General features: G+C 46.8%; 7 protein-coding genes, 2 long non-coding RNA genes and 1 pseudogene across 17 annotated transcripts; 5 read left to right on the forward strand and 5 right to left on the reverse strand.

Moving 5' to 3' along the window:
• Nucleotides 1-4,592: 4,592 nt before the first annotated feature.
• CNR2 (cannabinoid receptor 2) lies at nt 4,593-25,987 on the forward strand. 2 transcript variants are annotated; one of them, XM_072750780.1, is made up of 3 exons: nt 4,644-4,805; nt 18,349-18,561; nt 23,659-25,987. In XM_072750780.1, exon 3 carries the CDS (start codon nt 23,704-23,706, stop codon nt 24,784-24,786), a length of 1,083 nt encoding a protein of 360 aa, XP_072606881.1. In that variant the 5' UTR covers nt 4,644-4,805; nt 18,349-18,561; nt 23,659-23,703; the 3' UTR covers nt 24,787-25,987. The 2 variants fall into 2 exon arrangements, with proteins under 2 accessions (XP_025868322.1, XP_072606881.1); XM_026012537.2 differs by lacking the exon at nt 18,349-18,561 and having other exon boundaries at nt 4,593-4,805.
• Nucleotides 25,988-30,331: 4,344 nt separating this feature from the next.
• FUCA1 (alpha-L-fucosidase 1) lies at nt 30,332-42,456 on the forward strand. The gene is made up of 8 exons (XM_026012449.2): nt 30,332-30,808; nt 33,022-33,156; nt 34,789-34,926; nt 36,944-37,049; nt 38,326-38,526; nt 40,066-40,256; nt 41,361-41,460; nt 41,684-42,456. The coding sequence occupies exons 1-8, from the start codon at nt 30,414-30,416 to the stop codon at nt 41,822-41,824; spliced, it is 1,407 nt and encodes a 468-aa protein (XP_025868234.2). The 5' UTR covers nt 30,332-30,413; the 3' UTR covers nt 41,825-42,456.
• Nucleotides 42,457-53,766: 11,310 nt separating this feature from the next.
• On the forward strand, nt 53,767-68,936 carry HMGCL (3-hydroxy-3-methylglutaryl-CoA lyase). 6 transcript variants are annotated; one of them, XM_072750786.1, is made up of 10 exons: nt 53,831-53,921; nt 56,080-56,185; nt 57,843-57,926; nt 59,755-59,862; nt 60,742-60,837; nt 61,945-62,093; nt 64,256-64,319; nt 65,794-65,982; nt 67,312-67,437; nt 68,290-68,936. In XM_072750786.1, the coding sequence occupies exons 4-10, from the start codon at nt 59,794-59,796 to the stop codon at nt 68,389-68,391; spliced, it is 795 nt and encodes a 264-aa protein (XP_072606887.1). In that variant the 5' UTR covers nt 53,831-53,921; nt 56,080-56,185; nt 57,843-57,926; nt 59,755-59,793; the 3' UTR covers nt 68,392-68,936. The 6 variants fall into 6 exon arrangements, with proteins under 6 accessions (XP_025868226.2, XP_072606887.1, XP_072606885.1 ...); XM_072750784.1 differs by having other exon boundaries at nt 53,834-54,631; nt 56,016-56,185; XM_072750787.1 differs by having other exon boundaries at nt 53,837-54,165; nt 56,016-56,185.
• On the reverse strand, nt 54,527-67,064 carry LOC140597986 (uncharacterized). Its single transcript, XR_012000104.1, has 4 exons — nt 66,936-67,064; nt 66,758-66,841; nt 60,687-60,862; nt 54,527-54,653 (listed from the first exon to the last, which is right to left on the reverse strand). It is a non-coding gene; the product is annotated as an uncharacterized lncRNA (long non-coding RNA).
• Nucleotides 68,937-69,659: 723 nt separating the features above from the next.
• On the forward strand, nt 69,660-74,115 carry GALE (UDP-galactose-4-epimerase). 3 transcript variants are annotated; one of them, XM_026012438.2, is made up of 11 exons: nt 69,660-69,732; nt 71,239-71,364; nt 71,511-71,626; nt 71,708-71,821; nt 72,076-72,252; nt 72,707-72,820; nt 72,922-72,988; nt 73,094-73,179; nt 73,255-73,332; nt 73,490-73,604; nt 73,753-74,115. In XM_026012438.2, exons 2-11 carry the CDS (start codon nt 71,244-71,246, stop codon nt 73,809-73,811), a joined length of 1,047 nt encoding a protein of 348 aa, XP_025868223.1. In that variant the 5' UTR covers nt 69,660-69,732; nt 71,239-71,243; the 3' UTR covers nt 73,812-74,115. The 3 variants fall into 3 exon arrangements, with proteins under 3 accessions (XP_025868223.1, XP_072606883.1, XP_072606884.1); XM_072750783.1 differs by lacking the exon at nt 69,660-69,732 and adding an exon at nt 70,776-70,926; XM_072750782.1 differs by having other exon boundaries at nt 72,922-73,179.
• Nucleotides 74,116-74,162: 47 nt separating this feature from the next.
• Nucleotides 74,163-80,474, reverse strand: LYPLA2 (lysophospholipase 2). Its single transcript, XM_026012439.2, has 10 exons — nt 78,415-80,474; nt 76,980-77,082; nt 76,643-76,674; nt 76,451-76,516; nt 75,928-75,975; nt 75,771-75,841; nt 75,555-75,628; nt 75,379-75,480; nt 75,102-75,275; nt 74,163-75,014 (listed from the first exon to the last, which is right to left on the reverse strand). Exons 1-10 carry the CDS (start codon nt 78,615-78,617, stop codon nt 74,964-74,966), a joined length of 924 nt encoding a protein of 307 aa, XP_025868224.1. The 5' UTR covers nt 78,618-80,474; the 3' UTR covers nt 74,163-74,963.
• On the forward strand, nt 76,166-107,428 carry LOC140597987 (uncharacterized). Its single transcript, XR_012000105.1, has 3 exons — nt 76,166-76,203; nt 104,653-104,743; nt 107,296-107,428. It is a non-coding gene; the product is annotated as an uncharacterized lncRNA (long non-coding RNA).
• On the reverse strand, nt 80,474-87,145 carry PITHD1 (PITH domain containing 1). The gene is made up of 6 exons (XM_026012476.2): nt 86,837-87,145; nt 86,078-86,121; nt 85,645-85,722; nt 82,803-82,907; nt 81,974-82,082; nt 80,474-81,409 (listed from the first exon to the last, which is right to left on the reverse strand). Exons 1-6 carry the CDS (start codon nt 87,032-87,034, stop codon nt 81,308-81,310), a joined length of 636 nt encoding a protein of 211 aa, XP_025868261.2. The 5' UTR covers nt 87,035-87,145; the 3' UTR covers nt 80,474-81,307.
• ELOA (elongin A) lies at nt 97,135-113,819 on the reverse strand. The gene is made up of 11 exons (XM_072750781.1): nt 113,616-113,819; nt 108,532-108,588; nt 107,591-107,697; nt 105,479-106,646; nt 105,016-105,130; nt 104,098-104,253; nt 103,894-103,991; nt 102,351-102,531; nt 101,712-101,823; nt 100,833-101,011; nt 97,135-99,801 (listed from the first exon to the last, which is right to left on the reverse strand). The coding sequence occupies exons 1-11, from the start codon at nt 113,766-113,768 to the stop codon at nt 99,740-99,742; spliced, it is 2,388 nt and encodes a 795-aa protein (XP_072606882.1). The 5' UTR covers nt 113,769-113,819; the 3' UTR covers nt 97,135-99,739.
• Nucleotides 108,155-108,227, reverse strand: LOC112930215 (U4 spliceosomal RNA; annotated as a pseudogene).
• Nucleotides 113,820-140,043: the final 26,224 nt, after the last annotated feature.

A 140,043-nucleotide genomic window follows, 5' to 3' on the forward strand; every position in this document is an offset into this window, starting at 1 on the left:
ATAAAAATAAATAAAAACTTGTAATAGCTGCATTACATTTCAACACATGACATATCATAATGTATGAAATAATTCCTCTATTATTGGATGTTTAGAATGCCTCCGGGTTCTCACTATCATAAATTATACCAATGTAACCATCTCTGATAATCTTTGATCTTATGATGAATTTCTTAAAATAGATTTCTACAAGTTAATTACTGTTTCAAATGCTATGAGCATGTTTAAGATTCATGAGAGCAACAACAGCGTTGTATAGCACCGTCTCATATAATACCTGCGATCACCCTTTGAAGATTCCCAGGTAAGGAAGCTAAGGCTTGGAGGGGCATGTGACCAAGGTGTCTCATAGGTGACAAGGGAGCTGGCTAAGAAATGTGGACTGTCAGGCCCACCTGGACCTGTCAAGTCAGCATCTCTGTATTTTGAGCTCTTCCCTCCTCCCTGGTGATTATCTGATGAAGTTAAAGTTTGAGAAACACTCAGGCACCTGGGTGGCTCAGTCGGTTAAGTGTCTGACCTGGGCTCAGGTCATGATCTCAGGGTCCTGGGATCTAGCTTCTTCGGGCTCCTACTTGTGTTCTCAAAAAAAGCAGGAGGGAGGGGCACCTGGGTGGCTCAGTGGTTGAGCGGCTGCCTTCAGCTCAGGTCATGATCAGGTCCTGGGATCGAGTCCCACATCGGGCTCCCCGCGGGGAGCCTGCTTCTCCCTCTGCCTATGTCTCTGCCTCTCTCTCTCTGTGTCTCTCATGAATAAATAAATAAAATCTTAAAAAAAAAAAAAAAGCAGGGGGAGCAGCAGAAGGAGGGGGAGAAGCAGGCTCCCCCCTGAGCAGGAAGCCCTACATGGGGCTCAATCCCATGACCCTGGATCATGACCTGAGCAGAAGGCAGACGCTTAATTGACTGAGACACCCAGGCACTCTAATAAAAATCTATTTTTTTAAAGATTTATTTATTTATTTATTTATTTATTTATTTATTTTATTTATTTATGATAGACATAGAGAGAGAGAGAGGCAGAGACACAGGCAGAGAGAGAAGCAGGCTCCATCCTGGGAGCCCGACATGGGACTCGATCCCGGGACCCCAGGATCACACCCTGGGCCAAAGGCAGACACTAAACCGCTGAGCCACCCAGGGATCCCCTAAAAATATATTTTTTAAATTAAAATTAAATTAAAAAAATAAAGTTTGAGAAACATCGACCATATTCCAGTTCCTCATTTCTGGTTGAAGAAATTCATACCAGAAAAAGAAAGTGCCTTGATCAACGTAACACAGATTCTCCCCAGGCCAGAAGTGAAACCTAGGTCTAGCCCAGTTCCAGAGGCTGCACTCGAACCACCACCCCACAGTGTAAAAACTGGTGTCAACTTGCTTTTGGGTCACACTCCCACTAAATGTACAAGCATATCTGTGTTAGCACATGCTTGCCAACAGTGCTATTGGTTTGGGGTTTTTTTTCTTTTTTTTTTAAATCTTTTTTTTTTTTAAATTTTTATTTATTTATGATAGTCACAGAGAGAGAGAGGCAGAGATACAGGCAGAGGGAGAAGCAGGCTCCATGCACCGGGAGCCTGACGTGGGATTCGATCCCAGGTCTCCAGAATCGCGCCCTGGGCCAAAGGCAGGCGCCAAACCGCTGCGCCACCCAGGGATCCCGGGGTTTTTTTTCTTAGTTTGGTAAGTGAATCATCGCATTTTAAACACGCTTTATGCAACCACCTATAGAGTACCTGTAGTAAAACTTCATAAAGACACACAATCATTTTCCATTTAAATGTTACCACCAACATTTGCATTTAGTACATTAAAATAACTGGATACTGAGTTTTTAAAAGCTAAAAAGAGTAGCAGTTTGGTGAAAACTTATTCCACATGCTTGCAAGTGCATGTTGTTTTCATTTTCCTAGGTTAATTCAGGCACCAACATCCGTACTGGAAACTGAGTCATCTGAAGGGGCAGATGGCCCAGAAGTTACAAAGGCTGCTCCCCCACCCCCTCAGCGTGATGGGAAGGACTTCACCTCTGAAAGTTCCTCCTTCAATCAGGCCCTAAATATAGCACCGCCCCAGTTCCAGCATGGGATAGATGCATCCAGTAGATGGCGGAGTCTCACAGAACATGGGCTGGTGTGGCTGGCTGTCCACAGGCCAGGTGACAGCTGGAGAAAATCAGTTCCCAGGGCCCCCCACGCCCCCCTGCAGATGCACCTGGCCTTCTCTGGGGAGAAAGAAAACAGATTTCCTGTGTGGGTCCCATCAGCCCTGCCCAGGGTACCCAGGGAATTTGGAGATCCTGGCTGAACCCACCAGGCAAAAAGGGCCCTTACCTCCCATCTCATCCAGACTACCCAAGGTGTGTCCGAGGACCAACAACATCCCCTTGGGAACTTATTGGGAATGCAGATTCTCAGGCCTCCTGCGTGTACTCCCATCAGGAACCTTGGGTGGGATGGGGAGCAATCTGTTTTAACAAGCCCTTTGGGTGATTCGGATGCATGCGGAAGTTATAGAAACACCAATTAACTCCAACTTCCTCATTTTAGGAATGGGGAAATTCAGGCTAGACGAAGGAAGTAACAGCACACAGCTGGGCAGGGGCCGAGACGGCACATTCGGGGTGTTTGTCCCACCGTAGGTCCTTTGGTAGCTTCCTTGTTTTCTTCATTTATTTGCTCATGCACGCATCATTCATGCATTGGACCTGCCATCAGGCACTGCAGGCTGCAGTGGGGCCTCAACACCTCAGCCCCATGGACGCTGAGCAGGATCAATCCCCAGGCCTTCGTGCTGTGGGATGTTTCCTAGCATTCTCCACCTTTACTCCCTGGATGTCAGTAGAACCAACCATCCCAGCTGTGGTTATCTTCAGACACGGCCAGATGGCCCCCTTATGTAAGGCTGGCAGATAAATATAGACTGCCCCGTTAAATTTCAACATCAGAGAAATGATAAATAATTGTTTAGATGTGTATGTCAGATATTGTCAGCCTATATTTTTACTTGCAGAACGTGGCAGCTCTGTCTTGGGGGCAGATCTCCCTTCCTGAGAACCACTGGCCTAGATCTGTCCGTTGGGGTTTGAGATGTACAAAGGGCAGTGACTAAAAAGATCTGACGAGATAATCAAATGCTATTTGCCAGGGTGGACAGGAACTTCATCATACTCATCTCTGTACCCCTAGGAAGAAGGAGATTCTCGTTTCATCTGTCTGATAAACCACAAAACAGACTCTTAACTATAGAGAATGCACTGAGGGTCCCTGGAGGGAAGGTGGGGGCAAGTGAGTTAAATGGGTGATAGATATTCAGGAGGCACTTGTAGTGATGAGCACCGGGTGCTATGTAAGCGATGGATCACTAAATCCTACTCCTGAAACTAGTATTACACTGTATGTTAGCAAATTGGAATTTATTTATTTATTTATTTATTTATTTACTTATTTATTTATTTATTTTTAAGATTTTATTTATTTACTCATGAGAGAGAGAGAGAGAGAGAGAGGCAGAGACACAGGCAGAGGGAGAGGCAGAAGCAGGCTCCATGCAGGGAGCCCGACATGGGACCCGATCCTGGGTCTCCAGGATCACGCCCTGAGCCGCAGGCGGCACTAAACCGCTGGGCCATCTGGGCTGCCCAGCGAACTGGAATTTAAATAAAAACTTGGAACAATGAATAAATTAATATTCTATTAGATAATAGGTATGGAAACACTTTTGTCTGTACCAGGTACCTGAGTCTTTACTGGGCATTAGGGACACAATCCCTGCCTTCAGGGAGCCCATGGTCTAGCAAATGTAAATGAAAAAAATGGGGTTGGTTTGACCCACATAGCATTTTTAAAAGATTTGACTTTGTGGTCAACATTCTAAAATGGGAAGCCAGGGATCCCTGGGTGGCGCAGCGGTTTGGCGCCTGCCTTTGGCCCAGGGCGCGATCCTGGAGACTCGGGATCGAATCCCACGTCGGGCTCCCGGTGCATGGAGCCTGCTTCACCCTCTGCCTGTGTCTCTGCCTCTCTCTCTCTCACTGTGTGCCTATCATAAATAAATAAAAATTAAAAAAAAAATGGGAAGCCATTACATAAAAGTCAGGATTTCTATTATCTGTTGGAAAATGTGGCACGTTCCAAATGTTTGGGACAGCTGGCACTCAGGTCTGCATTCCCATGTAGCAAGACTTGGCTGTAGCTGAGAGATGTCAGTCCCCTGTGATTGGGTCCTATGTCCCTGTCCCCGCACTGTCCCCACCACTCTCTGTTGCCCCATACCAGCACCCTTCACCCATTGATGTTTTCCAGCGGACACCGATAGGCATTGAATTTCAAAGTTCTGATCTGATAGGCAAGAGGGATTGGAACAGAATGTCCTTTTAGGTGGTCTGTGTAAGGCTGGTGCATTACCTCCATTTTGCAGATGAAGAAACTAAGGTTTAAGAAGATTAAGTGAATTGCTCAAGGTCATAAGAGCTACATGGGATTAGAACCCAAGTCCCTTGACTCCAGGGGCTATACTGATGCCCCTCCCCTCCCTGGTCAGAGTTCCTTGTGAGAAATAACACCATTACAGGGACAGAATGCTGTGGTACTGGGGACCCAGAGGGGAAGTGGTGAGAGGGACGGAAGGCCAGACCTCCTCATGCTCACTCATCTGTGAAAAAGAGTAAAAGCAAGAGAAAGCTGACTTGGGTGGGTGTTGAACAGTAGCTCTGACTGGGACCCAGGGCCAGCTCCTTAACGCACAACTACCAGGACTTCTCAGCACCCAGCAGGGTCAGGAAGCTCAGCCCACAGACCACGGTGAGTAGCTTTCCATTGTTGCTTTATTTGGGACCTCTTCCTCATTTCAGAAAACCTGTGTTCTTTGAAACCTGGGTTCCCACTTCCCCCCTCCCCCTCCCAGGGATTTAAGAAGCTGGGGGGCCTGACTGGGGCCAGGAGATTGATGCCGAATGAAGAGGACTCCCAAGGTGTGTGAGGACCAGTCACAGGAAGGCTTGGGGCTGGTGCCGTCCTCACCCTTGGACAGGATCACGAATCAGCATTCAGCTTTGCAGGCCCACCAGGGTCCAGACAGAAGGAGACAGTCACTGACATGCAGACAGCTCAGTAGGGTGAGAGCCACACTAGGTCCAGGAGGCCAGGGGTCCACTCCACAGACGTTCCACTCAGCAGGACACTAGTGTTTATGAGTGTGTCCTGCGCCAGCACCCAGGTGAATCTCAGCACTGGTAACTCCGTGGCCTCAGGATATCAGTCCCCCTCTTTCCCATTCAGCTCCCTCTTCTGAGGACTTTGGGCCCGAGACCAGCACTCATGGGCCTGCCACAATGAGGGTTGGCTGGATGATGCTGGCACCAGATGGGCACCTGGGCTCAGCAAATGGCTTCATTGGAGATTCTGAGCTTCATACCATCTGCTGCTGCTGCTCTGGAATAGAGATAAGGATGATGAGGCTTCAGGCTGCTTCTCCCTCAAGTGGGTGGCAGGGAGACCCCCTGAGGACACAAAGATCAGGAATAAGGCAGAGAAGGGGCTCAGGAGAATTTGGGCAGGCCCTGGCCCCATATTGATTTCTACCAATGAAGCACATCCTCTACCTTTTGGTGGGTTAAGACCTGGTGGTTACTGTGGGCAACGTGGTAGCATGGCTTAGCCGAGCAGAGCCTTCCAGGGTCTCCTCTCTTCCCTCCTTATCTTGTTGCACCTGTCACTCTTACCCTGTGCTCTCAGATGTGCACAGAATGTTCTTTTGTTCATTCCTATTAAAGCATATTCAATAGGATTCAGGGCTCTCACCCTACTGGGCTGGTCGGAAACTGAGTCTCAGTGTATAGGGAGCTTCTTTCACGTTCCAGCATTGCACATTGAATCCTAGGATCTCATACAGAGCATATAGCAGGGGAGGGACCTGACCTTCATGCCAGCCTGGCTCCTCCTATGATAGATGCCCATTGTCCAAAGGAGTCTGATCCCCTGAAGTCCAGCCCCGTCCACTTCCCTGGCATGCCTCGAGTCCAGATTCTTCACCAAGATTTGAAACCACCGTGCCTTGGGTTCAACCTCAGGGTTGGGTTATCACCCAGTACCTTCACCCAGAGGCCCACCATCTCCCCAAGGCAGCAGGGCCCAGGACATCAACACTCAAGGGACCCATGATTGTCTCTCCTTTCTCCTCTGGGTCACAGATGTAGGCTCCTCTCCCCACCCACCTAGGACCCCGGCTCCACCTTCTCACTAAACTCAGGTTTTTACAAAGGACAGAAAAAAGGGCTGTCTTCAGACAGCTTCTGCTTTCTACCTCAACTCCTGCAAAAAGTCTCGAGGCCAGGAAACACCAAGGCTACTCTCTTTTTTTTTTTTTTTTTTTTTTAAGATTTTATTTATTTATCCATGAGAGACACAGAGACAGAGAGAGGCAGAGACACAGGCAGAGGGAGAAGCAGGCCCCATGCAGGGAGCCTGACGCAGGACTCGATCCCAGGTTTCCAGGATCATGCCCTGGGCTGAAGGCAAGTGCTAAACGACTGAGCCACTCAGGCGTCCCCAAGGCTACTCTTTGAAGGGAGACAGGCAGCTGTATCTTACAGAGAAGGAAAATCAAGTCTCAGAGGTAATGGTGACACCTTCAGGGTCGCCTGGCCAAGGAAGAGTGCGGCCCACTCTCAGCGCTCCCAAACCTGTGCTGTCAGTCACAGGAGCCCGTGGGAGTCTCAGGTCCCCCTCACCAATATGTCAGGTGGCCTTGGGTGAGTCACATCACCTTTTTTTTTTTTTTAAGATTTTATTTATCTATTCATCACACACACACACACACACACACACACACACACAGAGGCAGAGATACAGGCAGAGACAGAAGCATGCTCCGTGCAGGGAGCTTGATGTGGGACTTGACCCCGGGACTCCAGGATCACGCCCTGAGCTGAAGGCAGACACTTAACCGCTGAGCCACCCAGATGTCCCACATCACCTTTTTAACCTGCAGTTTCTCCAACTCTAAAAATGAAGCAAAACAGCATTACCAACCTGCTTCAAAGGGAATTTCATTTATTTTAACACTTCCAGAGCGCTCACTACATGCTAGAACTCTGCTAGCACTGTTGCTTTCTCTTGTCCAGGGCTCACAACAGCCCATGAGAGAGACACACTGTCACCACCCACATCTGAGAGGTGAGAAACTGAAGCTCACACAGGATTAAGACCTTGCGCAAGGTTGCATAGCTGGTGGTATATGGCAAAGTCAAGACTCAAACCCCGATCTGTCTGAATGCGAAACCAGCTATACTGCAGCAAGAACCCCCAAAAAGAACAGGTGTGGCGAGTGCCTCGAAAGCGCTATGGTGCAATGCAGCCTCCAGGAACCATCCCCTCTTCCAGCTGAGCTCAGAAAAGAATTTAAGACCATTATTCCCTCTTCCCTCCACTTCCTGGGGAGAGATAGGGTCCACAGAGCATGGGGTGTATCCTGCCCTGCCCCCATGCAAGGAAAGTGATGCCAAATGCCAAGAAAAGAAAATGGTAGAAAAGGCAGATCAATGGGGTAGCCCAGAAGGAGAGGAGCCTCTGGTGTCATTCCTCCCCAAGCATGGGAAGGAAGGCAGGCGGCCAGGATCCCATCCAAATCAGGAGGATGGGGATCCCTGGGTGGCTCAGTGGTTTAGCACATGCCTTCGGGCCAGGGCGCGATCCTGGAGACCTGGGATCGAGTCCCACATCGGGCTCCCTGCATGGAGCCTGCTTCTCCCTCTGCCTGTGCCTCTGCTTCTCTCTCTCAGCCTGTGTCTCTCATGAATAAATAAATAAAATCTTTAAAAAAAAAAATCAGTAGGATGATGGTGAGACTTCCAGGTAGAAATGGCTTGGGTTGGGCCTCCTCTGGGCTTTGTTGCCTCTCTTCTCCTCCCCCACCTGCTCCTACCCCCCACAAAGGAGGCCCTGAATCTCCTTCTCACACAATGAGTCAGAGACAGCTCTTCCCACCACGGCTCCCTCCCTCCCCTCTGCCCTTTTCTCCCTGGGGGGTTGAGGCCACCCCAAAGTTCCTCTGAGAACCACAGCTGCATTCACACTATTGCCTCTGCTAGACAGTGAATCCATCCTCTGTGTGTCTCCGTGGATCTGCCTGGGTCCCAGGGGAATCTGACAGATCTGAAAGCAGGGGACGGGAGCCTGCTGAGAACGGGGAGGGGGTACAAAGTGTCATGGACTTTCTCCAAGACTTCACAGGAGTCCCATCTTAGCAGTACTCACTTAGCAGATGAGGTTACCAAGGCTCAGTCACATCAGGTAAATGGCAGAGACAGGACTCAAGCCCAGGTCTGTGTTTTCACTACCTTCCACCAGCTTTGCCCAACAGGGAGGGAGGTTTTCCAGAAGGTTCACACCATTAGGAGGTCATGGAGCTTAGTTCCATTTTTTTAATTAATTAATGAATAATGATTTTGCTATTTAAAAGATACTTTTTTCAGTGTGAGAGCTTCTTAGGATAAACAGAAGAATCAAAAGCAGAAGTTAGTAGTCATCAAACAAATGATGATCTAATTTCTCCCAACCAGGATGTTTATCATTTGGCCAGTGGAGTGGCTTTGGCTGGTACATGGTTTTATATCGGATCTTATTCTTAGTCATTTATTATTTAATGTATATCCCTAATGAACCAGTGATTAAAGAAAGGCAGGATGCAAAAGGCATTCTGATGTCAGAAACACAAGGAACTAAGGAGAAGGAAGATGGTACGTTCCCTGCAAATTTACCTCAGGATTCATAAATTGTGTTTATCTGTTTACATTTCTTATATAGCATATCAGGGAAATTCTTGCACTTCCCAAAATTTCAAAGAGTGTTAAAAAGAGAAAATAATATGTGCTCTTTCTTCACCCATATCGGGCAAAAAGTTAATCTACACCGGCAGGGCACATGCAGAAGGATGCTTGCCAATCAGGACCCGAGATCTATTTTCTCTTGCATATGACAAACGTTGGGATTCTTCTAAAAGGATACAGATCAGCTTTTTAGGCGTCAAATGCCAGAACTTAAACCCTCAGGTCTTGAAAGTGACTTCCATTCTCTTGTTACATCTCAGCTTATTTTAATGTCCACTTGGTCCCCCAATAAAACATCGCTTCAATATGTGTTCACCAACCATACATTCCCTTCTGTCGTGAATATGAAGTGGATCAAGCGCAGATGCCACTTGGAAAGTGAGAAGTCAAAATTTATCTTCACATATCATGCATGCAATTTACATGGTTTAAAATAAATGTTAGGGAAATTTTTGAACTGATTGAAAATAGTACATTTGGCTTAAAATCGCTTCCTTTTTCATGGGCCATACAAAATCATGGCTCAACTGATTGCTGATGGAGTTTCTAACATTATACATCACTGTGAAACAGTTGCTGAGTCAGAAGACATTGGAGACATTCCAGTCTGACCCCCTCATTCTATTTTCTTTTACTCTTTCAGCTTGGGGCATGATCCTCAGATAACCTGGCACATAGACAACAAACATAATAGTTAACACTCATTGAAGGTAGATTAAGTGCCAGTCAGGCATCTGCTATGCATCTGCTACATGCCACCCACCCCATTTACTCCTCACAACAGCCTTGAGTGGAGGTACTTTGGTTTATCCCCATTCTATAGATGAGGACACTGAGGCTCAGGGAGCTGAGGCAATTTGCCCAAGAGACCACGGATCTAATAAGAGGCAGAATCAGAACTCACAATTGTGATTCACGGATGCCTCTTAAATCTCTGTAAATTTCCTTCTTTTTTTTTTTTAAGATTTTATTTATTTATTTGAGAGAGAGCGAGATCACTAGCACATGAGCAAGGGAGGGGTCGGGGCAGTGGGACAAGCAGACTCCATGCTGAGCACAAAACCTGATACTGGGTTTGATCCCAAGACCCTGAGATCATGACCTGAGCTGAAGTCACATGCTTGACGGACTGAGCCACCCAGGTGCCCCCTGTAAATTTCCTTCTGACTCTCAGTTGATCCTTACCTGTTTACCACGTCTCTTTACAGAAGCAGGAACTGGAAATCCAGGTCTCCTTGCAAGTTAGTGTACCGAGGGAATCAGTACGCTGGGTCTGATCCCAAATCCCAGGCCAGAAATGGCCCTTGAGCCCAAAGCAAACAGATCCACGAGTCTGAAATAATTCGCTCTATCAGGAAGGGGTAGGTGGAGTGTGCATGACGATCACCTCCCCAGATGTCTGGCCCATCTCTGGCTTCTCCTCTTCTCTCCATGGCCTCACTGCCCACACCAGGTGTAATTCATTCCTCAGCCTGCATCCAGCTGTCCCTGTGACCCTCTAGCCACTTTGTCACCACACAGATGTTAGTGGTCCCAAGCCTTATGAATCAGCTGCTTTGCTGGTGCCAGTTTCCTCCATTATAAAATGGGAGTGCTACCAATCCCCTGGTTGGCTTGTCATGCAGAATAGATGAGTTAATACAGATAAAACAATAAGCGTTCATTACCGTGTTACTCTCTATTAGTGTCATAACCACTACTGTGTTTCAAGAACTGGCCTCCACAGCTCTGCCACCCCACTACTCCCACCTCTGTTCCGAGAACCAGTCTGAACTGCAACCCCCACTGCTGCCACTAGAAAGAACCAGAATGAAGGTTAAGGGCAGGGACTCCACCTTTGCTTCCCAGCAAGCCAGGAAAAAGTAGAGGAGCCGGGGGAAGCCAAAGGGGACTCAGAGTATCCACCACCCCTTCAAGCCTTGCCTACTCTCTTGCAGTAGGGAAGCCACCATTGGAAAGTCCTTGTTGTCTTTCAAACACCTCTGCCCCCTGGTTATAAGGCCTTGTTTGCCTCACAGAGAGCACTTCATGGTCAGAAGGGATGACCAGCCACTTCCAGGTGTGACTTTAACAATGCTCACACATACACACACACACACACACTTTTCCCAATGACCAATGACCAATTCACCAGTAGCAACCTACTCTTGGGATTGAGATCCACACCCTGTTATTAGTCATTTAGACTTTAGTGTGACCGAGTCTTCAGAATTTTTCTATAGCAGGTTTTCTTTGAAAAACAGGTATAGGCTTTGTAATTCCTATTGTAAAGATTAAAGTGAAGGGCAGAGAATCAGTGACATGCCCTGAATCACAGGGGAATTCCCTGTTGGGACAGAACTAAAATACACATCATCAGACAGCCCATCCCAAGACACTGACCCCTGGGACCTGGTGAAATGGGAAACTGGGGTCCTTATGTTATTCACAGAATTTCAAGAAGCCCACCCCCCCAAAACAGGATAGAGATCCCCCAGAAGAAAGCTGTAGAATCCATCTGAGCAGCTGGGAGCACTTTTTAATTATGGGCCTGAACCTGAGTTCAAATTGGACTTGGTCTTTTGTATGACCGCAGGCAAGTCACTTCTCTGTGCTTCTGTCTCCTTGTCTACAAAACAGAGGCGGTGATAATAGTACCGCCCTCCCTTGCTTATTGTGAGGATTGCCTGGGTTCACATGCAAAGCCATGCTTGGTACTCAGAAGCTGTCAGTGTTACGGTAGGGTCACCCATGATCCCACCCTTGCCCTCACATCTACAGCCGGGCAGGTGACACTCTGAAAGGCTTGTCCTAAGTCCTCTTGCCAAGGATCCTTTGAATCATTCTGAAATGCTAGGCCAGGCATGCCCTTCTCGCTGATATATACTCCATCAGCCTTCTTCCCCCCTACAAATAAATAGATCGGTGATGTCCCCTCTGAAAATCTTGAAGATAGTTACCTTCCTTGAGGATTTTCACAAGTATCAGAGAGAAGTCCTTCAACCAATTCATTTGGCAAATATTTATTTATGTGCCAGGCAGTGTTCCAGGCACTTGAAACACAGCAGTGAACAAAACGGATGATGAGCACCTGCTCTCTTGGAGCTGAGATTCTACTGCCCTGTTATTAACGGTGCTGAAGGCCCTGGTTGGAGAGAATAGTCCAAGGAGGAAAGGATGGAGAGTAGAGGGAAGAGATTGTTACTCAAAGTATGAGAAAGATGCCCCTCTCCAGACTGGCCTGCCTTCTGAGGACGGGGTCTCACACCAGCATGGAGGCCTAGGTCGGAGTTCTGGCTCTGCCACCTGCAAGCCATGTGACCTTGGGCAAATCCATCTAGCTGAGCCTCAGCTTCCTCACCTTAAAACAGGGAAAGAGGAGCCTGGGTGGCTCAGTTGGTTAAGCATCTGACTCTTGATTTCGGCTCAGGTCATGATCTCAGGGTCGTGAGATCAAGCTCTGCATCAGACTCTGTGCTGGGCGTGGAGCCTGCCTAAGATTCTCTCTCTTTCTCTCCCTTTGCGCCTCCCCTCGATCCTCTCCCTCTCAAAAAAGAGGGGTGATGGATAAGACAATCTATCCAAAAGTGCACTTCGCAGGATAAAGGAGGTAATACAGGTAAAAAGCCTGGAGTGCCTGCCACAAAGGAAGTACTAAAGCACAGTGGCAAATTCATTTTCTTCATCTACTTTAACCAGAGTGACATATGGCAACAGGCTGAACGCAGAAGCAAAGATTCCAGACAATTAAGAGGTTCCCCCCAAAATTTTTCATTAAAAATACATCATTTCTATTAGCATGTAATAGGTTCATTCGACATATTTTTTTTAAGTTTTCAGTTTTATTTTCTAACACTGTAAATAATAAAGGACGCCTCTCGCCTACCTCAGCGAGAGCCCTGTACGGTCTGGGTAACTTTTAGGATGGTAAAGGGGGTACTGAGAGTGCAGAGTCTGAGTACTCCTCCTCTAGGCTTTCCTGAGCAGGCTTCTCAGGCCAGCTCTTCTGCAACCTGACAACACTGCCCTGCCCCATGTGGTTAATTGCACGACTTTCAAGTTGGAAAGACACTTTGAGGTGCCATCGAAAACCCATTCATGGAGCAGATGGGCATACAGAGAAGAGGACAGTTTTGCCTGAGGTTACTCAGCCATCAGTGCCACCCCAGACGGAACCAGAATCCTGTCTCCTTGGTCCAGGGCCAACATCTTTCCCCCAGCCTGGTTAATAATCCATCAGGCTCCCCAGCACACTCTCAGCTTCCCGTTCACTCAACCCCAGACATCCTGAATGGAAACAGAATCTTCTCTCTCTGCTCTCCTAACTCTGTCCCCTGCTCCCTCCTGCCTTTCAGCCTTCCTCCTTGACCCCGCCTCCACCAGCCCAAGAGCATGACAGAGATGATGTCACTCTCATTTGGTGCCAATTAGCAAAGAACTTGGAAGAGTGAGGGGAAAGCTGTAATATGCATGCATATTATATATATATATAATATCTCTATAATATAGATTACAGATTATATTATGTATAATCAGCCAACAATGGAGGGCTTACTGTGGCCCAGGCACTGTATTAAGCATGATGCTGTCTCAATTCTTGTGCCTCACTACTGCCAATAAAGTACGTACAATTTGTTATCCCCATTTTACAGATGAGGAAACTAAGGAAAACAAGTGAGTGACTTCATCTGAGGTCATAGAGCGAACACTTTGTGCCAGGACTAGAAGTCAGGTCTGTCTGACTCTAAAGCCGAAGAGCCTGACTGGCAAATCCTTGGGTCTCAGGAGATCAGGATTTCACCAGGTTGGTGGAGATAAGACGAAAGTCTAGACCTGTTAATGTAGCAATGGAGGCAATACTGAGTGAAATTGGTCAGAAGAAGAAAAAGCCAGGAAGCGACAATTTTGCTCCTGGGGCTAAAGACCAAAGATTGCCTGTGCCAGTTGTTTGGGCAATCACCCTGGGCAGGGTCATGCATTAGATCCTGTCCCTTTACCAACCTGACTCTGTCATAGCACAAGGGCTCAGGTCCTAGCTTTGCCTGTCACTTGCTGTGAATTTTTGGGTGATGTGCCCTCTCCAAACCCATTTGTTCAAGAAACGCTACCTGTCTCAGATAACAATCACAAGCTCTGCCCCACTGTGCAAGCTGTCAAATATGGTATGGATGTGGGCATTATTAGTTCATCCTCTAAAAAGGAAGTTGCTGGGGCGAAAGGTAGTAGAAAAAAGGAAGATATCTGAAAAGACTCAACAAAATTGTCCCATGTGGAGACTTCAGATTAGTCAGTTAATTACCAAGAATTAAAGAAGGTAAAACAACAGGATGGGACCCTGGTCTTTGAAGAAATGAACAAAAGCGTGGGTTCCCAGCACCCCTAGCAAGCTTCTTAATCTCTGGACCCCAATTTCCTCATCTGTACAATACAGAAAATAATTATACCAGCTTTGCAGGGCTGTTTTGAGGTCTAAATGAGATAATGTGCTGAGAGCGCTAGTACGATGCCAGGCCTCATCATCGTTATCCTCCAATCGTCTTTTCAGATGGCAGTGCTGGAGAGAGGGAGAGAAAGTGACTTCTCCATAGAATCGACTGAAGCCAGAGCCAGGCTCAAACCCCGAGCATCCATCCTAACTTGGGACCCTCTTCACATTACACACTACAGTTCACTCAGGCACCCACACTCCTGCTTAATTGTTTTAAATCATTATTTAATCTGCACATCGAGAATGCAGGTAGTAATAGTTTCCCCAGTCACAGATGAAGAAACTGAGGCTCAGAGTTCTTGAGTAACTTGCCCCCAGGTCACACAGCCCACCCACAGCAGGGCTGGGATCTGAAGCCAGCAACGTTTTATTCCAAAGCCGTGGCCCTTCACCTTTGCTGTCGTGGAAAGAGGCCTCAGACACCATCAAGCTTAATTCCTTCCAGGAGGGAGGCTGGAGATGATACAGATCGATAAAGGAGGAAGGCCCAGGGAGAACAAATGTCCAGACAACAGGTGGTGACGACCCCGCAGACCCTGGGTGGGAGCGATGAACGGTGAGTGGACAGCAGACAGACTCTTCCAGCCCCACAGGGAAGACTCAGGGAGGGTGAGTTTCTTCGCCAACCACTAGACGGACATTTGAGAATGGCCTTATGGTTTTTTTTTTTTAATTTTTGCTATTTTATTTATTTATGATAGTCAGAGAGAGAGAGAGGCAGAGACACAGGCAGAGGGAGAAGCAGGCTCCATGCACCGGGAGCCCGATTTGGGATTCGATCCCAGGTCTCCAGGATCGCGCCCTGGGCCAAAGGCAGGCGCCAACCCACTGCGCCACCCAGGGATCCCGAGAATGGCCTTAATGATGATCCTTTATGCCAGTTCTATAAATTACAAATTCTTTCCTTAAAGGACTGGAGGTGGCCTATATTATAAGTTAGGGCAGTGGAAATAATAGCAGAGCATTAGAAACCACTAAAAAAAAAAAAAGAAGAAGAAGAAGAAGAAGAAGAAGAAGAAGAAGAAATGAATCAGGAACCAACCTTGAATGACCCACAGGCTTGCATCGGATTTAGTTCTGAGCTTCCTGGCAGCTGGGGAAAAGAAACACAAAGTCTCTCTGAAAAAGCCTGCTTTTTCCCCAGTGGACATTTGTTCATTCATTTATTCAATGAGTTTTTTGTTCATTCATTTTTCATTCATTTGTTCATTTCATTTGTTCATTCATCATTCAGTTTTTTTTTCATTCATTTTGTTCATTCATTTATTCAATAAGTTGATTTTAAAATACTTAAGTGCCTCCTTTATGCCAGGCCAGGTGCTCACGTGCTAGAAATCCCAGGAGAAATATATTAAAGAAATCTGCCAGGGCGGCCCTTTGCATCTGTCCCCTAGGACAATTTCCATACTTTGCCTTCTCCTGGGACATATGCCACTGGAGAGATTTTAAGTTCCTTCACACACATGCTGTTCCACCCCCGCTTGGATGACTACCGTAGTGGTCTATTTACAAGGTCAAGAGCCTGGAGAGTTGCCAACCTTTTAGTTCACTTTCTGCTTTAGACCTGCTGTTTGTGGTTCCCACCTCTTTCCAGAAGTCTGGTTCCCTGGGTAAGCAGTGCTATGGTGAGATGCTCAGGGTGAGGCTCAGGATGAGTCCCAATGGGCAATATCAGTCATGGCTTGGGAACAGGGAATGGTGGTTTAGAGACCATCTAATTGTCTCACTTAACTGGGCTGACTTCCACCTCCCTAAAGACTGCTTAGCTCAGCTTGGACGGAACCCCTCATTAAAAAAACTTTGTTTCAGTGTGAGAAGGGACTAGAATACAAAGATGTCATCACTCCCTGATCCAGATTCTACTCTTAAACTAGGAGCTCACAGTCCAGGAAGCAAGAGGAGACAAATATTATTGATACAAATAGTAGAAGGTAGACAGTGATCCATGCAGCAATGAGTTTCATCCACCTGAAGGGGTTAGGGGAAACCAGAGAATGCTTCCTGGAGAAGGTGGCCTTGATATAGGACTTGAAAAAAATAGATAAGATTTGGGCAAAGGCCAATAGCCCAAAACTCCAGAGAACTTCCTGGCAACTTGTAGTCAAGTGCTATTAAGCATAGAGGGGAACTAGGAGAAGAAATGTGGAAGGAAGGCCTCATGATTTCCTTTCCTACAGCTGGACACAATACCAAGAGCCCAGCCTGCATGGGCTTTGACCCATGCAGGTCAAACAGGTTTTTATTTTTATATATTTTTATATTTTGACCTTCATGGGGATAAAGTGTCAGCTGAAAGTGAATGGAGATCTTTCTATCTGCCTCAGCTCTCAGATGAAGCTCAGACAAGACTCAAACACAGAATCCTGTAGGAACCCTATAAACTAACTCAATTGAGTCACTTCCTGCCTTTCACTGAACATGTGCTGAGCCAGGTGGAGTGCCATGAATTTAGTAAACTTCTATTACTTCATCTGCGCAGCAATGTGATATGGGCGGTATTTCTCCCAGTTTATAGATGAGTGAAACAGATGTGCAGAGAGATGAAGTAACTCGCCCAATGTCACATGGCCCTTTCAAGTAGAGAGCTGGATTGGAATCCAGGGAGGTCTGGGCACAAAACCTGCAACACTGGGATTCAACGTGGTTGAATTCAACCTAAGGAGTCACCCAGTCTACCCACCTGCTTTATTTTTTTACTATTTTTTTATGTATTTATTTTACAGAGAGAGAGCCAGAGAGCACAAGCAGGGGCATGGCAGAGGGAGAGGGAGAAGCAGACTCCCCGCTGAGCAGGGAGCCCCATGTGGGGCTCTATCCCAGGACCCCAAGATCATGACCTGAGCCGAAGGCAGATGCTTAACCCTGAGCCTACCCACCTGCTTTAGAGATGAGAAAAGAAAGATCCGGAAAGGAGAAGGGAGCTGCCCAAAGACACTCTATAGCAGAACAGGAACTGGAACCCAGACCCTCCAACTCTAGGTCAAAGGGAAAAATGATGGCTCTTGCCCTCAGTCTTGGCTTTTCACTGCTGGTATAGTGGCCACAATCAGAGTCACGTTCAGTTCACCTCACCTCACACCTTGTCCCTGGTGTGCCTTGGGCTTTAAATACCAGGAATGCGGGGGCAGCTGTTACTATGGCACTCCTTTTTTCACTTCACACTTTCAGTTCAAGTAGGAAAACCCCCCAGGGGCAACCCCCTCCTCCTACCTCCTCACCTGAAGTTTCCTTTCCCAGACACTCAGCATCAGTATAGGTCAGGCTGCAGGCTCCAGGTCCACCTTACCCACTGAGCACCGACATGCTGTCGAAGAAAAGAGTGTCAGGTAGTTTGGGGGCTTTGGCACTGTTCTTGGGTGGGGATGGCACTTGGCTGGTTGGTTGGTTGGTTGGTTGGTTCTCTTTTAATCATGCATTTGTAGGGCAGCTCTGGTGGTGCAGCGGTTTAGTGCCGCCTGCAGCCCGGGGTGTGATCCTGGAGACCCGGGATCGAGTCCCACATTGGGCTCCCTGTATGGAGCCTGCTTCTCCCTCTGCCTGTGTCTCTGCCTCTCTCTCTATATAAATAAAAATCTTTTTAAAAAAAATCATGCATTTGTACAGTCAGGTCACGAAATGGTTTGGTGTGCCTCAGTGCTTGTTACTATTTGAAACTCCACAGACACAGTGATTAAAAAATATGAACCCTTTCTCTTAACGAATGCACAGACATAAAGTATTCTGCACGCCTTGAAAGGATTGATACCCATCACAGCATACCCCTTTGAAAAAGCCAGGGTAGAGGTCATCAGCCAATTGTTTTTTTCTAAGGAGAATGAGATAGGTATTGTCATTGTCATTTCATATGTGAGAAAAGGGGCTCAGAAAGTCAAAGGGACTTGCCCAGAGTCACGTGACCAGCCATGGCAGAGGTGGAACTAGTACCCTGCAACACCGCTCACACTGGGTCTCCCTCTGTGCTGGGCACTCAGACCTAAGTCCTTGCCCTGGAAGAAGGCCCATCTAGGAGCCAGATGCTCTGATTCCAGAAGGTATTTCTATTTTTCCATAGGGAAGCCAGGCTTCCTGCATTTCCTGGTGCTGTGTGCATCCTGTTGCTGTCGGATGTTGTCTTGTTAGGCTCTCCATCAAAAGGCCTGCATTTCCTGCCCTTATCTAATTTGGACAATACCACAGGTTGGTGGCCACACCAGACTTGGGTGAAGCACTAAATACCGGCAGCCACCACCCTGGCATCCCTCTTCTAGGCTGGACTCTGCATAAGGTAAGCCACTCTCTGATGGGAGGAGGCTGTTTCCTAAGAGAAATCTGGAGAGAGGGGGAGTTTGGCTGGGACAGCGGGGTGCAGGGAGGAAGGTTCCAGAAGTGGCAGAGTGGGGACATGGGAACTGAGGAAGGCTTGCACTGTCTGTCACTCATTCATGACCAGAGCTAAGAACGAAGCTGGCACCATTTCCTGTCTCACTCAGGTGTGACTTTAGCAACATTCAGCAATAGCTTTCTGTCTCAGACAAAGGCACCATCGCAAGCTTCTATAGGCAGGGTCACCTCTGTGTCTACAGAACAAGGGTCTTATCTTGTGACTTGGAGGATGTGAAATCTCATTCCAGCTCTGCTGCTGTTTTGTTGGGTGACCTCAGGAGATTACTCCCCCATCCCTGGACTGTTTTCTCGATGCTAAAATGATGGAGCTGGATTAGATGAGAGGGTTTCGATCTGTTCCTCGGACTGCCTTGAAGACAGGGCATAGGTGATATGAACTCAGACTTTACCTAACTTAGGAATAGAAGTTCCATCAATTGTAAAATTGTTCTGCTCTCCCAAAAACTTTAAAATCACTGGATTATATATATATTTTAAAGATTTATTTATTCATTCATTCAGAGAGAGCGAAGAGAGAGGCAGAGACACAGGCAGAGGGAGAAGCAGGCTCCATGCAGGAAGCCCGATGTGGGACTCAATCCTGGGTCTCCAGGATCACACCCTGGGCTGCAGGCAGCGCTAAACTGCTGTGCCACCGGGGCTGCCCAAAATCACTGGATTATAATAAGAACTGCCATTTATTGAGCTCTTGTAATGTGATGGGCATATTATTTTTAAAACTTCATGGAGTAGGTGAATTATCCCCTTTGAAGATGCTCAGGATATTAATCATCATCATCATCATCATTTCTGGGTATTGTATTAATTGACTGAAATCCTCACAAAACCCATCTTACAAATGAGAAATGAAAAACCCAAGGCATTCAGTATCTTGAACAAGGCCACTGGGCTGGAATTTCAAGCTGCAGGAGGATGTGCTACACTCCCTCCAACACTCTCCCTTGGGGTCCAGCTCCTTGCCATTCAACTGGGGTTCATTCGTTAGGGAGTTTTTGAGCACCTACTGTATGTAGGCATTATGCAAGGCACTGAAAAGACCAGAAATAATGAAGGCTCAGTCTCTGACCTTGACAAGCTGTGGGGCCTCTGCCAAGTGATTTAATATCTCTGAGCCCATTTTACCTGTGAAATAACAATACTCATAATTTTATTTTATTTTATTCATTCACTCATTCATTTATTTTTAGATTTTATTTATTTATTTATTTATTTATTTATTTATTTATTTAGAGAGTATGCACGAGCAGGGGAAGGAGCAGAGAGAGAGGGAGAGAGAATCCCAAGCAGACTCCGTGCTGAGCATGAAACCTGACCTGGGGCTAGATCCCAGGACCCTGAGATCATGACCTGAGCTGAACTGAACCGCTTAACTGAACCACCTAGGTGCCCCCTTATTTTATTTTTTTTAAAGTGAACTCTACACCCATTGTGGGGCTCAAACTTCTGACCCTGAGATCAAGAGTCACATGCTCTACTGACTGAGCCAACTAGGCACCCCCAGTACCCATAATTTGTATACTATAAAGTTGTATGGATTACATTAGATTGTGGCTGTGGAAATTATTTCGTAGAATTTCGATACCATCCAAATGGTGGTTAGTTCCAGTTGGAGAAAAGCCTAGTGCAGAACTGGTTACAACATAAGCAGAGTAATGCAGGGAGCTTCCTTTGTGATGGAGCATCAAGGAAGGCTTCACTGGCTGAAAGATGAGTCTAGAAGGAAGGTAAAGAAGGAAGGTCAGCCAGAGAAAAGGAACCCTGAGGTGAAGGTGTGAGCAAAGGTGCAAGGAAGTAGAGCTACCTGGGAAATGATGGAGCATCCGGAGGAAGAGTGGAGCCAGCAGGGCTTCCTGCAGTGGCCTCTGAGCGGTGAGGCCTGCCCCGGCTGTCCACGCGCCCTACACCACATTGGTGTGGGCTAGCACTGTCCCATGAAGACACAACATGAGCCACAAGTCACTTAAAATTTTCTAGTTGCCACATTAAAAATGAATGAATGAATCAATGAGTAAGAAGGAACAAGAGAATGAAATGAACATTCTTGTAGCGGCCTCTTCAGTTATACACACGTCACAGTCCCCTGGGAGCATATTCCCAGGAGTGGAGCTGATGCACCCAAGGGCGGTGGCATGTCAGCCCCATCAGTTGGGCAAACCCAACTGCTCTCCACAATCGTTGTGCCAACAACGGCAGGTTTAATTTTTCACCCATCTGATGGGAGGGAAACTTGCATTTCTGTTCTGGTTGCCACTGAGGTGAGACATCTTTTCTAAGGATCACTGACCATTTCTCTTTCATGCCGTTATTATTCTTGTGTATGGGTTCTCTTTTTTCTTGAGAAATCTGATGTGAGGCTTGTCTGTTTTATTATCTTTTCAAAAAAACGAGCTTCAGAGGCACCTGGGTGGCTCAGTCAGTTAAGCATCTGCCTTCCACTCAGGTCATGATCTCAGGGTCCCGGGATCCAGGCCCCCGTCCCTCCCCAGCTCCCTGTTCAGTGGTGTCTGCTTCTCCCTCCCCCTCCACATCCTCCCCCAACTCATCCTTTCTCTCTCTCTCTCTCAAATAAATGAATGAAATCTTAAAAAAAAAAACAAAAACAAAAACAAAACCTGGTTTCAGTCTTTTCACTTCTTTCTAGTCTCCATGGGTTTTCCTATGTCATTAATTTCTGGTCTTATTATTTCTGTCTTCTGCTTGCTTTTTGTTTATGCTGTTGTTCTTATTCTAATTTTGTGCTGTTTATCGCATTTGTCCTTTTTCTATTCTGAGCATGAAGGGCTATATATTTCCTTTTCCGGGCTGCTCAGATACATCCCACAGATTTTATTTATTTATTTATTTATTATCTATCTATTTATTTATTTATTTATTTATTTATTTATTTATTTATTTTTCATCCCACAGATTTTAGTGTTACAGTTCTAAACATTTCTGGTCTCCTGGGTAACTCAGTCAGTTAAGTTTCTGCCTTTGGCTCAGGTCATGATCCCAGGAGCAGCCTCCAGGGGAGTCTGCTTCTCCCTGCCCCTCCTCCTCTCCCCTCCCCTCTGTTCATGCTTTCTCTCTCAAATAAATAAAATATATATTTTAGAACCCACAATTCAAAGTATTTCCTAATTCCCTTTATGATTTTTGACCCAAGAATTATGCAGGAGTGTGTCTTTTAAATCTTTGTGTTTATGAAGTCTGTTATATTGTTTAAGTTCTTGATTTCTTAACAAATTGCACTGTGGTCAGAGGACATGGTTTGTATGTCAGAGATTATTTTAAATTTGTTGAATTTACTTTTCACCTAAGACTTAGTTTTGGTAAATGTCCACACTTGCTCGAAAACCATGTGCATTCTCCAATGACTGGGTGCTGAGTTCCATATATGACTATTTAATCCACGTTGTTAATTGCATGTTCAAACCTTATACATTCTATTAATTTAACAGCTTCTGAGAAAAGAATCAGTCACTATTCAATTTCATTTCACGGCAAGTCCACAAATATTTACTGAGTACCTATTATGTGTCAGATACTATTCTAAGACTATTCTAATGAAATGTTCTCACTGCAAGCATAACGTACCTACACCTTTGGAAGTAGAATGCAGTGACATTTCAGTGAATAGGCTGTTTTGAACACTTGTGCCTTGGGGTGTTTACTGAAGCTTTATGAAAACTTTGATGTTTTCCCAGTATCCTTAAAAGTCCCGTCCATGCTTTAAAAAGTATCTCTGTAGGAAATGCAATTTATAATGTTTTTAAATTCTCAAAGGTGAGATATCTTAGCTGCTTTCTGGGCTTTCAGACAAGTTTTAAATTCAGCTTTCCTGTATGTTATTAATACTTTTGAAGTTTGTGATGTGGTCATCTAAAAGCCCTTTTGGAGAAACTTCACAGTCCCACAGTCCTTGCCATACAGCTTCATTTGACTTCTTGAACACAGCTGAAAAGAACCTGTTTTTTGGTCGTTGCTCCTCCCCCAATACCACTTAGAACTTTAATAATAAAGGTGGCAGGTAAAAATTTAAGGAGCCTTTTCCATTATCTTATGTTGCAGGAAACTTTGTAGTTTTGAGGTTTAACGATGTGTTCCTAATTTTACATTCATCATCATGCTAATAAGTATGTAAAACATTCTTTTGTGTGGAAGCATTTTGTACCTCCCTTCATTAAAAGCACAAACAGACAAAAAAAAAAAAAAAAAAAAAAAAAAAGGCTGCGGGAACCTGCGGCGCTGCAGCCATCATTTGTATCAGTGGACAAAATAGTTCCTGACCTCATGGAACTTAAATTCTAGTGGAACAAAAATTCTAGTGACTTGGCTAGAAAGTATATTCCTCCAGAGAAAATTCAAGTTTGCTTTCTAACAATATCTAATGATGTCCCATACAAGACTTGGGTACCCTGGTTTGGTGTTTTTCAATATTTAGGACATACTCATATATAAAAAAAAGATTAATTATCTGTCACTTAGATTTATCTGGATTCTTATATCTTATCTGGCAACTCTGCTGGTGTGAAGCCAAAAAGTTTTGTCTTTGTTGTCAAAACTGCAGCATCTTACTTACCAAAATGGGCAAACAAAACAGAGCAGAACATCAACAGAAAAATCCCCTCCATCTTATCGTTCTGGATTCCATTTTTTTCTTGGTTTTGATTTCCTTGTGGTTTTTGAGCCTCAGAGATTTCTCTTACTTTCAATGGGAAGTCTCAGGATTGGTCTTTTTGGAAACAAAAGACCAAAAATCTTGCAGGCCACTTCTGCTTCTTGAATTCCCACATACCACTCCCAAGGCAACCAGTACAGACCTACTGACCCAGTAGAACGGATTGAGGGCATAATATAGAGGACCCAGATATACATTGCTATTTTCAACATATGATCCACCCACACAGATAAAGGGTTTGCCTAGAGCTGTTGGTTGTGTGAAGTCATTATTGCGCTAATTGAAAAGGACTCCTTTCTTCTTCTCGTTGTGCTGCAGCAAAGGCTTCGAGGCAAGCCCAGCAGCAGCCAAGGGACCCACCCCATGGAGAGCCGCGGGGTGATGGAGGCAGCCAACGGCTGCAAGGATGCCCTGGATTTCAACCCCATGAAGGAATACATGGTCCTGAACAGTTCCCAAAGGATAGCTGTTGCGGTGCTATGCACCTCCCTCGCCCTGCTAAGTGCCCTGGAGAACCTGGCCGTCCTCTACCTGGTCCTGTCCTCCCACCGGCTCCGCAGGAAGCCCTCATACCTGTTCATTAGCAGCTTGGCTGTGGCTGACTTCCTGGCCAGTGTGATCTTTGCTTGCAACTTTGTAAATTTCCACGTCTTCCATGGCATGGATTCCAAGGCTGTTTTCCTACTGAAGATTGGCAGCGTGACCATGACCTTCACAGCCTCTGTAGGCAGCCTACTGCTGACCGCCATTGACCGCTACCTCTGCCTGTGCCATCCATCTACATACAAAGCCCTACTCACCTGTGGGAGGGCCCTGGCAACCCTGGGCATCATGTGGGCCCTCTCTGCATTGGTCTCCTACTTGCCCCTTATGGGATGGACTTGCTGTCCCAATCCCTGCTCTGAGCTTTTCCCCCTGATCCCCAATGACTATTTGCTGGGTTGGCTCCTGTTCGTTGCCTTCCTCTTCTTTGGCATCATCTACACTTATGGGCATGTCCTGTGGAAGGCCCATCAGCATGTAGCCAGCTTGGCTGAACACCAGGACAGGCAGGTGCCAGGGATGGCACGAATGAGGCTGGATGTGAGGTTGGCCAAGACCCTGGGGGTGGTGCTGGCTGTCCTTTTCATATGCTGGCTCCCGGTACTGGCCCTCATGGTCTACAGCCTGACCACTACCCTAAGTGACCAGGTCAAGAAGGTCTTCGCCTTCTGCTCCTTGCTCTGTCTTGTCAACTCCATGATCAACCCCATTATTTATGCCCTGCGGAGTGGGGAGATCCGCTCCTCTGCCTACCACTGCCTGGCCCACTGGAGAAGGCATCTGAGGAGACTTGGGCTTGAAGGAAACAAAGAAGTCCCAAGGTCCTCAGTCACTGAGACAGAGGCTGATGTGAAAATCACCCCATGGCCAGATTTCAGAGGCCTAAACTGCCCTGATTGCTGATGACACCTCTTCCACAGTTTTAAACCAGCTGAGTCAGAATCACTTCACTCCTCAGGGGAAAGAGAGCAGCCTTGACCCTATTGTCTTACTTGAGTCAGGCTCCAGGGGCTTAGACACTTACCCCTTTTTGTTGGTAACTGATGTCTCTAACACCTGGCAGGTGGCCTGGCTGTGCCTATTTGCATGAGACTGTTGGATAGCTAGACCCTGTGAGGAGTGGCAAGGTGGGCGAGATGATTGTGCAGGCTCAGTGCACGTTCAGATTACAGAACCTCCCCAACAAAAATAGCTTAGTGTTTGCATCCTCCAGAGACCCCAGGACCCAGAGGGAGCCTGTAGGCTCACCAAAGAGGAACTCAGAGGAAATCTAGAAGGTGAATGGATTATGTTCTTGATATCTCAAGATGTCAGGTAGGATAGCTGGCCAACAATGTTCTTGCTTCATTGTTGGGACATCCTTGGTTCTAAGGCTATGAAAGACCGCACTTTCTGTCACCTTTGCTTGCTGAGGACCAAAAACTTTGATATAATAAGGATTAAGCGTGTTGATTCATCTCTTTCACAGGTAATTGACAAGCCTCTAGTTCAGGGAATCTTGTTATTAGGGCAATGGCCCCACTTGACACCCTGATAATCTCCACTCACAGTCACTGTGACCTTCTAGGTCCCTGGGGAATACAGAGGAAGCTGGGACTGGTTGAGACACAGAATTTTCGGAGAATTTTATGGACCCTCTATAGTCCTTCCACTGGAAGCAGGCAATGGCCCAGTCTAATACAACTCCAAGAAAAAGGAAGACATTCACTAAGATTTCATAAACCCCCATATTGTTCCTGGTTGCCCCTCAGTTCAGCTCCTTTGTCTCCTCCACACCTGTATAACAAAAAAATAAGCAGAGCAAGTAGGAGAAGGGGGAAATTCCCTTACAATGTGCCAGGTATGGGACTGGCATCCCACAGTCCATTATCTCAAGCAAGAATGCAGTCCCATGCCTTTGAAGATTTCAGGTCACCCATATCTTACATGTCAGGGAAGGTAGATTCCTACCAAAGAAGCTTACTTAAAACAATAGGCAAGAGAAACTGTTGTTGGTGGGGAGGATAACAGAGGAGTTCTAATGCAATGATGTGGGACCATAGAATAAAAGGAAAGACATTGATTAAACATGAAAATTAAAAATATTCATTTAATATTTCCAAGACAAGGTGTCTACTATTCATTCACTCATGCACCCATCTCACAAATATGTGCCAGGCTTTGTGTTAGCCATAAATGGTTGTACATCCATAAATGAGACTCTGTCTAACGGGGCTTACATTCTACATTCTGGTGGGAAGACAACCACTAAAGAAGATAATTACCGGTGGTAAAATGAAGGAAATCATCAAGGTCATGTGATAGGGATTAATTGGGGCAACTTTAGGTAGGGTAGACATACTACATGCTCTGTCATAAATGCCAGCTGGCTTTTATAGAGTCTTTACTAAGTGCCATACACTGGGATAAGTGCTTTCGAAGGAAGTATTTGACTTAGTCTTCACAATAACCTGATCAATAAGGCCCTCATTTTATGGATAAGGAAGTAACTAAGTGGCAAAATCAGTTGCCTGAGATCACACTGCTGATATATACCCAAAGCTGGGGTTTCCAAAGCCTGCCCCCTTTACCACTAACCTCTTGGCCTCATTCAGTCAAATTCTTCTTGTTTAGGAATAATACTCAATTTCTGTAACATTAGATTGCTGCAATCTGAACTCACCATTACTTCTCAATGTACTTCACTTTATGTCCTGTATTAATTTCCTGTAACAATTTCCCACAAACTGGGGCCCCTGGCTGGCTCAATTGGTGGAGCACGCCACTCTTGATCTTGGGGTTGTGAGTGTGAGCCCCACGTTGAGTGTAGAGATTTCTTAAAAATAAAAATCTTTTTTAAAAAACACAAAACAATTTTCCACCAAGTGTCTTAAAACAACAGAAATTTATTCTTTCATGGAAGCTTCTGGAAGCTAGACGTCCAAAGTCAAGGGATGAGCAGGGCCATGCTCCTGCCGGAGGTTCAAGGAGTCTTCTTCATTGCTTCTTTTGACTTTTGGCAGCTCCTGAAGTTCTTTGGCTTGGGGCAATGTAACTCCAATCTCTGACTCCATCTTTCCTCTCCCCACCTTATCTCTTGGCATCTTCTTTTAAGGATGTCATTCGTTGGATTAAGACACATCCTAAACCAGCCTCCTCATTTTAACAAATTGCATCCACAAAGACTGTTTCCAAATAAGGAAATATTCACTGGTTCTGAGTGTCGGTGAAATGCGGGGGGACATTAGTCAACTCAGTACAGCCCCCCAAGGATGAAGTCGACCCCTCAGTTATAGCCCATATCATGGACTGTGTTAAGTGGCACTCACTGGCTAGTCTTCCCCATGAGATGAGCTCCACACTCACTTCTCCTGGTCCCCAATGTTCCCTGACAATTTAGCATAGAGTTTTTTTTTTCTTCCAAATTTTTATTTAAATTCTAGTTAGTTAACATATAGTATAATATTGTTTTCAGGAGTGGAATTTAGTGATTCATACCTTATATATAACACTGAGCATTCAACATGACTAGTGCCCTCCTTAATACCCATCACCCATTTAGCCCTTCCCCCACCCACATCCCTCCAACAACCTGTTTTGTTAAGAGTCTCTTAGGGCTTTTTTCTCTCTCACTTCCTCCCCTTTCCTGTATATTCATCTGTTTTGTTTCCTAAATTCTACATATAAGTGAAATCATACGGCATTTGTCTTTCTCTGACTGAATTATTTCACTTAGCATAATACACTCTAGTTTCATCCACATCATCACAAATGGCGATATTTCATTCTTTTTGATGGTTGAGTAATATTCCATTGTGTATATACACCATATCTTTATCCATTCATCAGTCAATGGACACTAGAGTTCTTTCCATAATCTGGTATTGTTGATAACAGCATAGTCTTAAGAGGGCTGGTGAATACCTGTGGAGCCAAAAGCATTTTGAGGGGCACCTGGGTGGCTCTCAGTGGTTGTGTCTGCCTTCAGATCTGGTTGTGGTTCCGGGGTCCTGGGATTGGGTCCCATATTAGGCTCTTTGCAGGGAGCCTGCTTCTCCCTCTGCCTCTCTCTGTGTGCCTCTCATAAACAAACAAGCAAACAAACATTTTTAAAAGATCAGATTACATTTTAATCCAGATACCTATATTTTTATAAGGCAAAGACATGGCATGAATTTCTAAGGTAAATTGTGATTCCTTGAAGTTTGGGCATGCCTTTCTTTATTCACTGGTGGGGTCTTTTCTCATTTTAGCAAAGAAAATGCCCAAGTACCTGGCAATAAATTGATACTTAGTAAATATCTGATGTTCAATGAATAAAACTAGAGTTTTAAAATCACTGAATTAGGGATCCCTGGGTAGCACAGCGGTTTAGCGCCTGCCTTTGGCCCAGGGCGTGATCCTGGAGACCCGGGATCGAATCCCATGTCGGGCTCCCGGTGCATGGAGCCTGCTTCTCCCTCTGCCTATGTCTCTGCCTCTCGCTCTCTCTGTGTGACTATCATAAATAAATAATAAAAAAATTAAAAAAATTTAAAAAAAAATAAAATAAAATAAAATCACTGAATTAGGGAAGCCTGGGTGGCTCAGCTGTTGAGCATCTACCTTCGGCTCAGGGCATGATCCCAGAGTCCCAAGATCAAGTCCCACATCGGGCTCCTTGCGTGGAGCCTGCTTCTCCCTCTACCTGTGTCTCTGCCTCTCTCTCTGTCTCTCTCTGTCACTCTCTCTCTCTCTCTCATGAATAAATAAAATCTTTTTTAAAAAATCATTGAATTAAATGATTCACTTCCACACTCTCTTCCTCTCTCTTTTCACATTGATGCTCAATTTCTGCTCTAAGTAAAGAACAAGTTTATGGAGGAGAGCAAGTGGGGAAAGGGGACCCCGGATATCACTGAGAACTGCCCTCATTGTTTAGACAAGACTTGCCCAAGAAGCCCCAACAAAGTGGTATCCAGTGCCAGGAATGCAGGTTTCCCAACTTTTAGCTTTGTCCACTCTGTTTTAATGTTTCTTGCCTGTCCCTGCAGATTTACATTTTGGTTATAAGGATAAGAAGTGGAGGTCACAGTGTCCCATTTTATCTTCCCCAAGATGAGTTCTCTAACATCAAAGACCATTACTCACTCTGATCACTAGAAGATGTGTGTGAATAGGTTTTATTGTTTTGTGTCTTGAGGTGTCTGTGCTTACGTTTGGGCCCTGTTTCAACATAATTTTGGAAAGAAACACAGAAGATAAAACAGCTGTTCAATCAGCAACAGCCATTGCGTTACCTTATGACTCTTAGAATGAGGAAGTGCTTGGTTCTGTCAACAAAGGCCCCAACCTCTCCCAGGGTGCAAGAGGGAAGCAGCTTGTTAAAAGGCACAGATTCCACATCAGAAGACTTGGGTTCTGATCCCACCCCTGCTCAAACTAGCAGTGCGATTGACTTTGGGTGACTCCAATCCTCCCTCTGGGTCTCAGTTTCCTCCTTCCTAAAATGGGAAGAGTAGGGAAAGGGATAATGTAGAGGATCTCCAAAGTCGCTTCAAACTGTGACATGCCATTTGTGGGGACTGGCTGTGCCACGTGGGGTCATTAGATTTCTCCACTTGCTGGCCCCACCTCCTGTTTGAGCACAACAGCACGTACAAACTGTAGAGGGATTGGTGACCTCCATGCCAGGGGAGGTTGACACAGGCACTCCTTGGGCCCTGGGGCTCTCAATTTTCTCACCCTGCTACTCTAAAAAAAAAAAAAAAATGTTGCTTTGTGGCAACCTGTGCATGTGTCTTATTTTTCCAATTAGATATTCTTAGATATTCCCCAAACACGGTAAATAAATATTAGACAGAGAAAAAGATCACAGAGGCCTCCTCTCTTCCTCCCTTCCCCTGATAATGCTTCCTCCCACCCTCCCTCCACCCCACATTGCTGCCAGGGCTGTCACAGTGCCTTTCCTTCCATCTAGTATTCCTGCCTCTAGGCTTGGTCTTCTTCTTCTTCTTTTTTTTTTAATTTATTTATTAGAGAGAGAGAGAGAGAGAAAGAAAGAGAGGCAGAGGGAGAAGCAGGCTCCCTGCAGGTAGCCCGGCGTGGGACTCCATCCCTTGTCTCCAGGATCACGCCCTGGGCGGAAGGCGGCGCTAAACCGCTGAGCCACCGGGGCGGCCCCAGGCTCGGTCTTCTATACTACAGCCCGGGAAGTCCCCTACGGCTCCCAATGGCAAAAATGCGCTCGCTACCCCCACCCTCGGCCGCAGCGGGCCTTCCACACCCCCGCGACTTAACCCGGCTGCGAAGTCCCCTCCCAAGCGAGTTCATCCGTCCCCCCGCGGAGCGCGGGCAACGACTCTTGGCGTTTTTCTCCCTCTGAGCGCCAGAGGGCGCTGCAGGAACGGCCGACCCGGAGGGGAGGAGCCAGTCGCCAGGCAGCCGGGGCGACACGCCCCCTTTCCCCTCCGAGCCAATCACTAGTGGGAGTGGGCGGGGCCACGCGGCCCGGTCCCTGCGCGGAGAGAGGCGGCGGCGGAGGTTCGGGCGCGGCGACGCGGCCTTCGGCGATGAAGTCCTGGGCGCTGGGCCTCGGGCCGCCGCCGCCGCTGCCGCTGCCGCTGCCGCTGCCGCTGCTGCTGCTCTGCGCGGCGTTGGTGCGCGGGCCGCCGCCCCCGCGCCGCTACACCCCGGACTGGCAGAGTCTGGACTCGCGGCCGCTGCCGGACTGGTTCGACAAGGCCAAGTTCGGGGTGTTCGTGCACTGGGGCGTGTTCGCGGTGCCGGCCTGGGGCAGCGAGTGGTTCTGGTGGCACTGGAAGGGCGAGGGGCTGCCGCAGTACGAGCAGTTCATGAGCGAAAACTACCCGCCCGGCTTCAGCTACGCCGACTTCGGGCCGCAGTTCACGGCGCGCTTCTTCCACCCCGACACCTGGGCCGACCTCTTCCAGGCGGCGGGGGCCAGGTGAGCGCCCCGGCTCGGGCGGGCGGGGAGGCGCGGGGCGGGGAGGCGGCCCGGCCCAGGAGCCCCCCGAGGGGTGCACGCTGGATGTGGCGCACCTGGCCTCGCGGAGGGGCGCTCTGCTGGGCGGGGGGGAAGCCCTCGGTGTCTAGGCCTGTGTATGGAGACCACCGAGCTGCGCCGCACCCCCGGTCCCTTCCAGGTCAACAAGACAATCAGGATTCCAGAATTTTCATCCCGTGGTCTGGAGTTTTGTCACCTCCCTGCAGCCTCCTTCCACGGTGATGGAAAGCGGTTGTACTAGCTCCTTTTCAGCTCTACTGTCTCCCCCCCCACCCTGGTGCGCTGTGAAGGTGAACTGGGCCGACCCTCCCCGGCTCTTCTCAACGCCTTGCACACAGGAGGTGCTCAGGCGAGGTCTGTTCTGTGTTGAGAGCCGTGGGAACTGGCTGTGCGAGGGTTCAGGGAAGTGGAAGTGCGGGAGGCAGAGGCTGTTGAAGGCCTGGGCCAATCCTGAAGGACTGATCCCTTGAGGGCAGTGTGTTGCCAGCTGTAAAGTCAGGAAGTGGTTGCCCTCAGCTTCTAGAAGAGCAAAGTTGACGGCTGGCCCGGAGGGAAGTGGGTTGGAGGAGGGTAAGAATGGAGCCAGGGAGTTTCCCTAGTTCTCGACTTAGAGCCGTCTTCCACCCTTACCATGCCTCTTCAGTCCTCTCCTGGGTTTCAGGTTCTTTTGGACAAGCTTTCTTGTACTAAAGAGAAATTACAGCTGACATTTAAGGTTTGCTGATAAATGTATGGGAATATAAGGCTCGAGTAAAGAGAGGTGGTGGTCACTGTCTAATAGAAGCCTTAGAGATCCATAATTTACAAATTAAAAAAAAAAAAAAAAGGAAATGTGAGGGCAGCCTGGGTGGCTCAGCGGTTTAGCACCTGCCTTTGTTTGGCCCAGGGTGTGATCCTGGGGACCCGGGATCGAGTCCCAAGTCGGGCTCCCTGCATGGAGCCTGCTTCTCCCTCTGCCTGTGTCTCTGCCTCTCTCTCTCTCTCTCTCTTTCTCTCTCTCTCTCTCTCTCTGTGTCTGTCATGAATAAATAAATCTTTTTTTTTTAAAGGAAATGTGGGAGACCTTTGTCCAGACCCCTAATTTCATCAAGTGTCTGGCTATCTGAGCTTGGAGTAGGGGTAGGCAAGTAGGAAGAAATGGCATTTTGTAGCTCTTTTGTTCTTGGAGAATTCTCCTAAAGATCCCTTATTTTGTGGCCCAGGTGACAAACCCACTTAGAGGAAGGGAACCAATGTCCTACATCCAAATCTCATGACTCCGAGGCAAACATACTTTCCACCATACCAGAGGTCTGCAAACTGTGGCCAGAGAGATGGGTTCTCTGCCTGTTTCTGTAAATACCATGAGAATGATTTTTTTTTAATTTTAAAAGGATTAAAAAAGAAAAAAGTAGGGATCCCTGGGTGGCGCAGCAGTTTGGCGCCTGCCTTTGGCTCAGGGTGCGATCCTGGAGACCCGGGATCGAGTCCCACGTCGGGCTCCCGGTGCTTGGAGCTTGCTTCTCCCTCTGCCTATGTCTCTGCCTCTCTCTCTCTGTGTGTGACTATCATAAAAAAAAAAAAAGAAAAGAAAAAGAAAAAAGTATATGCCACAGAGAGGAATGGGGCCCACTGTGGGTGAAACACTATCTGGGCCTTAAAGTCTTGGAGCTCCCCACACCAGCCCATGATTAAATCATCATGTGCAGGTGTCATCTGCCTTTCTGCCATAAAAACAAATGAAATGTTGAGTGTTATTTCAACACTGCACTTTTCTCCCTAGCTCTTTTGGTCTTTTGTCACCTCTGCAAATGAGAGGCAATTCACGTAGGCTTTTCTTTTACTTTTCTATCATCTGTTATTTCCAGAACCAGAGAGCTAAGGAAGGGGCATTTCTTTTCCCTTCCCTCTGGGCCTCCTTCCTTGGCTGGAGACTAAGGACTCCGGCTTCCTTAAGTTTGCTACCATTCCTGGAGCAGTACCCAAGGGGAGTTGTGACTACATCACTTCCCGGGGTGCCACCGGTATAGTCACTCATGCAAGTACATTGAACTTAGGAGGCATGCAAGGTCAAGTTCTCACAACTTTTCTTAAACTCCTCAGGTGTGCTGGGTGAGTTCATGTTTATGGCCCACTGCTTGCTTCCTGTGCTTATGTAGTTTTGATGTCCACAGGTATGTAGTCCTGACGACAAAGCATCACGAAGGCTTCACAAACTGGCCAAGTTCTGTGTCTTGGAATTGGAACTCTAATGATGTGGGTCCCCATCGTGATTTGGTTGGTGAGTTGGGAAGAGCCCTCCGGAAGAGGTAAGCATCTACAGATGGTTACTCTGTCATCTCTGTTGATCTATCATTCCTCTCTGTTCTTGTGTGTTTTCTAAGTTTGCATCTAGTAAGTAAACCTGACGGGCTTCTGGCCTTTGAGTTAGCAGTGTTTGAGGCTGGACACTATTCATGTGATCAAAGGTGATATCATCAGAGAAGTTCATCGCCCTGTGTAGGGGAGGGATATCCAGTGTAGACCACGATGCTTCATTTGCATTCTGTGAAGATTTTTTCTGGAAGGCCTGGCAGCCCAAGGCATTTTCCAGTGTCTGATGAAGGACTGGGTCTGTGACCTTTGTGCCCTCCTTAGCTGTCAGCATGCAGCTTTGCAGGCATTCAGAGAAACTTTGGAGGAATGCTACATCCGGAGGAAACTGACAAGGGCAGGTAAAGGAGCCAAAAAGTGAAATAAGGAGCCACTGTGGTTGATTGTAATTAATGCTCCTTAATATTTGCCAGTTAATAAGAAGTAACTTCCCAAGATCAAATAGCTTGGAAGTGGCAGAGATGGGATTTGAACCCAGTTATTCTGGCTTGGGACTCTACAGTTCTGGATATGATTGCCTAAAGGGAGGAAAAGTGGTATTTGTATATCTCAGTTCTACTATGATTTGGTAAACTTAATGCCCTATTTCAGGGGTAGGCCAGCTGCCTGTTTGTATAAAGTTTGATTGGAACACAGTTACACCCATTCATTTATGTGTTGTGTCTATTGGCTTCTTTCAAGCTACAATTTCAGAGTTGGAATAGAGACCGCAAGGCCTGTGAAGCCTAAAATGCTAAGTGGCCCATGAAGAACGCATTTTCTGGTCACCTGGTCAATATTCAGTTTCTCAGTGCTGTGCTTGGCTAACAGCCCTACTGTAAAACTCCGCTGTTGAAAGACTGGACTTTACGATCCTTGATTTTACCTTCTTTGTATCTATTTAGTCCCCAAGTGATATGAAATATCTAACTCTTTCTGCCTTATCTGTGCTGTTGCAATGTCATTCTTACTTCTCACTACAGTACAGCGCTTCGTGATACTCACCATTTATAACTCAAAACAAGTTTTATTGTGTATGAAAATAAGTTACTTTGACCCTTTTATATTTTGGACGAGAATTCTTAACATTTTAATGTTAAGAACTATTAGTAAATCTTAAGTAAAGGAAGCGATAAACCTGTATCCATCAATTTCAACTACATAGAAAATGTTACTAATGATTACTTCTGAGTGATAAGACCTGGGATATTTTATTCTTTATACTTTTTTCTATCTTCCAACACCTCTACAATATGTATTCTTACAACTGACAGAGAAAACTATTTTTAAAAAGGATTGTGTATCATTATTGAGATAACTGACATAGATAAAAAATGGTTTAAATGACATTTGATGTTAAGGTATTTATGTGTAAAAAGTAGTCCTGTCTGTGATCAAAAACTCAACCATTTTGTTTAAGTTAATGGAAAGAGATAATTTAAGGAAATGGTTTGGGATCCCACTTGCCCCTACATGTCCTTGCTGGTAAGTTTCACCAAGATGTAAACAATGCTGCCATTGATTTTTCTTAAACTACATCATTTTTTCTTTGCTTAATGGACATTTGCTGTTCTGTTTTTCCATTTAAGGAACATACGTTACGGACTCTACCACTCACTTTTAGAATGGTTCCACCCACTGTACCTACTTGATAAGAAAAACAACTTCAAAACACAGTTTTTTGTCCGTGCAAAAACAATGCCAGAACTATATGACCTTGTTAACAGGTAACAAAAAAAAAAAAAAAAAAGGTTTTTGCCCTTATGACTTTGATCAGTGAAATCAAAGCTTCCTATAGGATAACGTTAAGTTTGGGGAAAGCGGGAAAGGAGGGAATGTGGGAAAAAAAAATCTGTAAGACATCAAAATAAAAATGGTGGTTTGCATTAAAACAGAATATGTTTTTCTTCCTATGGTTCAAAACTCCTGCAATGTAGTCATCTTGCTTTATAGATTGAAATGAACAAAACCAAGGATGGGGGTTAAGTCAAAACTTCAGTCCCTCCTTGCATGCTGGTTTCTTTGTCAGGACCTTGGAGAGAGGCAGTGTGGTCCCCAAGGACACTTTCCCTCCTCCCCTACCAGATTTGGCATCTGGTAGATTTGTATTTGAATCCTGGCTCCTGTTACAAACCTTAAATGACCACCCTTCTGAGCCTCAGATTCTTGCTCTGTAAAGTAGGGAAATAATTCTTTCAATATTATGGGCTCAGAATGATATGTGCAAAGTATCTGTCATCTTGCCTGGTACAGAATACGGGTGTTGTTATCATTATTTTTCTTAAAATGATTCCTTTCACTTTGGGACCCATCAGTAGTCTTCAGCATGCTTTATTTCTAGTTTGCCCTTCTTACACTGGGGGCTGGCTCATAGAAGATGGTGGACCGTTAAAGCTCTAGGGGCAAAAAAAAAATAAAATAAAATAAAATAAAGCTCTAGGGGCAGCCAGCCATCTCTGCCTGGCCTCTCATTTTAGACCAAAACCAAATCAAAATTTTTTTGCATCCAGACGACTTCCCTAAGGATACAGTACAATTGTGAGAGACCAGCAGAGGCTTGGAATCAGACAGACCTGGGTCTGAAATCCAGTTCTTTTTCTTACTGGCTGTGTGACTTTGGTTAAATTCTTTAATCTTTCTAGATTTCAGTTTCTTCATCTGTGAAATGGGAATAATATACACCTCAGGGTTGTTGTAAAAACTAATGAGGTAATGAGCATAAAGTACCTAGTACAGTTTCTCACTCACAGTGAAACACAGTTTGCATTATACTTGCCTGTTAGGCAGTCGTTCTTGGAGTTGGCTTGCTGTTCTGATTACAGAGGACAGCATAGGATCAAGCATCAGCAGATACGAATTTGAGTTCTAGCTCCTATTACTTGTAAGATTTGTCACCTAGAACAGATTGCCCTTCTGAGCATCAGATTCTCATTCTCTAAATGAGAATAATCAGGCTTACCTTACATGTGCATGCACACACATGCACGCACACACACTCATGCCACATAGAGGTCAGGGTGGAATATGTGAAAGATGCAGCTGTGGCTCAAGTGTACTCTATAGATCTATTATAGTTGAAGCTTTGGGTAGCTGTCCAAAACAATGCATTTGCTGAAATAGTTCAAGCTCTTAATACATTTTTTAAATTAAAAACATCATTTTTTAAATTTAAATTCAAGTTAATATATAGTGTATTATTAGGTCAGGGTTTAGTGATTCATTAGTTGCATATAACACCCAGTGCTCATTACATCATGTACCCCCCTTAATGCCCGTCACCCAGTTACCCCATGTAGTTACCCCAGTGTAAGAGGGTTCCCTTTTCTCTACATTCTTGTCAACATATGTTGTTTCCTGAGTTGTTAGTACATCTTGGAGGTAGAAACCCTAATTCTATAGTTCTGGAGCACCACTCTTTTAATTGGAATTAGTTGCTGGAAGGACACCAAATTGTTTATATATTGATTACAACCTCATTTTTTTTTTTCAGAAGACATTGAAAAAAAAAATTAGGAGGAAATGCACCAAAATACTGTTTATTAAACAGTGGTTTGTGAGCAACCATGACGGAATTATGGTCATTGTTTTGTCTGTTTAGTTTTCCACATTCTCTTGGTACCTTGGTAATGATATGATACTTTCAAATGGGAAAAGTTTTAAAATATTTGTTACAAAATAGATCCATGAGATATCACTGTGAATAGATTCAGATAACAAACTTTGTCCTAATCGCATGTCTTTCAGGTATGAACCTGACTTGATTTGGTCTGATGGAGAGTGGGAATGTCCTGATACTTACTGGAACTCTACAGGGTTTCTTTCTTGGCTCTACAATGATAGTCCAGTCAAGGCATGTGATTGTATAACTTCTTTCTTATTTGTCATGAGAAAAGAAAGAGTGAGGAGCCAAGATCTGGAGTATGAACAGTGACAGCAGCAACAATAATAAATACTAGTAGCGACATGGAGGTGGTAGGGACCAGGGGACTTCATAGATGTGAAAGGTTTCGCCTTTAATTCTTTTGCCCTCCTTCCTTGGAGAATAAGCTAGCTTTTTTCTCCTTTAAATCCTGATTTTGACAACAGAGATTTAAAGCTTATTAAACTTAAGTAGTATGTAGAAGTCCCAGAGACTTAGAGAAAGTAAAATAAATCATTAAAATAAATCACGAACATCATAAATGAGAAAATCACCCAAAAAATTAATGTGCAAAACAAAATTAAATAATGGGAATAGGATGCAGATATTTATGACCTCATTCATCTCTGCTGGATATGCAGTTTAAATCTCAAGAGGAAATTTCATTTCTCTTATATCCACCATAGATTAGGGTGAGGTCGTACCTGAATCATCCCTACCCGGATTGATGTTCCCCATTTAAGTTAGGTAATTAACTCTGTTGTGATGTCATACTGTCCACATATCTGTCTACTCAGACAGTCTCTGCTGGATCTCTAAGGGCAAGAACTGTTTATTCACCTTGGATACCCCGGTACAGGAATCTTAATAGTATTAATCATAACATTAAGATATTCTATGTAATGATTTCTCATAGTTCAAAAAAGATTTGAAGGAAGGAAAAGAATATTTTCTGATTTTTCTTTACCAAGGAAAAGGAAGTCTGGGTTATATAGTGGAAAGCATCCTGAGCTGGGTTCACATACCTGATTCACAGTCCCAGTTTCCTAAACTGTGCCCAGGGATATGACCTCCTCCCCAAAATATCTTCTTCTCCCCAAGAAGTCATTTCCCAGATTACCTTTAAATCAGGCTCTCCCAGCTCTGACATTATATGTTGCTTGACCAGGATTTCTCAGCCTCGGCACTATTGACATTTGGGGCTGGATATTTTGCTGTGAGGGGGCTGTCTTGTTTGTTGTAAGACATTGTAACAGCATCCTCGGTCTCTACTCACTAGGTGGCACTAGCACCACCCCAATTCTGGCAACCAAAAATGTCTCTAGACTTTGCCAAAAGTCCCCTGAGCAAAATAGCCCCCAGTTGAGAACCATTCTAGACTAAATCTATTCCTATGTCCCAATACACACTTAATTTACCAAACTGCATTACATAAGGAAGCAAAGTAGTTTTACCCCAGATGACCCAGTACTCTCTTTTCCTTTAGGATCACGTAGTGGTAAATGACCGGTGGGGTCAGAACTGTTCCTGTCACCATGGAGGATACTACAACTGTCAAGATAAATACAAGCCAGAGAGCTTGCCAGACCACAAGTGGGAAATGTGTACCTCCATAGACAAGGTCTCCTGGGGCTATCGTCGTAACATGGTGATGTCGGACGTTGCAAGTGAATGTGAAATCATCTCGGTAAGAGTTAGTTATTTGTTAACTACTGACTCAAACTAGCCTTCTGACTAAGAGTGGTGGGAGCACCCTGGATGGAAGTGCAGGTCGACAGAATCCACTGGGGTCATTGAACACACCCATAGAAACCTGTCCTGGAGGGCAGCTGGGTGGCTCAGTTGGTTAAGCGGCTGCCTTCGGCTCAGGTCATGATCCCAGGGTCTTGGGATCGAGCCTTACTTTGGGTTCCCTGCTCAGCAGGGAACCTGCTTCTCCCTTTTGTACTCTGCCCTCTTGCCCTTCCCCCTACTTGTACTCTGCTGTCTCTCTCAAATATATATATATATGTATATATATGTGTATATATAATATATATATACAAAATATATATATAAATTTATATATATAAAATACATATATATATGTATATATATATATAAATATATATATATATATGTGTGTGTGTGTGTGTGTGTGTGTGTTTTTTAAAGAAACCTGTCCTGGAGTGCCTGGGTGGCTTAGCTGGTTAAACATTCAACTCTTGGTTTCGGCTCAGGTTGTGATCTCAGGGTCATGACCTCAAGCCTCACATGGCTCTGTGCTCACCACAGAGTCTGCCTGGGATTCTCTCTCCTCCCTCTGCCCCTCTACCCTATTCAAATAAATAATCTTTTTTTTTTTTTTCTTTTTTTGAGAGACAGAGAGAGGCAGAGACACAGGCAGAGGGAGAAGCCAGCTCCATGCAGAGAGCCCGATGCAGGACACAATCCTGGAACTCCAGGATCACGCCCTGGGCTGAAGGCAGGCACTCAACCATTGAGCCACCCAGGGATGCCCTAAATAATTAAATCTTAAGACAAAAAAACTAAAACCCAAAACCTGTCCTAAGGAAATAACTGTAATTACAGAAGAAAGTTTTACATAGAGTTATTCTTGCCAGCATTATTTGCAGTTGGATATGTGGGTTGTTTTAATTTCTTGCAGTGCTCACACTTTGCTCATCCTCTCCACCGCATGCTGTGCTGTGGGAAGTGCAGGCTCACACAGAAGTGCCCATGATCGTTCCCTGGATTTTGAGTTAATATATTTCTCCACTATGTAGATTTTTCAGTTTTCTCAGATAAGCCTGTCCTTCAATAATGACAAAATACAGATAGCATTTCAAAAGGGCAAGGGAGGGATCCCTGGGTGGCGCAGTGGTTTGGCGCCTGCCTTTGGCCCAGGGCACGATCCTGGAGACCCGGGATCGAATCCCACGTCGGGCTCCCGGTGCATGGAGCCTGCTTCTCCCTCTGCCTGTGTCTCTGCCTCTCTCTCTCTCTCTCTCTCTCTCTCAATCTGTGTGTGTGTGTGTGACTATCATAAATAAATAAAAATTTGAAAAAAAAAAAAAGAATCATTTAAAAAAAACAAAAAACAAAAACAAAAAAAAACAAAAGGGCAAGGGATATTCACCAAGGGAGAGAATGTGCCCTAGATTCTTCTCTTCACACCTGTGTGCTCCAAACATTCTGCCGGGCTTGGCACTCGCAGCTAGGATTTCACTGTTTCTGCTCTCTCCAGGAACTGGTTCAGACAGTGAGCTTGGGAGGCAACTACCTCCTCAACATTGGACCAACTAAAGATGGACTGATTGTCCCCATCTTCCAAGAAAGGCTTCTTTCCATTGGGAAGTGGCTAAGCATCAATGGGGAGGCTATCTATGCCTCTAAACCGTGGAGGGTACAACTGGAAAAGAACACGACGTCTGTGTGGTGAGCTTGTCTTCTGCTGCATGTAGGAGCAGGACTGTGGCCCCTCACCGGCTGGTGTCTCCTCTGGTCCACAGTGTTAGCAACCAGGGCAGAAGCTATCTGGAGGAAACCCCAAAGCAGCACTCTTGCTATTAAATGTGTACCCCAATTTATGTCTTAAGACACCAAAGTATCTTTGACTAGTAAGAGGTATGGTAGGCTTGGTGAAAGGAAAAGCTACAAAGTGTTCCTTGTTACCCTGCCTCCTAAAAATATCAATAGCCAATACTTTGCATAGCACCTCCCACGTTTAAGGCTCCAGTCCAGATTCTTCTCACTCACTTAATCCCCTCAACAATCCCACCAGGTGGATACTGTCATTATCCCCATATTAACAAGTGAGAAGGGGGACCCAGGACCCCTCTGTACCTTGCCTAGGATCACAAAGCTAACCTAGCAGAGAAGTTGTGACTCAAATGTAGATTTGTGGATCTAGTTATTTGACCTTGGGCCTGTGTTTTTCAAGTGCGAAATGGGGTGATGATATTTAGCTTCCTGTGGTTGTCCTGGAGGTGAAGTGTGTAAATTTATGTAAAGCACCAGGTGTACTCGAAGTGTTCAGTGAAAGGCATCTGCAGGTATTATACCATTGGGTACAGTGGTCTTTGCCTCAGGGGAAAGACGTTCATCCTTCCATTTGAGATGAATTCCTATTTATGATTTTTACCGTCTTCTCTAAGCATGGTGAACTCTCAGAACAAATCCTCCTTTAGTGTACATCTTGCCCTTATTGGATCCTCTACTGTTTTCAAGTGGATTTGGAGTTGAAAAAAGATTTGAATAATAACCAAATGGCTTCAAGGTTAAATAACTAGTGTAAGCGTTAACATTTTTTAAAGAAAACTGATAACCCAATAGGAAAAATAGAAGAGATCCCCAGAAATAGTCTTACAGAGCTGCTTTCTTCCCACAGACATTAATAGGCATTGAGTTAGTAGCACTTCCCAGCAGCACTGACAGACTCAAGGTGTTGGCATCAGTAGATAATTGAAAGGGGGATACATGGGGCTATGTGTCAGGGTCACTAGCCAGGTATGTCTGATACTGACATTTCTTTTTTCCCAGGTATACCTCACGAGGAATGACTGTTTATGCCATTTTCCTGCACTGGCCAGAAAATGGAGTCTTAAGCCTTAAATCCCCCGTAACTACCTCGACTACACAGGTGAGGAACCTCAGTGAGTCCGTTCTGAGAGGTGACCTTCCTAAAGGAATTGGAGGTCTTCTCTACTTCTTCCTTCCTGCCCCATGTCTCCTCCATATTGACCCTCCCTACTTCTAGACTGTCTGTCCTGCCCTGGCCCAGGGCAGCTGTCTCCCAAAATGTTCAAACCATATTCTATACTCAGGGTGTTGATGTCTTCTCCATTCCCTTTTGCTATCTGCAGATAACGATGCTGGGGATCCAGAAAGATCTGAAGTGGTCCACGGAACCAGAAGAAGGTCTGCTCATTTATCTGCCCCAGTTACCACTCTTTACTCTGCCAGTTGAGTTTGGTTGGACTATAAAGCTGACAGGAGTGGAATGATTGTTGGAGTTCAGGAGGAACTGCCTCCTGTTGGCTGCTTTGGTTTTCCTCTTATAGCACCATCGTTGTAATAAACTACTTCTCTACTCAGAGATGGCTTTTCCAACACATTTTAATCAAAGGAACTGAGTGCATCATACTGATGTCTCAATGGATCAGAGATCTGAGATCCATTGCTAGCATACCTCTCTGATCAGCAAGAGGCACTAGCTGGTTAAGCTCTGCGTTCATCCTTCTATTCCTAACTTGGGAAATTATCTACCCCAGAAACTTCCCTCCATTCCTTGTGTTTGAAACCTATTTCCTTACTCAATGACTTCAGATAAAGAATGAGCCAAGTCACCCCATTGCCTATGGAAGAAGGTGAAGAGGATCTGGCAATCTCAACCATACGCTGTGTGTTTAGCATCAGTTGTCACCAGCACCCCTCCAAGAGGAGGAGAGCCTGGAAGGGAAGCAAGAGGCTAGCAAGGGCTGCCAGTGGTCAGCTCTTTGGAAGTTTCCATAGAAAACTAGGTGCTCAGAAATTCAGTCTGTTTACAGTGATAGGATGAAGAAAATGAATGTGATTCTGCCCTGCTTTTTAAAATATAATCAAATAAATTTTTATGTCAAATCATTTCTACCAAAAAGCATGTTGTAGTTTTCTTCTCCCAGTTTCTTATGGACTGCTTATGAAGAGCTCTGTTTCTGTTTAAAAAAAAAAAAAAAAAGACTTGCCAAGTCTCCATAATGCCAAACAAAGAACATAATTCCTTTGCTTTTTATGCTTCTCCTGGTACCGTTCTTTTGAGTTGGCTATCATTTCAGCCCCTTTCATTATTCTAGATCTAATCAGATTTTCTATTTCTTTTTTATTTAATAGATATATTTATAAATCTTTTATCCAACATTTGAGGAATATTTGTTTTTCTCAAGCACATGGAATACTGACCAATGTAAATATCAAAGGAGCACTATCATACAGATTTATATGTCTACAACATAATCCAAGGATCTATAAAAAAATTAAAACTTGGAAGAAAAAACCCTATATATTTGAAAATTTTATAACACACTTCAAAATAACTCACTGATCAAAGAAGGCACCATACAAGAAAATAGAAAATAGAATAATGAGACCACTGTGTAGTGAACCTTGTGAGATGGAATGAAGTCTTTAGAGAGGATTCTAGGAAGATGGCAGAGGAGGCACCAGGAAGCTGTCTCCTGACCTAGACAACAAGTACACTGGCAGGATTCGGTGGAAATTCTGTAGAACTCTGAAGTCTACCAAGGTTCCAGCTTCCAGAGGAAGATTGGATGATAAATTGTGGTTTTGATCAACTTACCTACCTATCTTCCAGCCCCAGTCATGTGGCAGGCAACTATAAACATGTTCCTGGAGAAACTTTTACACAGCTTGTGGGAGCCAGGGTGGGCAAAAAGGACTCTGTCCTCCAAATATCTGGGATTTGATCTCTGACTATTGCTTCTGAGGCAAAAATATGGGCAGCCATTGTTGCACCTCCCCCACTGCTGCAAGCTACTCCTCCTCTAGCTAAAGTGACTTCCATGAATTTAAAGGGCTGGTGCCCCGCCACCCACCCCCATTCAAATATTTTCCTTTTGGGAGCCAGATATTAAAAACTAGGGCATTCAAAAACAACTGCATGGGGATCCCTGGGTGGCACAGCGGTTTGGCGCCTGCCTTTGGCCCAGGGCGCGATCCTGGAGACCCGGGATTGAATCCCACGTCGGGCTTCCGGTGCATGGAGCCTGCTTCTCCCTCTGCCTGTGTCTCTGCCTCTCTCTCTCTCTCTCTCTGTGTGTGTGTCACTATCATAAATAAATAAAAAAAATTAAAAAAAACAAAAAACAAAAAACAACTGCATGCACAAGGAATATTAGAAAGTGACCACACATGCCTAGAGAAAGGCTCAGAAAAGACCTGAGAATTTACATCTCTGGCTCATCCTCAGCACAGATAGCCTACAACAATCAAAATGCAAAATTAACTTTAAAAAACCAGCAAGCCCTGGGAAGGGGGGAGGGGAAGAATCTGAATCTGATATCCAGAGTTACTACTGAGTCCAATGTCCAGATTTCACCAAAAATATCACAAGGCATGCAGAGAAACAGGAAAACATGGCCCATTCAAAAAAAAAAAAAAAAAAAAAAGGTAAGTCAACAGAAACTGAAACAGGCCCTGAAAAAGACCTGATGGCAGATAAACTGGACAGACTTTAACCTTAAAAATGCTCAAAAAAACTAAAGCTGTGGAGAAAGTCAGGAAAATGATGTATGAATGAAGCTGATATGTCAATAGATAGCTAGATAACTTAAGAAGAAACCACACACATACAACACACACACAACACACACACACACACACACACACACACACACACACACACACACAATTCTGGAGCTGAAAAGTCCAACTGACTTGAGAAATTCACCGGAGGGATTCAAAGGCAGACTTGAGTAGGCAGAAGAAATAATACTGCACTTGAAGATGGGACAATGGAAATTATTGAGTCTGAGGAACTGAAAGAAGCAAGATTGAAGAAAAGATCATATGTTGGAGCAGAGATAAACAAAATAAAGAAAAAGAATAGAGAAGATAAATGAAACAGATGGTTTTCTGAAAAGATCAGTAAAATGACAAGTGGATGGACTAAGGAAAAAGAAGGTTCAAATTACTAAAACGAGGGCAACCCGGGTGGCTCAGCACTTTTGGCCCAGGGTGTGGTCCTGGGGACCCGGGATCGGGTCCCACATCGGGCTCCCTGCGTGGAGCCTGCTTCTCCTTCTGCCTTATGTCTCTGCCTCTCTCTCCCTCTGTGTCTCTCATGAATAAATAAAATCTAAAAAAAAAAAAATTACTAAAATGAAAATGGGGACATTACCACTAATTCTACAGAAATAAAAAGGATTATAAGAGCTAATGAGCTATTGTAGTCTAACAAATTGGATACCTAGATGAAATGGGAAATTTCCTAAAAACAAAACCTACCAAGACTACAAAGAAATAGGAAACCTGAATAGATGTATAACTAGTAAGGAGATTGAATCAGTAATTTTAAGATCGCCTGACAAAGAAAAGCCCTGGACCCAGTAGCTTCTTTGGTGAATTCTACCAAACATTTAAAGACAAACTAACTTTCCAGAAAAGCAAAGAGGAGAAAAAACTTCCTAACTTACTCTGTAAGGCTGGCATTAACCTGATACCAAATCCAGACAAAGACACCAGAAGACTGCAGACCAACATCCCTTATGATCATTGATACAAAAACTCTTCCAAAAAATACTAGCAAACCAAAATCAGCAACATTCAAAGTATATGCCATCATTAAATGGGATTTATTCATGGAATGCAAGGTTGGTTCAAGATACAGAAATCAATCATTGTAACACAGTAACAAAACAAAAGGGAAAAATGGTAATTTTTTAAAAAAGATTTATTTATTCATTCAGAGGGAGAGAGAGGCAGAGACACAGGCAGAGGGAGAAGCGGGCTCCATGTAGGAAGCCCGACGCAGGACTCCATCCGGGGTCTCCAGGATCACACCCTGGGCTGCAGGCGGCACTAAACCACTGCGCCACCGGGGCTGCCCGAAAAATGGTCATCTTAATTGAGGCAGAAAAGCATTTGACAAAATTCAACATCTTTTTGTGACAAATACACTCAAGAAACTAGGAATAGAGGAGCACCTGGCTGGCTCAATCAGAGGAGCATAAGACTTTTGATCTCAGGGTTATGAGTTTAAGCCCCATATTGGACATAGAGCTTACTTTATTAAAAAAAAAAAAAAAGCAAACCTCAGAATGGGAGTAAATATTTGTAAATCACATGTCAGGAACATAAAGTGGACTCCTAAAACTCAACTAACAAAAGAATCTAATTTAAAAATGGAAAAGGACTTGAATATGTATTTCTTCAAAGAAAATATACAAATGGCCAATAAGACATAAAAAGATGGTGAGAATCACTAATAGGTAGGGAAATGGAAATCAAAACCAAGAGACGCCACTTCCCAACTATTCGGACTATTAGGCTATTACCAAAACAAAACAAAACAAAACAACAAAAAACCAAAATAAATGTTGGCAGGGATGGGGAGAAACTGGAACCCTTGTACGTTACGTACTGGTGGGAATGTAGAATGGTGCAGCTGTTATGGAAAATATAGCACTTCTTGAAAAAAATTAGAGAATTACCATATGGCCCAGCAATACCACTTTTGGGTATATACCCCCAAAGAACTGAGAGCAGAGTATCAAAAAGATTATTGGTACACCATAACAGCTAAAACATGGAAGCAACCCAAGTGTCCATTGACAGATGAATGGATAAGCAAACTGAAACATATATGTGTATGTATTTTGCAGTTATATATATTTCCACAGTTAGCTTTTCCATTATGTATATTATTTATTTCACATATATATTGCATGGTTTGCTTATCCACATATATATGCTACTCAATGTTAAAAAGGAAGGAAATTCTGCAATGTGCTACAACACAGATGAAACTTGAGAACATTAAAAGAAATCAGCCAGTCACAAAAAGACAAAAACCATACTATTCTCCTTGAATGAGGGACTTAACATTATCCAAATAATAGTGTCAGAAAGTAGAATGGTGGGTGCTGGATACTGAATTTCAGTTTTACAAGATGAAAGGAGTTATGGAGATGGATAGTAATGATGGTTGCACATTATGAATGTTTTTTTTTTTTTTTTAAGATTTAAGAGAGGGGCACTTGGGTGGCTCAGTGAGTGATCATCTGCCTTTGGCTGAGGTCATGATCCCCGGGTCCTAGGATTGAGTCCCTCATCAGCCTCCCTACAGGGAAGGGAGCCTGCTTCTCCCTCTGCCTATGTCTCTGCCTCTCCCTGTGTGTCTCATAAATAAATAAAATCTTTAAAAAATTTAAGAGAGTGAGAGCAGGGGGAGGGGAAAAGGAAAGGAAGAAGGAGAGGGAGGGACTCTCAAGGAGACTCCCCACTGAGCATACAGCCCAACCCGGGGCTCAGTCTCATGACCCAGAGATCATGACCTGAGCCAAAATCAAAAGTTGGACACTTAAAAAAAATGTTGGACACTTAACCGACTAAGCCACCCAGGCGCCCATGAACGTATTTAATACCACTGAACTGTACACTTTAAAATGGTTAAGATGATAAATTGTATGTTATGTGTTTTACCACAATAAAAAAATGGAAAAAAATTGAAAAAAAAAAAAAAGACATGTATAGCCTTAAATGTTTATACTGGAAAAAAATGAAAGGCTGAGATTTATAGGTTATTGGATGTCACTGTAAAGAAATCAGGAAGGGGGAGGAAGGGGTAAAACCAGAGCACCAATCCAAAGGAAATATTTGAGTGATGAAATTAAAAGCAGAAACTAGGGGTGCCTGGGTGGCCCAGTCAGTTAAGTGGCTGCCTTCAGCTCAGGTCTTGATCTCGGGGTCCTAGGATCCAGCCCTGCGTTGGGCTTCCTGCTCAGCTGGGAGCCTGCTTCTCCCTCTTGCCCCTTACCCTATTCATGTTCTCTCTCTCAAATAAATAAATAAAATCTAAAAACAAAAAAAAAACAAAAAAAAGCAGAACACAATAATGATCAACAGGGCCAATAGTTGATTGTTTGAAATACTAACAAATAGAAAAAAAAGGATAAACAATTTTAGGAGTGAAAAAGGGCACACTACACAGCCAGATTAAAAATAATATGGATGATATTATACCAATAAAACTTTAAAAAAATGAAAACATTCCTAGAAAATAGCATTAAGCCAAGTGGCTTAAGAAAAAAATAGAACACTCGCAAGTCCTCTAACATTTAAAGAAAAAAATAGAACACTCGCAAGTCCTCTAACATTAAAGACTGAGTCAGTAGTGCACAATCTTCCCATAAATAAAAGACCACCCCTAGGTTTTACAGAGGAGCTCCACAAAACTTCCAAAGAGGTTGAAATTCTTATTTTTCAGACAACAGAAACACTTCACCTTATGCATAATAGTACCATAACTTTGACACCATAATTAGAGGAAAAGAGTAAGGGGTAGCTCTATCCGCTCATGAACAAAGATGCAAAAAGTTCTAAACAAAATATCAGAAACTGGATCCAGGCAACAGTCATAAAAGTATAACAACACATGTCAAAATTGGTTGCAAGAACTTCAGGTTGCCTTTAACATCAGAAAGCATGCCAATGAATTCAACACATTATGTTAAAGGAGTAGAGCTGGATGAGCTCAATATTTTCAGAAATACCCTTTGGTGAATCATATTTGTGATTTACAACAACAACAGAAAACCTCTGTACAAAGCAGGACCAGAAGTAGGTACACACTTACAACCTACAGCAACCATCCCACCTAAAAGCAGGAGGTTGAGAAACAAGCCTTCCAAACCAGGAGTGAACTGGGCTGCCCAGTAGCACCGCACTAAGGGCTGTTTGGGAGGTCTTAACCCATGCAGGAAAACATGTCAAAGAAATAAGGGGCATCAGAATTCGCAAGGATGAAACCAAGCCATCGCTGTTCTCAGATGATGTAATTGTCCACATACAAAGCCTCAAAAACTATACAAATTCAATTATTAGAATAAATAAGATACTTTAGCAGGATGTTAGATGAGTAGACAAAATCAATTGCATTTCTACAGTCAAGAAACTAGGAAACAATGAAAAACCTCCATCTTCTATAACAGCAGAAGATACAAGGTATACCTAAAACAAAATGAGCAAAAGTTGTGTCAGAGATTTAAGAACCGCAGCTCCCCCAGGCCCTAACCGAGTGTTTCTTGGAAAGGAGATGCAGGGCCACTTCGTGGCTTTCACACCTAAGCCTCCTTGATTGTATGATAGGTCCCCAGGAAATCCTGCTGGTCGAGTCCGAGTACAGACCTTACAAAGCTGAGCCCAGCTCCTGCAAATTCTTAACCCCATGTGTGTCCTGAGCTCTTCAGTCTTCCAGGAGATACCCAACTGGACTGATTCCAGGATGGTTCTCATGGAGAAGAGTAGATTCAGCTCCTTAAAAATGTAATCCCAAAGTGTGGTCCTAACTCTAAAATTTCATCCAGTGTCTGGAGTAAATCTGTACTGTTGGTCGTTTTTGGAGGGTGACTGCTATGAAAACCAGCAGATTCAACTCCTGACAAAATTGAGTTTCCGCTAACTCCTAAGTCTTAAATATTGTATCAAATGTCTGGAGTAAATCTGGGCTGTAGACTTGATTCCAGATGATCGTTATGATGGAAATAAGTAGACTGAACTTCTTACAAACTGGAGGTCTGAGGTGTGTCATTTCCTTTCAGCCTCCCTAATCACATGGAGGGTCAGAGGCGCAGGATGGTTTGCTGTTGGAACATAGATGGAACCCCTTACAAAAGGTTTAGTTCAAGGTATACCCCCAACTCTTCAAATATGTTTTTTTTAAGATTTTATTTATTTATTCATGAGCAACACAGAGAGAGAGACAGAGACGCAAGCAGGCTCCATGCAGGGAGCCTGACGCGGGACTCGATCCCGGGTCTCCAGGATCACACCCCGGGCTGCAGGCAGCACCAAACTGCTGCGCCACCGGGGCTGCCCTCCCCAACTCTTCAACCTTTCAATATTGTATCAAAGGTCTCTAGAAAATCTGCATCAAGTAAATTCATTTGGGAGGCTCTATCTCAGTAGACACAAGTAAATTGAACACCTTACAAGGCTTGCCCTCACCTCAAATGTCTCAAGTAATTCCGTGTTGGAATTACCAGCCCAGGGCTGGATGGTTTGCAATGAAGAATAGATCGAACCTCTTACAAAGCTGAAGCCCAAGTTTCTGGACTCTTCAGTTGGGGAACTTGGCAGGCCACTTCCTCTCATCTATCATCAAGTCCTAAGCTGACAAATTATTTTGTCACTGTGCTTATCTTAGGAAACTGACAAAAGTGACTCTCATAGTCTGTTAATGGGCTGCGAGTTTTCAGATGGTCTGGCAATCCTGCCACAGTGGCCGCCCAGGGACATGGGTTGCAGCTGAGAGACCTTTACCAGGCTCAAGACACTGTACTTGTGGGGGCTACTTTAGGCCATAGACCCAGGTGGTCAACCTTGAGCAGGTGGGAAGGTGAGACTGGGCCTAAAAGACTCCATTGTCCATCATCTCAGGAACTTTCCCTCCCTTTATTACGTTTTTGCCACTTAAAAAACAGCTTTAGTGAGCTGTAACTCACATTATACAACTCACATGTTTAAAACATACAATTCAGGGGCACGCGGGTGGCTCAGTCAGTTAAACATCTGCCTCAGCTCAGATCATGATCCTGGGGTCCTGGGATCAAGCCCCACGTTGTCGTGGGGCTCCCTGCTCAGCCGAGAGTCTGCTTCTCCCTCTGCCCCTCCCCCGCCTCCTGTGTGCCCGCGCACGCTCTTTCTCAAAGAAATAAATAAAATCTATAAAAAATAAAATGTACAATTCAAGGGCTTTTAGTATAATCATAACCCATTTTATTTTTTTATTTTTTATTTTTATTTATTTATGATAGTCACACAGAGAGAGAGAGAGAGACGCAGAGACACAGGCAGAGGGAGAAGCAGGCTCCATGCACCGGGAGCCCGATGTGGGATTCGATCCCGGGTCTCCAGGATCGCGCCCTGGGCCAAAGGCAGGCGCCAAACCGCTGCGCCACCCAGGGATCCCCATAACCCATTTTAGAACATTTTTATCACCCCCAAAAGAAACTCCATACCTTTTAAAAGCCAGGACTCCCATCTCCCCTCAAAACTCTCCTGGCCCTAGGCAACTACTAGTCTACTTTCTCTGTGAATTTACCTATTCTAGGTACCTCATATAAATGAAATCATACAACATGTGGACTTTTGTGTCTGATTTCTTTCACCTATCAGTTTTTTCAAGGTTGATCCATGTTGTACCAGGTATCAGAACTTTCTATCTATGGCTGAATAATAATATTCTGTTGTATGCATGCCAAATAAACTACATTTATTTACCTATTCATAACTTGATGGGCATTGGGTTGTTCTCAGTTTTAGGCTGATTATGAATAAGGCTGTTATTAACAGTTATGTGGAAGTTTCTGCATGGCCATATTTTTATTTCTCCTGTGTATACACCTAGAGTGGAATTATTGGTTGATCTGGTAACTCTTTAACTTTTTATTATGATAAAATATGTATAGAACATAAAATTCATCATTTCAAGCAGGAGGGGAGGGGCAGAGGGAGAGGGAGAGAGAGAAAATCTTAATCAGTTTCCATGCTCATCATGAAGCCTGATGCAGGGCTTGATCCCATGATCTTGAGATCATGACCTGAGCTAAAATCACGAGTGAGATGCTTCACCAACTAAGCCACCCAGGCACCTGTTAACCATTTTTTAAAATTTATGTATTTATTTTGGAGAGTGTGTGTCTACTTACGTTTTTGCCATTTTTGAGTTGTTCCTTTGTTATTGAGTTTTAGGAGGTTCTTTGAATATTCTGGATATTAATCACTTATCGGAATATGATTTGCAAATATTTTCTCCCATTTTGTGGGTTACGATTTTATCTTGATAGTAGCATTCTTTGATGCCCAAACGTGATGAAGTCCAATTTATCTGTCTTTCCTTTTGTTGTCTGTGATTTTTGGTGTCAAATTCAAGAAATCATTGGCAAATCCAATGTCATGAAGTTTATCCCCCATTTTGTTTTCAAAGAGTTTTAGAGTGTTAGCTTTTACATTTAGGTCTTTGATCCATTTGTATGTAGTGTCAGGTAAGGGTCCAATTTCATTCTTTTGTATGTGGATCTCTAATCTTCCCAGCATCATTTATTGAAAAGGCTGGGGATCCCTGGGTGGTGCAGCGGTTTGGCGCCTGCCTTTGGCCCAGGGCGCGATCCTGGAGACCCGGGATCGAATCCCATGTCGGGCTCCCGGTGCATGGAGCCTGCTTCTCCCTCTGCCTGTGTCTCTGCCCCTCTCTCTCTCTCTCTCTCTCTGTGACTATCATAAATAAAAAAAAAAAAAATTAAGAAAAGGCTGTCCTTTCCCCATTGAATGGTCTTGGCATCCTTTTTGAAAATTATTTGACCATATATGCAAGGGTTTATTTCTGGGTTCTCTATTCTAGTGTATTCTATTGATCTATATGTATTCCTTTTGGGCTTATACAACACTGTTTTTTATTATTTTATTAATATTTTAATATTATATTATATAATGCTATATTATATTAATTATAATAATATTATTATATTATTAACATACTAAGTTTTGAAATCAGAAAATGTTAGTTCTCCAAATTTGTTCTTCTTTTTCAAGATTACTTTAGCTATTCAGGTCCCTTGAGGTTCCACATTAATTTTAGGTTGGATTTTTCTATTTCTGCAAAAAATATCATTGGGGATTGCACGTGAATTTGCAGATCCAAACTTTGGATAGTATTGACATCTTAACAATATTGTCTCCCAGTTCATGTAGATGGAATACCTTTCCATCTATTTCTTCTTTATTTTTTTAAATGTTTGTTTATTTATTTATTTGACAGAGAGATAAGTGCGAGCACACGCATGAGCAGGGAGAAGGAGCAGAGGGAGAGGGAAGCAGACTCCAGACTCCCCAGTGAGCAGGGAGCCTGATTCGGGGCTTTATCCCAGGACTCGGAGATCATGACCTGAGTCAAAGGCAGATGCTTAACCAAGTGAGCCACCCTTATTCCTGTCTAATTTCAGGAATAGTTTGTAGTTTTCAGTGCGCAATTCAGTGCACAAAAATAAATATGTCATTATAGTCATGAAAATCATACATAAGTATTTTAAAACAAATGCCATGCTATAGTTTTGGGTCATGTTCAGTCCTCTAGCTGAAGATTTGAGAATTCGATGAGTACTTCTCTGTTATGATGGAGGAAATTGTTGGTGTGGCAAAAGCATAACAAAACACTTCTCAGGTCTTGTTCTCTCCTTAGCTAAAACCTGAGGCCTCAGAAGGCAGGAACAGTGCCTTCTACACCTCCCCTGAAAATGCCTGTCAGTGCACTTACCACTTGGCTATCCACCCACCCAGTAGCCACAATGACTGTTCACAAAATGCAAATTTGATCATCTCTCTTTGCTTAAAACCCATCAAATGCATTGCTATTAGGATAGCTGTTGACGTGTTCTCCAAGGTCAGTGTTATGTTCCCAGTCAATACATCTTAGTAAGTTCATCCCGGCTCCCTCACTGCTCTGCAGTCATTCAGGCCTTCTTTCCATCTTTCTAAATGTTTTTTTCAAACATTTCTAATTGCAGCCTACAGTAAGAAATTTATTTTACGTTGCAACCTGGTTGGCATATATCACAACAAAAGATTTGCAAAGCAATTCTTAGCTTTACTACTTATGCAATACACTCCAGTAGTTTTTATTTTTCTTAGAAAGTTGGCACCCACTTGATTGCTACGACCAATTGATGGAGAACAACATGGATTTTGTAAAACACTGCTCTAAGCCTTCCATTTCTTTGCCTCAGGGTCTTTGCATTTGCTATGCTCTCTGGAAAGCTTTTCTCGTTCCCTCTTCACCTGGATAAATCTTACTTATTCTCAAAGTATGAAATCAAGGATGCTTCTCGCTCACTTGTGCGCTCTCTCTCTCTCTCTCCCTCCCTCCCGTCCACTGCCTGCATTTGAATCCTGGAGATCGTGATGGAAGAGTCAACATTTGCGAAGGGCACATTTCATCTTACTATTGCAAAAGGTACTAATTACACAACTATTTGTGTGACTATCAGTATCTGTCTTCCCACAACGCGCAGACTCTAAATCCTTCGATTATCTTTATCTTCACAGTCCTAGCCTCACTTTGCCATGGCAAGTAGGAAGCACTCAGGAAAAACGTAAGGGAGAAGGAAGAACTTGCCAGAAAGAATCAAAACCTGGAAGCTGGAAAACAGAGCCCGCGTTGACGTCATCACACCGCCCCAGAAGCCCCGCCCTAAAGGCGAGGACACGCCCCCTCGGCGGTCGGCGGTCACGTGGGGCTCAGCGGAGGCGCGCGGGGGAAGCTGGGCCAAGATGGCGACCATGAGGAAGGTGTTGCCGCGGAGACTGGTGGGCTTGGCGTCTCTCCGGGCTGTAAGTGCCCCGGCCCGCCGAGGGGCGGCCCTGCGGGCACCGTGACGGTCGGGGTCGGGGCCCCGGCCCGTGGCGGCTGCTCTCTGAGAGGCCAAGCCGGACAGCTCCTCAAGCCACAGTCGGGAGGGCCTTGGAGTCTTGGATCCTTTGTCCCGCGCAGATCCCTTGAGGGGCACCGGGAGACTGAGGCCTAGAGATGGGGAACGACTTGCCCGGGTCGTAGAGACCTGGGGCGCCATCCCAGGTGTCCTCATTCCGTCCAAGGCTCTTCCCGGCCACCCTGGCGCCTTCTCGCTCTGAGCTTCCAAACTCTCCAAGCTCCTTTGTAGTGAAAATCACGAATAATCTTCCAGTTCCGAGTGGAAAAAAAAGCAAGGTCCCCCCCCCCCCCCCCCGCCTGCGTTTCCAGCCCGTGTTGTGCCTGAGGACACTTGGAGAGCTACGGTAGCGCCAAGGAGGACTGGGGCCGCGTCGGGCCGCGTCGGGCCGTGTGCGACTCCCCTGGAATGGTCCTTCGGGCGTGGGCCCCGGTGTTTACCCCCGCCCCTGCTCAGGGAGTCAGGGGAAGTGCAGCAGAGCTGGTTCCTCAGGGTTGAAGAAATTGTTTCTGCTACAGCTGAAGCTGTGGGTCTTCCAGTGGTGCTGCCACTTTCTAGGTTGAATGACGGTTACTTGCTCTCTGAACCGCAGTTTTCTCATGTATGACACAGGTAAACATTGCCCCAGGGTTCTCTGGAGAGGAAGGGAAACGTAGGTAAAGCATCTGACATCGGTTTAGTTCACAGTAAGTGATAAATCAGTGGCGTTATTTTTGCTTTAAGTGTAGAAAGAGTAAGAAAAGTAGGAGTTACAAATGTGTGGTGGGGGAAATGACACTGTCGTAGCAGTGGGCCCTTCAGAAAACCACTTTTAATGGCTACTAGGCCACCTGCCAGTTGTTAAGGTGTAAAATAAAGATGGTATTTCCAACTTGAAAAACCAAAAAAATTACATGAGATCGTGATGATTATGTGCTTTGAGAAAATTCTGGGTTTAATGAGGTGGTGGTCCTAGGCCATCTGTGGGTTTACGAACCCGCTCTGTGGGTTTACGAACCTAGGCTTGCTATCGGAAACAGATGGTTCAAGGTCAGACTTCTTCACTTGCTAGCTGTGTGATTTTCATCATCTTTCTGAGGCTATTTCTTCCTATATGAAGTTGAGATAATGATAGCCCCTGCCATGTAGGGACTAAACAAGGTACTGATCCTGAAGTTTGCGCTGGACTTCAGTTGGTATTAGCTGTTGGTAGACGTACGCTGTAACTCAGGAGGCCTGGCCTAGGACTTTTGTGGTTAGAGGAGATCATCTAACCACAGAGCTGAGCTGTACAGAGGGAATAAACTAGGTGTTTAACCAAGACCAGAGAAGAATGGGGGGGCAGGAAGGTGGTTTACAGGTTAAAAACCAGGGCTGTAGATCTACAATGCCAGGTTCAGATAATGATTGTGACCAGCTAACCATTTGTGACCTTGGGAAGGTTGCTTAATCTCTGGGCTTCATGTTTTTCACAGTAAAATGGAGATTGTAATTGTACCTACCTAATAAGGTTATTGAGAGGATGATATGGGTTTATATGTAAAAGGCTCTTCTAAGTGCCTGACCAATGTTAAATGCTTAATTAATGTGAATTATTGTTTTATTATTATGTGAAGAGTTGTTATGGGGAAGGAAGTGGAATTAAGTGTGTCCTGTTCTAGTAAAAGGAACTTGGAGGCAGGTCTTGCTTGCTTTCAACAACATCCAATAGTCATCTTTCAAACCCCTGTTATGTCCCAGGGCCTTGGAATTATAGCAACAGATAAAACCAAGTCCCTGCCTCATGCAGCTTCCATTCCAGTGGGATCAGCTTAGGGCAATGTAGCAGCATAGGAACATCCCTGTGGTAGTGACATCCAACTTTCAGGGACCTTCCAACCTAGCCTGTTGACTTCATGAAATTCAGTGGCTCATCACCTTAGTCTCTAGGAAGTTTTCCTGACTGAAAGCGAGGCCAGTTCAGGTGAATTGTTCAAGTTCCAGCTGATTCATAGCCCGGAATGTTTCCTTCCTCAAGGGTTTCAGGAGTTTGGGATCCTTACCAGGTCACCCAGTGCACTTCTCCCCTTGCCCCATTGCAGTTGGGTTTACCCAGATTAAATCTGGTAAATCAAAGTTAATTTGAAGAGTTACAGTATTAAGAAGAACAGAAGAAAAGAGGGAAAAGAAGCCTCATATTGTTTGGTGGTAAGGATGGGCAGATTTGGGGCAGACTTTAATTTTTTTTTTATATAAGATTTTATTTACTTATTCATGTGAGACAGAGAGGCAGAGACACAGTCAGAGGGAGAAGCAGGCTCCATGCAGGGAGGCTGATGTGGGACTCAATCCCAGAACTCCGGGATCATGCTCTGAGCCTAAGGCAGGTGCTCAACCGCTGAGCCACCCAGGTGTCCCTGAGGCAGACTTTAAATGGAGGAGACTCAAAGCCTTTTTTACTGTGTTCAATTTTTGGTGTCCTCTCTCCTCAGACCCACTCCTCGTCATCACCCAGCCTATGACTGTAACAGAACAAGTCATCCTCCAGCCCCAAACCCCACAGAGTCCAAGGCTAACTACTCCTCCCCATACCTGGGAAATGCCCTCCCCTCAGGGCAGCTATGCCCTTCACGCATTTATTGTTTCGGTGACTTTAATGAGTGAGTGCCTGGTTTGTGCCAAGCACAAGGTCACACACAAAGGATGGAACAGAGGTCAAGACAAAGTCTCATAGAGCTTATTCTCATTATTGTTAGTGCTCTGAAGGAATTAGAGGTTTTCTTTAAGGGTAGGGACAGAGGGAGAGGGAGAGAGAATCTCAAGCATGCTCCATGCCCAGCGCGGAGCACAGTGTGGGGCTCAGACTCACTACCCTGAGATCACGACCTGAGCTGAAATCAAGAGTCAGATGCTGGGACACTTGGGTGGCTCAGTGGTTGAGCACCTGCCTTCGGCCCAGAGCGTGATCCTGGAGTCCTGGGACCGAGTCCCACATTGGGCTCCCTGCATGGAGCCTGCTTCTCTGCTTCTCTGTGTCTCTCATGAATAAATAAATAAAATCTTAAAAAAAGAGAGAGAGAGAGAGACGCTTAACCAACTGAGCCACCCAGGCATCCCAGGAATTAGAGTTTTGAAATAGAAAATATTGAGGGTCAGGGGATTGGCAGCTTTACAAAGGGCAGTCAGAGGAAGCCTGTCTGGCTGAAAAGTGAAAAGGAGTCAGATGTGGAAGAGCCAGGTGAAGAGGATTCTGGGCAGAGGGAGCAGTGACCCCTGAGAGGGAGGAAGGCCTTTAGGGCTGCAGTATAGGGATCCCACTCAGGGAGGCTCAAGTGAGAACAAGTAAGGAGCTCACTGGGGGATGTGGGACAGTAGAAACAAGTCATGAGTTCACTGAGATCAGCAGGAACCAAGTGATAAGAACCTTCTAGCCCATAGTGAGTCGGGTAAGGTGATGAATCTGGTTTCTGGCTTAAGCATTAGAATGCATGTGTTGCTTTTTACTGAGAAAGCATGAAGCCAGACAGGGCTTTAGAATTTGAACAGTTCTATTTGGGGACTTCTAAGTTTAGGAGGTACAAACAGGTTTGTGAAAGAAACAACTGAAATGTTCAGCTAGCAGACAGGCAGTTGGAAATGGGCCGGTACTGGGAGCATGATTCTCTTGCCCATTCCTCAGTGAAATACTTTGGTTCTTTTTTTTTCTTCCTTCTAAAACAAACCAAATGTGAGAGTACATAGTGTTTACAGTGAGAAATACTGCTTCTTGTCTCAGTGAAGGTGGATCCGTTCTTTTAGATTTGTCGCCTTGGAGAATTGTGACAATCTCCTACTGTTACCTCTTGTTTCCTCTTTTAAACCGCAGGTCAGCACCTCTTCTCTGGGTACTTTTCCAAAGCAAGTGAAAATTGTGGAAGTTGGGGCCCGAGATGGACTACAGAATGAAAAGGTAAAGATAGAAATCAACCAAAAGAGGTTTTTTGAGCAGTAAGAGTTGCCTGTGGAGGGCACAGCAGGGATGGACGGAGTTATGCAAGATATGATCACCCCACCCAATACAGAGCAAAGTCAGGGAGGCCAGGCAGGCGCATGACAGTAAAGCAATCTAAGATGGCAGAGCAAAAAGTATGGTGTCCCTGGGTCCATCTCAAGGCTTCGTGGAGCAGTGCAGATGGTAAAGGCTGCAGGAAAGTAAGGGGAGTGTGAGGGCATGCCTCTTATCTGGTAATTCTAATTCCATGTAAGGGGACTCATCCAAAGAACATCATGAAGGCCACCTGCAAAGACAGCCTTAGAGATGTTCCTCACAGCCTCATAATGAAACAGTTGGAAACTACCTCAGTGCTCACTGTGGAGAAAGTCCAGATACTTTATTTATTTATTTATTTTAGTCAAGATACTTTAATGATTTCATAAAATGGATTAGGAAGCTGTTACTAATAGAAGACTATGTTAAGTGACTGAAGCAGATTATAAAATAAGATATGTTTTCATTAATTTTATTTTTTATGTAAAGAGACTTTATATATCTGTGGGAACATCTGTCTAGAAAAGGATCTAGAACAGTGCTGTTCAGTAGCACTTGCTGTGAAGATGGAAACATTTTAGATGTGAGCTGTTCTGGACAAGTGGCTATTGAGCACTTAAAATATGGCTAGTGTGGTCGGGGAACTGAAACTTTGTTTTTATGTTATTTAAGTTAATGCAAATTTAAATAACCACATATGGCTAGTGTCTAATGTACTGGACTACACAGATCTAGAATGTCACATTATCAGAGCATTACTAGTGTTATCTCTGGGAGATTTTAAGGATTTTCTTTTGTTTGGGGCACGTTTTCTGAAATTATTGTACATGATTTTTTTTTCAATCATGTACCATCAAGAGAAGCTTTTTATTTTTTTATTTTTTGGAAAGCCTAGCTATAATAGAGCTTATTGATAACAATAAACTGTAAGCTCTGTGAGAGCAGAATCATGTCTGTTCTGCTCACTGCTGTATCCCTAGCACCTAGCACAATTCCTGGAAAATTCTCAGAAATTACTTTTGGGATGGATTAAGGTAAAGCAGTGGGAGAAAGATTGAGAGGGTTGGGATGGAAGGGCCTGGTGAGAAGGACTTGCAGTTCTTGGAATTTTTTTTACCTGATACTGTAAGCACTAGGGAGCCATGGAAGGCTTTTGAGGAGAGTGAAACAATGGAGACTGTTTTAGAAAGATTCCTGTGTGGGATGAATTACTAGAGTGAGACCATGCCGTAGTAGATAGGGGAGAATGATAGATTTGGAAAGAGGGATGCATAGAATCTGGCGAGCAGCTAGGCATGGTAGGGGAGGGATAGAAAGAAGCAATAGGTCAATCATGTGAGGACAAAGTCCTGTGCCAGTTAGGAGACAGTAAGGGGGACAGTGTGATACTTTGGGGGCCCCATCTCATAAGACCCAGACAGAGGGTTAGTCCTCTCTGCCCTTTCAGGCCATGGCACATTGCTCTCAATTTGTTTGTGATGGGGTCATAAATTAACAGTTAAGAAAAAACTTTTATGATAGAAAAATATTGTTTCCATGTAAATATTAACTCCTTTTCAGGAGAGAAGCTGCCTCCACTGCAAAATGCTATCTGGCAAGGATTATGTGTGAATTCGTGTTCATGTTTGGAAGCCGAGATAGTGAAGTGCATGCTGTAGCAGAGCTTTGAACTACCAGGCACTGTATCTAAGACCATTTTATTCCCATCGTTGCTAACCTGTCTTTTCTGGCGTTTCTCTCTCCATTACAGAATATTGTATCTACTTCTACAAAAATCAAGCTGATAGACATGCTTTCAGAAGCAGGACTCCCTGTTATAGAAGCCACCAGCTTTGTGTCCCCCAAGTGGGTTCCCCAGGTGAGCCCCAGCCCTCAGTAAGAAGCATTTCTCAGATGAAAGAGGTGAGGTTTTGCATTTGCTCTGGAAGTAAGGAGAGGTTGGGAACAGAGGTCTCCAGATCTCTGGCTTGGTCTCAGGTGACTTCTAGTAGCATGGTACAGCAGAAAACATCACCTGGAAGGTAGGAGGCATAGCTCCTGTCTTGGCTTTGCCCCCAGCTCACTTGGGGACCTTGAGGTCTTTCCCTCTCCGGACTGAGGGTTACCTCTTGGGCCTCTTCTGGCTCTGGAAGTCTGGAATCTCTAGCCCTGTCTAGAGATGTGGTGTCTGGTTTGTAAAAGGGAAAGACAGACAACAGCTCTTTCATAGAAACAATCATGTGGGAAGAAAGATCCTGTTTCAGCTGAGTGTTAAGTAACACAGAGTCATTCTCAGGAAGTGGCTGCCAGTGTTGTTACTGCTTATGTGAAGCTGGCAGGATTAGCCAAAGAGAGAAATTGAGGGACTTACTGGCACCAGAGAGCCTTCTGGCCCATCAGCGGTCAGGTAGATAGTAAAAGCACGGGGGAGGGTAGCTCTGCAAGAGGACTCATTCTCCAATGGTTCTGGACAAACAGATTTTGTGATAAAAATGTTTTCTCAGGGCACCTGAGTGGCTCAGGCAGAAAGCATCTGCCTTCAGCTCAGGTCATGATCCTGGAGTCCCAAGATCGAGCCCCACATCCGGGTCCCTGCTCAGCAGGCAGTCTGTTTCTCCCTCTGCCCCTCACCCTGTCTGTGTACGCACGTGTTTGCTCTCTCTCTCATAAAAACAAGACAAAACAAAAAAATGTTTTCTCTACCTGAGCTCTCTGCCTGCCTTGGCAGTGACGTGGCCATGTCTCCTTTGGCTCCCAGATGGCTGACTGTGCTGAAGTCTTGAAGGGCATCCAGAAATTTCCTGGCATCAACTACCCAGTCCTGACCCCAAATATCAAAGGCTTCCAGGCAGCGGTAAGAAACTTGATGGCAGAGGTCCCTGAAATGAGATTGATGGCATTGGTCCCTGTCTTGTCGATGGGCCCTAGTCCCTGTCCTGGGCTGTTTGTCTGAAGTAATGATGAGCACTGTCAGAGAGACCCAAGGCAGTCCTGGTCCTCGCACCCTCAGCTCTCTGATCTTAACCAGCTACTTAACCTCCCTGAGCCTCAGACTCTGCCTGTAAGTTAGAGCTGATCATAGTACCTAGTGCTGGGAGGATTTCAGAGGATACGATGCACCTGCGTTACTTGCCAAGAGCCTGGGAGAAGGGAAGCACTTAATAAGTATTAGCTCCATACAAAAAAAAAAAAAAAAGCATTAGCTCCTGTTGTTATTATCCATTCCTCTTTAAAGAAGGTGCTCACACTCCCCACAGGGGTTGCTAGTATCTGCCCTCTTTCTTAGAGGGTTGGACAAGAACATCATTAGGGATTCTGATTCTGAATTTAGGCAGAAAGCTGTTCTTAAGAGTGATGTCCAGGGTGATGATGGCGGCAGCAGTGCTGGTCTTTGGAGGAAGGCCAAGGGTGATGCTGTTTCTTTAATGGAGATATAATTCACTGTGTTAATTTCCATAAGAAAAAAAAAGCTAGGTGGCTTAAAACGTACTCTTTCACAACTCTGGAGGCAACAAGTCTAAAATGTGTTGGTAGGGCTGGTTCCTTCTGAGGGCCAGGAGGACCAATCTGTTCCATGGCTCCCATAGCTTCGGTAAAGATTGGCAGTCCTTGGTGTTCCGTGGCTTGTATACCTCATTCCCATTCCCGCCTCCATCTTCACTGGCCTTCCCCTCTGCATGTGTCTTCACGTGGCCTCCGTTTTAGAAGGACGCCCCTCATATTGGAGTCAGGACCGCTGTGACCTCATTTTAACTAACAATTTCTACACCCACCCTATTTCCAGATAAGGCCACATTCTGAGGTGCTGGGGATTGGGACTCCTACAGATCTTTTTTGAGGAGGACATAGTTCAGCCCACAGTACTTGTGTATTATAAAATTCGCTGTAAGAAAAGGGCTTTGCCACGCTGGTGTTCCTCAAAGAGAAGAAGGCTGAAAGGAATTCACCGTGCTGTTGGCAGGTTGCTGCTGGAGCGAAGGAGGTGACCATCTTTGCAGCTGCCTCGGAGCTGTTCACCAAGAAAAACACCAATTGCTCCATTGATGAGAGTTTACAGAGGTCCGACGACATCTTCAGGGCAGCTCGGGCCGCCGGTATCCCTGTGCGTGGGTGAGTCAAGACTGCCTTTCCCTCAGTACCATTCTGGAAGGGGGCCAGGCTCTGACTCCAGCCACCCTCCCCCCTACAAACTCCTCATCCGGGCCGCACGCTGCCCATACTCCACATCTTTCCTCAAGCAGCTGTGGTCAAATCCTGGCAGGTGCTTTCTCCAAATTTGGTTTTGGGGTCAGTTCACCAGAGGAATCCAGCAGGACTGGGCACTAACTGGGGTTTGTGGAGGCCAGATGAATCCCAGCTCCACCACCTCCTCTTCACACGTCTAAAGAGCCCCCTTGGCCTCTAGGTCTCCAACGTCACATCTTTAATGGCAGGAATGCCAGGCGTTATCCAGTTTGTTATCTAACTGTGACCTCACAGTCTCCCAGCAGGGAGGGCTGTCCTTGCTTCCAGATGACAGCTGGCTCAGGAAGGCTGAAGGGTGAGGTTGCCCCACTGTCCACACTGCAGCCGAGTGCTCTTTCAGAAGTGCACATCTGATCACCTCACTCTCTGGTTAAAAACCTGTCAATGACTCCCCGACTTCGGGCTTTTCAACCTGTTTGTAAGACCCTGCCTTTCTCTGCAGCCTCCTCATTCACTGTTCCTCACTTTCCAGCCCCATCTCCTCAGCACACTGCATTCCAGCTTGACTGGAACTTTGTTCCTTGTGTCACATGCTCCCACTCTCTCACCTCTGGGCCTTTGCACGTGCTTTCCATAGACTCAGCACTGTCTTGCTCCTACGTCCTATTTGCGCTAACTCCTGCTCATCCTTCAGATCCCCACGGGGAGGCCAGCTTCTCCAGGGAGCTTTCTCTATCTGTCAGCTGGTGTGGTGCCTCTTGTCAGGCTCTCCTGGCCCCCTGGACTGCATGTTGGCTTCTACCCTGCCCCCTCTAGATCATGCACCCCACGAGGGCAGAGCCCACACACCAGTGTTCCTGGTGGGCTTCTTCCCGCATCACAGGGCCAGGACACTCAGGAAGTGAGGGTGGATGGCTGGGTGGGTGCGTGGGGAAGCAGGGGCTCCTAGGGTCTGCCTGACTCCCAAGCCTGTGCTCATTCCTCATCATCTCCCTTGTCCTTGTTCAGTAATGATTGGAGTACAAGGGGCAGAAAGAAGTTTGAGAAAACACCTTGAGATCTTTGAGCCTGAAATTACATGTGTGATGCCTCTCACAGGCAGAGCAGTTTGTAGACTCTGAAAGGCTTCAGTGGGGCCTTAGCTCCAGCAGAGCAGGTAGGAACAGAAGCCCACCAGGACCCAGACATCCAGACTCCTTCCCACAGCTTGCAAGTTGTGGTGATCAGGCCCGTGCCCAGTGGTCCAGCCACAGGCTGTGCTGCTCTGCCTCTGGCTCTCTGTGCCTCGGCTGTTCTGCCCTTCGTTCTGTGGCTTGAGCACACCCAGGGCCTCTGCACTGTTCTCTCTCTGCCTGGAATGCTCTTCCAGGGACTCTCCCACCACCTGTTCCCCTCCTCGGCTCCCACATCACGGCCTCTGAGGCCTTCCTGGGTCACCCCGGCTCCTGTCAACCTCCTCTAGTTGCTCCTGCCACATCCCCTATTCTTCCCTTCATTGCGCATTACTCTGAGATCATCGCACCCTTCCCTTTGGTTGCTCTTGTATCGGCTCTCTCCCTAACTGGAAATCACCTTTGTGAGGATTGGGACCTTGTCCCTCTTGTTCACTGCGTGACCCGGTGCCTGGCACATAGTGGGCAACTCAGGAAATATCAGTTGAATAAATGAGTGTGTGAATCCTTGGGCAGCCCACTGGAGCAGCTGATCCTTGGCCCCAGGCCAACCCAGCCCTTTTGTTCCTTCTTGGGTTTCATCTGTCCTTGATCCATTCCTGTGAACAGAGGCCCCAGCTGCCCTTGTGGCACATGTTCTGCTTTATCTCACTACCATTCGGCTCAGGTGCCTCCTCACTGGAGCCAGCGGCCTAATAGGCGCCCCCCCTGCCCTGCCCTGGCTCTCCACTGCCCCCTCCTGGCATTACGTGGCATTCCCTTCGTTCTGGCTCCACAGTATTGACTTGGCCTTTCCCCCAGGCATTTGACCTGCCCTACTTCAGGGATGTGTGTCTGTGTCAAACAGCTACCCTGCGTCAGCCCTGCTGGGGAGCTCAGGGGCACTGACACCATCCCTCCCCTGTCCTCCCACAGGTATGTCTCCTGTGTGCTTGGATGCCCCTATGAAGGCAAGATCTCCCCGGCTAAAGTAGTTGAGGTGTGTGTATGTTGGGGCAGGGGTTTTCTGTGGGTTGTCTACCTTGCCTGCCCCTGAGCTTCCCCTCGCCACCCTTTCATGGTGGGTCACTGATGTCATTCCTTCTCCCGCTCCTTCACTAAGTGCCTCTGGGAGCGCAGCCCAGCACCTGCTCCTGGAGTCCTGCCTCCCAGCTTGGCCTGATGCCTCTGAAGCCTTCCCCTCTGCCCCAGCCTGAAAGCCTCTGATTTGGTTTCCAGTCTGGTCCATGGCAGGTGATAGTTGAGGTGATCTGAGGAAGGGCTCCGTACCCCGGCTCCCTGCGGTTCCTCGCGGTGGTCGGAGGGGCCATGGCCTCCGAGTCCTCTGAGCTGTGACCAGGTCAGCACTGGAGAGTGCAGCGTGGGAACTGAGTTTGAGCAAGCCCAGAGCTTATGCTGCTTGATTGTCAGTGTCACCCTGCAAATTTGGTGGTGTTAATGCTATTCCATTTCTTTTTTTTTTTTTTTTTTTTTTGCTATTCCATTTCTAAAGCAAGGTAGCAGACTAAATAATTTGCCACATGGCTTGCAGATGGTGACTCTAGGTCTCAACCCCCACTTTACCTCCAAACCCACCTGCTCTTCCTGCACACGGGGTAGCAGCAAGGAGAGCATGGTGCTGACTGCGCTCCCGTCTCTGCCTCCCCTCCTGTCCCACCAGTCCTCAGTCCTCATTGCCTCCCCACAGAGGCTCACCACGACTCTCGGCTCTCAGAAGAAGCAGTGGAAGCTCCAAAAGGATCAGCCCTTTGCCAATGCCCCACAGCCAGGGAGCCGCTGCACTGGGCTGGTACCCTAGTGTCTGCTGCTCCAGAGCCTGCTCCTTTGCTGCAGCCTCTGCCTCCACCGGCTGTCCTCAGTCGGCTGCCTGGGCACTGAGGGACTCACTGTACCATCTACCCGGCACACCTCCATTGAGTGTCACCTGTGTCCCTGGCCCTGTCACACCCTCCACCTTCTCTGGCAGCTCATTGTGGAGGCAGCATCCCCTCAAGTGGGGCATATGCTGCACTGGTTATTCAGTGACTTTCGGGATTTGCAGATGAGCTTCTAAAAGTTGAAACAGTTATGTACTTTTATTAAAAATATGTATCTAGCACCTCAGACCCACGAAATCATAGATCTTAGGTGAACTTACTGATTCCAGGACTTGGCTCTGACACTGTATAGGGGCAGTAAGAGTGGAACGAGGTCCAAGGCACAGCAGCAGGAGAGGGCAGGAGGATGTCATGGGGCTGCAGTGCAGGGCCGCTCCAGTGACCAGCTCTGTGCCCTCACGTCTCTGCTTTCTAGTGAGTAGATTGGGGAATATAGTTCCCACTCAGTCATAAGGAGCCCATGATCTGACAGGAATTTGGGGTTTCAAACAGGGCGATGTTCTACACAGGCCCAGGACCCCTGTGTCTGAGGTCCGAAGAATCCGATGTCCTCCAAGTACTTGCTTGCCTCCCCAGGTCACTAAGAAGATATACTCAATGGGCTGCTATGAGATCTCCCTGGGGGACACCATCGGTGTGGGAACCCCAGGGGTTATGAAGGACATGCTGTCTGCGGTCATGCACGAGGTTCCTGTTTCTGCTCTGGCCGTCCACTGCCATGACACCTATGGCCAGGCCCTGGCCAACACCTTGATGGCCTTGCAGGTATTCAGGACATGAGTCCACTCTCCTAAAGGGCTTAGTGGCAGGACAGCTAGGTTCATGTGTTCTTTCAGCGAGTGTTCATGCATAGCTGTGTGCCAGGCCCTGGGCCGGCCACAGTGGACACAGACATGTGACCCTGGCCTATGAGAGTGTGTTAGGGAAGACAGGCAAGGGAGTTTCGTGATAATCCCCATGCGTTCTGACAGATCACGTGCAGGGAGGAAGCACACGGCCAAGGAAGGCCTGCATCCCAGCAGGGGAGGTCGGAGAACATTTGCCAGAAGAGACCTGAATGAGGCTTGGAGAGTGTGAGGAAGTTAAGCAGTTGGAAAAGGGAAGCAGGAAGCTGACAGCCCTGTGCTATAAGGCTGAGGTGGGGCTTGGGGGAGGATGCACACCTCCGCCTAGTGAGTACGGTGACTGTGCACATGCACGTGGGGAGCCCTCGCAAGGAGACGGGAAGTGGAGAGGCAGGCAGAGGTCACTCCAGGGGACCCTTTCATGCTGTTCCCAAAGATTGAACTGAGGCTTCAGATTGGGTTTCCTTTAAGGTTTGTTCTTGTGGGCTGGCCACCCCTTAGAAGGAAAGTTCTGAGTGTCTGACCACAGGCTGGGTCTGTGTCTTGGGTCTGACCTTGCTGTCACACTGGTTGAAGTCTGGCCTGTTGTCTTTAGGTTCGCTAAAGCAATCCTGGGCCATCTTTGTTTCTTGGTTGGTTTGTGTTTTTCCTTTTTTATTTCTTAGTGGGGTTTTTTTTCTTCTTCTTTCTCTTACCTCCTGGAGGCTCAGGTCTCTAAGCCACGTGATTCGGTAACTTTCTGGGTTTGGTTTCTCCATTGTAGCTGTCCAGGTTAAGGTCTGATGGGGGAGGAGAAAAAGGAACAGTCATAGGGAGAATGGCTGGTACAGACCCAGGGAAATGAGATAAGCCCCCTGGGCTTAGAGACCCGACCTGAAGTGAGAGCAGCCTCAGGCTGGGGTGGTGGGGTGGGTAAATGAGTCACGGTAAACAACAGGGGCCTGAAATAAATCTCAGCTGTGGGAGGCACTTCCTTTGAGTTTGTGATCCAGAAGGGCCTGAGGAGACGTCTCATGGTGAGGAGTTGAGCATGGAAGGAATGAGGGAAGATACCCCTGGCAGAGGATCCGGTGTCCACAAAAAAGATGCACACTGTTGAACTAAAAAGAGAAACATTAACAGAATCCTTAGCCAAAGTAAAGAACTTGTTGGAATTTCAGGGAGTTGATTGGGAGGTTTGCCAAGGAACAGCTTTGTAGGTTCTGAGCCCCACAATGACACCCACATTTCACCATCCTTGTGTTTCCAGATGGGAGTGAGTGCGGTGGACTCTTCTGTGGCAGGACTTGGAGGCTGTCCCTATGCACAGGGGGCATCTGGAAACTTGGCCACTGAGGACCTTGTCTACATGCTGTCTGGCTTGGGCATTCACACGGTAAGCGCGCCTGCCCCCTAGTGGCGACAGCCCCGAACTGACTGGAACCATCCCTGAAGGCAGAGGACAGAGCTGATGGTTTTGTTTAGGGGTTTTTTGGTGATAGGGCAGTTACCAGGTAACAGAGAGGCACCAAGGTGTAGGGAAAGGGCCACATCTATGACCTGAGTCCCTTCCCTCTGGATCTTTGTTCCGTGTAGAATGAGGGCTGGAGAAGGAGATGGCCCTCCCCAGAGCTCTGTCAGAGTCGGTGAGGGCCCTCGGTGGTGGGTTGGAAGCCGTATTGCTTCTGAACTTTGGGACCAGGTGGAACTTGGTTTAAACTCTAGTCCTGCCATTGACAGGCTGTGTCACTTAACAAAGGGCTTCACCTCTGTGGGCCTAAGAAACAGGAATGCTGACAGCACCTCTTGTGGGCCTGTAGTGAGGACTAGGTAGGACAACGGACACACCTGTGAGCTCCTGTCATGGACGGGTTTTCAGGGTGGCCCTTTCAGGTAGTGTGTCCCCCCCACCTCCCAATCCATGCCGCCTGGCAGTCCGCTACTTCAGTACACACTTGTCGACGACTGCAGGCCAGGTCCTATGCAGGGCTCTGGAGATGGGGACTGAACAAGACTGTCGAGACCCCTGCGCTCTCTGGTGGCAGCACCGGACACCAATCCACAGACTAAGGCATCTTCTACAAGGAGAGTCCCAGGGGTAACCCCAGACGGCAGGAGGCTAGGCCTTGCAGGCAGGGGCAGTCCCGGCATAAGAGGGACCTGTACTCTCAGTATCACGGTTTTCTGTCGTCTGATATTTCCCTGGGCGTTGCAGGCATGTCATGACCTAGTGTGTTGTTTCTCAAAGGGTGTGAACCTCCAGAAGCTCCTGGAAGCTGGAACCTTTATCTGCCAAGCCCTGAACAGAAAAACCAGTTCCAAAGTGGCTCAGGCTATCTGTAAACTGTGAGTCCCTTTGGGGGACTCTGTGGGAATAGGGGCACACATGAATGATTCGGGAAAGGGCACATGGGAATGAAATGAACAGGAGCAGGCACCTGCCTGGCAGGTCTGCACCTAGGTCTCTCCTGCAGAGGGGAGGTGGGAGGTAAGGGACAGGAGCTGCTTGGCCCCAGGCCCTCCCTGCCAGACCCTGGTCGGAGTCAGAAGCCTGAGCGCCTGCAGGTCTCCTTGGATCCACCGGCCCAGGAGTTGAAAGCCTGGGGGCTCCCTGGAACCAAGTTCCCTGGTGCTGAGGCCTCATCTCTGGGTGAAGTCGGTCAGCTAGCTACACAGCCTGACCCTGCTGTGGCCCTGGGGCCATCGCTGAGTGCGGAGAGCAAAGGGGCCTGGAGGAGTTATTCCCAGGCTGGCAGAGGGCCTTTGCGGAAGGGCTTGAGGGCTGAGCTGCTCTGCTGACCACCTGCCAACCCTTCCAAGCGTCTTTGGAAAATGTCCCCTCTGAACATGATATTTGAACACAGCTTATGTAATTAAAGGTCTGATGACACGGAAGCATGCGGTACTGCTGTTGTGCAGGTGTGTGTGCATGGGGGGCTACGGCGTGGCGTTCCGGAGGGCCATGTAGACGCGGATCTTCTCCATTTCCCCGCCCGAGCCCCGCATTCATTCCTGGACACCAGCGGCTGCGGGCAGGCTCAGGCGTGGCCAGGACACCCTGACAGGTGGGGGCGCGGGCGGGGGCGCTGCCGTCCGTCCGGCCGCCGCTTCTGCGCTGTGGCTGCTCACGCAGGAGGCCACGACTGTGCCCCACCTTTCCTCTCGACAGAAGCACCTCACCTTGTGGCGAGTCTGGCGGGCAGGGTGCGGACACGGCGGCCCGGGCGGAACCGAGCGCAGGCCGCAGCGCCATCCCCCGGGCCTCCGCGCCAACCCGGCCGGGCGCGGGGGCCGCAAACCAGCCCTCCCGGAGCCAGCCTCCTCCGGCCGGGGCCGGTTTCCGGCGGGGCCGCCTCCGAATGGGATCGGCGGACACGCAAGGCTGGGGGGGAGGCGGTGCGCGCGGAGCCCGGCTCGTCCGGCCCGCCCTCGGCCCGCGGCTCCCTGGGGCCCGCGCCTCCGCTCCCGCCCCGGCCCCGGCCCCGGCCCCGGCGTCGAGCCGCGCAGGCGCCCTGACGCCGCGGCCCTTGGTCCTCCCGGCGCCCCGTAGCCCGCGCTCCCGGGTGACACGTTTCCTTGGGGGCGGGGAGGGGGCGGGGCCGGGCGGGCCGTCGGCTCTTAAAGGGGCCCGGGCCCGGGGCGGGGGAGGCGGCGCCGCTGGAGGCAGCGCGGGGCGCGCGGTCCGGAGCAGGTTCGGGAGGCGAGTGGGTGGGGGGCCTGGCGGGCTCGCGAGGGGCCGGGTGGGCTGCGGGGAGCGAGGGAGGACGTGGGGGGTCCCGGTTGCGTCCTGGGCAGGGTCCCAGTAGGGCGGGCCCTGCGGCTCCCTGCTCCCGCCGCCCTGGCTGGGCGGCCCTGGTTCATTCATTCCCGACCCGGGGTCTCCGAGCTCGGACCCCGGAGAGCCACGGCCCCAATCCCAGCCCGACGCCCACCGCCGCCTCCCCTCCATTTTGCAGACTGGGGACACCGAGGCGGCCACAGCCGAGGGGTCACCCCGCCGGTGGGGGGGCGAGGCTGGGCTCACCAGCCTTCCGGCCTCCTGGGGTCCCCCCGCGACCCCTCTGCGGGCTCCCGCCTGGCGGAGTGGGGGTGGGGCGGCCTCGGCGCCCGGAGCAGAGTCCAGCGCGGGGCGGGGGGCGGGGGGCGGGGGGAGGGCGAGCTGCTCGGTGCGAGGCTGGCGGGCCGGAGCCCGGCTATCTCCGCTGTGTGTCCTCGGGCAGATTCCCTCCCCTCTCTGACCTTAGTGCCCTGGTGGGTAAAGCGCCAGCAGCACACCTGCCTCGTCAGGAATCCAGGGGGATAACGCAGAAGCGGCGCTCGGTGCAGTGGGCGGGAGTGGACGCCCGGAGGCAGAGGGAGGCAGAGGGAGGCAGAGGGAGGCAGAGGGAGGCAGAGGGAGGCAGAGGGAGGCAGGCAGGCGGCCGGCCGGCCCCGCCGAATGAAAGACCTCAGTGTCTGGAGCCCGGAGCCCTCCCGCGGCCCCCCCACCCCAGGCCGCAGAGTTTGTTCAGGGCGGAGGTGCACACCTGGCAGTGGAGCCGGGACCGGGGCCACGTCTACAGCCCCGGCTGCGTGCCGCCTGAGGTGGGGTGGGATCCTCGGCTCCCAGCGGGCAGTGACCCAGCTGGCCCTGGCCCCCGCTGCTGGGTGCGGCCCCCTCCAGGACCTCGGTGCTGCAGCCTGGCACAGCACCCCACCCTGGGGCCATTGGCTGTATTTCCTGCTTCCTCCCAGCTGACTCTTGAGGGAGAGGAGTCGGGGGCAGCCTGGAGCAGGAAGTCCTCATCACTGGGCGGCTCACACCAGTGAGGGCACAGGGACTGCGAAGGCCCGAATGCGAGCAGAGCGCCTCTTCCTGGGCTCTCGCTCATCCTCTCAATCCCAGGTGCGCTGGGCCTGACACCGTGGTGCCTGCGCATCGGTCTCCCGCCCGTAACGTGACAGGCTTTTCAGGTCCCCTCACTTAATCCTCACTGCCACATGATGTTTGTACAATAAGCTCCAACTCCTAGAGATGGAAACTGAGGCCAGGAGAGGATAACTGCTGTAAGGCCAGAAAGAGGTGGTATCCAGACTCGGCCAGGGGCTGATTCAGAGCCACCCTATTAACTAGGACACGCTACTGCCTCCCTCCGACATTAGACAGAGGCCCTGAGCAGGCCGTCTCGGCCACCTCCAACACTATATTCTGGGCCAGGTACCATGGCAGAGAAGGTGCTGGTGACAGGCGGGGCTGGCTACATCGGCAGCCACACAGTGCTGGAGCTGCTGGAGGCCGGCTATTTGCCCGTGGTCATCGACAACTTCCACAATGCCATTCGTGGTGAGCACGGGGGTCCGGGGCCAGGGCTTCAAGCAGGGATGGAAGGAACCGTGGGTCCCGCCTCCACCTGTGGGTGTGGGTCAGTCTCGTCCCCTGGGAGCCCAGGACCTGTGTCCTCCTTTGATGGCCTCCTCGTGCCCAACCAGGAAAGGGCTCCATGCCGGAGAGCCTGCAGCGGGTTCAGGAGCTGACGGGCCGCTCTGTGGAGTTTGAGGAGATGGACATCTTGGACCAGGCAGCCCTCCAGCGTCTCTTCGAGAAGGTGGGTCCTGCAGGCAAGGGGGCCTGGCCGAGGGCCAGGCCTGTAGAGCAACAACCTCTGACCCTGGCTCTGCCCCTGTAGCACAGCTTTACGGCAGTCATCCACTTTGCGGGCCTCAAGGCCGTGGGAGAGTCCGTGCAGAAGCCTCTGGATTATTACAGAGTTAACCTGACGGGAAGCATCCAACTGCTGGAGGTGAGACGTGCGGCAAGGGCACAGACACCAGGAGGCCCCCACCAGGCAGGTGTGCCAGACACAGTGGATGAGGGCCCGAAGGGGAGGGTCAGGCAGGGGGCCCACGCTGTATCACCTTAGATCCCGGTCTCTACATCTCTGCCTCCATCTCCCCACCTACAAGCCGCAGCCCCTCTCACTCATGGGGGGGGGGGGGGGACGTGTGAGGCCGAGGCCCCTGACACTGCTCCCCCCACCCACCCGCCGGTGGCCAGATCATGAGGGCCCATGGGGTGAAGAACCTGGTATTCAGCAGCTCAGCCACCGTGTACGGGAACCCACAGTACCTGCCCCTGGATGAGGCCCACCCCACAGGTGGCTGTACCAACCCCTACGGCAAGTCCAAGTACTTCATCGAGGAAATGATCCGGGACCTGTGCCAGGCAGACAAGGTAAGGGCCCGCCCTGCCCCAGCCTGGGTTCCACTCACGGACTCAAGGCCTCCCACGAGGGATCCCTGGGTGGCGCAGTGGTTTGGCGCTTGCCTTTGGCCCAGGGCGCGATCCTGGAGACCCGGGATCAAATCCCATGTCGGGCTCCTGGTGCATGGAGCCTGCTTCTCCCTCTGCCTGTGTCTCTGCCTCTCTCTCTCTCTCTCTCTCTGTGTGTGTGACTATCACAAATAAATAAAAATTTTAAAAAAAAATTAAAAAAAAAAAAAGGCCTCCCACGACCTTGAGGGTGGGATCCTGAGCACTGCCCACCTAGGCAGAAGTGGCAGGGACTTGCCCACCAGTCAGAGCACTGGGTGGACAGACACAGACCAGGCACAGAGGGGACATGGGGTAAAGTGCTCTGGATTCAGCCTGGACACAGCCAGCGCATCACCTGATCTGTGTCCCACAGGCCTGGAACGCAGTGCTGCTGCGGTACTTCAACCCCATAGGCGCCCATGCCTCGGGCTGCATTGGCGAGGATCCCCAGGGCATCCCCAACAACCTCATGCCCTATGTTTCCCAGGTAAGGGAGAAGGGGAGGGTCAGGGGATGGGGTGGCCCTAGGACTGAACGAAACAGCTGGTGCCAAGGGCCTGGGAAGAGCTGACCGGACTTCCACCCCAGGTGGCAATTGGGCGACGGGAGGTGCTGAATGTCTTTGGTAATGACTATGACACGGAGGATGGCACAGGTGAGCCCAGGACCATGAGGATCCAGGAGTGGGAGCCAGGGGCCAAATGGGGTCAGACAGACACTCTGCTGAGCACCCCCCTGCACCCAACCACCTCCTCCGCAGGTGTCCGGGATTATATCCATGTTGTGGATCTGGCCAAGGGCCATATCGCGGCCTTGAGGAAGCTGAAGGAGCAGTGTGGCTGTCGGGTAGGGAGAAAGAGGCGGTCCCAAGGGGGTAGTTAGTCCAACCTGCTCTCTAACGCCGCCCCCTCTCCCGGGCAGATCTACAACCTGGGCACGGGCACGGGCTACTCGGTGCTGCAGATGGTCGAGGCCATGAAGAAGGCTTCTGGGCAGGAGGTAGGCCAGCTGCCCCCCTGGGCTCCCCTCCCATGAGCCTCCCTGATGGGCTCCTTTGCCTGCCTTGGTGCTGGGTGACTGCACCTACATTTCTGAGCCTGGTGGGCAGCCAGGTAGCTGAGGCCAGGGCCAGCTAAGACCACTTCATCTCTGGCAGATCCCATACAAGGTGGTGGCACGGCGGGAAGGTGACGTGGCTGCCTGTTATGCCAACCCCAGCCTGGCCCTCAAGGAGCTGGGCTGGACAGCCGTCTTAGGGCTGGACAGGATGTGTGAGTCTCTGCCCCATCCTCGGCCCCCACCCCGACCCCTGGGAGGAGTCAGGGGCTGGGGGGGCTGACTGGGTCTGAGCATGCCCAACCTGGGCTGCCCGAGCTGGTGGATCCCAGCGTGGCCTCTCTGCGCACTTGCCCATCACAGGTGAGGACCTGTGGCGCTGGCAGAAGCAGAACCCTTCAGGCTTTGGTGGCCAGGCCTGAGGCTCTCCCCTGCCACACATAGGAGAGGAGACAAATGACAGCCTGCTCTCCGGCCTCTGGTGGGCACCCATGGCCTCAGCCTCCCTACCTCAAGCCCCAGCTGGGCCTGCTCAGCCCGCCAGGCACAAGGCCCAGTGCTGTGCTGGGCAGGAGTTGGGGCTCGAGCCCTTCAGGCTCCAGGAAGCATCGGGACCACCAGAAGCGAACGGGGGAGCAGGGGCCCTGGGACAGGCACTAATTTATACTGCTCTGAAAGAGCTTCCCAAAGTATTTAAAATAAAAGTTTTTTAACATTGGGACAGAATTCTTGCACGTGGTCACTCTCTACCCTTTGGATAGAATCATCCAGCCTGAGATCTGAAGCAATTTAATTTTATCGGAATCCAGGACACAACAAGAAAAACACCCAAAACCACATGGAGACAGAAGACGAGACACAACTCCTCCCCCACCTCCCCCCTGGCCCTAGACTGGGGACGTTGGGGGGCAGGACAGCTGGGGGAGACCTTGAGCCTCAGTCCAGCCCAGCAGGCTCCAGGCCTGTGGGGGGAGCTGGGGGGGAGGGGGAGGCAGGGCCCACCCCCACGTTGGATAGGCTGAGGGAAGGCCCCCCTGAAAGGACTGCCCCCTCCCCAACACCCCTGCCGAGGGGCAGGTAGCCCACAGCAGCACGAGGGCCCAGGGCCATGGACACATTCATGATTGAGAAGCAGCTGGAGGGCAGGAGGAGAGACATACGATTATCTGGGCAGAATCACTTGGGGGAGGAGTGGTGGGTGGGGCCTGGAAGGGCCCCATGGGCCAAACCCTGAGGTCACAGGAGGGGGCCCAAAGCGGGGCTAGTGAGTGAGGTCCTGAGTGAGTGGGTCAGCGGCTTGGGCCCCTTTCTCCCGCTGCCTACAGCCCCTCCAATACTGCTGCCAGGGGGGCCCCACCTCCAGGGACACGGGAGAAGGGCGGCCCACCCCCTGCTGCAGACAGCCAGGGGGCTGAGGCCTGGTCAGGCCTCGGCCCGCCTGCCCCAGAGGCTATGGGAAGAGGACAGGTCAGGGATGGTGGGGACAGGGGCTCGACCGGCTCAGATCCAAGATGGTGCCGTGCGTGCTGGGTCCCCAGGAGCTGGGGGAGTGCGCTGGAGGCCAGCGACTCTGGTTAGACAGGAGGCAGCAGCTTCTCAAGAAACTCCTTCACCGCTGCCATCTCCTGGGGGTGAGGCGGGACTGTGAGAAGCTCCCAGCTGGAGGGAGGAGGGAGAGGGCTGGGAGTAGGAAGCGGCCCCTCATCACTGACCTGAGGACAGGAGCTGTGCATGACACCTGGGTAAGTCTTGAACTGGACCCTGGCAGGTGTGACAACAGACCGGAGCTTCTCAGCCGTCAGGGCCCCAAACCGTACTGGAACCATGGGGTCCAGCTCCCCATGGCACTGAAGGATGGCCAGGTCCTTGGCGCTGCCATTGGCTGCCTGTGGGCCAGACAGGCCCCGGAGGGCAAAGCCAGTGCTTCGGCACAATCCCCAAACCACGAGGAGACTCCAAGGGCAGGAGTGGGGCCATGGAGACACTCACCTGGGGGAAGGCCCGGTGCAGAGGCAGCCAACAGCTCAATGCCACAATGCCAGCCAGAGGGTGGGGACAGGTAAGGGCCGTGTAGAGGGACAGGGCCCCACCCTGGAACAGAGAATGAGAGGTCATGAGGGCACAGTTGTTCACCTACCACCCCCACCCTCTCTCTCTCCCCTCACCTGTGAAAAGCCTCCCAGGACAATTCGGTTGGCAGGGATCCCATTCTTCATCTCATGCTCGATCAAGGCCTTGACTGGAGGGAGGGGGCATGACTGGGTAGGGGAAAAGCTGCTGGGGGCCCGGGGAAGGAGCCCGATACAGCCCAACGCTTTCTTGGGGTTGGGAGGGCAGTGGAGGGGAAGGAGGGTGGATGCTGAGGAGGGGCTGGGCCTTACTGTTCTCTGCTGCCTTCTTGATGCCAGCCTCGTCCTCTGGGGCATCTGGACTTAGCCCCATCAGGTCAAACCTGGGAGAGGACAAGCGTTGGCTCCTGGAAGACCCGGGCCAGCCCCTGGCAGTTCTCAGCTCCCATCCTTCCCCCTGCCAACTTACCAGGAGGGCATCACCATCTTCATGTTGAGAGTCACAGGGATCCGGGGTCTGGGGGAGGGCAGCGAGAAGAGCCATCAGGCACAGAAGGGATGAGGAAGCCACAGCAGCGGAGAGCAGGAGGGGGCAGGGTAGCCCCTGGGGGCCCCTCCCAGCAGGCAAGGCCTGTGTTTAAGGTGTTGCCAGGCAACCTGCCACGTGGGGCTGGAGGCTGTGGTTAGGGCACCAGCAGAGAAGCAGAGCTGGGTACTCGGGTGTGACGGGGTTCCCGCTCAGTCGGTGAGTACTTGGGGAAGGGGCACAGGATCTCCTGGCTCTAGGAGATCCCTGGCAGAGGAGGGCCTCGGACTGGGAGCTGGGGTCTGGGGGCACGAGCTCCTGGGAGGGAAGGCTGAAAACGGTGCCTCCAACTGCCCTGGGCCCAACCGCAGGCTGTAGCTGGCAGGAGACGACAGGCCTGAGACCACAAGACCACCCCGTAGCTGATCCCCATCCTCAGCCCCTCCCTTGCCGGGGTGACACTCACGCATGGGGACAGATGTACTTGACGTGAGGGAGCCGGATGGTGGAGAGGGCGTCAGCCCAGCTGTGCCTGTAGGAAGGGAAAAAAGGCACCGGTGTACGAAGGAGAGATGGAGGGTGCAGGTCCCTCCAATCCTACCCTCTGGGCCCTCCCCCACCTCCCCCAGGAACACCCCTCCCTCCCCAGCTCACTCACCCTGTGTCTCCAAGTCCATGTAAAAAAATAACCTGAAAAAGGGTCAGACATGGGGCGGTGGGAAGAGGGCAGTCATCACGCTGCTCTCATTCCACCCCAGTTCTCCTCCTCCAACTTTGGGCCACCCCTCAGTGCCACCAAGGACCTGGGGCTGGGGGGGTGGAGGGGAAGGACGGTGGGAGCAGCCAAACCGGCTATTAACCCGTTGCCGCCTGGCTTCAGATTGCTCCCTTGTCAACCGTACCACCTCCATTTTTCCCCACACCCCTTCCAGCCAGTCTCCCTGGCTGGCCTGGGGGCTGGCCTGGGGGCTGCCTGGGGAGGAGAGGACCCTTACCGCGGCCGTTTCCCGCTCAGCTCCAGACACGGTGGCAGCATCGGTGAGCAGGGGCACAGACATGGTGTTACCACACATACACTGCAGGCTCCACGGCTGGGGCCTGTGCAAATTTAGGGGAGTGGTCAAGAGCAAGAGCAGCCGGGAGAAGAGCCTCTAAGCCAGGGCCCACTCAGACTGTCAGCGCCCCCCTGCTCCCTGGACTCTGTCCTGGGCACAAAGGAAAGGCAGGCAGAAGTCTCAGGCCAGAGCAGGTAGGAAGTTTGCCTCCATTCCTGGGCTGAGAAGCAGAGGAAGCGCCCTAGTGTCCCTGGTTCTGGCCCCGCACACAGCGGGCGCTCGCTGGAGACCAAGGGGGCAGAGGGAAGGCTTGGCCGTGGGGGAGGGGAGCCAGGGCACCCCCTGCGGTCACCCCCCCCCAACTGCCTCCTCCCTGCTTTCCAAGCATCACGTCTCTAAGAGAGCCCCGGGTTCCCTCCCGCCCAGCTCCCAGCGCTGCTGGGGAAAGAAGGGGAGAAAGGTTTGCTTTCAGCCCCTGCCCCCCCCCCCCACCCCCACCCCATTTTCTCCGCTCCGCAGTCTCCCCAGCCTCCCCGGCCTTCACAAGCAGTTTGTGGCTCGGCCATTCCCAGGGCCCCCGGGGGCGCCCCTGTCCCCAGGAGGCGCGGACTCCGGCCCACCGCGCACCCCCTAACTGGCGGCCCACGCCCCACTGAGCGGTGCTACCTGCTGCTGCTCGTGCCCGCGGAGTCCGGCCCGGCCCCCCAGTCTGACCACGCTCCGGGACTCCCAAACACACAAAAGAATGTGCGGCTGGCTGGCTCCTCCCCATCCTCAGCATCCTCCCGAGTCCCCCGGGCTCGCGCCCCCGGCCCCGAGGCGCCCCCGCCCCTCCCGGACCCCGAGCGCACCTCTGCACGTGGATCCCTCACCTCTGACCCCGGCGCCCTCTCCCTACACGGGGATTCCCCTCCCGCCTCCCTGGGAGACTTCCACCTCTCGCCGCGGGGTCCCCGCTCTCAAAGTGATGCCTTCCGCGCTGCCCGGGGAGGGGAGCTCCTCACAGTCACACACTCGCACGCGGAGCCCGAGTCCCCCTCTCTCCACGCGAGAAACGTCCGCTCCGGCCAAAGGTCGCCCCCTCCCGACCCCGGGCCGGGGCCCCCCTCCTGCCCACCCGGGGGCGTCTGCGTCGGACCCCGGGAGCCCCAGCCCCGCCGCGGGCCCTTCCCCTCGCGCCCCCCAGCGCCCCCCGTCACGGCCGGACCCTCCTCGCCCCTCTCCCCGCGAGTCCCCGAGCCGGGCCGGCGCCTCCTCGCAGCGCGCTCCCCACCCCCACCCCCGCCGCCGCGCTCCCCTCCCCGCCCGCCCGGCCCCCGCCGAGCGCCCGCCCGCCCCGGCAGCCCCCTCCGCCGGCGGGCCCGGGACCGGGTACCTCCACTCCCTGGGGCTTCCGAGACCTCTCGGGCGAGTCTCCTCTTTCTCCCGCACAGGCACACACTCTTCCCCCTCGGCCGCCCCCGCCGGAACTTCCGCTCGAGTCCCGGGAACCCAGCCATCGCGCTGCCGGAAGTGGCCTGGCCAGCGGCACGGAACCCGGAAGTGGGCGTCGGCGATCCGCCAGACGCGAGCTGCCATGTTGGGAGCGGCGGAAGCCCCCGGGTCGCCTGCGGGAGCCGCGCGGCGCGTCGGTGGCCGCCGCGTGCCGCCACCAGCCGTGCGCCGCCCGGGGGGACGCGCCTCACACTGGCCTAGCTTCGCAGGGACCCCGCGCGGGCCCGACGGCCGCCCGCGTGAAGACGTCGGCTCGGGCCGCCCAGTCCTCGTCCCGCTCTCAGGAGGAGGAAACTGGCGCTCGGGGCGGGGAAGGAAACAGCAATCTCGGGACGACTCTAACGCTGTCTCCGCACCTGCTTCCTGAGTTACAACACGCTGATAAACCCCACCCCGCCTACTTCACAGCTCTGCTGCGAGGCTCACATGAGGTCGCCTGGAAATTACAGTGTGAGGACCGGAGACCTATAAAGGACCCCGGGAAAACAACGCAGGTCACATCAGGGCAGCTGGACGGGCAGGGTTGTCTCTGCCCTCAAGCAAGACCATGTGGACGGTGCACCACGTATCAATGGGCTCCTGTGAAGAACAGAAAAGGCTTCATTTTGTCCCCATTTTGCTCCTTGCTGCACTGATAACAGTGGAAACGGGCTCAGGGTCCACAGAAAGGCTGGAAGGGGAAGCGAACGGAGATGACGGGCTGGGGGCATCTGCGAACAGGAAACGAGTGATCCTGGTACCTCACCAGCTCAGGACTCACTCCCACTATAACCTACGGTAGTTTTCTTTGAACTGAAAGAAAACAAACTTGGGAACTCAAAGCACTTCTCCAGGTGGAGAGGCAGTTTGGTCCTAAGTGCTCAACAGGTACAAAAAGCCTAAGATACCAGGATTCCAAACAGGAAATCTTTTGAGTCCCGAGGACTGCAGCAAGCCAGAGACCTGGACTGGATGTCAGAAAGGGAGGAGTGTGCCCAGACCACGTAACTGCCAGCCACCCCCCCACATCCCTGCTAGGTCTGCTTTAGAAGAGTAAACAGTTCCTCCTGCACCCCCAATCACCTGAGACCCTGGAGCACTTCTTCAAATTCTCAAACAAGTTCTTCAGAGTGAAGCTTCAAATTCAGAAGCCCAGTTCCAGAGGCTGCCTATGATTAGGCTTTAATTAGCAGAACTAATGAAGGGATAGTCTGCTCTAAGATTTCTAACTTTGTTTTTCGTCCTAGTCCAAATTTTAAAACATAGCCTTTATTTTTTATCTCTGAAATGATCCAACTGAAATAAAAAGGCTGTGGCTGAGGAGTAGGACCCTTAGTGCATCAGGAATTGCATTTGTACTCTGGTTGATTTCAAGTTCTATTTTAGAAATCTTGAGGCTAGACAAAGCTTGCAGGTGGCAGGCTTTGCCTTGGACAGGCTGAAGAAACAGTGTTCTCTCAAGACGATCAGATTCAACACTGATTCCCATTATCCACTGTTTCTATTTCCTGCAAAGGAAAGACTACTGACCATCTCAAATCCTCTCATTTTAGATACTCAATTCTCTCCAATTGCTGTCTTGACTTAACAAAATTTAAGCCCAGGCTTAGGTCCGCATGTGCTGCTCACTTAACTTTCCTTGCTCTTTATTCTGGTGAGCTGTGGGATCTGTTCTTCCTTGTTTTTGTAAATGTCACTCCACAAGTTACTTCCTCTCATGAGAAATGGAACATCGGTTTATAACCTCACCTTCCTCTTTACAAAGCGTGGGTGGGTGAGTGTAGGAGTACTTTTAGTCCACTGTACCTTTCCTGGAGAAAATGATCTAGTCTTGAATATCACTGTGGCACTATGACCTACCTGATACAAAACAACAAAAAATTCCAAAGTTCCATACAGTCCCCCCTAAAGTGATGGAAGTTTAATCAGTACTACCAAGAAATCAAAAGAATATACAAACATTAAGTCTGGCAAAGATTTATTAGGAAGCTTATTAGTTACGGTGAATAAAAAGCCATGAACAGAACTGAGATCTCCAATTTCTGGCACTGTGCTCACGACACTAGTTAGAAGCTAATAAACATTAAGGATGTCCCAAGGGGAATCTTACCTAAGTCCCAATCTTATCCAACCAGGACAACTCACAAACACAGAAATGATGCCCATGTTCTCCCCAACTGCTTACCAAGGCAGTAGGTAAAAAGACCTCCTCAAGCTATGAAGCATCAGGAGATTTCTGCTCCTCTAGCTATAACAATGGGACACTAGTACATGACAGACAACTCCAAGCTGGGCAACTTGACAAGAATGCTGAACGCTGACAGGAAGAAGGAGCAAGCAGGGACAAGTATTTCTAGTTGGAGACCCTCCTGATGGCTAATAGAAACACAATGCTGAGGCTTCAGAAAGTTTACTGCAGCCCAAGAAATAGTTTCCATTAAAAAAAAAAAAAAAAAAAGTCACACAAAAATCCTGCCACAAAGCAACAAGACACTTGGGATCCCACGGCCACACTGACTGGAAAGGCAGACATCATTCAATGACTGCCAGATGCTGACCAGCCCAAGACTCAATTTCTAGGCCCTAGAGAACCGCGATTGTCCCTCAGCACCCACACTACCCTCCCCGGTGGTGTGGTATCTTCCATAGGCCAGATTTCTGCAGCAAGCCCCAAAGACAAAGCTTGGCAGAGGCTGTGGCACCAACTCTCTCTGGAACCCTCTCTCTTTGTCCTCCCCAACAGGATGCTGTACATCTTCACAGACACAGCGCTTCTATGGGAGCCCTGGCCAGTCTTAGGAAATGAAGTGTGTCTGTGGGGTAACCTGATGGACCCTGTGGTCTGCTGGGTTGGCTGATGCTTCGTAATTGCAGATGGTCACCTCATGTCGGCGAAGCTGCAAGAAAAGTGAGAGGCTGGGTCAGCTGGCCACTTCCCAGACCACACAATGGAGTAGTCCTTATTCAGGTTCATTTCTGGAAGTCATCTCTTCCCCCTTCTGACACTCTTATCCTAGGATGATTGCAAAGATCATTATCAATGATTCATCCCATAACTTTAAAAATTCATTCCCCCACTATAATAGTGCCACTATGAGAAGAAGACCTTATCTATATCTTGTTTATCATCTTATATCTGGGTGCCTGGAACAAGAAAAGTTACCAAAAATGTTGAAGAGTCTCAAAGTGAGAAAAAAAAAAAAAATGAATGGATATCAATTGTATTATTTCAACTCCCTTAAAAATACAGCCTGTCAAGAGATGGACAGTTTACAATAATGAAAACCAAGAAAAAAAAAAAAAAAAGAAAACCAAAAAAAAAACTGCACAGTCTGAGAGCAAGTGGTGTCTCACATGCTCTTTTTTCCTTAAAGTGCCCATATCCAGCATACAGATACATACACACATATATGTATGGGGGCGGGGAGGCAACGTCAGGAATGCTTCCTGCCCCTTCTTACCTCAGTCCATTCTCCTCTCAGGCCAATATACAAGACCTTTGTGGTATCAGCTCCAAAGTTTTTTGAAATATGAATTGAGAGATGATAGACATTTGAAAAACGAGAAATTCTAGAGAATGAAAGGAATGGGGAGAGAAGACACAGGTCAGAATTCAAGCACTACCTCACCACCAGCCCAAAAACAACAATTCTAGCTCCAACTTGTGGTAAAACCCAGGTAGATGTCAGAGAACATTCTGGGCTCTTATGTCCCATTCTTGTCTTTTAGAGAATTGATTCAGTGGAAACTGAGCATCTCCCAGATCTTGCTCCAGGCCACAGGAAGAGAAAAATGAGTCAACACTGGGATCCCATGGCCACACTGACTAGAAAGGCAGACATCAAGGAGCAGGAATGAGAAATGCTGTATGACCAAGCAGGGATTCTAACACAAGTTCAGTATTGATCTCGCCAATCTTATCATTAGGAAAAAGAGAGAACCAGTGAAGACAGAAGGTGGTCTTGTGTAATGTGGCCTACTGTAAGCCCACTCTGCAAAGAGTAATTGTGAAAATATCTCTCTTAAGACCACCCTAGGAGCGCACTCAGATTTGTCAACTGCTTACAAGTTTAACAAGTCCATGACTTTGCACTGCTTCTCTGCCAAAAATTGACTAAGCCAAGGATCAGGCTTCCTCCACTGTTTTAACTAGTTTCTCACGCTAAGCAGGAAATGGGCCAAAAATTAAACTGCAAGCTCAGTAAGTGCTAATGCATGTATGTTCACTGCAAATGAACACCCGCTGTTCCTCAGGAGAAGCCAGAGAGTGGAGACAGGCCGAGTGCTTACTTTGTAGCATACTCTAATTCTCCTGTAAGATCCCGATTCAGACTAAAGGTCTGATCTGGCTCCCTGTCTGTATCATCAAAGGACATCTGTGGAATGTTTTTGTACCTGAGAAAAGAAAGGGAAGAAAAATCAAGAAATGTGCATTATCACATTGTGCATATTTTTCAGTTTTTCAGAATTTATTGACTCAACTGCCTTCAGTTTTATCAAATTTTAGGAATGGCATTTTACTGGCATTTATACACAAATATCTTCAAAACAACAAGAGCTGAGAACTGCAACATAAGCCAGTGGCATCTTTGAGTGGGTTAAAATCACGTGAGAAGCAATACACAAAGAGGAGGCTCAAACCAGGTCACGTGCAGTAAATGCAAGGAGAAAATCAGCAACTCAGCACATTCAGACCAAGCTGAGGAGGTTAAATAAAACAGCTTACTCATGGGGGGAAAAATACTTTGACAGAAACCTATAAACAGAGTTAAGAGATAAGAGCAGATAACTTCTTGAGCAGGTTAACGCTCAAGCAATTTTTGTGTCTAAAATTACCCTATATATTGAGTCCTCTCAATTCTTCAAAAAAATACAATTTGGGGGTTTCCATTTCAAAAAGAGCACAAAAGGCTGCCAATCCACAATGGGCTTTGGAAAGTCAAGTAAAGTGCTAATGAAGAAAAAGGTTTTCAAAGAAACATCTAAGAAACAGCTGACCCCTCTACAACTCACATATTCTAAACACCTCAGCCACACCCCCACCACCTCTTAGAGCGTTTTATTAACACACCCACACAGGAGGGGCCTAGACATTAGGGGCAGCAAAATGCATGTAATTTAAGAAAGCAAATGTTTGCTTCAAAGTGTTTCTAAGAATGATGCACAGAATAATAATAGTGAACATTTATGAGTAGCATTATGAGAGGCAGTATAGCACTGCAGTTAAAAGCAGTGTCTCTGGAGCCAGACTTCTAGGTTTAAAGCATGGCTCTGTCACTTACCAGCTGTGTAATTTTGAGGAAGTGATTTAACCTCTCCGTATCTATTTCCTCATAAAGTGGGGATAGTGATAGTACATATCCCATACAATGATGAGATTACATAGAATCAATTCTAAGATACATATACTTTAAAAATTCTACTATGGGGGATCCCTGGGTGGCGCAGCGGTTTGGCGCCTGCCTTTGGCCCAGGGCGCGATCCTGGAGACCTGGGATTGAATCCCACGTCGGGCTCCCGGTGCATGGAGCCTGCTTCTCCCTCTGCCTGTGTCTCTGCCTCTCTCTCTCTCTCTGTGTGTGACTACCATAAATAAATAAATAAGAAAATTTAAAAAATTTTAAAAAAATAAAATAAAAATTCTACTATGGAAAATTTCAAATATACATATAGAAGCAGAGAGAAAAATACAATGAATCTCCATTTAGTTATCAGTCAGCTTCAATAATCAACATTATGCCTATTTCCTATCACCCTCATTTTGTGTTTGACATTTTAAAGCAATCTCAAACATTTCACTTTACTCATACCTATGTATTTCTAAAAAGGCTTCTTAAAATACCACTCTTAAAATGATACTATTTAACAAAAATTAACAATAATTCCGTAAAATCATCTAACACCTAGTCTGTGTTCAAATTTCATTAAGTACCAATTTAAATTTTCTAGATGTGTCAGTAGCATGTCACAGCTAAATAAGCTAAAGTCTTTTTATTAGTGGTGTATAAGATCATTACAATGGATGACTTCTTAGATTTGATAAGGTGTAATATATGTAAGGTGTTTATTTAGAACTGAGGGCTATGTGTTTGTACCTGCCCTCATTTATTATGTTCCAGACTTACTCTAAGCTCTTCCCATGTTAAGTATCATTCAATTCTCTCCACAGTCTTATAAGGTTCATACTATTACTACTGTCATTTTCAACATGAGAACACTGAGAGAAAGACAAATGATGCCCGAAAGCTATGCAGCTAACCGTTGGTACAGCCAGAATTTGAACCCAAGCATTTTATTCCAGAGCCCACTCTTAACCATGATGCAACACGGTTTTCTAAAGCCAATCCATTTCCCCAGTAAACAAGTCTTCAAAAGCATCAACTCAAACGGACTGTTTCCTTAAAATGATTAAATATGTGAGTTTGCTTTCAAATTCATGTTTTCTAACCTCCAAAAATAGTGTCAATTTCTTATATCTCTCATTTAAACTGACCAATTTTTCAGGAAGAAATTTTTTTTTGAAATGTAAAGTTCTTCCACTGTTTGTTTCTCCAGCACTCAAAAACATTTTCCCCTTCTCTTAGGAAGACTATGCTGGACTAAGGCAAGCTGTCACAATGGGAGCAATAACCCTGGTGGCAACAGATCCAGTGTTGCAAGAGGTATATGGAACTCTGCAAACTAAAGGGCAGGCACACTCAGATGGCAAGAATTCCATGTCCAAAAAACACACGCAAAGATTCTGTGTGAAATAACAAGGGTAAATTTGGAAACTAACCTCAAGAGTAAAAACCGTAAAGATCATTTGAGATCTGCAGCTGGGTTACTAAGAAAACTGCAAAGTCATCAACAACTGGCATTTATAGGATGCTCTGTGGATGAATGGCGCCACAGCAAGCACTTTGAAAAGACAGAAGCTGTTGGCCTTAAAGATGCTTAATCTAAAAAAGTCGTTAATTCAGGAAAAGATAAGTGTATTCTGATGCAGAACAAGACCAAGACTTTTAAGGGGGGGTTTACTAGGTTTCTTTTAACCTAGTAAAAGGAAAAAAAGTGTGTCATTCTGGAATAAAGTGCTACCAGAGAAAAGAGAAGTAGGAGCGTCTTGAGGGCCTCAGCCCTTGCCACTTACAGTCTCATCTCAGAGGGGTGTGAGTCATCATCCTCTCCCATTATAATGATGCCTTTGAGCTTGACATTGCCTGTAAATCTGCCAGAATGCAAAAGAAGTCGTCAACCTGGGTCTGAACTTTTGTGTAGCTGTGTGACCCTGGACAAGACCCTTCCCCTTTCTGGGCTTCCTACTCACGTGTCAGACCTATACCAGAACAATTTCTAAGATCCTATCTCCCTCTGGCATTCTGCAGTTCGAACAAATTTACCTTAACTGCTCAGTTCTTTTTCAACAGATACATTATGCTTTCCTTCTCAAACCCACCACACTGTAATTTCCCCCCCACTTCTAGAAACAGATGTGTGTCCCTGACACCACCAATGAATGAGTCCTGAGAAGACAACTAGGTACAGCCTATCTAGCCTGAGGCCAACACCAAGGAGATACTTACGGAATATTAAACAGAAGCTCTTCATCTGCATCACTTTCAACAAACTGGAGGGAATGGGGAGTGGGGAGGAGAAAGCAACAAATATTTGCTGAGAGCCTACAATTTCAGGCATCTTCCACCCTGTCCTACGACTGGAGCGCAAACAGTCAACCTCCCTCAGTTTTCCAGCACTTACTAATGCTGGAAGCTTATGAGCTAACAGTCTGCAGACCACCCTCTGGGAGGGTTGCTAAATGGGGGGAGCCCGTGAATAAACTTCCAGGCAACCAGCCTCCTGAAACTGTGTGCAAAAATCTGTGCCTGTGGGGTCCAAGCGGCCCCCAGTGTGTCCAGCAGCTCTGTGACTCCACAGTGGCAGATGCTCTAGGAGGAGGACACGCTCCATCTGCCTAGCCTGTCTTTGGTCTTCATCAGGTGATAGGATCACGCAGCCATTGGGACTACTAGTCAAGCAGCAGAGAAAACGCCCTCACGGCCATCCTCCGTTATCTCCTGAAGCTCTGGAAGAGAATGCTGGCCGTGGAGGGCCAAAGCGCCCCTTTCCCTCTCTGGGCCTCAGTTCCTCTATCTGCACAATGGGGACACTCGACCCTGTTTTCTTCCCACGGGGCGGGCAGGTGACGGGCACGGGAAAGCCCTTGGCCAGCGGGCTGTCGTTATTTTTAACAGCAGGACTGAGGCCCACAGAGCAGACGGGAGGCCTGACGCCCCGCGCGGGTCCCTGCCTCGCCCGCCCGCCCCAGGCCCCGGAAGGCCCACCTTGGAGCGGTCGGTCCGCTCCTCCCACGGCTTGAAGACGCCGCGGCCGCTGCCCTCGCGGCTCTCGTTCAGGCACTGCAGCCGCTCCAGGTCGATGCGCAGGTACAGGCCGTAGGCCAGGCCGCGCTGTTCCGGCGGCTCCTCCCGCTCGGCGGCGCAGCGACAGCCGCCCCCGCCGTGGCTGTGGCCGTGCGACATGGCGCCGCCGCCGCCCGCGCGTGCCCTCGGCCCCGCCGCCGCCGCCGCCGCCACCGGGCTCGCTCCGCTCCGGCCGCCAAGCGCGCCGCGGCCGCCGCGTCGTAAAAGGCGCCCCAGTGCGGCGCATGCGCCCGGGGAGGGCGGGGGCGGGGCTCGGAGAGGGCTTGACGCTTGACGGGCGCTGGCAGGTGCCGGACTGTCCAGCGCGGGCTCGGCCCCGGGCCGGTGCTGTCGCTCTCCCCGCTCCCAGATGTGGCAGCCGAAGCGCACACTAGGCTGGCGTTCCGAGTAAATGACGGCGCTGGGATTCGAATCCCCCTTCCCATTAGGCTAACGTCTGTGCCCTTTTGCCACCCGCGTTTTGGGGGAGTTGGTGGAGGAAAGCGTGCGCGGTGATAAGGCCCCGAAGGCGCGGGAGCGCAGCGTTATCGCCGCCTGCCAGGTGCACCTGCAGGCCCCGGAGCTCACAAACCCCCTTCCCTAACCGCTGTCTTCCCGGCGGGCGTAGCGGTCGACAGCACCGGCTTCGTGGACGGCCGGACCTGGAGACAAGCCCCGGGTCGGCTGCTAACAGTGTGACACTGTGAATGAGTCATTTTCCCCGTCCCGGGACTCCGTTTTCTAGTCTGTAAAGTGGGAATGGTAATATGTTTCGTAGGCTCAGTGAGTGTTAACATGAGATAATGAACCTAGCACAGGGGCTGACACATGGTTCCATAGCTGCGTCAGGTCTTGGTTCAAATCTAAGCACCGCCCACTTCCTAGCTATGGGGCCTTGGGCAAGTGACTTAACCTCTCCGAGTCTCAGTTTAACCTCTCGAGTCTCTGAGTCTCCACCTGTAAAGTGCACGGATTGGACTACATGACCTTTAAGTCCCCTTGCCATGCGACATGTCAGAGTAGTTTTTTCAAATGGCTGGTAGTGACCCATTAAGGGGTCTTAAAGTCCATTTGGAGGATTGTGACTAGCATTAAAAAAATAAAATAGGACATGATTTTAAAATTCAGAATATATCACACTTTTAAGTCTCAATTTATGGAACTTTGTTCCAGTTTTGGATTTGTGTACCCAGGTGCATGTAAAGTGTTTTTCATATTGTGGATTGAAGTCAAAGAATTGGAAGCCACTTTTTAGAGTTGAAATGATTTTGGGTAAAGAGTAGAATGGGGGATCCCTGGGTGGCTCAGCAGTTTAGCGCCTGCCTTTGGCCCAGGGCGCGATCCTGGAGCCCCTGGATTGAGTCCCACATCGGGATCCCTGCATGGAGCTTGCTTCTCTCTCTGCCTGTGTCACTGCCTCTCTCTCTCTCTCTCTCTCTCTCTCTCTCTCTGTGTGTGTCTCTCATGAATAAATAAATAAATAAATTCTTAAAAAAAAAGTAGAATGAGTTCTTACTGCTGGTGGGGAGAGGGAAACACAAGAGGATGTAAAGAGAGTTATGGGATACTCTGCATATCCCTTGCCCTTCAGGTCTGGCTCTGGAGTGGGGGCAAGACTGGGGGCTGGTGAAATACAACTCAAAATATCCACCTGGTTAAATTCCACTCAAAAATATTCACTGGCTCAGTCAGTGAAGCATGTGATTCTTAATCTCAGGGTTGTGAGTTCAAGCCCCACATTGAGCATGGAGCCTACTTAAAATATTTTGGTGTCCTAGTTCAATTCTTTGTGAAATAGGCGAGCTTGGTTCTGGTTCAGAACAGCACAATGTCACGAATTATTGCCACACGGCCATCACAGTTTCAGGCCAGGGGCCTGGCACATAGTAAACACCTGGTAAATATTTGTTTAATTGAGTGATACACTTAGAAGCCTTTCTTTGAAAAGACCGTGTCGCATTGCAGGACTAACCCAGGCCTTAGAGAAGACAACTACCCACTTTTGGCTTCTTTCCTGTCATTTTCATCATTGTTACCCTTTGCTAACTTATTGAACACTATGTGCCAGGCATTACACTTGTGATTCTGTAGATTACCTGGGAAGTTTTTTTCTGGGCCAGTTTGGCTTCGGGTGGATAATTTGGAAGGGCCTCACTCACGTGTCAGGTTGATGTTCGTTGTCTGCTGAGGTAATGGGGCCACATGCCTCTAGCAGGCCACTTGAGTTTAGTCACATGGTGGCTGTTCTAGGATCAAGAGAGGGAAGACCCAATTGCATGAACACTTTTTAACCCTCTGCCCCTATAATCTTTGCTAATGTGCCATCAGCCAAAACAAGTTTCATGGCCAAATCCAAATTTAAGGGTGGAGGTATTGATGGCATTTTTTTGATGGAAAGAACTAGAAAATGCTGTGGATCCTTTCCCCCTCCTCCTCAATATATCTGTACTAATTATCTTTTGTTGTATAACAGATTACTTCCAAACATAATGGCCAAACAAGAGTTTGGTATTTATCTCAGTCTCTCTGAGCCAGGAATGTGGAAATGGTATATCTGGGTGGTTCTGGCTCAGCTCTCTCTAGAGTCTTTCAAAGCTTCACTTCCAAATCGGAGCACTCATGTGGCTGGCAAGTTGGTGCAGGGTGTTGGCTGGAGGCTTCACTTCCTTGTCATATATACCTCTCCATAGAACTGCTTGAGTGTCCTTAGGAAATAGCTGGCTTTCACCTAAGCAGAGACAGCAAGGTAGAAACCACAATGTGTTTTTATGACTTCGCCTTAGAAATCACATACTGTCAATTCTGGAATACCTCATGATTCCACAAGTCAGCCATACTCAAAGTGTGAAAGAACTGTGTCAGGGTACAAATACCACGAGGATTTATTAAAGGCTGGCTACCACACTACCATATGCTAAGTGACCACTGACAATGTCTTTACTTTTCTCTGATACTTAATTGGTAATTTAACTGAAGATACAATTCATTGAGAATTTTAAAGATATTGCTCTTAAAAAAAAAGATATTGCTCTTTTCTTCTAGCCTTGAGAAGTACAATGCTATTCTGATTCCTGATGCTTTGCATGGGTCCCACCTCCCTTTCTGGAAGCTTTGAGCTTTTTTTCTCTTGGTCCCTAGTCCTCTGAAATGTGATGATGTTGTGCTTTGTTGTGCCTCTTTTCTGATTCACTATGCTGGAGACCTGATGGACCTTTTCGGTTTTGAAACCTTAGAACAGAATGTGACTATACAGGTTAGGACATCTGAGCTTGCCTGGGAACACACTTAGCGGTGCAAAGAGAAGGGGGAGGAGGGCTACCGCCCTGCTTTTCCACCTTCCACCCCCTTCTAATGCATAGCTCCAAGTAGCCCTCTAAGGCCTTCTAGGTCATTGTGAAAGTTTATTTTTCTTTTCTTTTTTTTTTTTTAAGATTTATTTATTTATTCAGAGAGAGAGAGAGAGAGGCAGTGACACAGGCAGAGGGAGAAGCAGGCTCCATGCAGGCAGCTCGAGGTGGGACTCGATCCCGGGTCTGCAGGATCACACCCCAGGCTGCAGGCGGCGCTAAACCGCTGTGCCACCGGGGCTGCCCAGGTTTATTTTTCAAGGTAGTCCCACAGACTGTATTTTATGTAACAGTTCATGAACTCCATTTATAACTTTTTTAAAAAAAGATCTTGTTTATTTATTTGAGAGACTGAGAACATGAGCAGTGGGAGGGGCAGAGAGAGAGGGAGAAGCAGACTCCCCACTGAGCAGGGAGGCTGATGCAGAGCTCAGTCTCAGGACTCTGGGATCATGACCTGAGCTGAAGGCAGACGCTTAACCGACTGAACCACCCCTCATTTATAACTTTTTTTTTTTTTAAACTTTTTTTTTATTTATTCATGATAGTCACACAGAGAGAGAGAGAGGCAGAGACGCAGGCAGAGGAAGAAGCAGGCTCCATGCACCGGGAGCCTGATGTGGGATTCGATCCCGGGTCTCCAGGATCGCGCCCCGGGCCAAAGGCAGGCGCCAAACCGCTGCGCCACCCAGGGATCCCCATTTATAACTTTTTTTTTTTTTTTTTTTTTTTTTTTTTTTTTATAACTTTTTAAGTACGCTTCCCTGTGTACTTCTGCCCCAGTCCTGCAAATATTAAGTATGGCCTGCTGGGCAAGTTGCTCAATTTCTCTCCTCATATTGGTCATATCTAAAATTGGAATAAGAATCCCTACTCTGTTGGGTTTTACTATGAGGGCAATATGAGATCATGCATGGAAAATGTTTGGAACAACATCTGGTCAGTAGGAAAAGGTGAAATAGGAGCTTAGTTTCGCCAAGAGCAAGACTTTTAATCTAGCGCCCCCGTCTGGTTGGATGAGAAACTGCAGTCGCTTAAGAGGGCTCGATTTGGCGGAAACCAGCAGTTGGAGATTAATTTAGCTCTGATTTGAGAATAATGCCTTTTGCCTCTGCTTACTGGGCTTCCTCTGCCGGTCTCTTCTCTTGCACTCCTATGCTGCAGGCATGGCTGAGAACAAATGGAAATTCTCACTGACGTCTAGGACTACCTGGGGCAGATAGGAAAAGTTTCCCATTTTTTTCCTTCTCTCATTCCCAGGTTCATTGCAAACATTTCTGTGGTTCAAGGACTGCTAAATTTGTATCTGTGTTCCCTTCTCACCTGCCTTAATTAGGCCGAGAGAAACGAACTGTTTTTCTTTTATTTTTGGATGCCTCTGTGTGGCAAGCTGAGGGTGTGGTAAAATAATAGCTAACAACCACATGGCACTGATATGTGCCAAACACTTGGCTACAAATAATGCCAAACACAGGGCACTAATAATGTGCCTGACACTTGGCCACCAAGTCCCTAGGGCTTTACTTATATTGTGTTTTAATCTTCATAATTGCAGGTGTCCTATTATGATTCTCATTTTATAGATGATCAAACTACAGCACAGAGAGGCTTAGTAACTTGCCCAAGGCCACACAGCTGGTGAGTACTGGAACGAGGACTTAAACCCAGGTAGTATCCATACTCTTAACCACACTGAACCTTCTCCAAATATTAACGTTATGGAGTATTTCTCAGTGCCAAGGTGAGACCCCAAGAGTTCAGGCTTTTAACCACCATGCTGTACTTACCAGCTGGGTTATCTTGGATGATCATTTCCCTCAAAGCTTCAGTCATAGGGTACCTGGGTGGCTGAGTCAGTTGAACATCTGCCTTCAGCTCAGGTCACAATCCCGGGGTCTTGGGATCAAGCCCCATATCTGGCTTCCTGCTCTGCAGGAAGCCTACTTTTCTCTCTCCCTCCACCTGCAGCTCCCCTCGCTTGTGCTCTCTCTCTCTCTCTCTCTCTCTGCCAAATAAATAAATAAAATCTTAAAAAAAAATCTTCAGCCATAACAGTCCTTTACTAAATGCCATTCCACATGGAGTACTTCACCTTATTCATCATCAACATCTGGCTAATATGTCCTGAGCTCTGTCTACGTGCTAGGCACTGTCTTAAGCACTTTATATGTTTTAACTCATTATATCATTATATAATAGCTCTGCAGGGTTGATAGGTTTTCCTCATTTTTGGAGGAAGAAACAGAACACAGAGAGGTCAAGTGAGTTGCTCAAAGGCACACAGCTAGGAAGTGTGGGATTTGAAACTGGGTGGCCTTACTGATTACCCAGGGGACCAGGCTGTTGTAATTGCTTTTGGAGTCTTTGGTGCTGTTAGCAAATATTTCCAGTTCTCTGTGTCCAGGCACATGGAGAGATTGCACTTCCTTATCCCCTTGAATTTAGGTGCAGTCTATGAAAGATGGTGGAAACGATGGCTGTCACTTCTGGACATAGCTTAGCGGCCAGTGTGATATTCTGCACTCGTCCTGGAAATCTTAGCAGCACAGGTGGTGCCTCCCTCTGCCTGGGTCTCTGAGTGAGGATGACCTAGAGCAGACCCACAAAGGACATGTAAGGTGAGTGAGAAACATACCTTGAGGTGCTCAGCCACCGAGTTTTGGGAGTTGTTACTACAACATGACTAAGTCCAGGGTTCCCCAACCTCAGCACTATTGACATTTGGGGGTTGATAATATTTTGCTTTGGGAGGCTGTCCTGTGTGCTGTGGAATGTTTAGCATTTTTTTTTTGCCAAGTGTCTTGTTAGGGGAAAAACACCTCCTGTTGAAAAGGACTTCCCAGCCTATCCTATTAGTCTGAGTATCCTGCCAGTCCCAAGTGAACCTCAATTAGACATCACTTCTTTATTTTTAATTTTTTTAAAAGATTTTATTTATTTATTTGAGAGAGAGAAAATGAGCGGGAGGGAGAGGGAGAATCTGAAGTGGACTCTGTGCTGAGCGCAGAGCCTGATGCAGGGGTCTATCCCATGTCTGCGAGATCACAACCTGAGGGAAGAGTAAGAGTTGGATGCTTCACCGACAGAGGCACCCAGGGGCCCTTATTTGTTTTAATATGCTCTTGGGTTAGGCTAATATTTAAGATAGTCATGTCAATATTCATAGATCAAATTGGTCTGTAATTTTGTTGTTGTTCAATCTTTATCCAGTTTCCATGTCAGTGTTATACTAATATCAATAGCATTTTCTTCCCTTTGCTTTGCCTTGGAGTAGTTTCAGTGGCCTTGGTATGATCCGACTTTTTTTTTTTTTTTTTTTTTTTTGGTATGATCCGACTTTAAGGTGGAAAGAATTTCCCTAAGAAACCATCTATGGGGGCGCTCTACAACTACTATCTATGTTTCTTCTGTGATAACGAGTCTGTTTAGACTTGACAACTCTATAGGAGTCGATTTTTTAAAAAAGATTTTTGTTTATTTATTCATGACAGACACAGAGAGAGAGGGGGGCAGAGACACAGGCAGAGGGAGAAGCAGGCTCCATGCCGGGAGCCTGACATGGGACTCAGTCCCGGGTCTCCAGGATAACACCCCGAGCTGAAGGCCCCGCTAAACCGCTGGGTCACCAGGGCAACCCCAATTTTTGTTTAAGTTCTTTTGTTGTTGTTGTTGTTTTTTTTTCTGGAGAATTATCCACCTCATATAGGTTTCCTGGTCTGTTTCATATAGTTGTGGCCCAGGGTTTTAAAAGCTGGGAAATTTTACAAAGAAGTCTAGATTTCTAGGGGTGCCTGGGTGGCCCAGTCGGTTAAGTGTCTGCCTTCAACTTGGGTCATGATCTCAGAGTCCTGGGATGGAGCCCCGAGTTGGGCTCCCTGCTCAGGGGGGAGTCTGCTTCTCCCTCTGCTCCTCCCCCTGCTCATGCTCTCTGTCTCTCAAATAAATAAATAAATAAATAAATAAATAAATAAAATCTTTTTTAAAAATAATTCTAGATTTGTCTTTTCTTTAAAATTCCAAAGATGGGGCAGCACTGGGCCCTGCCTTCCACCTAGAGACAAACCAGTGGAGCTAGGTAAATGCTTTCATTTCCTTTTTCCACCCACACCCAATATTATCTTATACTAAACTCCTGGCATATGAGTTCGTGATCCCTGAGATAAGAAGGAATTAGGTAGAGTCTGCCATTTTCGTGGTTGTTAGGAGCTATAGTGTAAGGGACCCAAAAGAATAGACAGGAATCCATTAAAAAAAAAAAAAAAAAGTTGGAGAACCCTGTCTGGGGCAGCACGGACTATGATTTCAGTTATCAGGAAGGACTTGCTGACCTCAAAATAGTGCTCAGCTTGTGACCTAAAGTTTCAGTTCCCATCAGTAGGAAATAAAGCTTTTCCTTTCATTTCACATTTAGAGGGAAGGAAGGAAGGAAGGAAGGAAGGAAGGAAGGAAGGAAGGAAGGAGGGAGGGAGGGAGGGAGGGAGGGAGGGAGGGAGGGAGGGAGGGAGGGAAGGGAGGGAAGGGAGGAAGGAAGGAAGGAAGGAAGGAAGGAAGGAAGGAAGGAAGGAAGGACATTAAAATGTATTGAGCTCCCTTCCTCTCATTGAATCCTTACAAGTATTCCCGTGGGGTGTCATTATTCCCATTTTACAGGCGAGGAAACTAAGTCAAAGAAGTGTCACAATTTCCAAACCAGGCTGCTCATCAAATTCATTGGGGGAGGCTTATGAAAAGGACTTACTTCCAGATCTTACCTCTGACCTATTTGAACAAATTTCTGCACTGGGACTCAGAAGAAACCTGTATTTTAAACAATGATTGGTTTCTGATTACTGTCTCCTCTACTGGATGGAAGGAAGCTCCAGGGAGGCAGGGGCCATGTCTGTCTGATTCAGAACACAGAGTGGGGGCAAAGTGTGCACTGTGCAAACGAGTGTGCAAACTTTCCAGCCCTGACCCATGGGCCAGGGGCAAAGACCTTGTAAACTATTTGTGGCAAATTGGCCAGAGCAGTTTTCTCAAACTTTTTAGTGTACATTTTAAGAATTACTTGGGTTTCATTTTTTTAAATTATTTTTTAAATTTTTATTTATTTATGATAGTCACACACAGAGAGAGAGAGAGAGAGAGAGAGAGAGAGGCAGAGACATAGGTAGAGGGAGAAGCAGGCTCCATGCACTGGGAGCCCGACGTGGGATTCGATCCTGGGTGTCCAGGATCACGCCCTGGGCCAAAGGCAGGCGCTAAACTACTGCGCCACCCAGGGATCCCTCATTTTTTTTTTTTTAATGCCCACTCTCGAGTCCCAAATTTTTGATGGCTTGTACTTTCCATAGAAGTTTTTGAGAAAGAGACTGAGGTGGTAGGCGTCACAGAAAGAGAAGTCTGGGGGTCTGTGAAGACACACTGCCTGTTTCACCATTTAGCCAAATAACCAGAGAGATGTGGAACCCTCATGGAGATAGCCTGTGAAGGGGGCATCTGTCAAGGTGATATGCCAGCTAGAGGGTTCTTCTGGGCATTAATTACATGCAGCAGAGAGAGAGGGAAAAAAACATTATTAGCAACGAGTAGGGCTTTTTTGCATTGGAGTTCAGCCTCACTTGGGGATGTGTCCTTGTAGAGAGATGGTTAAATGTGACAACGTGTGCTTGGGAGTCAGGCCAATGCACAGCACCACTGCTCCCTGATTGTGTGAGCTTGCACACGTTCTTGATTTCTCCGTGCTTCAGTTTTCTTTTTAAAAATGGGGCCATGACCACCTACCTGGAAAGATCATCGTGACAACTGAGACAATGTGTGTGAGTCAGAGTGGTGCCTCCCCCATGGTAGGTGCAGAACCAGTGAGACCAGTTACTCTTACCTGACTGCACCAGACTAGTGTGCTACTCTGTATCCCAGGGTCTAACTCAGGTTCTGGCTCAGCAGATGTCCTTAATGAGTAAAGGACAAAGTGCTAACTGACAAACTGTGGGCAAAATCATCCATCAGAAACCATGTTCCAGAATTTACTTCAGTGTGTCGTAACTTCCATCCAGGAAAAGTTGGGGAAGGTAGTCCATATGCCAAGAATGCCCTTTTTAGGAGAGAAGGATAATAAAAACATGCTTCTGGGTTGTAGATTTGATGTAAGACCCAATCTGATGTAGGGGCACCTGACTGGCTCACTAGGTTGAGTGTCCGACTCTTGGTTTCAGTTCAGGTCATGATCTCAGGGTCGTGAGATTAGAGCCCCATGTCAGGCACCCCACTCAGCAGAGTCTGCTTAAGATCCTCTTTTTCTCTGCCTCTTCCCCTGCCACCACTCTTGGCTGGAGAGTTCTCTCTTTAAGAAAGAAAGAAAAAAAAAAAGCTACAATCCAATGTATGCAGGGGCTGCCAGCAAGCCCTGGGCTCCATTAATGAGAGGCCAATGTGGCAGATCCTTAAGCTCTTGCCGATGTGACCCTTCTGCAAGAGTTGTCATTATGCTCTCGTTGGGAAGTCAGTGTAAGCCTGAGGAGACCTACGTGGGTCCTTCACCAAGGCCCCAGGGACTGACAGGTGGAGTGGCACACGCTTTGCAACAGAAAGCCTGGGTCCCACACCCTCCCTTTGCAGCAGGTTGGCTGTATGATTTTACCCTTGAGTCCCAATGTCTGGCTGTGACAGGGGGTTAACATCTCAGTTCCAGGAGGTACCCATTTTCACTGGACCTTCCTCCCTTTGCTCAAGGGCTACTTCCCCCCGAATTCCCACATCCACCAGTCCCCCTTGGCTACAGACAAATCCGGCGTCCTTTCCGAAGCCCAGTGAGGGGATTAGGCTCTCTGCCTCACACTTAGTGACCAACGGCCACCCTCAGACACATCAAAAGAGAAAGAAGACCACGGTACATGACGGTTTTTTGTTTTTTATTTAGACATGGAATTTTCCTTCCTTTTCATATAACTTATCTAATTAAAATATTCATCTTGGTAGTTACCACAAAAAAGTAACATAGAAAATTGTATTTACATTTTGGGACCAAAATACAAATGGAGAGCAGGATGATACCTTGCTCCTTTCCCTCCCACTTCCCGGAAAGAGAAAGCCCCAAAGAAACTGCTCATTACACCAAGGATCACAAAAGGTTAATTTGTAATTTGGTGATTTGTATGTAGTGTAGCACAGGAAAAAAAAATTGCACACGTTTTCACAAATGAGACCAAAGGTTCAACATCATCCTGTGTGTCTGCTCTGCAGCCATTTCAATAACCGGGTGAGAAGGTTGTTCAGAAATTCAGCTTTTCCTCTTCCCTCTGTACTCTTCTCACCAAGTCACGTCCCTGATGCAGACACTCTTGGAGGGGGAGGAGGGAAAGATCTGGCTCTATGCAAACAGGGCTGATCGAGAATCTGTATGTGCTGGAAATGGGTGGTGATGTTGGCATGAACAAATGTGTCCTTCTTTCCCTCCCTGCCTAAAAATTCCTAACAAAGGAAATTAAATCATACACAACTGAATCTGCGATATGGAAAACTGGTTTTAATGACAAAGACTTGAACACACAGCTAAGAGACAAATTCCAGCTGGTGGACACCTACAGGAAATTATTCCAGGCAACAGCTGTCTGGCACCTGACCCAGATGTTCAATTGGCTTTAGGGAAGAGGCTTCCTGATACCAGATTTGGGGAGCAGGCCAGGACTAGGGGTGGAATGGTAAGACAAACGATCAAGAGAAATAATGTTTTACCCAGTTCAAAAACACAGCAAATGGAAACACGGCAAATACTTGTGTCCTGTTGCAACAGGCACCCTGCACAGCAATGCACACCGCACAACGCAGCTTTTGCCACACAGAGTCTCTGCTTGCTCTGGAATCTTCAAAGTTAGCCTGAGGTCTCCAGGATGGTTCAAAGCAGTGGACTCCATATTCTGGGCTTTGAGGGAGCTTGTCAAACTCCTGAGGCTGTCCTATTAACCACGCCCTCAGTCTACCTCTTGGGTAACTTAAGGACAGGTCCCTCCAATTTATAGCATCAACTGCCCCCGAGGTCACAACCAAGTGGGTTCCTACTAGATCAGTGCTCTTCAACAGCCACGAAGGGTACTGACACTGTCCTCCTAAGTGCTGACTGTGCAGCTATGTCAGCTTGAAAGTGAGATCCTCCCTTCCCAAACCTAATGGGTGTCCTCGCGGTTCTCCCCCATCCTGATACTACAGCTCAGACACTTCCCGGAAGTTGGCCGTTCCCTCCAAATTCTGGCTTCAACACTCCCAAACCAGAGTGCTTCAGCTGCAACGTTCTCTGCAAACATAGCAAATTCTTGTGCTCTTCCAATCACATGATCTTACCTTTTCAAGAAAGGCAAAACAAAACCAATTTCTAACACAGCATTACAACTTTTTAGAACCACTCACTTCTATTAGCAGTTCACAGGGAACGAGATTAAAGTGCTGGCTTTTTAAACTCTAAAGTCATATGGGGGGTGGGGGGCACAAAAAGCCCTGCCATGTTTTCACGTCTTCTCCCCCTGCTAGTGGGGAGAAGGAAAAGTAGGGGAGGAGGAAAAAAAAAAAACCCTAAAGTTTTGAATCAGAAATTGTAAATCGTAAAAATGCTGGGGTTCCGTGCAAATCGATCCCCCAAGGTTTGTGTCCTCTAGTGAGCCTCAAAAAAGTGGGAATTGGCAAAAAGGATGGGGAAAAGACTCCAGACCTTTACAAATAACCTCCTTTAATAAATACTATTTAATGAGGAAGAAAGAGATGCACCTGCATAGGAACTCAAAGCAACACCAAGGGCCTCAGAGGCTGGGGGTGGTGGTGGTGTCTACCTTGAACACTTTTTGTTTCCACGTTGAGGCACCCCTCTAGGCCAGTCAGGCTGGGACTCACTCCTTGCCCTGCATGCAGCAGGCACCATATGGGCTCTGAGGACACCCAGTCCTCCCTCTGGGCCAGAGTCCACTACTCAGAAGAGCTGAACTGGGACAGGTGAATGGCTTTCACCAGGTTTTTATCTAACTTTAATAAAGGACCCTAAAAAGAAAAGGCTAAGTGTATGGTAGAGGACAGAAAAGAAAAAAGAAAAAAGAAAAAAGAAAAAAGAAAAAAGAAAAAAGAAAAAGAAAAAGAAAAAAAGAAAAGAAAAGAAAAAAGAAAAAAATACTGGGGTAATATAAATACAATCTGGGGGCAATATTTATTAATTAAAACTATGTCTTATAGTTTACAAAGAAGCTAATTAACAACAAAAGTATAATTGACCTTAAAATCCTCAGTAAGACTGAAGGCTTCACATCTTCTTCAGAATTCTGAAGTGTTCTCCAGGCCGGGAGGCAGTGGCCGTGGTGCACAGGCTCACAGGGGCAACACCTGCGGACCGGGCAGGGCTTGAAGACCAAAAAGTTGCCTCCAAGCAAAGGATCCTGGTCTCCTTTGGAAGTTCCATTCCCCAACCCCATTGTCCTGGTACTCCTCCCCACAAATTTCATCTCCAAGGCGAATCCTCAGTTTATCGTCGGGAGAACCTGTTCTTGAAAGCTTTAATCGTCTTGGCCATCATTGGGGCAATTTCTGCACAAAGAGAAATAAGGCAGTTGTTTCAGATCATGGCAGTTTACACACGCACCGTGAGTGCTGACAATCAAGGCCAAGCCTTGCTGCTCTTTGCTCTGCGCCACCAGACAGATGGGTGCAAGCAGTAGTCATCTCCCAGCACAACAGAAGAGCGGCCCACAGCTCTGCTTCTGGAGCACCGGCCGGACCCATAACCACCCCCAGCTCTAATTCTGACCACCTCACCAACATCCGAGAGATTGGCCAATCTGCCCCTGGATGTGCAGTAGGTGGGAGAACTGGGATTCACTATGTGCCAGACTCTAACGGCGATCCTGAGCCACGATTTAACTGTTTCGCCAATCTCCAAACCAGCAAAAAGCAGCCCCTCTCACTCCCATCTGTCCAGGGCAGCAAGAGGTCCAAGATAAACTTAATGCAGACACCACCTGAGGATGGCTAGCCTGTCCTCTTGAATGATTAACCTGAGCTTTGGCTCATGGGCCCTGAAGTGAGTACAGAAGCCTGCTTTTAGGGGAGGATGCCCCCTTAGAATACTGGGGACAATCTCTGGTAATATGCTTAATAAAATACAAAATAAAATACACAATGGTCAATTAAATACAAAATACAAACACTTAATAAAATACAAAATACATATACTTAACAAAATACAAAAATAAACAGATATAAAAAGTAATACTTGGAAGCTGGGGTTATAGGTTATAAGCCCTCAAGATGGACTGTCATTTAGCAGTTCATAATTATAGTTATGAACCCCACGTTACTGCCTGAAGAAACAGGTTTACATTCAGGTTTTTTAAAAAAGCAGAGTGCCAAAGTGAATATTCTCTGCAATCATTATTGGGAAGATATTCGTGCATCATGCACAAAGTGGGGGAAAGAGGCACCAACATTTAGACCAGCTTCATGCAGAGCATGGGACATGTGCCTCATCTAGTACAAAGAACATGATGCAGTGGCAAGGACATTAGAGGCTTCAAATATTAGCTTTGAGATATCTGAGCATGAAACCCCAAGTTACTTACTCTTCACAGTCGGTTTCCTAGGATCATAGGAAACAGTGCTGAGCACGGGAGCCAAGTGAGCACCGCTGGTGCTTGGGCCATCATAGGCTGGCTGCTCGGGGCTGGCGCTAAAGCTGTTGCTGCTGCCACTGCCAGAAGGAGTGTGGCTGTTTCCTGTGGGGTACGGGGCTGGCTTAATCCTGCAACACAGAACGAGCTGGTTAGTCCTGAGTGTGAGAAATCTGCCCTCAGCACCAACAGCCTGAGGCTGGCCTGCCTGAGGAAGACCCAGTTTCTTTGCCCAGCAGACCCTAGCACCCCAGGTTCTAGTGACAGCACAGAGATAATAGGGTTAGCTTTTCAGAATGAAGGATCTCAACTAACTTCACCCTTCAGATGTAAATTTGTATTCTGAAGATGCTAATGTGACTGAGCTTATGAAGTCATCACAATAGCATGGTTTATTCTTTTTCTTATATTTAGAGTAATCTCTACCCCCCACTGTAGGACTCAAACTCACAACCCCCAAGTTCCAGAGCCACATGCTCCAATGACTGAGTCAGCCAGGACTCCCAGGGGCATGGTTTGATTAAACGGAGAAAGGGAAAGCACAAGGAAGTGTCTCCCAGAAGCCAGGTCCTGTTCTCCATTTCATCTTGACTCCCCCTGAGAGGCAGGAATAATTATTGGCCTACACTGCAGTCACAGAAGTGGAGGCTTGGGGAGGGTCATGTGCTGAGCTGGTCAAGGTAAGACTCCAGAATCCACTCTGCAAGGTCATGTTCTCACCCCAAAAATGAGTTGCTTCCTGCCCCTGGGCTGCCTCATTGGGATGAATGACAAGCTCCTGGGGCTCTTGTCCCTGAGCACACAGAAGCCCCGAAATTACAGAGAGCTTACCTAATTTTCTCAGGTACAGCTGCTCCTCCAGTTCCAAACTTCTCCTGTCTCCTTCGAACATCACGAGGCGGTTTGGCCACAGAGTTGACAAAGGCCATCTTTGCTTGTCGGCCTGTTGAGAAGTACAGAGATCAATACTGGCTTCTGGGCAGATGCTGTTATATTAATAATCTACACTACTAAAAAATAAAGGCTTTTCAGGTGCCCCCAAAACCAGGGGATTATTAACCCTGAAAACCCCTACACACAGTATGTGTGGTGACAGAAGAAACACCTCATCCCTATCCCACTTCTGCAAAAGCAAGACAGATTAAGAAGCTAGAGGTTGGGATCCCTGGGTGGCGCAGTGGTTTGGCGCTTGCCTTTGGCCCAGGGCGCGATCCTGGAGACCCGGGATCGAATCCCACATCAGGCTCCCGGTGCATGGAGCCTGCTTCTCCCTCTGCCTATGTCTCTGCCTCTCTCTCTCTCTCTCTGTGACTATCATAAATAAATAAAAAATTAAAAAAAAAAAAAAAAAAAAAAGAAGCTAGAGGCTACTATCAGCCTGGCCCACCAAGGACCTGCTGTCAACCAGGGCATGGCACCCTCATCCTGCTAGGTTCATCCCACCCCCACCAATCCCGAACTCCCCTTTACCTTTGGGCTTATTGGCATGTGCAGATCTGATATTCTTTGTCAATACTCGTAGCCGCTGCTCCCGGGCATCCTGAAGCCGCAGGTACATCTCTCGCCATGACTCATACTCTTCTGGCCTTTCTTCCTTAAAGTCTCGGTGACAATGAACTTTCCATAATTGATCTGTTTCTTCAATTAATACCTAAAATCAGAAGCAGGGCATCATTTATATGCAAGCACTCTGACATATCTCTTTTCTATCCTAAATCACCTCAAGATGAACACTTTCCTAATGTTTTTTGGTCCTCGTGGTCATAATATTATATTAAAATATCACAGTTCTAGGGAAAAAAAATCACTATATTAAAAAAAATGCTTGGGCGGCCCGGGTGGCTCAGCGGCCTGGCCTTCAGCCCAGGGCCTGATCCTGGAGACCCAGGATCAAGTCCCACGTTGGGCTCCCTGCATGGAGCCTGCTTCTCCCTCTGCCTGTGTCTCTGTCCCTCTCTTTCTCTCTCTCTCATTAATAAATAAAATATTAAAGAAAAATGTTAACTGTACTACCTGCTTTTGGGGGAGGGGGGTTGTGCGGTTAGGAGAGAAGACAACAGAAACTCGTTAAAGGTCAGTCTTTTCCTTTAGGAAACCAGTGACAGGCAGAACTGGGATAAAGTCATATCCAGGGAAGGGGACCACGTAATGATGATCCCTCAGAATCAGAGACAGCTAACTAATGCCACCAAATGATTGTATATCCCAGCTTACAAGAAAGATATTTGGACAGACCTGGGTGTCTCTAGGAGACATGTAGCCAATCTGTGTTCTTTTTATTTTTTTTTTTTAAAGAGGGAAAGAGATAGTGGGGTGGGGATGGAAGAGGCAGAGGGAGAGGGAAAGAGAAAATCTTAAGCAGGCTCCATGCCCAGCTCAGCGCCCAACACGGGGCTCCACCTCACAATCCGCAGATCATGATCTGAGCCGCAATCAAGAATCAGACACTTGGGATGCTTGGGTGGCTCAGTGGTTGAACATCTGCCTTCAGCTCAGGGCATGATCCCAGGGTTCTGGGATCATGTCCCCACAGGGAGTCTACTTCTCCCTCTGCCTGTGTCTCTGCCTCTTTCTCTAGAACTCTCATGAATAAATAAATTTTAAAAATCTTAAAAAAAAAAAAAAAATCAGACACTTAACTGACTGACCCACCCAAGTCCTCCTGTGCTCTTTTATATTCACCAGATACCTGAGCGTCAACACAAAGCTCTATCCCTGCCCCTGATCACAGGGGCTTTGCTGTCAAAATTTTCCTTTAACCTCTGTGACTAGATAAGCTCAAGAGAAGGGTGGGCAGTGTTTTCCTGCTCCCTTTGAAGCCCACCCTGACTTCAGGCCAGAAGCAGATGCTAAAAATATGCATTTTTAAAGGCCCGTGGGCAAACCAGCATGCCCAGAACGGTGAACTGACTACTGCTGCCTGCCCTTCAGCCACTGCAGATTTAGAAACAAAGCTATTTCCGGAGACATGAGCCAGAAAATGGCCTTCTCCGCACCCAAACAGGATACTCACGTGATTGTATTCCTCTATGCGGTATAGCTGATCAGGAGTACACCTCTCCAAAACGGGTTCAAGAACAGAAAATGGGACACCACCCACTTCAAAGATTGCTGCAGAGAATCAAAGGTGAAAGTGTTGAGTACTGGCCAAGCCACCCAGTAGTGAGGTCCCAGTGCCACAACATGTGTAGGAACAGGAGAAAAGCACGTGACTTACAATCAATGTTGTTTTTAAGTACCCGGATGCACTGCTGGTGCAAGGTCATCATTTTGGGGAGATAGGCGCATTTGGAGCCAGAATACACCTGCATCTTAGAATTCATTCTTCGTCCAGTAAATCCAGCTTCCTCCTCTTCCTGGGGTGAAGAGAGCGCTACAGGGCAGGGAAGACAGGACCGGATGTTACAGAGGGCATATACTCTACAGGGAGCGCTCTCCTACTCTCCCCCTCCTCAGTCTCCCAGAGCCCTTTCTCAAGGGCAAGCAATGGTACTACTGCTATTTTTCCATTGAGTCTGTGCAAATATAAGCCAGTATGTATTTTATTCCCTTTTCACTAATTACTAACATCCACTATCATTATTCTTTCATTTACTACATTTTAGAAATCATCCCATGTCAGACACAGACTTTCTGCATTTTTTACAGCTATATAGGAGGCCACTGGGTAGATGACCCATGGTTTAGGTGATTCTCTTGCCAAGGGACATTTATGTGGCTTCTGATTCTTCTGTTATTAAGACCAGACCTTGGTTTTTTGTTTGTTTTTAAGATAAAAAGCTCCTGCAGAACATATCCAATGAAGGGCAGCTAGTAACAGCAACAGCTGAGATTTACCAAACACTATGTGGGAAAACCCAGAGGTAAGAGCTTTACCACCATTATCACTTTTAATCCACTTCACAGACTTGTGAGGCAGATACCAGTTATTATGCTCACTTACAGAACATAAAACCGAAGTCCAAGGAAATTACTACCCCAGTTCATAGAACTTGTGGAAGCTAAAACTGGGATTCAAACCCAAGCCATCCAACTCCAGAACCTGGGAGGCTAGGAAGTGCACCAAAATCTTACGACGTCATGATTAAATTGTTAAAATCTTTTTTTCCATTTAAAAGAGGATGCAGAAAATTACCTTTTCGCTTTGGTGGGAAGGAGGACATCAATTCCAGGGTAGGAAGTGGCCGGTAATTGGCCTGTATCATGGGTAATGGGAGGTCTGGCAGCACTGGCAGTGCATCAGCGGGGACCTGCAGAGACAAGACCAGTAAGTAGATAGCCCTGTGTGCCAGTGCAGCCTCTGGCCCTGTGGCCCATTCCCGGGAGTGGTGACTAGGCACACAGTTTCACAAGCAGACCTGCCAGGTCTCACCCCACCGAAGACAGGAAATACACACAGTTGGGCTTGGCACCATGGGACACCTCAGGAATTAGGCCTTTTGGGTGCTAGCTACCCTGGCAGCTAGAGAGGTCTGGAAAGTGAAATTCCACGGGCCACACAAAAGCCAGCCCACCAAACAAGAGGCGGGCTAGGTCTCAGGAGCTCTGCGGGCCCAGCTGCTCCAGCTGGGAGGTCACCAAGCAGCTGAAGGGCTTACCTTTTTCAGCTTGGCTAAATCAGATCCAGCTGGCTGAAGCTTCTCTGCCTTGTTTTCGTTCACTTTAGGTAATTTCTGAACTGAATCCGAATTTTTATTAGTGCTTTTCGGATCATTTTTTTTTAGTCCTTTTTCTCCAAAAGTCGTGGCTGAAGTTTTCACCATCTTTTTCTTTTTCTTCCGGGGCTGGTCATAGCTGAGGTATGACTCAAAAGACATGGTGGGCTGCTCAAATTCATCATCCATATCCACTTCGTCAACTTTAGGGAGGGAGCCCACTGACTTTCTGTCAGAGTGAGAAGGCTTTACTTTCCCTTCCGAAGTCTTTAGGTTGTTTGACACCCTGTCTCTTGCCCCCTTTCCTATGTCTGCGCTGTCTAGGCTCTGCTTGTTTTTGTCCGATTTGGCTTTCTCTGGGTCTTTGTGCTTTGGCTTGCTTCTGAGGTGGTTGTCTGGAGCCACGTCTGAGGAGGGCAGAGACTTCTTGCTGCTGCCTTCTTTCTCCCTCTCTCTCCTGACACCACTAGAGGGCAGCTTCTCCTTGGTGCTGTCCCCTGACAGTGGTCTCCGGTTTTCCTCTTTAGAGATGGCCTTGTGGGATTTCTCTCTACTCAAAGACGACTTCCCATCTCCCCTGGCATCCACCGGACGTTTTTCCTTGTAAGACGACCTGTGTTCCTTGTGCTGACTCGAGGCCCCCTTCCCCTGTGGGTCCCCCAGATGTCGGTCCTGACTGCCTGCTAATCTGTCCTGAACGGCATTACCATGCCCTTTCCCGGGCTTCTGGTGTGGAACAGAAGGCTCGTGGTCCTCCTCCAAGGATCTGTAATGGTCCATGGACACCTGATGGGGACTGGCAGATGATGGAGGGGACTGAACGTGCCCATAATCAGAAGACTCATGGTCTGAAGAATAAACTGGTGAAATTCTATGGCATCTCTTTCTCTCGTCTCTCCTCTCTTGAACATGAGACACTTTGTGAGTTCTCTCAGGTTCCGAGAGTTTTCTGTGTTTTTTCTGCCTATGATCAGGGCTATAGGATTGGCTACTAGAGGCTTTCCAGTTTTCCTGGTAGTCCCCCTCTATCTCCTCCTCCTTCTGAACAGCATCTCTGGGGCGCTTTCGGGAATTGGTCTTCTCAAAGTCCTGCTCATCAGGCTCAGGGTTTCTACAATACAAGAAAAAGCAGACAGAGCAGATATAAATCTCAGTGTAATCCTTGTTCAGAGGACAAAGTCACAGAACCTGAACTTACAAAAAGAGATGAAAAGGAAGGATGCAGACTTAGAAACAAGGACTTGGGAAGAAAGTGAATGGATCCTGCTCAAAGATACTCAATTGAGGTTTGAGATTGAGAAAACTCAAATAATTCAATAAACAGAAAATGATGCATTTAACTGCAGAATACAAAGATCAAGTATCTTGAGGACATGAAGAATGCTTAAACATTTTTCAACACAGGGGTGCGCGAGTGGCTCAGTCGATTCAGTGTCTGCCTTTGGCTCAGGTCATGAACCCAGGGTCCAGGGATGGAGCCCCACATCAGGCTTCCTGCTCAGCAGGGAGTCTGCTTCCCCCACTAGAGTGCTCTTTTGTTCTCAAATAAATAAATAAAATCTTAAAAAAATAAGTAGAGCAGAAAGAAACATTATCAAAATGCTAACAATATTTATGTTTGGTGGTAGAATTACAAGAAATTTTGATTATTTCATTTCTATTTTTAATATTTTCTAAAATCTTACAATCATCACTGTTATTTTTATAATTAAGACAAAATATTTTATTTATTTTTAAAGATTTTTATTTATTTATTTTAGAGAGAGTGAGAGGACACGAGCAGAGGAGCAGCAGCAAAGGGAGAAAATCGCCAGCAGACTCCACTCTGAACACAGAACCTGATGCAGGGCTCGACCCCAGGACCCTGAGACCATGACCTGAGCCAAAACCAAGAGTCAAAAGCTTAATGGACTGAGCCACCCAAACGCTCCCAAAATAAATATTTTAAGTAAGAAGGCAGAGAAAGAATAATAAAGAAAATGTATCTGTCTGTAAATATCCCAAGTGCCAGGTATAACCATGGACTTGAACAAATCTACAGAGTAATGTTCTTACCGTTCCACAGGAACTAGTTTCTTCCACTGGGCCACTAGGTCCCTGGCAAAACTTCCAACGTGCTCGTGTTTTCGTAAGCTATTTACTGTTTTCCCAACTCCGGTCTCCTACAGATTTGACAAAAGAATTATTAGATAGTTATAGAACTAGGTTCACAACTTTCTAAGGAAATGAAGCCTCTTTGAGAAACTCCTTCCTAAAACTACCTTTAAGTCTCAATACAAAATTACTTTGTGTCTATGCCTCAAACCTCTAATGACACACAGTAGCAAACACAGTAGCACAGCATACCAGACTCAGAAGAGGAAAACAGTTATATTAAAACACTTCCACAACTTTAACAATAAATAACAAGAGTGATTACAGCAAGTGTCAGGCACTGAGCTAAAAGCTTTACATACTATATCTCAGTGAATCCTTACGACTCTGTGGAGGCAGGAATCTGTCCACTTTTACATCAAAGGAACAGCCTAAAGATTTGGATTTGCATCTAGGACTAGTTGATGCCAGACCCAATGTTCTTTTATTTATTTTTACTTTTAAAACAAAATTCACCATATTAACCATTTTATTTTCAATTAGCAATAATCATACCAGATAAACCTCATTGGCTACAATACTGCCACTGTGCAAAGCTCATTCTAACCATTTTAAAGTATATAGTTTATTGGTTTCCAGGATACAATACTGCACAACTGTCACTACTATTCCAGAACATTTCCATAACCTAGAGAAATCTTGTTCCTCCCAATTTCCCCCATCCTCTACCTTCTGTCTATGGATCTGCCTATTCTGGACATTTCACATAAATAGAACCATACAATACATGGCCTTGTGTGTAGCTTCTTTCACTTTCAAAGTCCATGCTTTTAATCTTATTGTACAGTCTCTCCCAGTGGAAGGAGATGGAATATAGTTATATAATATCTAACACTTCTTACCGCAAGAATGTCTACTGTAATAGGCAAGGTGGAGAGTTTCTTCAAATATTTCAAGAGCTGCAGAGAGAATAAAATAAACATTAATTTCTATAAAATCATGATCACTCACTGGAACAAATAATAATATGATAGGTAAGTGCTTACTGAGTTCTGTGTGTTGTACAGTAATAAGTATGGTTATTATCTCTATTTTATGAGTATGAAGATAGAATCAGAAAAGTTACTTGCCCCAGGATGCAAATAGGGCCACATATACTCAGATCTGTGGCTTTAGATTCCCTGCTTTTCACCTACCATTTAACACAAAGGGACGTAAGACATAAGAGAACCAAACCTACCAACTCTAATAAAAGTTATCAACAACTATCATTGCCCCAGTTTTGAGAGAATTTCTGAGAAAGGTGCCAATTTAGGGAAATCACTCATGGACCCAGCATAGAGGAAAGCAAAATGGAGAAGAGGTTCCTCCAGGAAAAGAGTATTATGCTTCCAGGAAGAGTCACAGTTTAAGAGAATTGGTTTTTTGTTTTGTTTGTTTGTTTGTTTTGGATACAAGTGGGGATTTCAAGACTAACTTCAAGTCACCAGAATCAGAGGTTTGCTGGTACAAAACTGTGAATGCAAAATGTCAGGGTAGATTAGGAAAGTGATCTGGTTTTGGCCACATTTCCTTTCTGTAGTTCTAAAACTAGGTTAAAATCAGGACAGCAGAGCTGTTGAGACAGAGTTCTGGAGTCAGAGACAGGCTTCAGTTTGGTCCTGTCATCACCCTACTGGGTGATCTTATGCAAGTCATTAACCTGCTTGAACCTTACTTCATCTGCAAAATAGAAACTGATCCTGTCTCTTTACAACTTTACAAGATGTGAGGATTCACAGAAACAAATCATGTGCAGTCCTTGGCCACTGTGCCTGAAACATAAAAGCCCAGTATATGCTTTAAACATTTTTAAAAAAATGTTTATTATTAATCATTTCATTCATCAACTGATAGCTCTTTAAAGGTCTACCCTTGATTGTGGAGCAGATATTCTCCCAACTAATTCCTACTTACTCCATTTCTACCCAAAGTCATGGTTGGCTATGCCGCTTTTCAGGAAATGTTTACCTGTATACAAACATACTTACCATTCAAGGAATGGTACAAAGTACAAATAGTTCAGAATAGATAACTGTGACTACTTTTACATTCAAGCACCAGAAAACAAGATCTGTTCTTTTTCCATGTGTAGGCCAAGCTATAATTAGTATGCCATACTGCTATTAAGTGGAGTAGCAAATATGTTTTTCTGGTCATTCTACTTCAATAATTACTGAACTTCGTCTCCAGGCAGAACAACTGGATCACAAGTGATAATCCTGTTTGGCTGGGAAATGAGAAGCCAAGTACTGTATCCAGGGAGTTTTCACCTTCATAGTTGAATGAAAATTTTCCTCCACTTCAAATGTGATCACCACCATCATCCAACTCAAGATAAAATTTACGTGTGCTTCTTGTCACCCAAGCTATGGGTACAAAAATTAATGCCAATTCCTATTCTTACAGGAAAATTTAGGATCATTGTAAAGGCTAAAAGCTGGTTGTCTCCCCTAATGCCATTCCCTAGAAGGCATTTATAGATCATCTACTAAGTGTCTGTGACTATGCTACGTTCTTATATGTGTTACCTTATTTCAACCTCATTAACTAACTCTATTAAGTGGATATTTTTTCTCCCCACTTTAGACACTGAAATAGCCCAGTACGGTTAAGTAACTTGCTTTAATGAGCTAGTAAGTCAAGTGTGTCTACAATAGCATGAACTACAAAGACAGGAGAAGCATCCAACACGATTAACACTGTCCTTAGAGGGTAGCCCAGGTGGCTCAGCGGTTTAGTTTCTGCCTTCAGCCCAGAGCCTGATCCTGGAGACCTGGAATCGAGTCCCACATCAGGCTCCCTGCATGGAGCCTGCTTCTTCCTCTGCCTGTGTCTCTGCCTCTCTCTCTCTGTGTGCGTCTCTCACGAATAAAATAAAATCTTAAAAAACAAAACAAAACAAAAAACAAACAAACAAAAAAACCACACTGTCCTAAGAAAACAGAACAGGAGCTCATGTGCCTAGAAACAAAGCAGAAGAGCTCCTCCTCAGTATTACATTGTTAGGTGGTTTAGAGTGCACAGAGTAAAGGAGGTCACCATGGGAACAGAGTCCCAGGACCTCTACAAAGCTAACATACAAGGATGGGGCCATAAGTCACAGAAAGAGTGTTCATCTCAAAGCCTAACACTAATTTGAAGTGTAAATGCTCCCTTTCTGTTTTGCTCTGGGTTAGCAGGGATGACCTGAAAGCAGACAAAACTAAAATCCTGGAAATTTCCAAAACATAAGACTTACCAAAAAATAAGAGAAAAAAAGGCTTCAGAGCCCCTCTATTTTCAATGAGGTTCAAGAAAGTACAAAGCAGAAACAAGGTAAAAGCACTTTGGGCATCCTCGGGTACGTGGAAACTTGCTGTTATCAAACCAAGGGACCAACTGCAGAGTTTGCAAGAACTGATAACAGCTTATTGAGAAATGCCAAACACGGTACACGCTTAGGAACCTCAGTTGTCCTTTGCACACTTCTTCAACCCAAAGAGCAAAAGATGTTGATAATGTTGACATGCTTGTTCTCCACTTGCTATCAACTGGGTTCTTGGTAGTTTTCACTCAAAATGTAATACAGAACAAGTAACTTTACCACCCATGAAAACTAGTTTCCAATTAAATAGGAGAAGCCAAGTAACCCTAGTCTAATACCTTTTCCCCAAGTACATCCAGAGCACTGATGGACTTAGAGCTAAAACAAAGTTACAGTTTAACGCTGACGTTTAATGTGAGGAAATCCATGAATCTGAAATCAAGCCTTTGGCTAATAATGGTTTGAAATCATGAGTTAAATGCAAATTCAATCCTGCTATATAATCATCTTGCAACTTCAAGAACAACCTGTGGGAGCTTGTTGGGTTAACAGAAGGTTGAGAAGGCCAGTGTGCCAGCTTGCAGTTTTCTCTCTGCAGTTAGCTCACTTCTGAACGCCAACTATTGTGCCCTTTGCAAAAAGGATCTCCCATTATTTTCTCATCTTCACAATGCAAAAGCAGAGGTTTAGGGTGACTTGCTGTCTGGGAGTGAGAGCCCAAACACTCACAATAATCACTAATAATTCAAGTAGGATGAGATGCCTACAGATCTTTTCCTAATTTGAAATTTCATGCATATCAACTAGAAAAGCTACTTCAAAATTCAAATTGTAATGGGAAAATAACTACAGATACTACATGGTGCCTTCTTTTTTTTTTTTTTTTCCCAACCTCATAGTGATAAAGACCAAACTGGTAGGGGGGGAGGGTGGAACATAATACTGCTTTAAGATTTTAAAAATCAGTCAGAAACCTACAGTGTTCAGGGAAACCAGCTAGTGCTCAGAAATAATGACCATTTATTAGATGTCCACAAGGAGTTATTGTAAAAAGAAACTTGTAAATATGTCTGGCCACTAGGTACTGAAGCTGCAATGAGAGATACAATATGAACAATGGAAAGCATTTAAGTTTTCACAGATTTAAAACTAAAATGGCTTCCTGAAGAAGTGGCTCTTTGAGCTAGTTATGCATGAGAAGAGTTAAAAAGTGGCCTGATGAGGGATGCCTGGATGGCTCAGCGGTTAAGTGCCTGCCTTCAGCCCAGGACGTGATCCTGGAGACCTGGGATCAAGGCCTACGTCGGGCTCCCTACATGGAGCCTGCTTCTCCCTCTCCCTAAGTCTCTGCCTCTCTCTCTCTCTCTCTCTCTCATGAATAAATAAAATCTTGAAGAAAAAAAAAAAAAGTGGCCTGATGGTGAGATGCTGTGTAGGAGGGAAAAAGCCTATCTACGACAGGTTGGGAACAAGGTGAAGAAGAAGCCCTTCAAAAAAAAAAAAAAAAAAAAGAAAGAAAGAAAGAAAAAAAGAAAAAGAAAAACAATACATGAAAAAAAAAAAAAAACCTGTAAAGAATGGCGATTAATATCTACCGAGCACTTCCTATGAGCCTGGCCTTCCCCCTCTGACTTGGGTCCTAGGAAGAAGCAGGGGAGGAAACAGACTCAGCAAAATAAGTCCCCAACGTCTAAGGTTGGTAAATGGATTAGAACTCAAATCTCACCACCACTTTATCTCGCCGGGCTCCCCCCATTACTTCCTCTTCAAAACGCACTCTGGGGCTCAGAGATCCAACTCTTAGGAACTGCACACTGAGAACGTCTAACACGTAAGTGTTTTCATCAGCGTATTTCACTTAAAAAAAAAAAAAAAAATTCTAACATCCAGACACCGAGAAGCTGGATAAAACAAAGTCGAGAGAGAGGGAGGAAGGAATGAATTTAACCTAACAACCGCTAAAAAACAAAAAACAAACAAAAAACCCCAGAAAACTGGCTGAGTACAATTAAAAATGGTTGCCCATCACTCACAGCAAGGAGAAAAGGTGGGTCTTACCTTCCTACCCAGGCCAGAAGGAAATCGGACTGTAACTTCTAACCCTTTTTTTTTGGGGGGGGGGGGGTGTTCCAATTGCAACCTAAGTTTTGGGCGTACGGGCCAGCTAGGGGACGTGAGCGCTGTTTTGTCTTGCTGTGAGGGGCATTTCTGAGCAAGCGGAAAGGTCCACGTTGAGAGCAAGCGGAGAGCCGCAGGCACGTCTGGCGGAGGCGCGGGGCCGCGCGGAGAAGCGGCTCCTCGTCCCCCAGCGCCCGCCCGGGGACGCCGGGGAAGCGGCCACACTTCGCGGAGGGGATCGGCGCCCGCGGGCTCGGCCCCCGGGAACAGCCGCCCGGGGCCCCGCCGGCCCGCCGCGTCCGCACGGAGCGCGCCCCCCCGCCCCCCGCCGCCCGCCGCCGCCCGCCGCCGCCCGCTGGCCGCGAACCCGCCGACTCAGGCCGCGGCCCGGCGGGGCCTGGCTCCGGGTCCGAGCCCCCGCGGCCCGGGCCGGCCGGGAAGGCGCCGCGCCCGGGCCCGCGACCGTTACGGGGCCGCGCCGCGCCCAACGCCCGCCCCGCTCGGCGCTGCGCACCCGCTCACCTTCTTGGGGTCCGGGTTCGCGGCCAGGCGCGCCTGCAGCTTCTCCACAACTTGGAGCGCCGACTCCGCCGCCATCGCTGTCACTGGCGCGGCCTCCTCGCCGGAACTGGGCTCGCGTCGCGTCCTCGGGCCGCGGCTCCGCCCTCCGTGCATCCCCGGCGGAGACGGAAGCGACGGGCCCCTTCCGGGCCTCGGCGGCGGGGCGAGGCGGGGCGCGGGGCGCGGCGGGGGGGGGGGGGGGCGCAGGCCACGCCCCCAGGGCCCGGCGCGGGGGGGCGGGGGGAGGGGCGGCCTCAGGCCACGCCCCCAGGGCCCGGCGCGGGGGGGCGGGGGGCGGGGGCGGCCGGCCGGCTGCAGGCCACGCCCCCAGGGCCGGGCGCAGGGCCCGGGGCGGGGGGGCGGCTTCCCAGCACCGGCTCGGCAGCCGCGTGGGCCGGGACGCGCGGGCCGGGGGGGCGGCTGCGCGCTGGCCGCCGGGCAGCTCCGCTTCGGCCCTCGGCGCCGAGCCCCAGCCGAGCCAACCTCTCCGCCGTTCAGTTCCGACGGAACGCGGCTGCCGCGCCAGGCGCCGTCCTACCCTCGCCACGCCCCGCCTCCCACCTGCCCGCGGGGCTGGGCCCCGCCCACCGGGGTCGCGACCCGCCCACCGGGGGCCGAGAGCCGCGAGCGCCGGTGCCCGGTCCCTATATTTCACCCTCAGCGCCACCCGGTGAAACGGGTTCAGTTGTCCCCATTTTACAGATGAGGAAACAGGCTCAGGGAGCCCACATTAACCTGCTTGTGGTCACACAACAGGAAAGAGATGAAGCTGGCATCGGAATCTAAATGGTTTACCTTCACCATGAGGGCACCTCGCTGAGTAGGTCGAGGAATTGAGGGCCAGAGTGAGGCAGGGATTTGTCAAAAGTCAAACAGCTTAGCTACGTGAGGCAAGATAACAGCCTGTGTCTCGCTCTCCCCCAGAGCAGTGTCTGGTACCTAGGCACCAAATAAATTCATCTTGAGTGAACAGATGAATGGCTGTTTCCCTGAAGCAGTAAGGCCTGAATCAGACCAGCACAAGACATCATCCTAGAAGCACTAAATAATACTATATTACTAACAAAAGAACAAAGAAACAGTTGAAAACTAAAAATACCAGCACTGATTACATCTCGTTTGATTGGATCACATTAGATCCTAAGCCAATCTCCGGCAGCAACTTGGCAATGTACTTAGCCTGATCTCTCACCCTCTCACTCAATATGGGAAAGCCCAGAGAGCCTTCCAGATCCCAGGTCTGGACAAAGGGTGGGAGGGGAAAATAGTTTCTTCAAATGAGCTTTCATTCACTATGCTGAGAAGCCCTCCCTGCTGTATTCCCACCACTCAGCTTGGTATCCCTCCCTCTGCAACTGACCCTTTTCAGGGTGTAGGTAACCAATTTATTCTTCTGTCTTGCCACCGTGCTGTTCATCAAGTGCACTGACCAACCTGTCCAGCTTTAAAGCTCTGCTGCACAGCACAATACAGATGTTATAATCGACAGTGGATTAAAAAGTCCATAATGACCCCTCACTTGTGGGGTGTAACAGAAAAGGCATGACGCAGGGTTTGAGGAGACTTGGCTTCTGGTCCTGGTCCTAGAGCCGCCTTTCCCTCACAGCAAATGCTTTTACATATTCAATTCCTTCCATTTTGAAAACGTACCATTGGTGTAATGGAAAACTGGCAGATTCTTGAAGCAGAATTGCTGACTAACTAGCCTGGCATATACTCGGGGCACACGGAATATTTTGCGCATGTTACCTAGGGAGATCTCGACAACCAGACTGAAAAGAAACAACGCATGCTGCTAGGGATTGCTGGAGAGGATGCACCCCACTCCTCTGCTCCATCTGAGTCAAGCTTGCTTACCTGCAAAGTAAAGAACTCTGACACTTAAATATATGAATACTTCTCTGATCAGTAAATTATGTGTCATTCTGATTAAAAATAAAGTTTTTAACCAGTCCTAAAAAATAGTATTCTGTATAAGTTCATTAGGGGTTAACATTGCAATCCTTGGGTGCTTCACACAAAAATAAGTTCCCTAAGGTCAGAGGCTATTTTGTCCATCTTAGATCAGCAACACCTAGTACACAGGTGACATTCCATGAAGGTTTGTTGTAAACTGAACTAATCATTATTAAACTAAGGCCAGCCCAGATTATCATCTGAAAACTTGCAGGGGACTCCATAGCTCTCTTACCCACTCCAAAGAGCCCCCTGTGAGAGAAATTAAAAGATCTATCTCATTCTGCTCAGAAGGCAAGTTTAAGGCTATATTCTGGGAGAAAGATGGGAATCTTCTGTTGGGCACACTTTTGAGTTTTTTCAACAACTATAGTCTACTTTCATAATGAAAATAACTTTTTAAAAAAGATTTTATTCTTCTTAAGTAATTTCTACACTCGATGTGGGGATCGCACTTACAACCCCAAGATCAAGAGTTGTACGCTCTACCAACTGAGCCAGCCAGGCATCCCTATAATGAGAACAAAGGTATTTTAATTTTGGAAAAGAGCAAGCTAGTCTGACTGGTACTTGAGTCATTTAAAACACTGAAAAACAAATTAAAAAACAAAAACAAAAACGAAAAACGACCAACCATCTTGTCCTCAATAGTAGAGGAATCCTTGCCTTTCATAAAATTGGTTAGGTGAGGTTTTGTGGGCTGAATGCTGTGTCGAAGGAGGACTACTGGTGGTAGGACCTCCTTGGACCTCTCCTGTTCTGGGCACTACTACTCCTCTATCTTATCAAGTAGGCAGTATCTGAGGTTGGTTGGATGTGGGTGTAAAGGATGCAGGCCTGGGGCTCAGTGACAACCTAAGCCCCAATCCCCAACTTTACCAGTGCTGACAGTGGCTCCTGGTGGTCAAGTTACTTATGTTGGCTGAAATTGTTTCCTCGTACTTTATATATTTCTTGTGAAACTTATTAATATGTTATGTTAAGCAACTGGTATACAGTAGGCTTTTTCCCTTTTTTAAAAGCAGCTATTATGGGGGAAAATTCATTGCTTTGGTGAGGAGAATATTGTATTCTGCTGTAAAGGAGGATATAAAACCCTCCATCTGGGCAGTTTCGTTCTGCACAGCTGTAGCCACTGTTTTCTTCCCCAGTGGGCTCATTTTTTTCTGAATTGACTACATTCATCTTTGTTTCACATCCTTCAAACATGCTCAGTTGGTTACTTACATAGGGATGGCATCTTTCTTGGTTTTGTAGGCTGGATTTGCCTTCCTCAAATACGCAATGCAAGCAGAGACTGCCAGCTCCAGGGAATGGTCTGAGATTCGAAATCCACACCTTTCATAGACTGCCTTGAAGGTGGATGAAACTCTCCACTAACAATGTAAGAATATCAGGCCCAGAAACTCTCTGAGGCCCTTTGTCTAAAGAGGGCCGACTTCAGCATTCTGTAATGGCCTTGGGGAGCAGTCCACTGAGAATCTGTATTTACCAGGAGAAGAAAATACCATAATTTTTTAAATTTTTTAAAAATTTAAAGTAACATGTATATACTTTGATATTTTTGTACTATATGAATTTATATAAACTCTAGGTAGTAACCTAAATGCCGCCTCTTAGCTCTTTATTTTTGTTTTGTTTTGTTTTAAAGATTTTATTTATTTATTCATGAGGGACAGAGAGAGAGAGAGAGAGACGCAGAGACATAGGCAGAGGAAGAAGCAGGCTCCATGCAGGAAGCCCGATGTGGGGCTTGATCTCGCGACCTTGGGATCACACCCTGAGCCAAAGGTAGACGCTCAACTCCTGAGCCACCCAGGCATTTATCACAATTTGAAATTACCTTATTTAGTGGTTCATGTTTTTATAATCTCTTCCCATTGTGAAAGCTCCATGAGGCATCGCTATGGCTAAAACAGTACTTAGAACATAGTAGGCACTCAATATTGATGGAGTTGCAGGTAAGATCTGCCTTCCAAAACCACTGTTTTTTAGATTAAATGAGATTGCTTGTGAACATACTCGACAGAGGGCTAACAACCAATAATGTTATCTTAATTAATCCTCACTATACAGTTCACAGATGAGGATATTGGTGCTTGGGAAATATAAGTGATCCCGTGCCCTCAGTCCCCGAAACTTAGAATGTGGTTGTAGCCTTTGGTGAGAATGTCCTTAGAAGGAAGTTGTTCAAAAACATGTGAGCCAAAGACAGTGAGCCCAGAACTGACAGCTGGAGAGTTAAGAGAGAAACAGGAGGGCAGGCAAGGAAGAAGGAGATACACTGATTGGATTAAGTCTGGATTGATTAAATTATAAATAAATAAAACCCACTGGGTTAAGTAGAGATTAAGAAGGCAGCACCATGGCAGAGCAGGAGGAACTGCTACTTGCCTTCCAGGTAGGTGGGCCCAGCTCTGTTCCACTCTTGTATGTGTCATCTCTCCACCCTCCAACAATCTCATGAGACTTTTTAAGGAGGGAGAACCCAAGGCTCAGAGGGGTTGAGCAACCAGCTCAAATGCGGCAAATGACAAACTCCAAACTCCAAAGCTCACACTGGCCTGCCCACATGTCTAAATACCTAGAGCTGGTCACCTCTCCATCCCTGACTCACTATCTGACTCTGGCCAGCCCTGGTTCCTCATCTGTTAACTGAGGAGGGCTAATCAAAGTAATAATAATGATGATAATAATAATCCAATTCTTGGCACTTAAAATTTGCCAGGTATTATGCTAAACAATTTGCATAAACTATCAACTTTTTTTTTTAAGTCTTTATTTATTTGACAGAGAGAGAGATCACAAGCACACACAGAAAAGCAGGGGGAGCAAGAGAGGGAGAAGCAGGCTCCACACTGAGCAGGGAGCCCAAAGGATTTGGGGTTCAATCCCAGGACCCTGGGATCATGACCTGAGCCGAAGGCAGATGCTTAACTGAGCCACCCAGGTGCCCCTCAACTTTATCCTTAATCCTACAGTATAGATTTCATGAAATTTCCATCTCACAGATGAGGAAACTAAGGATTTGAACCTAGGTAAGGTCATAGAACATGTAAGCAGCACCTTCAGGTGTCAGAGCCATGTTTGTCCAGCACCAAGGCTCAAGCTCTTTGACCTTACTGCCCATTGCCAGAAAAGCCACCTGGGAAGATACCATCCAAATGATACTTCATTCAATCGATCAATTTAGCTTTGGCAAGTATGGCTGGAATAGAATGGGAAGGAGAAGATGCATTTGATGAGGAAGGCAAATTAGGAAGGGTCTTAGAGGCCATGCCAAGGAATGTGTATTTTACTGTAATCTTTCATGGATTCTAGGTAGGAGTGATAAGATAATTAAGTATTTTAACATTGTAGACAATGTACCTACCAGGAGTTAAGGACTACAATTAATCTAATATTGTCCTTTAAAACAAACTCAGCGATCCCTTTCAAAAGTCACTTGATCAGAGACCTTACTCTAATCACCTTATATAAAATAGCACATGTGCACACACACATACCTGTCACTATTTTTCTTCAAAAAACTTACCTCCTCCTGATATATTTTATAGTGTCTCTCTTTTTCTACACTTATAATGTAAGCTCCATGAAAGCAGGAACTTTTTGTTTACTGCTTTATTCATTACCACCTAGAATAGTGCCTGGGACATGGTAGCTGGCCAATAAATATTGAGTGAATAGGTAAGAAAGGTTATGTTATACCTCCCTCAAAATACAGCCTACATTTGATGTCTATGCTTGTTCATCTCCTCAATGGAGTATGAATGTTGGTTTCTATTCTCACCACTCTACTGTAAACAACTTTTCTAAGGTCACCAGTAAAATCCTAATTGCAAGATGCTTCTACAGTGGCAGACTTCTCTGCTTTATCTGACATCAGTGATTGCTCCTCTCTGGGAAACTCCAGGCTATTGGGTCCCATGATACTTCACTCTCCTAATTCTGTTCCTTCTCTATCTCCTTAATGGTCTCCTTTTCCACCACTTCTCTCCCTTAAATAATGTAGTTCCTCTGGGTTTAGTCTTGGGCCTGCAACTTTTTTGATCCTACACACTCTGGGCATTCTCAACCACTCTCATGGTTTCTATCATCCCCTATAGGCTGGTGACTCTCAAATCTATAGGTTTAGCCTCAAACTTCAGAGTGCCAGGATGGAGTTCAGAATCTGTTTGGATGGAGATTTCCCCCTGGATGGCCCTCCTTCCCAAGGCCCTATGACTCAGCAGGTTCAAGATGGAACTTGCCATCTTCTCCTTAAGCCTCCTTTCTCCCCACCCCCCCCAGAAGCTCTTGAGGCAGAGATGACTAAGAACACGGATGCCCCCTTCAACACCTTCAACACTCCTCTACAGTAGTGGGCAAATCCCCTATTCTCAGGCTGGGAGGATTTGCAGCAAAGTATAGCCACCAAAATGACTACCTCCATAGCTCTTCTATCAGAGGGCTTACACTGTCAGCTTCAAGGACTGTCTGTACCTATTTGGGTATCTCAAATGCCAGATCTGCAAAATTTACCTCACCCACCCCACCCCCAAAATTACTCTTTCACCACATCTAGAGCTGGCACTACCATGTTAACCTCAGCCTTCCAGGCTAGACATTTGAACGCACATTCTTGAGTCCCCTTTTTTCTCTTACTACATCTCATTAAACATGGTGATTTTCATTCCCAAATATTTCTTGATTCTATCTTCTCAAAGTCCCTGCCATGAACTTTCTTGGGCTCTTAAATGATGTCCACTCTCTCAAACTTTCCAAATGCAAACTTCTCTAACAATTGTTTAGACCTAAAAAAACAAAAAACAATTGTTTAGACCTCTTTTATTTGTGGACAATTTTTAGGCAGAGCCTGGCGGGCAAGAGGTTCGAGCAAGAGTTTTGTTTTCAGAGCTCCTTCTTATGTCAAATGATAATATTTTTTTCCATTTTGACATAAAATTTCCTTTTAAAATAAATTTACCTAAGTAAAAAAGGGACCTTCTTTATTTTTTTATTATTTTTTAAAGATTTTATTTATTTATTCATGAGAGACACAGAGAGAGAGAGGCAGAGACACACACAGGCAGAGGGAGCAGCAGACTCCATGCAGGAGCCTGATGTGGGACTTGATCCCATGACTCCAGGATCACGCCCTGAGCTGAAGGCAGACGCTCAACCACTGAGCCACCCAGGCATCCCAGGGACCTTCTTTATATAAAAACCAGTAACAGGATACTTAGGAGGTAGGAATTCCTGGAAGGTTAAAATCATGAAGTTGGTTCAAGAATGACAGAAGTTAAAAAAAAAAAAAAAAAAAAAAAAGAAAGAAAGACAAGTTTGAGAAGCACTAAGATTCAAGACCCTTACAGTAACATATTAACTTGAACCATATGAAACTGATGACAGGGGACACCTGGGTGGCTTAGCGGTTGAGCGTCTGCCTTCAGCTCAGGGTGTGATCCTGGAATCTGGATTGAGTCCCACATTGGGTTCCCTGCAGGGAACCTGCTTCTCCCTCTGCCTTTGTCTCTGCCTCTGTGTGTGTGTGTGTGTGTGTGTCTCTCATGAATAAATACATCTGAAAAAAAAAAAAAGAAAGAAAGAAACTGATGACAGTTGACTATTTTTCTTTTGACCTACAGAAATGATAATTTCATAAGATGCTAAAAAGTCCTACATTTTCTGCCTCCCACCTATGTTCCAGCAAAACCAACTGCTTACCTTTGTTCTGCACACACCACATTATTTCTTTCCTCTGTGCCTTTGCCTGAGTTAGTCCCTCACCTGTATACCCAGTACACACTCTTAAGACTAGTCAGGACCTTTAGGAAATTTCCCTGTCATTTGTCCCAAAAGACTGGTGTGGTGCTCCTCCTCAGTGTTTCCCTAACACAATCAACATGTCTGTCCACACGTCTGCATCCATCTCTCCTGGTAACCTGTGAACTTCTTTAGGGCAAGGACTTTTTTTTTTTTTTTTTGTAATGAGTCCTACAGCCTCTGCTTGGTATACAACAGACCCTCAAATAAGCCATAGCTAACTGAGTGAGTGAATGGATATGTACCACGAAGAGAGGTCTAACTGCCCTGGAGGGCCAGAGCAGGTTTCAGAGAGATATCACTTTATCTAGGGTTTTTTTTTTTAAATATATTTTTTATTTGGAGTTCGATTTGCCAACATATAGTATGATCTAACTCTTTAAGGATGAGAAGGAAGGAATTTGCCAGAGAAGTGAGTAGAAGAAAGCTCCCAGAGAGACAAGAGCAGGTGTTAAGGCACTGGAGGTCTGTGAATATGCAGTATTGGAGGAAATGGAAGCATGTCTTGAGTGGAAGGTAAATGAAGGACAGCCAAGAAAATAGCAGTGCTCACAGTGTATTTTCCCTTTGCCCTAATCTTCGTCAAGACAACCTGAAATTGATAAACACATCCACAAATACTTCCAGTGGGTTTTGATTAAAAGGGTTATGAGACTGGCCTATCCTACCTCGAAAACAAAAAGCAGGTAATCTGAGGACAGGTGCAAAACCAACCATACAATACCACAATGTTCAAACCAGCATGACCGCCAGCCATACAGAACCACTGTGTTCATACCAGCGTGACCGCCCTGCAGCCCTCAAGGAACTTACTCTCTAGAGAAGTTGCTGTGTAACCAAGAATCAGAGAAAATGCCACCACAGACAAAGACCAGGCTTGATTAGAAAATCCACTGGAAAACCACTCATGAGAACAGAGTTGCCTAAGACTGGCAGATTGATTCAGAGTCAACTATGGTGTTGGATTTCTCCCCGCTAGCTAACAGGCCCCTCTGACCTGGTATGAGGGAATGCTAGTTATGGTAACAACAACAGCAAAAATCAAATGAGAGACTTTGTATTATTAACATAAGTGAGTGCTTTTTATATGTTTTCTCATTTAAAGGATATCCTTGTAAGTCAGGTTATTATTGTTCTCATTTTACAGAAAAAGAAACTGAGGCTTGGTGAGTTAAGAGAAACCACTGGCAGTGGAACCCAGGTCTCTGGTTGTGAAAACACGTCCTTTCTACTTCACCACATTAGAGGCTTCACTTTGTGATTGAGCAATGAAGGTGGGAGGGCCCTCTATGTCATGGGGAAAAAGACACATTCAATTCTAGGTAGTAATGTGATGCACCTACTCCCAAGGGAACACTCACCTCTCAGGGTTATTATCCTCAGCCTCACGTTAGGATAATTTCTATGCTGATGATTATCAGAGATCCAATCTTGCCCTCTCTCAAGCTCTGATGCTCCTTTCAAAAGATATTTTCCTAATCATCTAAAAGAATCACAGTTCCCTTCCGGCCAGCCAGTTCCTCTTTTTTACTTTCTGGTCTTAATGGGGCAAGACACAGATAAGTCTCTCTCAGTCTGTTTTCTCATCAGAGTTGGGGGGTTGTGCTTGTTGAACAGGTTGATAGGGTAAATCAGTAACACATGTGCCAAGAAATGCAAAGTAAATAAATATCATGCTCTTGGAATAGTACCTGATTCATTCAACTCTTTTTTTTTTTATTTTTTTTTTATGATAGTCACACACAGAGAGAGAGAGAGAGAGAGAGAGAGAAAGAGGCAGAGACACAGGCAGAGGGAGAAGCAGGCTCCATGCACCAGGAGCCCGATGTGGGATTCGATCCCGGGTCTCCAGGATCGCGCCCTGGGCCAAAGGCAGGCGCTAAACCACTGTGCCACCCAGGGATCCCTGATTCATTCAACTCTTTAGTGAGACCCTCCTCTGCGGCAGACACTATGTTCGGTGCTGGGTCTCTTAAGGTGTACAGACAGCCCCAAACCTAAACAGGGATTCCAGTCTAGTGGGTGTGATGTTATTCAAAAGAAAAATTCCATTAGGGAAGCCCTAAATCTATCAGCACCTAGAGGATGATCCAAAGACTCAAAACAAAAATTTTGTTGAGGAAGAGGAAACATCTACAGATACATAAAAAGATGATCAATCTTAGTAGTAATCCAGGGAATGGATATTAAAGCCACAATTAAATGCCATTTCAAACCCAGCTGAGTTAGTACCTGATGGGAATACTGGGCCAGCAGACATGAGGTGATGGGATGGTAAATATGACCAGGCACTAGAAAGAGCACAGGTACGGCAGGCACTCAGTAAATATTTTGCTAACCCAAACACAGGAAAGCTGGAGTGGAAGCTGGAAAGCTTCCAGCAAACTGGAAGCTTGGGAGGGCTACATACACCTAGCTGCCATGTTTTGTTTGCCCTCACAGCATTTACAAAATTGAACTTTGCCAAGAGTAAAAATCAGGAAATTTCACAACTTCTCTTCAAAGATGGTAAAATCTGGCAGCTATTGGCCCGGTCTCCACCGGACAACATGTGCTGGAGCTCAGTAGCAGCAGAACCCTGCCTCTTACCACATCCCTACCAGGCCCCCACCCCCTGGTATTGGGGCTGCTGTGCCCACTTCAATTACTTCTAGCTCTGAAAGCACTGAAGTGTGCTCCCTCTCAATTGGAGATTTAATGGGATCCACTCTCAGGGACAGAATCCAGAGACTGGTATTACCAACTCAGCAACGGGGCTGGGAACTACAGCCAGACACAATTTCTTCAGCAGGATATTTACATACTATTATTCCAAATCCATACAAGCCTTACAGGAAACCAAGGCTGAGAGAAGTGAAGAAATTTGCTCAGTGAATGGCAAAGCTGGAATACACTCAGGAATCTGATGTCACTAATACTGATGATGCACATTCATAGGCTTTAAGCACTGTTAAATGTTATGCATGAATTGCATCATTTAATTCTCACTCCAACCCTATGAGATGGGGACAATCATGATCTCCATTTGACTTGTGAGAAAATGAAGGCACAAAAGAGCAATGACTTGCCAAAGGTCACATGGCTAGTAAGAAGCAGAACTGGAACTGAGCCACATGGCCTCACTGTAGAGCCTGGATCTCAGGAAGACACAGGCAGGCCTCCGGAGCTTCTGGGGATCAAGTCCATGCATTCTGAACCTCACCAGTTCACTCTTCGTGATCACCACTGTTCACAGGTCACTGCCTCCCTTTCAGGACATAAACATTTTGTGTTCGCCTTTAATACCCAAAGGGGACACCACATACTGTCTGCCACCTAACAACATACCATGGAGAACTTTCCATATCTGCATTGGTCCATTTCTATGAACACAGTGTAATTTATTTAACTTAGCTCCTTATAAGCACTTAGGTTGTCTCCAGTTTCTTCTTATTTTATTAAAAATTGATGTATTAAACACTCTGCTCATCTAAATTTGTGTGCACTTGAACATTTATTTCTGTAGAATAATTCTAAGTAGAATTATGGGGTAAAGGTCTTGCACATATAAGGTTTTGGTAGATATTGTCAAGTTGTCCTCCAGAAAGGCTCTACCAACATATGTTCTTTCGCACCCATAATGTATGAGAACTTGCTTTCCATACTCTTGTCTCCACTGGGTATACTTCTCTCTTGCTTTCTCTGCACCACACTCAAGCTGCCTCTCTAAAGCTGCCTCATCATTTTTATAATCAGTTCAGTTTCACCAGTATGATTACAACTAAAAAAGGAACAAAACAGAATCATCTATGTCTAGTGAAATGAGGGAGAGGGGCAGGAAACACATCAGGATGATGGCAGCAATTAGATTTACATGGACTTGAACTGATTAAACTTATTTTCCATACTTCCAAATGTTCTTACATGAGTATTGCTTAGATGACATAGGGGAAAACTTCTCCCTGTTGCCCCTCTATTCCTGAACTGCTTTAATTTTTTTAAAGAAAACAGGCCCAGAGTGTGTCTTTGGGATGGAGGAAAGGAGCTAGAGATTTATCGGTGAATCAGATTTTGTGGAGAAGTGTCATCCCCTCACCCCAAGTGGACAGAATGTGTAGTAGTGACCTGTGGTAAAGAAGAAAAGGAAGTCACTGGAGCTAAACTCAGGGCCTGAGGCAAGGGGAAGATTAGGGAAAGCCTGGAGCTTAACAGTCACCCAATTAATGTTAAGTCACACTTAACGTTATTCACCTAAATTGCCCAAGGCTGATGTCAGAGAGGCCATCCTAGATTCTTACCCATCCACCCTCAGTCACCACATCCTGTTGACTCTATCTTCCTAAACCCTCTCCAAATCCACTTGCTTCTCCATCTCCTTGAGTTGAGGCTCTCGTCCTCTCTCACCTGGATCACCAAAATAACCTATCAACAACCCTCACCTTGGCACCCAGTCCCATTCATTCCCAATGGAGCTGTCAATTCAGAGTATTTCTAACATGGAGATTTGATTTTGAGTAAAACCCTCCATGGCCTCCTATGGCCTATAGACCTGATTCTCAGTCCTGGCTGCCATTAGAGTCACCTAGGGAGTTTTTAAGATGATCCCAAGGAACCAAGTCCCCATATGCTGAGATTCAGACTAACTGGTTGGGGGTGGGCCCAGATTTTTAGTTTTTAAAAACTCCCCCAGGTGATTCTAACATGCAGCCATGGTTGAGAATCACCGGGCTGCAGGATACGGAACACAGATTCCTCTGCATGGTTTTCAGGAACTCCATGTCACTTACACTATCCTCAAATATTTATTGAGCATCTGCTATATGCCAAACACTTTGCTGGCACAGAAGCTAAGCAAAGAATAACTTTTAGGCCCTTCATGAAGTGTATGGTCTATTAGGGTCAATCTAGCTCTTGGTATTTTAAACTTTATTTCTACCTCCTCTTACCTCCCACTGTGTTCTATTATCTCGAACTGAAACGTGCCCTTCTGCAGCCTATGAACATGCCACTGTCTCAACTCAAATTCCAGTCTTCTGGCTCCTGCCCTAGTTAAGACTCAGCTTGAGAACCATTTTCTCTGAAAAGGCTCGACCCAACTCAGTCCTGGATCTGCCCTGATGATTATCACACCTGCCACTGTAGCTACTGTTGTCACTGTCCATTTTGTTGTCCGGGGGCCTCACCGGACTATGAGCCCCTTGAGGGTATGGATAGTGACTCAGCCATCTCCATTATCCCCATTGGAGGTGCCAATTATTTCGTGAATCCATAAATGAATGAACTTGTTCAACTCAGAGGAGGGTCTGTATAAAAGGTATTCATCACATGGGATAATAAATGGTCTGAGCGAGGTATGAGCAGACTGGAAACTAGTTAGAGGAGAATTGTAGACTCAGAAGCTCATGAAGCCAAGCTCTGGATGGGAAATTCAAAAATAAGCAGGCTTGGAACCCCCAGGAAGGCAGAGAAATAAACACAGTATCAAAGCAGTGGTAGCAACCTATTGCCTTCCTTCTCTTTGTGTGGAAATGTGTGTTCTAAATCATATATTTACTTGTCATGTGACTTTGGATTAGGGCTCCCCTTACTATATGCAGGGCTGGTGGCAGGAGTGCAAAGGGAGGCCCATACACCAGAGATCCAGAGAGCTAAACATCATAAACTAACAAATCATTACATATAGTTTCTATTCTATTCTCCTACTTTAATAAATATACCTTCATAATGACCTGGAAGGCTAGGTTTGAATTTAGAATGCTCAGAGTTGTTGGGATTATGGTGGCACAAGGAAAATTAGTCCCTGACCTAGCCACATCTCTTCCCACCCATCGTGTAGGCAGAATAATACCCCCTTTGCCCAAGATAGCCACAGCCAAATCCCTGAAGACTATGAATATATTATTTCATACAGCAAAGAGGAATTAAGATTGCTAATCATCTGACCTGGAGATATGGAGATTATCCTGGATTATCCACGTGGGCCCAATGCAATCACAAGGATCCTAACAAGTGAGAGAGGGAGGCAGAAGAATCAGAGATGTGACACACAGGCAGAGGCTGGAGTGATATGATTACTGACTTTGAAGAAAGGGGCCACAAGCCAAGAAACATAGGTGGCCTCTAGATGCTGGAAAAGGCAAGTAAGTAGATTCTCCTGTAAAGCCTCCAGAAAGGAGAAGAGCCCTGCCAATACCTGGATTATAGCCCAGTGAGTCCCACTTCAGACTTTTGACCTCCAGAAATGAAAGAGGATAAGTCTGATAATTTTTTACAGTAGCATTAGGAAACTAGTAAATTGCCCTAGGCTCTGCCCTGCACAGGGCCTCAGGTTCACCTGTGGGGCCATCTCAGCCACAAATCCAAAGTCACACTCCCATAAACAACTGCCCCTTTGCAATTCTTTGGACCTGGGGCTACACATACTAGTGTTCTTGGGAGGAGAGACCCAGGGAAGAGGGTCTGGAAGAGGGCTCTGAGGCTACCTGAGGAAGGAAAGGTGGGATTTTAGCACTTACAGCATGGTCTAGAAGAGAGAGAGGCTCTGTGTTGGCACAATTTCTGGGCCACATGGCCTTCTCACCCTATGGAGAGATGCAGAGCAACTAGAGGAGGTCCAGGGAAGGACCCTTTAATGCACAGAGGCCAGAATCCCACACGCAGTACTGTCATGGGTCAAATGGCTTTTCCTCCCCAAGCCTCATCCGTAAAGTCAACCATTCAGATCATTATTGAGTACCTCTTCTGTGCCAGGTGTTATGCTTAGTGACAGCTGAATGGTAAGTAAAACAGCTAGCTGATACAGAGTAATCCCTCAATAACATTAATTTGCTTCCCTTCCTACTTAATGTCAACTGAGTTAATGGGCTTGCAAATTAGAAATAAAAATCCCATGCTCAAACCTTTCAGTGGACTCTATCTGCTCCCGGGAGGAACCTAAAATCTTTTGCAAGGCCCTGCAAACCCTATCTGCCCTCCCCACTCCACCTCCTCCTGTGCTCCACTGCACAGACCTCAGCCAGGTCCTCAACTACATCAAGGGCCTTTCCTGCTTCCGGCCTTCCCTTGCTTTCCTTCTGTCTGCAAGGTTGTGTCCTCCACACATACCCACCCCTCCTCCACCAGGCTAAGTATTTCAGGGCTCAGTTAGTGTACATGCCGTTCTCTAGAGGAAGCCCTTCTGGTTCTCCAGCCCCACTAACCAGAACAGATGTACCTGCTCTCTTCTCTTCCAGCTCCAGGGAACGCTCTCGGTTGCTCTTACCATGATGGCTATCATTTGACCATCTGGGTTACTTTCTTTGGTTAAATATATGATGAATCTATATTTGCAATTTTTGTTTCATTTTTCTCAAGGGACGCCTGGGTGGTTCAATGGGACGCCTGGGTGGTTCAGTGGTTGGGCATCCGCCTTCAGCTCAAGACAGAGTCCCAAATGTACTGCTTTTTTTTTATTGTGGCAAAATAGACACAACATCAAACTTATCATTTTAATCATTTTTAAGTGTCCAAGTTGGTGGCATTAAGTACACTCATTGTCAAGTGACCAGTACCTCTAGCCATCTACACTTTTTCATCATCTCAAACTGAAACTCAACAGCCATTAAACAATGGCTCCCCTCCATCCCCTCCCCTCAACTCCTGGGGACCCCTGATCTACTTTCCAGTCTCTATGACTCTGACTATCCTAGGGACCTTATATACATGGAATCATACAATACTTGTCCTCTTGTTGCCAGCTTATCTTACTTGCCATAATCCTTTCAACATTCCTCTGACTTGTAACATGTGACAGAACTTCACTCCATTTATTTTATTTTATATTTTATTTTATTTATTTAATTTTTCCCTCCTTTTTTAAGGCTGAGTAACAGTCTGTTGTTATGGATGTACCACATTTTGTTTATATACTCATCCACTGACGGGCACTTGGGTGGCTTCCACCTTTTGACTATTGTGGATAGTGCTGCTATGAACATGGGCGTACGGACATCTGTTCCTTTGCTTTCAATTCTTTCATGTATATGCCCAGAAGTGGAATTGCTAGATCAAATGGTAATTCTCTGATTAATATATATCACTTTTTATACGTTCTTTTACACTCTCCCAGCTCCCTTTCTCTGCTACAGCTGGGGGAGAAACCATGTCTGTCTTCTGGGACCAGCACGAGCCGTTTGTTTGTTAAGTGAATGAACAAAAGACAACTTAGCTGATTTGGGTGAAGGGAAAGCCTGAAATAGACAGAAACAGAAAAAAAAAAAAGTGGCAATGGTCCCTGACAGATTTTCTGGCCCAGGGGTCCCAAGGAAGATGCCCACAAGGATGTCTTGTTTGCTCCAGATTTTTTTTTTAAGTTTTCATGCCTTTTTGAGGGGCCCACTCTCCCTCTGCTCTTACACTTAGTTATTAAGAGGAATCATATAAAAGGGAGTCCAAGTACCTTTGTCTCTCTTTTCTTCTTGAGGGCCAGGGCATAATGTGAAAGCTGTTTTGAGTCAGCGGAACAAGGTTAGAATTCAAGCTCCCCCACTCCTGGTAGTGACACTGAGCCTATTTTTCCTCATCTGTAAAATGGGAATATTATATAATTCATAGGGCAACTGCAAAGATTATCTCAAATATGTAAATGGTCTAGAACAAAGGAAGTACTGTCAATAAAATGTTGGTCCTCCCTTATCTCCTTTTCTAAGCGCCACCACACATCGTGTGTGCTCAGCTGACAGGCATGATAAGCCATATTTGAAAGCTTTTATGATTTTGATCACCATGGGGCAATTTCTAAAACAGAGACCAAAGAAAAACATTCTGGAGCACAGAGGAGCTCATTATACACCCCACGTTCTCTCCACAGAGGCTGAGTCCACAATGAGAACTGAAACAGTCCTTCCTATTTTCAGGTCAGAAATGTTAGGCATGCTGACAAACACAAATGATGACGATGAGAACACCTCTTAAGGATGTACTGTGCTGGAGTTGGCATGGCACATTCACATAGGTTATCTCTTTTTGAGCCTGGCAGGACAGAAGGAGAGCTTGAGGATTTGTCTCAGGTTACACAGTCTGCATACAGCAGTGGGGTATAATGTAAAGCATTCAAGAGATCTGGGTTCAAATTCTGACTTAGCCATTCACTCATGTTGTGATTTTAGACAAAATGAAATAAGTGAGACTCAACTCAGAAGTAATCATTACTGAGGCATATGACTTTCAGTCATTTGTCCTCCAAAGTATGGTATTTTGCTTCTCTGAGAGACAGGAAGGAAAAACTGAATTTGCAGGGGGAAAGGCCAGCATCAAGTTCTACACAAAGTATGTTTGGAAGAACAGCAGCATCAGCATCACCTGTGAAATGCAAGTTCTCAACCCCACACCACATCTACTGAATCAGAATCCTTCAGAAGCCCAGGGATCTATGTTTTCTTAAGCTCTAGGAAATTTGCAAGCCTGCTAATGGTTTGAGAAGTGTTTTGCTATACACAATGCATAAATGAATTCATTTTGTATTCTGGTAACTCCCAACTTTATATCTATCTCCTCCACTTATCTGTTTACCTGATATCTTCATTTAGACATCTCAAATATGTGTCTAAAACAAAACTCTTGGGACATCTGGGTGGATCAGTGGTTGAGGGTCTGCCTTCGGCTCAGGGTGTGATCCCGGGGTCCTGGGATCGAATACTTCATCGGGATCCCTACAGGGAGCCTGCTTCTCCCTCTGCCTGTATCTCTACCTCTTTCTCTGGGTCTCTCAAAAGTAAATAAAATCTTTAAAAATAAATAAATAAAACCAAACTCTTGGGGCACCTGGGTGGCTCAGATGGTTAAGCCTCTGCCTTCAGTTCAGGTCATGGTCTCGAGGTCCTGGGACTGAGCCCCATGTCAGGCTCCTAGCTCAGTGAGGAGTTTGCTTCTTCCTCTCCCTCTGCCTTTCCCTCCTGCCCGTGCTCTTTCTCTCAAATGAATGAATATAATCTTAAAAACAAAAAAACAGGGGCACCTGGGTGACTCAGTGGTTGAGCATCTGCCTTCAGCTCAGGTCATGATCCCACCATCCTGGGATTGAGTTCTGCATCAGGGTCCCCGTGGGGAGCCTGCTTCTCCCCCTGCCCACATTTCTGCCTCTCTCTGTGTCTATCATGAATAAATAAAACCTTAAAACAAAACATGGTGTTTAAACCAAGAACCTTGGTGCCAAAAGTGATGCCATTCTCTCTCCAGGGCCCCTTTATTCAATCTGATTCATCAACAAATCCTGTCAATCATCTTCAAATAGATGCAGAATAAAATATCCAGAATCCTTCCCTGCTCACCATGTTTTCACCACTACCAAGCTAGTCCAAGTTGCTCACTCTCACTGAAGGGTCTCCAATCCATCATCTGCCCCTGCAGCCTGCTCTCCTCACTGCTAATCTTGTAAAAACACGCATGATGATGTTGGCTCAATCTCAAGACACTCAGATCATGACCTGAGCCGAAATCAAGAGTCAGACACTCAACCTACTGAGCCACCCAGGTACCCCACTCTCTACTATTTTCTAATCCAAAATTTTATTAAGATAATTACAGACTAACAGACAGTTGTAAAAAAATAATAGAGATCTCTTGTACATTTTGCCCAGTTTCCCCCAATGGTAATAATTTGCAAAATTATAATATAACATTACATCAGGATATGAACATTGATACAATCTACCCATTTTCTTCATTTCACTTGTACTCATTTGTAGCTTTTTGCAACTCTGGAAGTCTAAAATGATTCCAAAATAAAAAGCTAAAGGGGTGCCTGGCTGGTTCAGTCAGAGGAGCATGCAACTCTTGGTCATGGGCTCCTAAGTTCCAGCCCCATGTTGGGGGAAGAGACTATTAAAAAAAAGTAAATGAACAAACTTTTAAAAATAAAAAGTTAAAGAAAAAAGGTAGTTGATGAAATGCCACAGCAGGGGGACCTCCATCAGACCACCTCAATCCCCTTTCCATACCCACCCTCTGACACTGCCCTGCCATACAGCAAATGCAGTCTTTTCAACCGCAGTCACTTTTCGTTCCATCTTCACATTCCCTTGCTGTGCTCAGTACACTGGCCTCCTTGCTGCTTCTCAAAGCAGCCGAGTCCTTTCTCACATCAAGTTCTTTGCCAATTCCCTCTGTAGAGAATTAGCGCCTCCCCTGTATATTCACAAGGCCACCTCCCTCATGTCCTTTCTCTGCTGGAATGTAACTCCCCTAACTTCCAAACACCTTCCATCATGCTCTACCCAGTTACCTTTCATACCAGTTCATCAATGTTTGAAGTTATACATTTGTTTACTAAATGCAAGCTCCAGGGGTGCCTGGGTGGCTCAGTTGGTTAAGCATCTGCCTTCAGTTCAGGTTGTGACCTCAGGGTCCTGGGATCAAACCCTGCATCAGGCTCCCTCCTCAGCAGGGAGTCTGCTTCTCCCTCTCTCTCTGCTCCCTGCTCTCCCACTTCTGCTCTCTCTCTCTCAAATAAATCAAATCAAATCAAATCAATTAATCAATAAATAAATCCAAGTTCCACAAGAGTATGTATACCCAGAGCTTCAATAGTGCCTGTAATATAGCAGCCTTGATAAATATTTGTTAGATGAGTAACTAGATAGATATTATCTGTTCTGTTCTATTCGATTGAATTTGATTCTATTCTAAACGAAGACTTTATTTTTAAAAATATTTTATTTATTTATTCATGAGAGACACAGAGAGAGAGACAGAGGTACAAGCAGCGGGAGAAGCAGGCTCCCCATGGGGAGCCCGATGCAGGACTCAATCCCTGATCCTGGTATCAGGACCTGAGCCAAAGGTAGATGCTCAACCACTGAGCTACCCAGGTGACAAAGACTGTTTAGAAGTTGCTGATGCTTGTAGTGGACCTACCATATGGCAGACACTGTACAGGAATGATCTTATTTAGTTCTCAATGACCTTGTGCAATACTATTTTCTCTATTTTGCAGACAAGGAAACCGAAGCTCAGAGACGTTAATGCACAAGCTCAACAGTACATGGCAGGTCTGAGTTTAAGGTCCCTTTATCTCAGCTTTAACAGCTATTACGGGACACCTGGGTGGCTCAGCGGTTGAGTGCCTGCCTTCAGCCCAGGGCGTGATCCTGGAGTCCCGGGATTGAGTCCCACATTGGGCTCCCCACAGGAAGCCTGCTTTTCCCTCTGCCTATGTCTCTGCCTCTCTCTGTGTGTCTCTCATGAATGAATGAATGAATGAATGAACGAATAAATAAATAAATAAATAAATAAATAAATAAATAAATAAATAAATAAATAAAACAGCTATTACATCCCAGTAGGAGTCAATCTAGGCTGGACCCCCCAGTCTGTACAATTATGTGCTTCTAGCTTACATGAATGAGGTGTATTTAAGATTTCAAACAGTCCAGACACCTTTTATACTTTATACCTGGAGGCCCTCCTTGGACCCTATTCTAAAATATCAGCTTCTTTCTTAAAAAATAAAACCTTCAACTGACCACTCCTTCAGATATTCTCTAATCAGTGGTGAATTCTTTGAGACGGGACCAGGGTACTAGAGTAATGTGTCTCAAACTAAGCTCCCTGGCCTGCCATTGCTTTTCAGACCTACACTCAGTGACTTCATTTGTCGCCACCATCTTTGAAAACATGAGAAAATACACCCATAAAAATTATAGACCAGGGACGCTTGGGTGGCTCAGTCGGTTAAGCATCTGCCTTGAGCTTGGGTCATGATCCTGGGGTCCTGGGATGGAGCTCAGTGTTGGCCTTTCTGTTCAGTGGGGAGCCCGCTTCTCCCTCTCCTGCCTGCCACTCTGCCTACTTTGTGCCCCCTCTCTCTCTCTGTCAAATAAATAAATAAAATCTTTTAAAAAAGAATTATAGACCAAAGCCTATCAATTCTATAGAGAACTCCTGATATTCTGGAGAGATAGAAAGACTTCTGAGAATTCTCCAAATTTATACTTCCAAATAACTGCCTCCAAAATATGAAATAAAGCGTATACTGGGGAAAAGGGCCGTCAAATAACCGCTGATCATATAAATCCAGGGCCACAGTGCTTCGTAAAGCTATGAAACTCTTTCCAACTTTTGCTTGACCTGTTCCATCTCCTCAGATGTGTAATTTTTGCACTGGATGAAAATGTTGAAAACAAATGGCTTCCCCTCTTTGCTGCAGAGTACACAGTGCTATCTACACAGAGGCTGAGCCACATCATGATCCAACTCTGCTAAATGTGACCTCCACTCTTCATCCCCAATTGGTTTCTGTCTCAGAAACCATTTTCCTGAGCCCACAGCATTTTCTGTTCAACTCCATCACGCTCACCAGCAAATGACTTTCATGAAAAATATCTCATATGGTATCTCAGCAAAATTACAAATTAAAATTTGCTATGGACTTTCAGAGTTACTTGCAAACAGCAGTCATTTTGACTAAAATTTGCCAACACCAGATATCACTCAACTATCCCTACTTGTCATCCCCTCTCCAACTGCAATTCACGCTTCATTATCTTCCATCAAGAGAAGGATAAGATACTCTGCTTCTGCCCATTTTTTAAAAAAGGTTTTATTTATTTGACAGTGAGCGAGAGAGCACAAGCAGGGGGAGCGGCAGAGGGAGAGGGACAAGCTGTCTGAGCCACCCAGGTACCCCCACTTCTGCCCAGTCTTGATGCACCCTGTACACTGCTGTCAGCATGCACTTCTAAATACAGAGATAACATATAATAAAGACCATTCATGCCATAACTTACATACTCTTCCATTATTTTTATTCCTCCTAGGAACCAAGTCAGATAGGAATGGTTATCCCCATTTACTTGACAAAGAAGAAACTGAATTCAGAGAAATTAAGAAACTCACCAAGATTAGATTATAAGAGCCAAGATCTGGGATAAATTCCAGATAATCTGGGGTTTTATCCCAGAGCTCTGTGGCCCCAGAGCCCATGCCTCCTCATTACAGCTGACTCTCTTCCCAAAGCTTTCCTGTCATGCCCCCAGCACCTCTCTCAGCTCCAGACATGCCAAATAACAGCCTTCGTCTTGCATCCTTAGTCATCACTATTGTCTTGCCTGCAAAGACTATTCTCAATTTTCTTTGCCTGGTTCACTCATGACACAGATTTACTTCAAGTGACTTTTTTGTCATCACTCCTCCCTGTCCGTCCCCCCCCCCCCCCACACACACACACAGTGTTCATCACAGCACAGCCTAACCAAATCTCTGGCCTACCACACATCATGCCTTCTGATCTGCTGTATCTGAAAGTGTGGGGTGGATACCACGGTGGCATACAGGATTTCAAAGGGTACACAGAGGGCAGCCCGGGTGGCTCAGCGGTTTGTGCCGCCTTCAACCCAGGGCGTGATCCTGGAGACCTGGGATCGAGTCCCACCTTGGGCTCCCTGCATGGAGCCTGCTTCTCCCTCTGCCTATGTCTCTGCCTCTCTCTGTTTCTCTCTGTGTCTGTCATGAATAAATAAATAAAATCTTAAAAAAAAAGGGCACACAGACATAATACTAATTAATATTGAATCACAAGGTGAGGACCTCATTCCAATTCTCTTTCAATATCTGACTACAAGGAGGAAGTTGCAGTGTGGTGGTGGTGATACTTAGCCTCTGGGAATCCCTGGGTGGCTCAGCGGTTTAGCACCTGCCTTTGGTCCAGGGCGTGATCTTGGAGATCCAGGATCAAGTCCCACATCAGGCTCCTTGCATGGAGCCTGCTTCTCCCTCTGCCTGGGTCTCTGCCTCTCTCTCTCTCTCTCTTTCTGCCTCTCTCTCTCTTTCTCTCTCTCGGTGTCTCTTCGGAATAAATAAATAAAATCTTAAAAAAAAAAAAAAAGAGCACGGCCTCTGGAGCCAGACTGCCTAGGTTCAACCCCTGCTGTGCCACATAGCCGCTGATTGGCTTCTCCATGCCTCAGCTTCTTCATCTGTACTATAGAGTAATAGCATAAACGGGGTCATATGAAAGATCAAAAGGGTTGCTAGTAGCTGGCCTGCATGTGTAAATGCTCAGGAGCAGATAGCCATCACAGCTCTCTAGCACTTCTCTAGCTACTGCTACTTACTCTTGAGCCTCAGGCCCAAGCCTTTAGAAAGCTGCAGAACCTAACCAGCTAGTGACACCAATGTTCCATTTATAGTAAAATATAAAAAGAGATATAAAACAAGAGTCCATCTAGGGGCACCTGGGTAGCTCAGTTGGTTAAGTGTCCGACTCTTGGTTTCGGCTCATGTCATGGTCTCAGGGTTTTGAGATCGAGTCCCAGGTCGGGCTCTGCACTCAGCATGGAGTCTGCTTAAGACTCTATCCCTCTGCCCCTCCTCCCTGCACTCTCTCTCTCTAAATTAAGAAAACCAACAACTAAAAAAAAAAAAAGAAAGAAAAAAAATAGCAAGAGTCCATCTAAAGTAAACACTAGGTAACAATACAGGTCATACCTGGATATGGCAAACATAAAAACACTAAAAGTGGTATTGGAATGAATAAAAGTGGAAAAGTACACTCAAGTGTTCTCACACACACACACGAAAGAAAGAAAGAAAGAAAGAAAGAAAGAAAGAAAGAAAGAAAGAAAGAAAGAAAGAAAAAAAGAAAAAAGAAAAGAAAAAGGAACTATGTGAGGTGATGGTTGTTAATGAATTTGATTAATGTCATGCCTGTTTACCTGATGGTATGAATTATTTCAGAATACATACATAGATCATCACATTGCATATTTTAAATACAATTTGATTTGTCAATTATACCTCAGTAAAGCTGGAGGAAAAGTTGAAGCATATTCTTGATTTATTCATTTATCTCCCTCAGAAAATGCCAGTTCCTTGGGGACAGTGACAGTTTTCCACTGCTGTATCCTCCAGATCCCAACACATAGACAAGCAAATATAAATTTGCTGCATGAATGAGCTCAACATTCTTAGAACACAGTCAACGAGACATATTCCGAAGACACAATAGAGGACAGATGCCTTCCACTTAAACTCCATGGAGAAGTGTATCACCTAGCTCTCTGGTTCTCAAAGCATGGTCCCCTTCAATCAGTAGCTTCAGCTTCAGGATCACCTGAGAATTTGTTAGAAATGCAAATTCTCAGACATCACCCCAGATCTATTGAATCAGAGACTCTTAGGGTGAGGCCCAGAAGTCTAGTTTTACAAATCTTACAGGAGACCCTGATGCACTCTTTTAAGTTTTTTTTTTGCATTCTTTAAGTTTGATCATCACTCATCCAGAGGACAAAGATACGGAGCAGGGCTAGAAGACAATTGAGGAAGAATCTAGAAGCCAAGAGCAGAGATGAGAAAAAGCTGCTCACAGGGCAGCTCTCTCTTTTATTGGAACAGTCCTGAAGGTTGAGATACTACTAGGAAGAACCAAGAAAATCCTATCTTAGAAAAGATTAGTTCCATGTGGATCTATCATGTACCAGGCCAGAAGACGAGGCAATTTGGGTTAGGCTTGGCTCTGCCATTAACCAGCTGTGTGATCTTGAACACAGCCCTTTACCTCTCAAACCTGTTTCTTCACCTGTGGGTGCTCCATTGTGAGGCTCCTGCAATTTAGTAATGTCTACCATACTTGGTGGAGTCTCCCCCATAGTCTTTCCCTCCTCTTTAATATCTAACCCCTCATCCCCATCCTTTCTCTCCCACTTCACTGCAAAACTCAGAAGAGAACTTCCACAGGTCTCCATCCCACACCCACCCACATCTGCACCCAGAGATTCAGCCTCTCGGCTTACTTCCACATCCCAGCTACGCCACCATCCAAATCTAACCCCTCCCATTTGCTTAAGGATGTTGCTACATGCCTCCCCTCTGCTACATTAATTTTTCTCTATAGTGGATTTTTGCAATCACCGGAAACAGTGGTTTCTTCCATCTTTGTCCCCTTTGGTAGAACTTCTTAAAAGCTGTTTCTATGAGCTGTCTCCAGTCACCGTCCTCCTTGTTGCCCTCAGCCCACTCTCCTTGGACCTTCATGCCTGTCATCCTCCAGCACTGCTCCAATCCAGGTTACTAGAGAAACCCAATGGCCAATTCTCAGGCCTTGTTTTACCTGATGCATCAGCAGCACTTGTGCCCTCCTCCACCACACAGGCTCACTTGCCTCCCAGGAGACCAAATTCTTGTCTTTCCTCCTACTGTCCCAGTCCCTCCTCCTTGGTCTCCTTTGCCAATTATTTTTCTCTTCCCAGCTGTCCTCATGCTGAAATACCCAGAGGTTCAGTCCCAGGTCTCTTTATCACATTCATTCTTACGATTTCACCCAGTCTCAAGAGTTTAAATATGGGTAGCTCTTCACCAAAGATTCCCAAACACATATATGTAGCCCAAACTCCAGACTCCAGGCTGCCTACTCAGCATCTCCCTGTGGATATTAAAAGGCATCTTAAACATGTTCAAAATGGAACTTCTAGCTGTCAGGTCCATTTTACATACTGCCATATCTGAATAAACAGCAGCTCCGTTATTCCTAAGGCTTAGGCCAGAAATTTTCATTATTCTTGACTTTATTCTCATATTCCTCAACCATTCAAAGAAATCCTAATGGTTTACCTTTAAAACATATCCAGTACCTGACAATTTCTCACCACCTCCAATGCTGCCACCCTGTCAGAGCCAACATGACTGCTATAATGCTAAGAGGTTTTCCTGCTTCTATCCATGCCCACCCCAAATGCCAGTTACAACATAGCACAGTTGGTTTTAAATAGAAGCCAGATCAAGGCACCTGGGTGGCTCAGTGGTTGGGTGACTGCCTTCGGTTCAGGTGGTGATCCTGGGGTCCTGGGATTGAGACCCCTATCAGGCTCCCTGCTGGAAGCAGCATGCTTCTCTCTCCACCTATGTCTCTGCCTCTCTCTCTGTGCCTCTCATGAATAAATAAAATCTTAAAAAAAATAAAAATAAAGAATGGAAGCCAGATCATGTGATGCCTCTGCTCAAAATTCTGTCAAGGGTGATCCATATCATGGTAAAGGCCAGGGTCTTTGTAATGGCCTACAAAGCCTTACACAAACAGCTCCTGTCCCCTCCCCGCCACTCTCTGACCTCATTCCCTCTTACTCCACCTAGCCATATTGGTCTCCTTGTGGCATGCTCCTCCAGCTGGCTGTGGGCTTTTGTACTAGCTCATCCCTCTCTAGAAAGCTCTTCCTCATGGATCCATGTGGCCAACTCTTACCTCCCTCGTCTTCTCAAATCTCACTTTCTCAGTGAGGCCTACCATAACTAGCCCTCCCTACCCCTTACCCTACTCCTTCTTTTCTCCACAGCACATATCATCTTATGATGTACTTCACAATTTACTCATGTATTATTTAGTGCACAGCTCTCTCCATTAGAATGCAAGCTCCTTGAAGGCAGAGATCTTTGTTCATGGATATATCCTAAGAATCTTTAACAATGCTGACCATAGAGCAGTCACTCAAAAAAGCTACTGAATAAATAACTTCAAGAAACATTTTTGACAGTTACAGATTTATTTTAGCACATAGAAATATAACATGTCAAGCCTGTAAGTTTAGTAGCAACAGGTTCCTTTAGGACTTTTATTTTTTAAAAATTATTTTATTTATTTATTCATGAGAGACACACAGAGAGAGAGAGAGAGAGAGAGATT

This window comes from Vulpes vulpes, chromosome 2 (genome assembly GCF_048418805.1).
Source record: "Vulpes vulpes isolate BD-2025 chromosome 2, VulVul3, whole genome shotgun sequence".
NCBI classification, from domain to species: domain Eukaryota; kingdom Metazoa; phylum Chordata; class Mammalia; order Carnivora; family Canidae; genus Vulpes; species Vulpes vulpes.

Bases quoted from the DNA above. Each gene is read 5' to 3' on its own strand.
- CNR2 (XM_026012537.2), top strand. From the start codon at position 23,704: ATGGAGAGCCGCGGGGTGATGGAGGCAGCCAACGGCTGCAAGGATGCC.
- FUCA1 (XM_026012449.2), top strand. From the start codon at position 30,414: ATGAAGTCCTGGGCGCTGGGCCTCGGGCCGCCGCCGCCGCTGCCGCTG. The intron at 30,809-33,021 runs GTGAGCGCCCCG...TGATGTCCACAG, and splicing joins TTCCAGGCGGCGGGGGCCAG to GTATGTAGTCCTGACGACAA. The intron at 37,050-38,325 runs GCATGTGATTGT...CTTTTCCTTTAG, and splicing joins ACAATGATAGTCCAGTCAAG to GATCACGTAGTGGTAAATGA.
- HMGCL (XM_026012441.2), top strand. From the start codon at position 53,862: ATGGCGACCATGAGGAAGGTGTTGCCGCGGAGACTGGTGGGCTTGGCG. The intron at 60,838-61,944 runs GTAAGAAACTTG...TGCTGTTGGCAG, and splicing joins TCAAAGGCTTCCAGGCAGCG to GTTGCTGCTGGAGCGAAGGA. The intron at 64,320-65,793 runs GTGTGTGTATGT...TTGCCTCCCCAG, and splicing joins CCCCGGCTAAAGTAGTTGAG to GTCACTAAGAAGATATACTC.
- GALE (XM_072750782.1), top strand. From the start codon at position 71,244: ATGGCAGAGAAGGTGCTGGTGACAGGCGGGGCTGGCTACATCGGCAGC. The intron at 71,627-71,707 runs GTGGGTCCTGCA...CTGCCCCTGTAG, and splicing joins TCCAGCGTCTCTTCGAGAAG to CACAGCTTTACGGCAGTCAT. The intron at 72,821-72,921 runs GTAAGGGAGAAG...CTTCCACCCCAG, and splicing joins TCATGCCCTATGTTTCCCAG to GTGGCAATTGGGCGACGGGA.
- LYPLA2 (XM_026012439.2), bottom strand. From the start codon at position 78,617: ATGGCAGCTCGCGTCTGGCGGATCGCCGACGCCCACTTCCGGGTTCCG. The intron at 75,481-75,554 runs GTGAGGGGAGAG...TCTCTGTTCCAG, and splicing joins TCCTGGGAGGCTTTTCACAG to GGTGGGGCCCTGTCCCTCTA. The intron at 75,015-75,101 runs GTCAGTGATGAG...CCTCACCCCCAG, and splicing joins TGCACAGCTCCTGTCCTCAG to GAGATGGCAGCGGTGAAGGA.
- PITHD1 (XM_026012476.2), bottom strand. From the start codon at position 87,034: ATGTCGCACGGCCACAGCCACGGCGGGGGCGGCTGTCGCTGCGCCGCC. The intron at 82,908-85,644 runs GTAAGTGGCAAG...TTCTTTTCTCAG, and splicing joins CACCCCTCTGAGATGAGACT to GTACAAAAACATTCCACAGA. The intron at 81,410-81,973 runs GTAAGAAGGGGC...CTTTTCTTGCAG, and splicing joins TGAGAGGAGAATGGACTGAG to CTTCGCCGACATGAGGTGAC.
- ELOA (XM_072750781.1), bottom strand. From the start codon at position 113,768: ATGCACGGAGGGCGGAGCCGCGGCCCGAGGACGCGACGCGAGCCCAGT. The intron at 107,698-108,531 runs GTAAGAAGTGTT...TCAAATCTGTAG, and splicing joins TTACAGTAGACATTCTTGCG to GAGACCGGAGTTGGGAAAAC. The intron at 102,532-103,893 runs GTGAGTATCCTG...TTCTGATTTTAG, and splicing joins GCATAGAGGAATACAATCAC to GTATTAATTGAAGAAACAGA.